Below are 108,185 nucleotides of genomic sequence, written 5' to 3' on the forward strand. Positions count from 1 at the left end.
AACGTAAAAAAGTGCTCAGCACAGCAGTGAGCAAACCCTCAGCAACAAGTGCAAACGTAAAAAAGTGCTCAGCACAGCAGTGAGCAAACCCTCAGCAACAAGTGCAAACGTAAAAAAGTGCTCAGCACAGCAGTGAGCAAACCCTCAACAAGTGCAAACGTAAAAAAGTGCTCAGCACAGCAGTGAGCAAACCCTCAGCAACAAGTGCAAACGTAAAAAAGTGCTCAGCACAGCAGTGAGCAAACCCTCAGCAACAAGTGCAAACGTAAAAAAGTGCTCAGCACAGCAGTGAGCAAACCCTCAACAACAAGTGCAAACGTAAAAAAGTGCTCAGCACAGCAGTGAGCAAACCCTCAGCAACAAGTGCAAGCACAGCAGTGCTCAGCACAGCAGTGAGCAAACCCTCAGCAACAAGTGCAAACGTAAAAAAGTGCTCAGCACAGCAGTGAGCAAACCCTCAGCAACAAGTGCAAACGTAAAAAAGTGCTCAGCACAGCAGTGAGCAAACCCTCAACAACAAGTGCAAACGTAAAAAAGTGCTCAGCACAGCAGTGAGCAAACCCTCAACAACAAGTGCAAACGTAAAAAAGTGCTCAGCACAGCAGTGAGCAAACCCTCAGCAACAAGTGCAAACGTAAAAAAGTGCTCAGCACAGCAGTGAGCAAACCCTCAGCAACAAGGGGGTCCGGCGTATTAATCTTTACATGAGCACCAAGGATTTATCTTCTGCCCTTCATAAGAACTTAGAATATATCTGTACACGGTATGACTGGTTACGTTTTACAGATTCCGATACCCATTAATCGCCTTTGGTACTAATCGCTGACGTTGGTTCTCCCTCAGCGGAAGTGACGATCTTAGTGTCACTGTGGTGACCTCTGAGACCAATTGCTGCTGTAAATCTTGCAGCTATATATTCGCTGGCTATTACATTTGCACCCTGCCGTTGTTATGCATTATGTTATAGGAGAGGGCTATGGGCCTGATTCAGAGCCGGTCGCTATTTGCGGTCGTTCGTTCAACAAAAAGGGGTGGCTATTCAAATGATCCGTTCGCTCTTTGCGGTCTGTTGACGCCTCTATGTCTGAATGAGCGAACAAAACTTGCGGTTGTAATTTTGAAAAAGACGCCCCCTGGCCGCTCGCACCATACGTCATATCCGCTATTTATTAGATTAATCGAGTACATCGAACAGCCTTATGAACTGCTCGCTATTCTTGTGGCTGGTGTTTGCTACCACAAATTTGCGAGCAGTTCTGGCTATAAAATAACCCAGTGACGTGGTCAATGACGCTGCTGTTTTAATTATGCACACCCATAAAACGCCCGTTTTGACCTTTAAGCACGCCTGCGTTCTGATTTCCACTCCCCGTTTTCAAGCACCTTCCCCTGTTGCCACCCACATACGCCTCCTCCTGTCACTCATATTAGCAGGCATTCGCAATTTAGCGAACAAACGATTTTCGCCGCACTGACTGGTTCGCGCATGCGTATTACGATCCGCACGCATGCGCAGTTGGGCAAACATCGCTCGGAGCGAACGAGCGGCCGCTTACGAGCGCCTCTGAATCAGGCCCCATGTGTCTATCTAGTCACTGACTTGGATCAATAAATAAGTTTTCCTGCTAATAACAATGTTTTCGATACATATCACAAGAAAAAAAAGAGCGCACCATTGCAGTTACCAAATCATGTACCCTCAATATATACAATACAGCAGCGTCCAGTTCCATAGATGTCAGCATGGCAGCTCCTAGTCGGTGAAGATTATGGAGCTAATTAATATGTATTATTTTCATCTGTAAGAATACCACTCGACCACTACACCTATAAAGATAAACGCACCGGAGGTGATGCTGACAAGAGCTGAAAGTACACTAGCGCCATAAAACTCAGCGCAAGCTCATGCGCACACACGTCACGTTCATCTAAAATAAAAAACCTCTGCTGCACTAGATACCAATCTACACACCCAGCACTTCTAAAGAGCAAAACTGGATTCTTCAATATAAACAAAATCCTCGCACTCAATTTACTGGACTTTAATTAGAAGTTTATAATTGAATGAATAAGTCATCTCTGCAAAATTATCCGGCAGCAGCTGGAAATTTCAATACAGCCGCCGTCATTAGGATCAACAGAAATATATGTTTCATTTTCAGTATTTAAGAATACCCCCCCCATCCCAAGTTCATTGGAGGTGGCCATTTTGCGGACTGAACCAATATTATACCGCTTTTCCACCAAAAACCCAGGTCCGACCTGGGTTTTTGGACATGGTTCCAACCCTGGTCAGACCCATTTACACTGCACCTTTGATCTGGGTTACTCCCAGGTCAGCCCTGTTCACACTGAACTCAGGTCTGCCCCGCTAAACCTGTAAGGTCATAAAAACTGGGAGGTGAATGCTCGACAACCACCAATACGCTCATTTTAGGCATGATCCAGGTCAGATAACCTGGGCTACACCGTTTACACTGCACCATTACCTGGGTCCATCCTGGGTCCAACCCTGGTAGCTACCTGGGTTGGATTGCAAGGTCACTTGACCCAGGTTATTTTTCAGGGACCCTTTTACACTGAGCTGCGACCCGGGTAGACCCAGCAAAAACCCAGGTTTTTGCTCTGGTGTAAAAGGGGTATTACTGAAAGCGTAGGGACATCACTGAGGCCTTTTTGTTTACTTAACAAATATACAGGAAAACGGGGGGCGATCAATACACTAGGAACCTGTGACATCATTGAGCCACATGGCGAGGGCAGCCATTTTGTAGGTTGGCTAAACTTGAATGATAAATGCAGTCAATGAAAACATAAAAGATGCCTCAACGATGTTCCTGGTTCAAAATGAATTGGTCCTCTGTGCTTTTCTAACGTATCCGTGTATTGGTCACGCCCACAAAATGGCTGTCTCCCCACATTAATAGTGACCGATGAGCCTTAATTGCAGCAGAATTGTGGTAAAGAGGTTGGTGTTATAGTTACCATTATATTTATTACCAGTTATTTATATAGCGCACACATATTCCGCAGCACTGTACAGAGAAAAGTTGGCCATTCACATCAGTGAGCTTACAATCATCACATGCACGCATACATACACATACAATCACCACATGCACGCATACATACACATACAATCATCACATGCACGCATACATACACATACAATCACCACATGCACGCATACATACACATACAATCACCACATGCACGCATACATACACATACAATCACCACATGCACGCATACATACACATACAATCACCACATGCACGCATACATACACATACAATCACCACATGCACGCATACATACAATCATCACATGCACGCATACATACACATACAATCACCACATGCACGCATACATACAATCACCACATGCACGCACACATACAATCACCACATGCACGCATACATACACATACAATCACCACATGCACGCATACATACAATCATCACATGCACGCATACATACACATACAATCACCACATGCACGCATACATACACATACAATCACCACATGCACGCATACATACACATACAATCACCACATGCACGCATACATACACATACAATCACCACATGCACGCATACATACAATCACCACATGCACGCACACATACAATCACCACATGCACGCATACATACACATACAATCACCACATGCACGCATACATACAATCATCACATGCACGCATACATACACATACAATCACCACATGCACGCATACATACACATACAATCACCACATGCACGCATACATACACATACAATCACCACATGCACGCATACATACAATCACCACATGCACGCATACATACACATACAATCACCACATGCACGCATACATACACATACAATCACCACATGCACGCATACATACACACTAGGGTTAATTTGTGTTGGGAGCCAATTAACCTACCAGTATATTTTTGGAGTGTGGGAGGAAACCGGAGCACCCGGAGGAAACCCTCGCAAGCACAGGGGGAACATACAAACTCCACACAGTTAGGGCCGTGGTGGGAATTGAACCCGTGACCTCAGTGCTGTCAGGCAGTAACGCTAACCATTACACCGTCTGTGCTGCCATTATATAGCATTACTACCTTACAGCACTGAGGTTGTGGCTTTGTTTCCTACCACAACCCTATCTGTGCGGAGTTTGTATGTCCCCAGCCCCCCCATGCTTGTGTGGGTTTCCTCAGTGGCATCACGAGGGGGATGTGGGCGGCACCCGTGTGTCCCCCCCCGAGGGGTGACACCAAATTGCCGACTCCTCCTTAGTGATAGAAGCCGGGTGCTGTACTGTAACATTACGGCAGCACTTGGCTCCTGACACAGTGAGGGAGCCGGCACTACACACAGACTGGTCCCCGGGGACCGACCACATCTCCGGGACCCCCGGAGTGAGTAAAACAAGGGTTTGGGACCCGAGGCCACGCCCCCTACCCGCGAGGCCATGCCCCATTTTTTCTGGCACACGGCTTTGCCGAACGCACTGCAATCCTATGCGCATCGGTTGTCACCATGGGGATGGACACCACTGGGTTTCCGCCAACAATCAAAAATATACTGGTAGGTTAACTGGCTCCAGACAAAATTAACCCATGTGTGTAAGTATGTGCATGTACATGTGATAGGGAACATAGAGTGTAAGCACTGGGGCAGGGAGTGATGTGACCCCTAGTGTATGTGTGTGACCATGTGATGGGGAATATAGAGTGTAAGCACTGGGGCAGGGAGTGATGTGACCCCTAGTGTGTATGTGTGTGACCATGTGACGGGGAATATAGAGTGTAAGCACTGGGGCAGGGAGTGATGTGACCCCTAGTGTGTACGTGTGTGACCATGTGATGGGGAATATAGAGTGTAAGCACTGGGGCAGGGAGTGATGTGATCCCTAGTGTGTATGTGTGTGACCATGTGATAGGGAATATAGAGTGTAAGCACTGGGGCAGGGAGTGATGTGATCCCTAGTGTGTATGTGTGTGACCATGTGATGGGGAATATAGAGTGTAAGCACTGGGGCAGGGAGTGATGTGATCCCTAGTGTGTATGTGTGTGACCATGTGATGGGGAATATAGAGTGTAAGCACTGGGGCAGGGAGTGATGTGACCCCTAGTATGTATGTGTGTGACCATGTGATGGGGAATATAGAGTGTAAGCACTGGGGCAGGGAGTGATGTGACCCCTAGTGTGTATGTGTGTGACCACGTGATAGGGAATATAGAGTGTAAGCACTGGGGCAGGGAGTGATGTGACCCCTAGTGTGTATGTGTGTGACCATGTGATGAGGAATATAGAGTGTAAGCACTGGGGCAGGGAGTGATGTGACCCCTAGTGTGTATGTGTGTGACCATGTGATGGGGAATATAGAGTGTAAGCACTGGGGCAGGGAGTGATGTGACCCCTACTGTGTACGTGTGAGACCATGTGATGGGGAATATAGAGTGTAAGCACTGGGGCACGGAGTGATGTGATCCCTAGTGTGTATGTGTGTGACCATGTGATAGGGAATATAGAGTGTGAGCACTGGGGCAGGGAGTGATGTGACCCCTAGTGTGTATGTGTGTGACCATGTGATGGGGAATATAGAGTGTAAGCACTGGGGCAGGGAGTGATGTGACTCCTAGTGTGTATGTGTGTGACCATGTGATGGGGAATATAGAGTGTAAGCTCCACTGGGGCAGGGACTGATGTGTAAGTATGTATGTATGTATGTATGTGTGTAAGTATGTGCATGTACATGTGATAGGGAACATTGGCCCTGATTCAGAGCCGGACGCTATACATGGCAGATTACTGGGGTCACTACATACTCTGCGAGCATTCCCTTTTCTGTTACATTGTCCTTTATTATACATGGGAGATTACTGGGGCCACTACATACTCTGCGAGCATTCCCTTTTCTGTTACATTGTCCTTTAGTATACATGGCAGATTACTGGGGTCACAACATACTCCGCGAGCATTCCCTTTTCTGTTACATTGTCCTTTATTATACATGGCAGATTACTGGGGTCACAACATACTCCGTGAGCATTCCCTTTTCTGTTACATTGTCCTTTATTATACATGGCAGATTACTGGGGACACAACATACTCCGCGAGCATTCCCTTTTCTGTTACATTGTCCTTTATTGCACATGGCAGATTACTGGGGTCACTACATACTCCGCGAGCATTCCCTTTTCTGTTACATTGTCCTTTATTACATATGGCAGATTACTGGGGTCACAACATACTCCGCGAGCATTCCCTTTTCTGTTACATTGTCCTTTATTATACATGGGAGATTACTGGGGTCACTACATACTCCGCGAGCATTCCCTTTTCTGTTACATTGTCCTTTATTATACATGGGAGATTACTGGGGTCACTACATACTCCGTGAGCATTCCCTTTTCTGTTACATTGTCCTTTATTATACATGGCAGATTACTGGGGTCACAACATACTCCGCGAGCATTCCCTTTTCTGTTACATTGTCCTTTATTATACATGGCAGATTACTGGGGTCACTACATACTCCGCGAGCATTCCCTTTTCTGTTACATTGTCCTTTATTATACATGGCAGATTACTGGGGTCACAACATACTCCGCGAGCATTCCCTTTTCTGTTACATTGTCCTTTATTATACATGGCAGATTACTGGGGTCACTACATACTCCGCGAGCATTCCCTTTTCTGTTACATTGTCCTTTATTATACATGGCAGATTACTGGGGTCACAACATACTCCGTGAGCATTCCCTTTTCTGTTACATTGTCCTTTATTACACATGGCAGATTACTGGGGTCATGACATACTCCGTGAGCATTCCCTTTTGGGGATTGGTATGAGAGTACTCGCAGGTCCTATTTTCGCATTAGATCTTCGCTATAGCTGAATTTTCTCCAGTTTTTAAATTAATTAAAAATTATAAAATTCAATAAATTTCTCCATGTGATGTACCTTACTAGTCTAGGCCGCTTTACTTAAAAAAGCAAAACTAAGTTGATTCTGTTAACTACCACCCTCTTTCAACAATAAGGGGGCATACACACACACAACGATTTTGTAAATGAACAATTTTCGTTCATTTTTTCAAGGGAAAAATTAACGAAAATTGTTTACTAAAATCGTCGATTTACTAAATGTCATGAACGATTTTTTTAAACTACAAACGATTTTTGCATATTCCCCTAATGAAAATCGTTGAGTTGCTCAGTCTGACTGAACTACAAACGTGAACGTGCATGAACGATAATCATAGGTCATCGTTTCAACAAAGTGAACAATTTTTTCAACGATTTCAACCAAATTCCCGCCGTTTGGGCTTGTTTTGTTCAGTACGTCCTCAGCTTTTGTTGGGAGTTAGCTCTGAATGTTTGAAATAAAACGTTTTTGCCGTAAATATGAGTTCTTCTCAGAGTGTACTAACAACCCTGATGTTTTTTGTTATATTTGTTGCAAATATAGTGTTGCAAAAGAAAGAAAATATATAACTGTATTCGTAAAACAAGCGTATCCGAATTATTTTGGCCTCACAAAGTTTGTAAAACCTGTGTGGAATCACTCCGCAATTGGACTAAAGGTGATGGAAAAGGACTTAATTTCAGCATACCTATGATGTGATGTGAGCCAAAAGATCAGCTGAGTGACTGCCATTTTGTGCTGTAAATGATAAGGGTATGAATCGATTTAAGAAACGCAAATGGGAATTCTGCAAAACAACCGATACCACATAGCAAAGATTTACCTGTACCGTCATACAGTTCTTTGTGCGAAGTTGAATGTGATGATGTGGAAATGTTCATTTCATCCAGTGCAAGTGACAAAACAGATGAAAGGGAGTTTGAAGAAAGTTCCTCTAATCCAAACAAATTTTCTCAAAAGGAACTAAACGATTCATTTGTGACTTGAATTTATCAAAAAAAGGAACTGAGCTTTTAGCATCCAGACTTCAAGAAAAGCTCTGTCCTGAGCCAGATGTTACTATAACGTCGTATCGAAATAGAGAGAAAGCCATACTGCCGTTCTTTAGCCAAGATAACAATCTTGTGTATTGCAACAATATTCCGGAACGTCTCCAGGTGATGGGCTTACCAGAATATCGAGCAGAAGACTGGCGGCTCTTTTTGGATAGTTCTAAAAGTAGCTAAAAATGCGTATTACTGCACAATGGGAATACATTTGCTTTGATTCCTATCAATCATTCAACAAAACTTAAAGAACAGTGTGAAAATATCAAGTTAGTCTTAGAAAAAAAATACTTATTCTCAGCATCGGTGTCTGTTTGTGTTGATTTAAAAATGGTAAAAACGTTCTTCTTTGGCAGTAAAGTGGATATACTAAGTATCCTTGTCACATATGCTTATATGATAGTCGTGCAAAACAAAAGCACTGGCAGCAAACCATATGGCCTCCAAGAGAAGTTATAGCTGTAGGAGAAGCCAACAACATTCATGAGTCCTTAATTGGCAGGAAAAGAATCATCCTGCCGCCTCTCCATATCACACTGGGTTTAATTAAACAATTTGTAAAAGCTTTGGACAGATCAGGTGATTGTTTCACGTATATTTGTCGAACATTTCCATCTCTTAGTATTGAAAAATTAAAGGCAGGAAGTTTTGACGGCCCACAGATACGGAAACTGGTGAAGGATCCAAATTTTACCACGTCTATGAGGCCGAATCTGAAGCATGGCTGAGTTATGTGTCTGTCATTCAAAAAGTTTTTAGGCAATCACAAGGCAGACAACTATCATGAATTCGTCCACAACATGCTAAAATGTTTCTAGAAAGTAGGTATGAGAATTAAGTGAACAACAGGGTGAACGGTTCCACCAGGATATTCAGGTAGTGGAAGAAAGATATCGGGGAAGGTGGGATCGTCACATGATGGCCGATTACTGTTGGGGTCTGCAGAGGGACTGTCCGCAACAAGAATACAACAGGAAATCCGACAATAAACGGTTCTCATAGCTTCCCAACACTTATGTAATTATCCTGTGTCTTTTTATAACATTTTACGAATCAAATTTAATCAGAATAAAAAATATAGATTTTTATCCATTTTTAACATTGTTTAATTTAATTTTTCATAAATATTAAAGACATATGCATCTCTCAAAAACTAGAGGCAATTGAAAAATAAGCGTATTCATGATCAGGAGCACAAAATGAATCGTAATCGCCTCTTAAATCCCCGGCAACAGACTGACAGTTCCCCAGTGTTATACACGGCAGATTAGTGGGGTCGCGATAGTTAGGAGCAGAATGGCGTAGTTACAGGTGCTGACGACTTGCGCATGTAAACTACAGAAGGCAGTATATGGAGGAGCAAGCAGAATCCGCCTCCTGTAATAGGCAGATAAATGCGCAATGCGAGCTGCCATGGCGGCCTGATGAATCCGCTCCTTAGTGTAACTCACATCCTGGGGTGTTTGTTTTTGCCATATTACCATGGTCATTGTTACCAGGCTGCTTAGTGTTAGTTTATATAATACCATATAATAATAAGTAACAGAACAGATGAGCCCCTGGTTACCATGGAACCTCTAATGGTCTGTAAGGGCCAAAGAGCGGTCTTGCGCCCGTCGCCGTCTCGCAGCACTAACAGCTACTGTCCGCACAGAGGAGCCTCAGCATCACAGGCTATGACCAGACTGAATCCACAACACATAACAGGCCCTATGGTTACAGTTAACAGCACCATCTCCTATTAATTAGCACACACTGAGGCTGAAACTCTGGAGCTAAACAGTGTTTGTGGGTTTAGCAGCTTTCACGGAGTTTTCTATAAATTACTGATTAATGAGTCATTTACCACACAGGCTCCAGACGCGATTCCTGGAGTATAAACCAGAGCTAGGCGAGCACCATCCAGGCCACTTCAACGTAACCTCCCATTCGATTGTAAGCTCTAATGCCCTCATTATGTCTCAGGTTTTATTATCGACGTATGTTTTATTGCATCCCAATATCAGAGCAAGGTGAAGGTGCCACTGTCTACACACTTACCGATTCGCTCACGATCCGACATCGTCAGCAATTTCCCTTGTGACTCTCCCCGGCAGCCCGGTACACGATTTGGTCCAATGTGACAAACGATCCTCACTTTGTTCAGTGCATCGTGTTCCAGATTGTCAGATCTGCCCTAAAGCTGCACATACATGTAAAGATTTCTGTCCAACCAGAAAACTAGGTGATTGGTTGGAATGAGAATCTGGTAACGTATGGGAGTAACTGATGATCAGCAATTTGCTCCTAAATGCCAGAAAACAGATGAAAATGGCGTCAGACAAAATGTTTGATCTAAACAATTTGTTCAAACAACAGTTTTTGTCCATTTACCAGCATTTGGGAGCAAATTGCTGACTGGTTGGAATGAAAATCTGGTAAGGTATGAAAGCCAATGACAATCATCTAGTTGGATGGTTGGACAGATAATCTTTACGTGTGTGTGCAGCTCTACAGCACGGCAGATCTGACGATGCGATGTGCAACCTACGGGGACGCGCATCGCATCGTGATTGTGAGTGGGGACTCACGATTTTGGCATATTTTACACGATCTGTCGTTCCGTTGCGTCGGAATCAGCCAGATCGAGTAAAATATCGCCAAGTGTGTAGGTACCTTAAATATGATTTACAAATAAAAGATGATGTATTAGGCAGCGAGCTAGTGTAAAAGTAACCACCACCAGCCAAATCTAGAACACGAGAGGGGTCCTGGGTTACGCTTGTTTTATCACCAGTTTTTCCTGACCTGTGAGGTGCTCCTGGGCTGCGGATCGCCAGCGTGCACCAGTGGGGGACCCTGCGAAGTGTCTATGACGATTACGAGCCGCATGAGCTTTGGACACCCCACACATGTGGCCCTGGGAGTGAAGTGGACAAATTACCTACAGACCGCTGGGGTGCGTCAATTAGAACCAATATTCACTGGCTGCGGGTAAATGGAGACTGTGCCCACTGTAGCAAGTGCGTACATGAGTGCCCACTTAGTGAATGCAGAAAACCTAGCTGTGTGTGCCAACTCACATGAAGTTTAATAGGCGTGAGGCTGGTTGTGTGTAAGACACACTGGGAACACCTTCCTCTCTAACATATGTACAATCACTTCCCAGCTTGTACCAAACAACAGGACCAAACGCTTTAAATCAAACTGCAGAACAGCGCTCTGCATCCTGCAAACGGCTCACAGATTCCTCCATAAACAGGAGCGGAGACAGTGTCAGGCTCACTCTGAACCGTGAAATATGGCTCCATTAAAGTGTTGTCATTTTGTACTGGCAGCAATCCCAGTTTAACCAGTTAACCGACACCACAGGGGAGTTTTCGCAGCTATAAGTCTGCAGGTTGCTAACCAGTAGAGTGTCTTGCTGTGTGAGGTCTAAGGAGGAGGAGGAGGGGGAGGAAGATTTTGGAAGTACAGTTACCCCACTTGTAACTGTAAAAGCAATGATTAGCATAAGATGAACTTCTGCTGCCATCTAGTGTTCATACAACGCAAACACTGTATGTTCAAGGTTTATCCATTCACAGGAGGTTATCAGATAGAGCTGGACACCTGATACGATGAGATAAGGACATGATTAGGGTCTATTGTATACAGACAATAACGGTTACATGTGCAGCTCATGGTGACAATGCATCATATCCTTAACCTGCTTCATTTAGCGCCTGGGTATAAGCGTTGATAAAGGTAAGATGAAGTTGGGCAAAGTTAAGCAGTTTAATGGCTGGTGCGGGAGCTGCAGTCAGGTAATGGCAGCCACTTATCTGCAGACGTAAGCCATTATGTAATGGTGCGTACACATGTAGCGATCAGCCAGCGATACGATATTGCTGGCTGATCAGTATGCACTCTCCCTGGTTTGTTTGATGATTGATATCGATCATCCAGTACACCACCCATTACAAACGACTATATACGTGGGTCCCTATAGTAACTTGCTCGACATGGAGCAAGTTCACCGGCTTGCACGGCCGATATCGCCATCATCCATACGTGGCCGCGTATCACTGGTCAATGGTAAGTTGGTAGGGTCATTTTAAATGAGCGATTTGAATGAAAACGGTAAAGAGAACGTTATCGTTATCATTCAAATCTTTCTTTTAAATCACTATGTGTGTACGCACCATAAGAGATGACTAAGGATCCAAGCCCAGACACACTATCTAGTTGGGGGTGTTTGTCTGAATTAAAATCACAAATATCTGGGTACCCAGTATTGAGAAAGTGCCAAAAGGTAAAAGAAAAGGTGTGTGACAGTATCATATGTACAGATACTGAGAGGAGCTCTGATACACAGGGATGAGCAGAGTCCGTCATACACCCAGCCATGATCACTGAGTGCCTCTTATTACAGTCACTGAGAGAAGCTCTGATACACAAGGATGAGCAGAGTCCGTCATACACCCAGCCATGATCACTGAGTGCCTCTTATTACAGTCACTGAGAGAAGCTCTGATACACAAGGATGAGCAGAGTCCGTCATACACCCAGCCATGATCACTGAGTGCCTCTTATTACAGTCACTGAGAGAAGCTCTGATACACAGGGATGAGCAGAGTCCGTCATACACCCAGCCATGATCACTGAGTGCCTCTTATTACAGTCACTGAGAGAAGCTCTGATACACAAGGATGAGCAGAGTCCGTCATACACCCAGCCATGATCACTGAGTGCCTCTTATTACAGTCACTGAGAGAAGCTCTGATACACAAGGATGAGCAGAGACAATCATACACCCAGCCATGATCACTGAGTGCCTCTTATTACAGTCACTGAGAGAAGCTCTGATACACAAGGATGAGCAGAGTCCGTCATACACCCAGCCATGATCACTGAGTGCCTCTTATTACAGTCACTGAGAGAAGCTCTGATACACAAGGATGAGCAGAGTCCGTCATACACCCAGCCATGATCACTGAGTGCCTCTTATTACAGTCACTGAGAGAAGCTCTGATACACAAGGATGAGCAGAGTCCGTCATACACCCAGCCATGATCACTGAGTGCCTCTTATTACAGTCACTGAGAGAAGCTCTGATACACAAGGATGAGCAGAGTCCGTCATACACCCAGCCATGATCACTGAGTGCCTCTTATTACAGTCACTGAGAGAAGCTCTGATACACAAGGATGAGCAGAGTCCGTCATACACCCAGCCATGATCACTGAGTGCCTCTTATTACAGTCACTGAGAGAAGCTCTGATACACAAGGATGAGCAGAGTCCGTCATACACCCAGCCATGATCACTGAGTGCCTCTTATTACAGTCACTGAGAGGAGCTCTGATACACAAGGATGAGGAGAGACAATCATACACCCAGCCATGATCACTGAGTGCCTCTTATTACAGTCACTGAGAGGAGCTCTGATACACAGGGATGAGCAGACAGTCATACACCCAGCCATGATCACTGAGTGCCTCCTATTACAGTCACTGAGGGAAGCTCTGATACACAAGGATGAGCAGAGACAATCATACACCCAGCCATGATCACTGAGTGCCTCTTATTACAGTCACTGAGAGGAGCTCTGATACACAGGGATGAGCAGAGACAGTCATACACCCAGCCATGATCACTGAGTGCCTCCTATTACAGTCACTGAGAGAAGCTCTGATACACAAGGATGAGCAGAGACAATCATACACCCAGCCATGATCACTGAGTGCCTCCTATTACAGTCACTGAGAGGAGCTCTGATACACAGGGATGAGCAGAGACAGTCATACACCCAGCCATGATCACTGAGTGCCTCCTATTACAGTCACTGAGAGGAGCTCTGATACACAAGGATGAGCAGAGACAATCATACACCCAGCCATGATCACTGAGTGCCTCTTATTACAGTCACTGAGAGGAGCTCTGATACACAAGGATTAGCAGAGACAGTCATACACCCAGCCATGATCACTGAGTGCCTCTTATTACAGTCACTGAGAGGAGCTCTGATACACAAGGATGAGAGGAATCATACACCCAGCCATGATCACTGAGTGCCTCTTATTACAGTCACTGAGAGGAGCTCAGGTATTAAGTTGGAGGAGCTCATACACCCACATATGATCAGTTACTGTGAGGAGCGCAGCTACAGAAGGTAACAAGGAAGGCTATATGTTAAGAATACCTAGGTGCATCATTAAAGCATTTATGTGATTAAAAACAAACCTCCCCTGTATGTCGGTGACACGGGCATTTTAGGGTACAAAAAAGTGAGTAACCGTGTGTTTATAATTCACGCTGTAAAGTGGTTAATCTCATTCTTCACATTCAGGTCAATTGTGGAGATATATTTGTAAGAGAAACATATAATTGTTTGGCTGCAAGCAATATCCCCCACAGCACATCCGTGTATGTGATTGATGCTATACAAACACACGCTGGCTGGACTACTTAGCGCAGTGCATTAGGAGTGCTCTGATGACATGGAAATCTGCTTTCTAAAAGCAATTTAAACGTAATTCCATTTTTTCCTCTTTATCTCACCTAGAGTGTCTCTAAGACATCCAGCCCACTGACATAGACTGAATATTGTCTGGGGCCTGTTTATGTGGAACCTGAGATAGCATTATTATACGTTTATATGACCCAACACAACTCTCCTCACCGGTATCCTGCAAAGCGCACAATCTCCTACACACAGACGTCTTCTCTACTGTGCGATATCCGTATGCCTGGGGCCTATTAATTCACCAGGAACTAGTGACATCACCTTGTGCCCCCTCAGTGATGTCACCGACTCCTCTGTGTACATGGCTCAGCAGGTAACTGAATCCTAGTGAATTTCTAGGATGCATTCTCATGTATATGGCTCAGCAGGTGAAACGTCTACTTCCACCGAGCGCAGACAACGGGTCACTTTAATCGTATCATACACTTATAATACTGCCATTATCTTATAGACATCCCAAACACTCCCCACCTCGCCTGCTCAGCAGTCAGTAGTTCTACCGAATGAGGGAGAGGTGTAGGTGCGTGGGTAAATCACAAACGGCGGAGAAGGTGGGGGCCCTGTGCAGCACAGTAGGGTCTGTTTCGGGGTGTTTTGCAGCTTAATTCTTGTTGAATAACATATCATATGTGTGAGCCATGGCTTTGTCCAAAACTCGCTGTAGCATTTCCACTGACAATTTGGCCACAAACTGACCATGTTAGCAGACAGCGATCGCCATCCAACCACATTACCAACAATATTTCGATCACCCTCTCCCCCCAAATATTAATGGACACTGTGGAGGCTTTGGGGCCCAGGAGAACTGCACTAGAGGCCTATGGAAGCCCCAATGTATACAGTACATCACTGCTGTTCTATCAGGCATATTTACCATGAGTTTTACCAATATGTCCTTCCATAGCGATCATAAAACTCTATTTTTAGCTCAGTTCAAGCTGGGTTCAAACTCTACTGTAGAACCAGGAGCATGGCAGCGCCCCGGGAGCACCTTGGATATTTGTGTATACTGCCCCTGTTAGCTCAGGTGAACAATCAACAAACAGACACCAAGTGCCAACCCCCCCCCCCCCCCCCCACCGTGCGGAGTAAATGTCAGGGAGGGGTGGAGCGGGATCTCCTGAGGTAATGTAAACACCAACTGCTGCTGGCACGGGAATAAAAGGGACTAATGCTCGGAGGTTGTGGAAACGCCTTGCCCAAACACACAGGATTCGGGAGCACCCGGAGTTAACCCCTAACCATGCACTCTGCTGCATAGAGAAACATGGGGATAATAAAAGGACATATAGACGACAGTAATGTACTTACTACACCCAGGCACTACCAGTAATGTACTTACTACACCCAGGCACTACCAGTAATGTATTTACTACACCCAGGCACTACCAGTAATGTATTTACTACACCCAGGCACTACCACTAATGTATTTACTACACCCAGGCACTACCACTAATGTATTTACTACACCCAGGCACTACCAGTAATGTATTTACTACACCCAGGCACTACCAGTAATGTATTTACTACACCCAGGCACTACCAGTAATGTATTTACTACACCCAGGCACTACCACTAATGTATTTACTACACCCAGGCACTACCAGTAATGTATTTACTACACCCAGGCACTACCACTAATGTACTTACTACACCCAGGCACTACCAGTAATGTATTTACTACACCCAGGCACTACTACTAATGTACTTACTACACCCAGGCACTACCACTAATGTACTTACTACACCCAGGCACTACCACTAATGTACTTACTACACCCAGGCACTACCACTAATGTATTTACTACACCCAGGCACTACCACGGCACTTACAGAAGGCAGGTCTCGGTTTTTAAACTACTACAATGTCTAATGAATCTCTTCTATAAATCCAATGTTCATGTTGTCATTATATTATGCTGTGTAAAAAAATATGTCAGTTATTATAACCCATGGCAACCAATCACATCTCCTAGTCCACACTAGAGACATGACCGCCATATTGGAGGGATTACAGAACCAACTCACAAGGAACGAACAGACCTCTCCTTTATGGTAACCATATTTGTCTCCCTACTGAGGCCGATATTTTACACAAAGTACAAAGGAGATACAATGAGCAGGCATTATAACAGTTTTAAAATATAGATACTCCAGTAACTTTGGAAGAACAAAACCACTTGTGTCCTCACACATCTAGCCTGAATATGCCACGTAGCGCGACTTGCCTGGCATGAGTGAGCCGCCAGGTCCTGTGCTACTCTGCTAGCATTGGGCGTCTTTCTAAATTCCCAATACCATGTGACTAGGACACACCAGCAGACTGCGCTGAGTAATGTGATATGTGACACCTGTATATCTGTGTGCTCCTGAGTCTGTATATGGGAGACTGCGCTGAGTAATGTGAGGTGTGACACCTGTATATCTGTGTGCTCCTGAGTCTGTATATAGGAGACTGCGCTGAGTAATGTGATATGTGACACCTGTATATCTGTGTGCTCCTGAGTCTGTATATAGGAGACTGCGCTGAGTAATGTGATATGTGACACCTGTATAACTGTGTGCTCCTGAGTCTGTATATGGGAGACTGCGCTGAGTAATGTGACACCTGTATAACTGTGTGCTCCTGAGTCTGTATATAGGAGACTGCGCTGAGTAATATGATATGTGACACTTGTTTATCTGTGTGCTCCTGAGTCTGTATATAGGAGACTGCGCTGAGTAATGTGATATGTGACACCTGTATATCTGTGTACCTGAGTCTGTATATAGGAGACTGCGCTGAGTAATGTGATATGTGACACCTGTATATCTGTGTGCTCCTGAGTCTGTATATGGGAGACTGTGCTGAGTAATGTGATATGTGACACCTGTATATCTGTGTGCTCCTGAGTCTGTATATGGGAGACTGCGCTGAGTAATGTGATATGTGACACCTGTATATCTGTGTGCTCCTGAGTCTGTATATGGGAGACTGCGCTGAGTAATGTGATAGGTGACACCTGTATATCTGTGTGCTCCTGAGTCTGTATATAGGAGACTGCGCTGAGTAATGTGATAGGTGACACCTGTATATCTGTGTGCTCCTGAGTCTGTATATAGGAGACTGTGCTGAGTAATGTGATATGTGACACCTGTATATCTGTGTGCTCCTGAGTCTGTATATGGGAGACTGCGCTGAGTAATGTGATATGTGACACCTGTATATCTGTGTGCTCCTGAGTCTGTATATGGGAGACTGCGCTGAGTAATGTGATATGTGACACCTGTATATCTGTGTGCTCCTGAGTCTGTATATGGGAGACTGCGCTGAGTAATGTGATATGTGACACCTGTATATCTGTGTGCTCCTGAGTCTGTATATGGGAGACTGCGCTGAGTAATGTGATATGTGACACCTGTATATCTGTGTGCTCCTGAGTCTGTATATGGGAGACTGCGCTGAGTAATGTGATATGTGACACCTGTATATCTGTGTGCTCCTGAGTCTGTATATAGGAGACTGTGCTGAGTAATGTGATATGTGACACCTGTATATCTGTGTGCTCCTGAGTCTGTATATGGGAGACTGCGCTGAGTAATGTGATATGTGACACCTGTATATCTGTGTGCTCCTGAGTCTGTATATAGGAGACTGCGCTGAGTAATGTGATATGTGACACCTGTATATCTGTGTGCTCCTGAGTCTGTATATGGGAGACTGCGCTGAGTAATGTGATATGTGACACCTGTATATCTGTGTGCTCCTGAGTCTGTATATGGGAGACTGCGCTGAGTAATGTGATATGTGACACCTGTATATCTGTGTGCTCCTGAGTCTGTATATGGGAGACTGCGCTGAGTAATGTGATATGTGACACCTGTATATCTGTGTGCTCCTGAGTCTGTATATGGGAGACTGCGCTGAGTAATGTGATATGTGACACCTGTATATCTGTGTGCTCCTGAGTCTGTATATAGGAGACTGCGCTGAGTAATGTGATATGTGACACCTGTATATCTGTGTGCTCCTGAGTCTGTATATGGGAGACTGCGCTGAGTAATGTGATATGTGACACCTGTATATCTGTGTGCTCCTGAGCCTGTATATGGGAGACTGCGCTGAGTAATGTGATATGTGACACCTGTATATCTGTGTGATCCTGAGTCTGTATATGGGAGACTGCGCTGAGTAATGTGATATGTGACACCTGTATATCTGTGTGCTCCTGAGTCTGTATATTGGATAATGTGCTGAGTAATGTGATATGTGACACCTGTATATCTGTGTGCTCCTGAGTCTGTATATTGGATAATGTGCTGAGTAATGTGATATGTGACACCTGAGTCTGTATATGAAGCATAACATAACTTGGCATAAAAAAAAAGCTGCGGCCGCTAAATTGTAGCACTTTGTATACAGATTCAGGAACTCAGTCACACACAGATATACTAGTGTCACATATCACATTAATCAGTACAGTCTGTTGATGTGTAGTGGTCACATCACATTGTGACAGACACATTTAAAAAACATAAAAATAAAAAATAGACGCAAATAAAACGCCCGGCAGTAGCAGAGTCTCACGGGGCCTGTCGCGCAGAGAGGGGCTTTTTGGCGAGACTGCAGCAAAGCTGTATAAGGAGACATCTGTAGAAAAGTTCCCAGCGAACAGTGGGCCTGATTCAGAGGCGCTCGCTGTTTGTTTTTTAGTTTCAAGCCTCCAGGCCACTCGGCCTAGCTATGGTCGCAATTATCGCGACCATCTGGCTTGCGTCGAGACCCTGCGGGAGGGTCTTGGCTCCCGCAAGCCCGGGTGGACTTCCTGCTCTAATAGAGCAGGAAGTCCACTACTGACATCACGAGTGATGTCAGTAGGGCCGCCCAGAAACGGCAGGCGTTCCTAAGGGAACGCCTGCGTTTGTGCAGTCACCCCCTCTTCCCGCCTACAAAACGGGGCGAGCTGTCAATCAACATCGACAGCAACCCCGTCTTGTAGCGAGACCCGGAGCTGCAGTCGTTCGCTGAGGCTCGCATATGCGCACGCCGGTGGCGGAGCATGCGCAGTGGGGGAAAATCAACCCACTCGCGAGCACTATGCGTTAGCGAACGGGTCTGAATCAGGCCCAGTGTTTTACACAGACAAATAAGGTTCAATGTGGGATTTTGTATATTAGGGGTAGGCTACCCTTGGCACTAGTGGGACTTGTTAATGTTCAGAGGGCACCAGGGGGTCTCTGCTAGAAACTCTAATCTTCCGCTACAGAATGGAAAAGTGGTTCTATTGCTTAGCGTGAGCAAAGCCTTCACCAGATATAAAACCTAACTTATCTCAAGAAAAAGAAAAGATAAAGTGGGAAAAATATTTTAATATTTGCGCTTTGCCCTTTCTTGAGTTCTCATATATTTTATTACTTTATCACTTATTTTATGAACATTGTACATGTTCTTGAGTAGTATGCCTCTAGAGCATTAACAGGATACTCCGGAATTACTTAGAAATAATAAACATAAGATGTAATATAATAAGGTATAAAACAATTGCAGTACATCACATCAGGCTGTTCCTCTGTGTAGGTTTGAGGTTTTTACAACAGATTTCAACTTCATACTATAAAAGCCCTCACAAGGCATGTTTAGGACTTTAATATATTATCCATCCCCTGGTATATACCTGCACCAGCACTGTGCCACTAGGACTGTCTATATAATACCTCCTACATACAGTTTGGGAGCACTATTTGTATTAGAATGCACAGGTAAGACATGGATTCCTGTGTGCTTATACAGTACTTGTGGAAACCAGTGCAGTCTCCTAGGAGCAATGTAACCAGGGACTGGCGATCAGAATAACACTTACAGTACTTCATCTTATTCCTCCCGCATGGAATAATAAAGCACAATGTAAATACCACCGACTGCAGCGGTGGCTAATTATTAACAGAAGGAGCCCACATCCGGGGCATTCCGACACTTGGTTGAAGCTTGTTATTCTCACTGTCCTACTTGTGGGTGTTATTGATATTTTTATTGTGTATAATCAGATTGTTTACATTTAATATTTTATTTCTAAAGTAATGTACTGCACTCCATGGTGGTGAAAATATATATTTTTTTATTTATTTATTTATTTTTTATTTGTGTCCCTCTTATCTCCAAGTTAAGCACGCATTTACTACTTTTATCAATGTTTGTATACATTGGAATGGTGCTGTCACTCCGGGACCTGTTGGCTGGTAATAATGAACGTCCAGCACCCAGAGAGAACAGTGTCATTACATCCTGCACTATACACTGGGTATACTGCACAGCAACCTATAATCGTCTACCAGACATCTATACAGGTTGAGTCTCCCATATCCAAAATGCTTAATACCAAGGGGATTTGGGAATAATTACATACCATATTGAAATGTCATAGGAATAGGGCCCAAATCTAAACACAGAATGCATTTATGATTCATATACACCTTACACACACAGCCTGAAGGTAATTGTATACAATATTGTCAATAATAGATACATGAAATTCATTTATATATCATATACACCTTATACACACAGCCCATAGGTCATTTTATACTTTAGTTTAATAATTTTGTGCATTAAATAAACTTTGTGTTCATTGAACCATCAAAAATCAAAGGTTTCACTATCTCGCTCATGCTAAAAATATTAAATTTTTTGGAATATTCCGTTTTCGGAATATTTGGATATGGGAGACTCGACCTGTATATATTTCGGGACTGGAGATCAGACAGTCAGAATAGCTGTGTGTAAGGAGTAGAACACAAGAAGACAAATTATCAGGGACACAGCAGACCTGTGTATATGCAACAGATTCATTCATATTCTCACCAAAACATTGAAGCTTGCAGCCCAATATCGAGGTTGAGTCTCCCATATCCAAAATGCTTGGGACCAGGAGTTTTTTGGATATCAGAATATTCTGTATTTTGGAATAACTGCATACTGTTGTGAAATATCCTGGGATTGGGACTGGTGGATCAGATGTACACTAGGCACAGTAATGCTGTGATTACAGACAGCAGAGGATAGGAGATACATACATCATATAGTGTGTACCCAGCATAAGATGTGATAGTGACATATAACTGATAGATCAGATGTACACTAGGCACAGTAATGCTGTGATTACATACAGCAGAGGATAGGAGATACATACATCATATAGTGTGTACCCAGCATAAGATGTGACAGTGACATATAACTGATAGATCAGATGTACACTAGGCACAGTAATGCTGTGATTACAGACAGCAGAGGATAGGAGATACATACATCATATAGTGTGTACCCAGCATAAGATGTGATAGTGACATATAACTGATAGATCAGATGTACACTAGGCACAGTAATGCTGTGATTACATACAGCAGAGGATAGGAGATACATACATCATATAGTGTGTACCCAGCATAAGATGTGATAGTGACATATAACTGATAGATCAGATGTACACTAGGCACAGTAATGCTGTGATTACATACAGCAGAGGATAGGAGATACATACATCATATAGTGTGTACCCAGCATAAGATGTGATAGTGACATATAACTGATAGATCAGATGTACACTAGGCACAGTAATGCTGTGATTACAGACAGCAGAGGATAGGAGATACATACATCATATAGTGTGTACCCAGCATAAGATGTGATAGTGACATATAACTGATAGATCAGATGTACACTAGGCACAGTAATGCTGTGATTACATACAGCAGAGGATAGGAGATACATACATCATATAGTGTGTACCCAGCATAAGATGTGATAGTGACATATAACTGATGGATCAGATGTACACTAGGCACAGTAATGCTGTGATTACATACAGCAGAGGATAGGAGATACATACATCATATAGTGTGTACCCAGCATAAGATGTGATAGTGACATATAACTGATGGATCAGATGTACACTAGGCACAGTAATGCTGTGATTACATACAGCAGAGGATAGGAGATACATACATCATATAGTGTGTACCCAGCATAAGATGTGATAGTGACATATAACTGATAGATCAGATGTACACTAGGCACAGTAATGCTGTGATTACAGACAGCAGAGGATAGGAGATACATACATCATATAGTGTGTACCCAGCATAAGATGTGATAGTGACATATAACTGAGAGATCAGATGTACACTAGGCACAGTAATGCTGTGATTACATACAGCAGAGGATAGGAGATACATACATCATATAGTGTGTACCCAGCATAAGATGTGATAGTGACATATAACTGATAGATCAGATGTACACTAGGCACAGTAATGCTGTGATTACATACAGCAGAGGATAGGAGATACATACATCATATAGTGTGTACCCAGCATAAGATGTGATAGTGACATATAACTGATGGATCAGATGTACACTAGGCACAGTAATGCTGTGATTACAGACAGCAGAGGATAGGAGATACATACATCATATAGTGTGTACCCAGCATAAGATGTGATAGTGACATATAACTGAGAGATCAGATGTACACTAGGCACAGTAATGCTGTGATTACATACAGCAGAGGATAGGAGATACATACATCATATAGTGTGTACCCAGCATAAGATGTGATAGTGACATATAACTGATAGATCAGATGTACACTAGGCACAGTAATGCTGTGATTACAGACAGCAGAGGATAGGAGATACATACATCATATAGTGTGTACCCAGCATAAGATGTGACAGTGACATATAACTGATAGATCAGATGTACACTAGGCACAGTAATGCTGTGATTACAGACAGCAGAGGATAGGAGATACATACATCATATAGTGTGTACCCAGCATAAGATGTGATAGTGACATATAACTGATAGATCAGATGTACACTAGGCACAGTAATGCTGTGATTACATACAGCAGAGGATAGGAGATACATACATCATATAGTGTGTACCCAGCATAAGATGTGATAGTGACATATAACTGATAGATCAGATGTACACTAGGCACAGTAATGCTGTGATTACAGACAGCAGAGGATAGGAGATACATACATCATATAGTGTGTACCCAGCATAAGATGTGATAGTGACATATAACTGATAGATCAGATGTACACTAGGCACAGTAATGCTGTGATTACATACAGCAGAGGATAGGAGATACATACATCATATAGTGTGTACCCAGCATAAGATGTGACAGTGACATATAACTGATGGATCAGATGTACACTAGGCACAGTAATGCTGTGATTACAGACAGCAGAGGATAGGAGATACATACATCATATAGTGTGTACCCAGCATAAGATGTGACAGTGACATATAACTGATAGATCAGATGTACACTAGGCACAGTAATGCTGTGATTACAGACAGCAGAGGATAGGAGATACATACATCATATAGTGTGTACCCAGCATAAGATGTGATAGTGACATATAACTGATAGATCAGATGTACACTAGGCACAGTAATGCTGTGATTACATACAGCAGAGGATAGGAGATACATACATCATATAGTGTGTACCCAGCATAAGATGTGATAGTGATATATAACTGATAGATCAGATGTACACTAGGCACAGTAATGCTGTGATTACATACAGCAGAGGATAGGAGATACATACATCATATAGTGTGTACCCAGCATAAGATGTGATAGTGACATAATATGAGATATGGTAAGAACTTACCCTTGTTATCTCTATTTCTACGAAGTCCATAGGGTTCCACAGGATACCTTGGGGTATAGGTGTGACGTCAGTCGCAGGGCACCAAAGAGTTAAGCTTTCAGCCTCCCAGGATGCACTAGGTCCCCCTCCTATACCCCGCCCCCGGGCCAAGGCACCTCAGTTAGTTACCAAGCCATAGGCCGGAGGAGGAGAAGGAAGAGAGAGAACAAAGATCTGGACACATACAAGAATCACATTCTCACCAGAGGGAGACGGAAAACCGGTGACCAGAGCAAAGCCCATCTGCAGCACAGGTGCGACAGGGCGGGAGTCCTGTGGAACCCTATGGACTTCGTAGAAATAGAGATAACAAGGGTAAGTTCTTACCATATCTCATATTTTCTACTTCAGGGTCCATAGGGTATCCACAGGATACCTTGGGGATGTCCCAAAGCAGTATCCTTTAAGGGTGGGGACGCTCCTGTGCAGAAAGGAGAATCCGCCGCCCGAAGGAAGCATCCTGAGAGGCGAAGGTGTCAAACCTGTAATACCTCACGAAGGTATGGACAGAAGACCACGTAGCAGCCTTGCAGATCTGAACTGCCGAGGCACCACGTCGAGCTGCCCACGAAGGACCCACAGACCTAGTGGAATGAGCCTTCAGAGAAGGAGGGACCGGTAGGCCTTCATGAAGATAAGCTTCAGAAATAGCCATACGGATCCAGGCTGCCAAAGTTTGCTTTGAAGCAGGCCAACCCTTTTTACAGAAGCCATAGAGGACAACAAAGCGTCCGACTTCCTAAACAAAGAAGTGCGGTCAACATAAGTCCTTAAGGCCCGCACAACATCCAAAGAGGCCTCACCCACGGAAAGACCCGGTGATTTAAAGGCCGGAACAACTATTTCCTCGTTAACATGAAACTGGGAAACAACTTTGGGAAGAAACTCGGGCCGAGTGCGGAGCACTGCCCTGTTCCCATGAAAAACCAAGAAAGGGGGTCTACAAGAAAGAGCCCCTAACTCAGAAACTCGTCTGGCTGAAGCAACGGCCAGAAGGAAAACAGTCTTAGCTGTTAGCCATTTAATATCCACTGAGCCCAGTGGTTCAAACGGCGGTCCTTGGAGAGCCCTCAGGACCACAGCCAAATCCCAAGGCGCCACAGGTGGAACAAAGGGCGGCTGAATACGGAGAACACCTTGCATAAAGGTGCGCACATCTGGGATTGTAGCAATCCTACGGTGAAACCAGACAGATAGGGCCGAAACCTGTACCTTCAAAGAAGCAAGGCGAAGCCCATGATCTAGTCCCACTTGCAGGAAGGCGAGAATCCGAGACAGACGAAACTCCCGCGGTGCATAACCTCTCGGTCGACACCACTGGAAGAACGTATGCCACACGCGATGGTATATCCTCGCGGAAGACGGTTTCCGAGCTCGTAACATGGTACGCACCACAGAGCTGGAAAACCCCCAGGACCTCAGCATGGCCGTCTCAACAGCCACGCCGCCAAAGACAGCCGAGTCAGGTCCGGGTGAAGACAAGGACCCTGAGACAGAAGGTCCGGTCGTAGCGGCAACAGCAGAGGACTGTCCACGGACAGACCCTGAAGGTCTGAGAACCAGTGCCGTCTGGGCCACGCGGGAGCTATCAACAGGAGCGTCCCTCCTTCCTGTTTGAATTTCCGGATTACCCGTGGAAGAAGGGAGACCGGAGGGAACAGGTATGCGAACCTGAACGTCCACCGGACGGACAGAGCATCCACCAGAGACGCCCCTTCGTCTCTTGTGCGAGACCCGTACACCGGCAACTTGTTGTTGTGCCGGGACGCCATGAGGTCGATTTCTGGAAGACCCCACCTGTCCACCAGTAGTTGAAAAACGTCCGGGTGCAGGGACCATTCCCCTGGATGAACGTCCTGGCGACTTAGAAAGTCTGCCTCCCAATTTAGCACTCCCGGGATGAAGACCGCTGATATGGCCGGAAGATTGCGCTCCGCCCAAACCAGGATCCGAGAGACCTCTACGAGAGCCGCCCGACTGCGAGTTCCTCCTTGCCTGTTTATGTAGGCCACGGTGGTAGCATTGTCCGACTGGACCTGCACCGGGTGACCCTGGAGAAACCGCTGTGCCTGCAGGAGAGCATTGAAGACCGCACGGAGTTCCAAGATATTTATTGGAAGCTCCGCTTCTGTCGGCGTCCATCTGCCCTGGAACAAGTGTGGACCCGAAACTGCTCCCCAGCCCCGAAGACTGGCGTCCGTTGTCAACAGGACCCAATTTGGAACCCAGAACGGACGTCCCTTGTTGAGGTGGGTCGTCTTTAACCACCACGCAAGGGACAGGCGAACCTCCGGGGTGAGCACAATCGTCTGGAACTTCAGAGACTGAGGCAGCCCGTTCCACTTGGACAGGATCAGGTGCTGCAGAGGTCTGGAGTGAAACTGGGCGTATTCCACCATGTCGAACACCGACACCATGGAGCCCAGTAACCTCATCGCAGAGTGTAAGGACACCCGGCGGCTGTGCAGACAACTGCGCACCCTTGACTGTAAAGCAGAGATCTTGTCCTCCGTCACGAAGATCCTTTGCTGTCCCGAGTCCAATAAGGCTCCAAGATGCAGAATCCTCCGAGACGGGATTAGAGTGGACTTCTGCCAGTTGATTAGCCAGCCGTGCCGTTGCAGCAGTGCAATGGTCAGGTCCAAGTGGTGTAACAGGAGCTCTGGAGATCCTGCCACCAATAACAGGTCGTCCAAGTACGGCAACATGCGGACTCCTTGCAGCCGCAGAGAAGCCGCCATGACCACCATAGCGTCCTGTATGTCCAATGACACCATGTAGTCCCCAGGTTCCAGCGCCAGAATGATGGACCGTAGGGTCTCCATCCGAAACTTCGGGACCTGCAAAGACTTGTTGAGTGCTTTGAGGTTGAGAATCGGACGATATGACCCATTGGGTTTCTGTACCAAAAATAGATTTGAATAGAAACCCTGGCCCCTCTGGGAGAATGGAACAGGCACTATAACTCCAGCCTGGAGCATAGTGTGCAATACCTTCCGCAGCTCCGTAGCCTTGTTCCGGTCTGATGGTAGACCCGTGGTGAAGAATCGAGCCGGGGGTCTGTGCCGGAAGGAGAGGGCGTACCCGTGAGAGACCACCTCCAGAACCCAAGTGTCTGTCGTAGTGAACGACCAACACCGGGAGAACTGCAGCAGGCGGCCTCCCACCCTGGGATCCCCCAAGGGGAGACCCGGACCGTCAGGCCGCAGGCTTGTCATCTGGCTTGGGGGCCGGACGTCTGGTACTCCATGCCTGTTTCCGGGGCTTGACCGATTTCTTAGGGCCAGCCTGTCGAGGAAACGACTGTGGTTTGGGTCTGCCCTGGGCCCTAGATGACCGAAAGGACGATGGTCCAGAACCAGAAGGAGCAGCGGCCGACGGGAGACAAGCAGATTTGGCTGCCGCCAGCGTGGCCACAATCTTATCCAGATCCGGACCGAAGAGAACTTCTCCGGTAAACGGCAACGCTTCCAGACCTTTCTTGGATCTGCGTCCGCCTTCCAGGATCGCAGCCACAAGGTGCGACGAGCAGCTACCGCTGCTGAAGAAATTCTAGACACCAGAGTACTAATGTCTAGAGCCGCCTCGTTGATGTAGGTGGCCGAATCACGGAGATTGCCAATCAACTCCGCCTGTTCGGCCGGACAGTCGGATTCAAAAGAAGCCTCTAATGAATCCGCCCAGCGCTCCATCGCTCTGGCAACCCAGCAAATGGCCATAGCCGGCCGTGCTGCCCCCCCTGCAAGGGAATAAGCGGACTTCAGGCAGATTTCTACCTTGCGGTCCGTAGCATCCTTAAGGGAGGACATGGATGGCATCGGCAATGTGGCACTACGGACAAGACGGGTCACGTGAGAATCCACCTGTGGAGGGGATTCACACTTAGCAAAATAATTATCCGCGAACGGATAAGCCACCGCCAGGCGTCTCTGCGGCTGGTATCTTTTGCCAGGTTGTTTCCACGCCTCCTCTAAATGGTCCACCAACTGACCCGAAAGAGGAAAGACTGTGGCATCGCCCTTCACATCTTTGAAAAAGGCATACTTAGATTTAGCCGCTGGGGGAACTTCGTCCTCAATCACCAAGGCTGTGCGGACCGCCCGAATAAGTCCAGGAATATATACTTTGGACTTAGCATCAGCGTCCTTAGTATGGAGAGGTTCCTGATCGTAAGGATCCAGAATCTCCCCATCATCAGACGTCCCTTCGTCATCCTCATAAGGAGCGGACAGAGACGCCACCGGCCTTTTATGAGGCCGCATCACAGACTCCCCTTGCAACACATCCGACAAGTGCTGTACAGAACTCGTCAGGGAGTTAACCCACGCTGGCTCCTGAGAACCCGGGAGCGGGGAAATAGGGAGACTGTGGGGTACCACCAATTGTCGTGGGAACCCCTGCATGGGTGACGACACCACAGACTGCTGGGACAAACCCATCGGAGTAAACGCGGGCTGCGGAGCTAACTGGCCCACTAAAGCTGTTAACGCCTGAGCGAAACAAGCCCAGGGCGGCTCCTGTACCGGTGCTGTAACCGTAATAGGCCGCGCCATGGACAAACACTGCCGGCAAAGGCCCTCCGCGCTACCCTCCCCCTCCGCTAACGGTACTTTGCACGTGGTACACTGTAGCCGGAGGGGAAAATCACTTTCAGACATGATGGCACCACGTATGTGACCTCTCTCACCAATTAAGTATTAAATAGGCGAGAGACCACCCTGCAGCACCGCACCGCAAGGGCTTTAGCAGAAAGAACAGGGACAGTAATAAAGCTGACAGTTTAGAGAAGAATAGTTACAGGCAGCGCTAGCACAGTCACATACAATGCAAAGAAAATCAATTCCTGCACTAACAGCGCTGATCACTCAACTACACAGACACAGGGCCTGGTAGGACACAGCGCTGCATACACAGACCTGAGCCACAGCGGAGGAGAGGTATGCGGGGGGACCCAGACCACGATGCTTCCTTCCAGACTTCCAGCAGCGTTCACCATGCGTTGCAGAGAAGATGGCCGCCGAGGAGCAGAGAGAAGCTGGCCTGGGGGAGGAGCGCTGACACAGGACCAGTCAGCACAGTGCAGAGAGGGCTGTGTGCAGCGGGGGAGGCGCCGGCTGTGAGACAGGGAAGGCGCGCTCCCCTGGCATGCATTTAACCCCTGGGACGCTGCAGCGCTACTGCTCTGCTGCGGTCCGCTGTCCCAGGGGGTAGTGGAAGCGCAGGTTGGTCGCCTGGCTCCACGCTGCAGCCAGTCCCCAGGGAGCCCCCTGCCTGGGGACTTAGGACCATGTGATCAGCGGGGACCCACCGCGGGACCCCGCTGCTTACCTCTGTCCCCCTTGAATCCGGCCATGGTCCGGAGCATCTGGGGTCACCGCTAGCTGTGACCCCAGACGCCCACCAGCATCCCCGGATCAGTACCGGCGTTCTGGTACCGGCGGGGTGTAGGGAAGACAGCATGGACGTCAGGACTGACTGTCCATGCTGTTCATCCAGATGTGCAGCCACAGCTGCATGAAGAAAAAGCTTCAGGGGCTCTTCTAGCCCCCACTCCAACAGGTGCACCCGACTCCGGCCGGGCACCAAACTAAACTGAGGTGCCTTGGCCCGGGGGCGGGGTATAGGAGGGGGACCTAGTGCATCCTGGGAGGCTGAAAGCTTAACTCTTTGGTGCCCTGCGACTGACGTCACACCTATACCCCAAGGTATCCTGTGGATACCCTATGGACCCTGAAGTAGAAATAACTGATAGATCAGATGTACACTAGGCACAGTAATGCTGTGATTACATACAGCAGAGGATAGGAGATACATACATCATATAGTGTGTACCCAGCATAAGATGTGATAGTGACATATAACTGATAGATCAGATGTACACTAGGCACAGTAATGCTGTGATTACATACAGCAGAGGATAGGAGATACATACATCATATAGTGTGTACCCAGCATAAGATGTGATAGTGACATATAACTGATAGATCAGATGTACACTAGGCACAGTAATGCTGTGATTACAGACAGCAGAGGATAGGAGATACATACATCATATAGTGTGTACCCAGCATAAGATGTGATAGTGACATATAACTGATAGATCAGATGTACACTAGGCACAGTAATGCTGTGATTACAGACAGCAGAGGATAGGAGATACATACATCATATAGTGTGTACCCAGCATAAGATGTGATAGTGACATATAACTGATGGATCAGATGTACACTAGGCACAGTAATGCTGTGATTACATACAGCAGAGGATAGGAGATACATACATCATATAGTGTGTACCCAGCATAAGATGTGATAGTGACATATAACTGATAGATCAGATGTACACTAGGCACAGTAATGCTGTGATTACAGACAGCAGAGGATAGGAGATACATACATCATATAGTGTGTACCCAGCATAAGATGTGATAGTGACATATAACTGATAGATCAGATGTACACTAGGCACAGTAATGCTGTGATTACAGACAGCAGACGATAGGAGATACATACATCATATAGTGTGTACCCAGCATAAGATGTGACAGTGACATATAACTGATGGATCAGATGTACACTAGGCACAGGGACTATGGATTAGCTGGGTAGGGTAGTGGCACTGTATTACGCTACGTTCATATTCTGCAGAATGTCCTCTATTAAAGGTGCGCCCAGCAGACCGGATGAAGTTCATAACTAAACACTTATAGGCTCCCAATACATAACTGCAGCCCTGCGGATAGTACCAGACCTGGCAGCTATGGGACATACAGAAGACCAGACCTAGCAAGACCCTCAGAACTGCCTTGAGTGGAGAGAACCATAGTTATATCATGGTGATGCCATGGGGGACCCTAAGCACTGTACAGTGGCGTACAGATCACTAAACACAGTATCTCATAGTATAAAATGTAACAAAACTCAACATGCTCATTAAAAGCAGACGTGGTTATTATTGCACAGTATTACAAAGGACACGCACGTCATGACAGTGAAAGGGCTGAATGTAACCTGACAACGTATAACACATCGTGATCCATTCGACTCCAGTACTCACCAGTTGCTCTCTTGGAACCCTTTTGTCATTAGCCAGCGATGGACCACTCTGGAAAAGAGGAAATAAAGCACATAAGTGAGGTCAGCGTAGATGGCGCCCGGGGTGTGCGTGTTAGGAAGCAGCAGTTTGCTACGTAAGTGACCTAGGAGGAGTCATTTGTAAGCCAGGGACAAGGGACCTGGTGATGGAAGGGAACTGTTAGAGTATATGAAGGGACGCTACCGGTCTATTACACACACACAAAAAAAGGACATATTTTGTAAACAATTAAATTATTTCCATATTCACTTTCTGTATCCCACAAATTAGGTCATAGATGAAGCAACATTAATCATAAATATAATGTTGGAATCTACATTATTAAGTAGAGAGAATAATCTGTAAACTGAACATAATTCTAAAGAAGAAAATGTTGATAAAGGATACAATTTAATGTCTCAATTTCCCACAATGCAAATGGAAGTTCCACAATTTATCACTAGGTGGTGTTACTATTAGTATATGGTGATTACCACATGTTCACATCAGTGTCTGAAGCTGAATACTGAAGGCAAACATCAGTATAACTAACTAGTAACTTTAGTTACAAAACATGAATAAAGTTTCCTTCAGCTCTGTAATATGTATAATTTTTAGATACTATAAAAGGTATATGAGGATCTAGACATCTAACCAATACCTCAATGTCCACTGATTGCCTTTAAATAAAACAGCTTATCTTATAAATGGTAACCAACGTTACACATTTTCTCTGTAACCAACGTTACGGTCTTCTGTCACTATTGTTACATGTATATTTAAGTAAATATCATAGGCTATATCAATGTTATTATCTCCTACTTTGTCCTTTTTTATAACCTACTAGGAGTAAAACACATTGGGAAGAATTTACGAAGCTTTCCGGCACATATTTAAAACGACACTCGCAGTCAGTGTAAAGCCCCTGCGTCAAAGTTCTGCCCAGTGTACATCAACGGGGAGGTCCGATCGGGACCTCATCCCCCTAGTATGTCTTCTGGGATTCAAAATAAAATACATTTTAATACTGAGGGCTTTTTAATCATTCATGGCATGTAATACTAACTTTTAAACAAAAGTGTGAGAAACATTATTTCTCTGATTTACTAAGTATAATTGAGTTTATTGTTATTATACTATACAGAGAACAATGTTTCCTGTATTATATTCTGTGTAATATTAGTTACATGTGTGTAACGTTAGTTATAAGAACATCTATTTTATAAATATGAAACACAATTGAAACTCAAGAATTTCATTAATAAATATACCCACAGATCATATTTAGTGCTGTAATAAAGAAAAAAAAAAAATGCCATTTACATCAACTTTATAGAGAAGCACAAAATTAAATTGTAACATAGGCTATTACTTTTAATCACTCATTACATGTAACGTTAATTACAGCAAGCTGGACCACATTGTTTCATTAAATGCCAACCTCAGTTTTATAGCAAGAAAGTAAATCCATCTATTTGGAAGCTATGCAAAATTATTCACGTAACGGACAGCAGTTATGTAACGTTAGTTACTTTGAAATGTCCCTGCCTTATCCAGGAGAGGCTTTATTACAGAGTAATCTTACACTGGGGTCAGACTGGGAAACACAGATGTAAATGATCCTCTCGGAATTGGTATGTAATACAGACAGCGGCAGCCCGACGGGTTGAAATCCCAACAGGTGAAGGTAAGTACCCTACCCCTCCCCTCCTCCCCTTCCTAACCCTCCCCTTAGGGGTGCCTGACCCTAACCTCCCCACGTAGTGTCTAACCGTAAACACCCCCCGTTAGTGCCTAAACCTAACCCCCCCTCCCCGCACTCTATAACTAACCCTCCCAGGGGGTGCCTAACCCTAACCCCCCCTTCCCCTGCCCTAACCCTCCCGAGGGGTGCCTAACCCTAAATCCCCCCGGAGGTCCCTAACCCACCCCCCTCCCCCCCCCGCTAGACGCTAAGATACCCGGCATACCTTCGTTCGGTATGCCGGGTGTCGGGATTCCATATTGGGGCTAATGATAGGTGTCGGTATTTCAACGCCTATCTTTAGTCCCATGTCGGGATGTAAGTGTCGGGATATTGGCGGGCAGGATAGCGCTCGCCGGTATCCTGACTGCATCCCATCCTCTCGGTAGCAGTACCAGTGATGCAGCATTACTGTATGTATAGAGTATATACAGGGCGATTTAATCTTCCCAGAAAATGATGAATGAGTGAGCTGTGACCCAAATGCCCTGATAATTACCCTTTCAACTATATCATCACCATTATATTACCTTTAAGTCTTGTGAATAGTATTCTGCATAAAACTGCCTCAGAGTATATTTATTATATTTAACCTTGCAACCCAATGCCATAAAATAAGGCAGAAAAGTATATTAAAGAGAGAGTAAACAAACTGTGAAGATAATAAATATTTCAGTCTATCAGCCTACTAGGAACCAGTGACATCACTGAGAGTGCAGCCTATCCATTCACTAGGAGCCAGTGACATCACTGAGAGTGCAGCCTATCCATTCACTAGGAGCCAGTGATATCATTGAGAGTGCAGCCTATTCAGTCACTAGTAACCAGTGACATCACTGAGAATGCAGCCTATCCAGTCACTAGTAACCAGTGACATCACTGAGAGTGCAGCCTATCCATTCACTAGTAACCAGTGACATCACTGAGAGTGCAGCCTATCCATTCACTAGGAACCAGTGACATCACTGAGAGCGCAGCTACACATTCACTAGGAACCAGTGACAACACTGAGAGCGCAGCTACACATTCACAAGGAACTAGTGACATCACTGAGAATGCATCCTACCCAGTGACATCACTTAGAATGCAGATAAGTAAAGGGTCTTGAGGGTAATCAGCACATTTTAAAAATGATTCACACTGCAGAATTTTGGATACACTAAACTGAGAAAGATGGGAGGTAGGGTGCCTGCTTGTGGTAAGTTACAGAAGTCCACAGAGGAAGAGAGCGATCTACAAATTTTCATCTCTTTGCATGGAGTAAATTGTGGAGGCAGAAGCTGTAAGAGGACGGTCGACAGGGAACCACTGTGATTAGTATCTACCATGTCTATAAAGTGGTCCGCAAAGGCTTGTGCTAAATGCAAGACAGAGATGGAGGCAGAGGACTGGAGAGTCATACAGATTAAGAAGAGCTGTTGTGGGTTGTACTGGTTAATTATCAACATAAAAAATTATGATTGGCCAGGACAATCCGAAAGCAGGTGTAGAGTCCTACTGATGGAATATACATAGCGTTCCCGCTAGGCTGAAACAGCCTGCGGGTTCTGTCCTCCACCCACGGACCGCAGTGTCCCGCGGGTGGGAAACCGGCAGAGAAGCGGTCACCACCATTGAATGAACGCCGGGTGCATGTGCCCGGCATCCATTCACAGTGACTGCAGCGCTTGGGGGCTGCCCAGCATGTCCGCGTCATTAAGACACCAGCCCTATTCATTGGCCATGCCCCGTTTTTGGGCGCGCGCAGATGTGCCCTAGCTCTAGGTCCGGCGTCCTGCCTGCCGCCGGGCCTAGAGTAAACACTATATAAACCTGTATGTCTTAGCAGGTTCTAGAGATAAAGCACATCTAAAATAGAAGATAATAAAAACTTGAGATAGTGAATGTCAACTAACAGAACTCTGACAAAGATGTAGGAGGTGGACGTTATCACTCTATATTGTATAACTATAGTTCTTTCATTGTGTTGGTGCTTACCATAAGATAAAGTACTTATGGAGCACAAGCTTGGCCTTCTAGTCATACATTTTACTGCTAGTCACCTACAATCACCCATGTGCAGGAGTCTCCTAGTCATCCATCTCATCTATAGTCACTTATGTGCAGGCGCCTCCTAGTTATACATCTCATCTATGGTCACTTATGTGCAGGAGCCTACTAGTCATCTCATTTATAGTCACTTATGTTCAGGAGCCTCCAAGTCATCCATCTCCTCTATAGTCACTTATGTGCAGGAGCCTCCTAGTTATACATATCATCTATAGTCACTTATGTGCAGTAGCCTCCTAGTTATACATATCATCTATAGTCATTTATGTGCAGGAGCCTCCTAGTTATACATATCATCTATAGTCACTTATGTGCAGTAGCCTCCTAGTTATACATCTCATCTATAGTCACTTATGTGCAGGAGCCTGCTAGTCATCTCCTCTATAGTCACTTATGTGCAGGAGCCTCCTAGTTATACATATCATCTATAGTCACTTATGTGCAGTAGCCTCCTAGTTATACATATCATCTATAGTCATTTATGTGCAGGAGCCTACTAGTCATCTCCTCTATAGTCACTTATGTGCAGGAGACTCCTAGTTATACATATCATCTATAGTCACTTATGTGCAGGAGCCTCCTAGTTATACATATCATTTATAGTCACTTACGTGCAGGAGCCTACTAGTCATCCATGTTATCTATAGTCATTTATGTGCAGTAGCCTCCTAGTTATACATCTCATCTATAGTCACTTATGTGCAGGAGCCTGCTAGTCACCCATGTTATCTATAGTCACTTATGTGCAGGAGCCTACTAGTCATCCATCTCCTCTATAGTCACTTATGTGCAGTAGCCTCCTAGTTATACATCTCATCTATAGTCACTTATGTGCAGGAGACTCCTAGTTATACATATCATCTATAGTCACTTATGTGCAGGAGCCTCCTAGTTATACATATCATTTATAGTCACTTACGTGCAGGAGCCTACTAGTCATCCATGTTATCTATAGTCATTTATGTGCAGGAGCCTACTAGTCATCCATCTCCTCTATAGTCACTTATGTGCAGTAGCCTCCTAGTTATACATCTCATTTATAGTCACTTATGTGCAGGAGCCTGCTAGTCACCCATGTTATCTATAGTCACTTATGTGCAGGAGCCTACTAGTCATCCATCTCCTCTATAGTCACTTATGTGCAGTAGCCTCCTAGTTATACATCTCATCTATAGTCACTTATGTGCAGGAGCCTGCTAGTCACCCATGTTATCTATAGTCATTTATGTGCAGGAGCCTACTAGTCATTCATCTCCTCTATAGTCACTTATGTGCAGTAGCCTCCTAGTTATACATATCATCTATAGTCACTTATGTGCAGGAGCCTCCTAGTTACACATATCATCTAAAGTCACTTATGTGCAGGAGCCTCCTAGTTATACATATTATTTATAGTCACTTATGTGCAGGAGCCTACTAGTCATCCATGTTATCTATAGTCATTTATGTGCAGGAGCCTACTAGTCATCCATCTCCTCTATAGTCACTTATGTGCAGTAGCCTCCTAGTTATACATCTCATCTATAGTCACTTATGTGCAGGAGCCTACTAGTCATCTCATCTATAGTCACTTATGTGCAGGAGCCTCCTAATTATACGTATCATCTATAGTTACTTATGTGCAGGAGCCTCCTAGTTATACATATCATTTATAGTCACTTATGTGCAGGAGCCTACAAGTCATCTCATCTATAGTCACTTATGTGCAGGAGCCTCCTAGTTATACGTATCATCTATAGTTACTTATGTGCAGGAGCCTCCTAGTTATACATATCATTTATAGTCACTTATGTGCAGGAGCCTACTAGTCATCCATGTTATCTATAGTCATTTATGTGCAGGAGCCTACTAGTCATCCATCTCCTCTATAGTCATTTATGTGCAGTAGCCTCCTAGTTATACATCTCATCTATAGTCACTTATGTGCAGTAGCCGCCTAGTTATACATCTCATCTATAGTCACTTATGTGCAGGAGCCTACTAGTCACCCATGTTATCTATAGTCACTTATGTGCAGGAGCCTACTAGTCATCTTATCTATGGTCACTTATGTGCAGGAGCCTACTAGTCACCCATGTTATCTATAGTCACTTATGTGCAGGAGCCTACTAGTCATCTTATCTATGGTCACTTATGTGCAGGAGCCTCCTAGTCATCCATCTCCTCTATAGTCACTTATGTGCAGGAGCCTCCTAGTTATACATATCATCTATAGTCACTTATGTGCAGGAGCCTCCTAGTTATACATCTAATCTATAGTCATGTACAGTCAGGTCCATAAATATTGGGACATTGACAGAATTTTCATACTTTGGCCTCTATTCACCACCACAATGGCTTTGAAATGAAACAAACAAGAAGTACTTTAACTGCAGACTTTCAGATGTAATTTGAGGGTAATTACATCCAAATCAGGTGAACGGTGTAGGAATTACAACGGTTTCTATATGTGCCTCCCACTTTTTAAAGGGGTCAATAACATGGTACAGTTACTCAGTGACATCTGCACCCCCAGCCAATAACATGGTACAGTTACTCAGTGACATCTGCACCCCTGAAGGGGGTAACAAGTATGGCTGCCAGACAAACACACAGACCTCTCAGTTGGAATTGCTTTCCATAGCTTCCATTCCTGCTGTGACCACACACCAGTGTTGTGTACTGTGCAGGAAGCTCCTTGTTACATGTAGATAGGGGAGGAGGAACGCAAAGATTTTACAGTGCATGAGCATACAGAGCTCAGATGGACATTTCAAAGCCTCTCTGCTTACTTTGTCATGTGACAGGTGATTATAGTTGCACTGGCAGTTACATAACATTGTACAGAATTCTAAATCATAGTGGTCTCAAGAAACAAACAAAGGATACATGTTTATTGCCAATATTCTCCTTACAGCCTGCCACAGCGATTTATTTAAAAAAATAATAATAATAATTTTTCATGGGATTGTTGCTCTGAGTATTTTCACATTTTTACCAGAATAATAAACATCTAGTGGGATTTGGTAGAGGAAATGTAGCTCATTTTGGATGGCAAAAAAGGCCCTAGCCCCCCAGTGATGTCAATTCTTCAGAGCCAAACAGGTTCAAACACTGAGCCGGGATTCCAAAACATCAGCAGGAGTGGTCTGCGCTTTTCTACAGCAAGCATTTATCCATTACATCCCTACTCACTAGTGAAGCTTTAAATCCATACTTTAAGATTCAGGCAAAAACTGGATCCTGCATCCCTGTAACTGCACACGTAACTGAGCATGTCAGAGGGCAAAGATCATACATGGCACAACAGGAGGGGTGTGGAGTCAAAGTACAAATGCACACGGCTGAAGAGTTCAAAAATCAAAAGTGAAGAAGCAGGGGAAGGGGCACAGAAACATTGTGTAAAGGTTCAAGTAGACCACAAGCACACAAATAAAGTAATTTTAATAAGGAGGGGGCACAGGGAGACTCAACACTGAGGAGGCACAGTGAGGCACTGTATAGGGGGCAGTATAGTGAGTAAGGGGCACAGTGAGACACTGTATATAGAGGGTACAGGGTGACACTGTATAGGGGCAGTATAGGGAGGAGAGGGTACAGGGAGACACTGTATAGGGGGCAGTATAGTGAGGAGAGGGTACAGGGAGACAATATACAGGGGGCAGTATAGTGAGGAGAGGGTACAGGGAGGCACTGTATAGGGAGCAGTATAGTGAGGAGGGGTACAGGGAGACACTGTATAGGGGTCAGTATAGTGAGAGTGTACGGGGAGACACTGTATAGGGGGCAGTATGGTGAGGGGGTACAGGGAGACACTGTATAGGGGGCAGTATAGTGAGGAGGGCTACAGGGAGACACTGTATAGGGGGCAGTATAGTGAGGAGGGGTACAGGGAGACACTGTATAGGGAGCAGTATAGTGAGGAGGGGGTACAGGGTGACACTGTATAGGGGGCAGTATAGTGAGGAGAGGGTACAGTGAGACACTGTATAGGGGTCAGTATAGTGAGGAGGGGGCACACGGTGACACTGTATAGGGGGAAGTATAGTGAGGAGAGGGTACAGGGAGTCACTGTATAGGGGGCAGTATAGTGAGGAGAGGGTACAGGGTGACACTGTATAGGGAGCAGTATAGTGAGGAGAGGGTACAGGAAGACACTGTATAGGGGGCAGTATAGTGAGGAGGGGTACAGGGAGACACTGTATAGGGAGCAGTATAGTGAGGAGGGGTACAGGGAGACACTGTATAGGGAGTTGGATAGTGGGGAGGGGTACAGGGAGACACTGTATAGGGGGCAGTATAGTGAGGAGGGGTACAGGGAGACACTGTATAGGGAGTTGGATAGTGGAGAGGGGTACAGGTTGACACTGTATAGGGGGCAGTATAGTGAGGAAGGGGCACAGGGTGACACTGTATATGGTTAATATAGTGAGGAGGGGGTACAGGGAGACACTGTATAGGGAGCAGTATAGTGAGGAAGGGGCACAGTGAGACACTGTAGAGGGGCAGTATAGTGAGGAGGGGGTACAGGGAAACACTGAATAGGGGGCAGTATAGTGAGGAGAGGGTACAGGGTGACACTGTATAAGGGGCAGTATAGTGAGGAAGGGGCACAGTGAGACACTGTATAGGGGGCAATATAGTGAGGAAAGGGTACAGGGAGCCACTGTATAGGGGGCAGTATGGCGAGGAAGGGGCACAGTGAGACACTGTAGAGGGGCAGTATAGTGAGGAGGGGGCACAGGGTGACACTGTATAGGGGGCAGTATAGTGAGGAGAGGGTACAGAGAGACACTGTATAGGGGGCAGTATGGTGAGGGGGTACAGGGAGTCACTGTATAGGGGGCAGTATAGTGAGGAGAGGGTACAGGGTGACACTGTATAGGGGGCAGTATGGTGAGGAGGGGTACAGGGAGACACTGTATAGGGGTCAGTATAGTGAGGAGGACTACAGAGAGACACTGTATAGGGGGCAGTATGGTGAGGGGGTACAGGGAGTCACTGTATAGGGGGCAGTATAGTGAGGAGAGGGTACAGGGTGACACTGTATAGGGGGCAGTATGGTGAGGAGGGGTACAGGGTGACACTGTATAGGGGTCAGTATAGTGAGGAGGACTACAGAGAGACACTGTATAGGGGGCAGTATGGTGAGGAAGGGGCACAGTGAGACACTGTAGAGGGGCAGTTTAGTGAGGAGGGGGCACAGGATGACACTGTATAGGGGGCAGTCTAGTGAGGAGAGGGTACAGGGAGACACTGTATAGGGGGCAGTATGGTGAGGGGGTACAGGGAGACACTGTATAGGGGTCAGTATAGTGAGGAGAGGGTACAGGGAGACACTGTATAGGGGTCAGTATAGTGAGGAGGGGTACAGGGAGACACTGTATAGGGGTCAGTATAGTGAGGAGAGGGTACAGGGAGACACTGTATAGGGGTCAGTATAGTGAGGAGGGCTACAGGGAGACACTGTATAGGGGGCAGTATAGTGAGGAGAGGGTAGAGGGAGACACTGTATAGGGGTCAGTATAGTGAGGAGAGGGTACAGGGAAACACTGTATAGGGGGCACTATAGTGAGGAGGGGTACAGGGAGACACTGTATAGGGGCAGTATAGTGAGGAGGGGTACAGGGAGACACTGTATAGGGGGCAGTATGGTGAGGAGAGGGTAGAGGGAGACACTGTATAGGGGGCAGTATTGTGAGGAAGGGGCACAGTTAGACACTGTATAGGGGTCAGTATAGTGAGGAGAGGGTAGAGGGAGACACTGTATAGGGGGCAGTATGGTGAGGAAGGGGCACAGGGAGGGAGACATTGTAGGGTGCAAGATACTGAGGAGGGGGTACAGGGTGCAGGCTGTGCTGTTGTTGTAGCAGGTGCAGTAATCACCCCCGATGGGTCAGGTCACCCTATAAGAGGGACGGGGGGTCTGGCCATCTCCCGGTTTCAGGACCCCAACCCCGAACCTCCCGGAGACCGAGCCCCGCGCTCACCTGGACAGGAGGCTCAGCCTGATCCGAGGAGGCCATTTTCTCAGACCCCATCAATCAACTGACGAGCTTACAACATCAACCAGGCGAGCTCAGGCAAGGCATAGCAGCCGAGTTCCGATCTTAGTCAGACTGAGAGGTAAATTTACTAAAGTGAGAGTTTTTAGAAGTGAGTTTTAGAAGTGATGTTGCCCATAGCAACCAATCAGATTCTACTTAACATTTAACTAGCACCTCCTAGAAAAGAATAGCTAGAATCTGATTGGTTGCTATTGGCAACATCACTTTTAAAACTCACTTCTAAAAACTCTCACTTTAGTAAATTTACCTCTCAGTGTCACAGCCTGTATTGGACTCGTCGTTGTCAGGGGTGCACATGTGTGTGTGTGTACTGGGCTCAGTCTCAGGGCTGCACGTGAGTGTGTGTACTAGTCTCAGGGCCGCACATGTGTGTGTAATAGTCTCAAGGGTGCACATGTGTGTGTACTGGGCTCAGTCTCAGGGGTGCACATGTGTGTGTTCTGGGCTCAGTCTCGGGTGCACGTGTGTATGTACTGGGCTCAGTCTCAGGGGTGCACGTGTGTGTGTGTTCTGGGCTCAGTCTCGGGTGCACGTCTGTATGTACTGGGCTCAGACTCAGGGATGCACATGTGTGTGTGTGTGTGTGTGTGTGTGTGTGTGTGTTCTGGGCTCAGTCTCAGGGGTGCACATGTGTATGTACTGGGCTCAGTCTCAGGGGTGCACATGTGTGTGTGTGTGTACTGGGCTCAGTCTCAGGGGTGCACATGTGTGTGTGTGTACTGGGCTCAGTCTCAGGGGTGCACATGTGTGTGTGTGTGTGTTCTGGGCTCAGTCTCAGGGGTGCACATGTGTGTGTATGTACTGGGCTCAGACTCAGGGGTGCACATGTGTGTGTGTGTGTACTGGGCTCAGTCTCAGGGGTGCACATGTGTGTGTGTGTGAGAGTACTGGGCTCAGTCTCCGGGGTGCACATGTATGTGTGTGTGTGTACTGGGCTCAGTCTCACAGGTGTGAGTGTGTGCTAAGCTCGGTGTCAGGGTTGCATATGTGTATGAGTAGGTTTGAGTATAAAGAGTGCATATGTATGTGCTGGGCTCAATGTAAGGGGTGCACATGTGTGTTCTGCGCTGTAACTGTCATATACAGACACACAGCAGACTATATGTTACTGTATATGGTAATAACAGTGTATATGGGGATACAGGAGCTCATGGTGTTACTATATGCAGTAATAACAGTGTATATGGGGGATACAGGAGCTCATGGTGTTACTATATGCAGTAATAACAGTGTATATGGGGGATACAGGAGCTCAGGGTGTTACTATATGCAGTAATAACAGTGTATATGGGGGATACAGGAGCTCAGGGTGTTACTATATACGGTAATAGTGTATATGGGGTATACAGGAGCTCAGGGTGTTACTATAGGCGGTAATAACAGTGTCTATGGGGATACAGGAGCTCAGGGTGTTACTATATGTGGTAATAACACTGTATATGGGGACACAGGAGCTCAGGCTGTTACTATATGCTGTAATAATAGTGTATATGGGGATACAGGAGCTCAGGCTGTTACTATATGCTGTAATAATAGTGTATATGGGGATACAGGAGCTCAGGGTGTTACTATATGCTTAACAGTGTATATGGGGGATACAGGAGCTCAGGGTGTTACTATATGCGGTAATAACAGTGTATATGGGGATACAGGAGTTCAGGGTGTTACTATATGCGGTAATAACAGTGTATATGGGGACACAGGAGCTCAGGGTGTTACTATATGTGGTAATAACAGTGTTTATGGGGATACAGGAGCTCAGGGTATTACTATATACGGTAATAACAGTGTATATGGGGATACAGGAGCTCAGGGTGTTACTATATGCGGTAATAACAGTGTATATTGGGGACACAGGAGCTAAGGATGTTACTATATACGGTAAGTGTATATGGGGTATACAGGAGCTCAGGGTATTACTATATATGGAAATAGTGTATATGGGGATGGAGGAGCTCGGGTGTTACTATATACGGTAATAGTGTATATGGGGATGGAGGAGCTCAGGGTGTTACTATATGCGGTAATAACAGTGTATATGGGGACACAGGAGCTCAGAGTGTTACTATATGCGGTAATAACAGTGTATATGGGGCACAGTAGCTCAGGGTGTTACTATATGCTGTAATAACAGTGTATATGGGGGATACAGGAGCTCAGGGTGTTACTATATGTGGTAATAACAGTGTATATGGGGGGTACAGGAGCTCAGGGTGTTACTAAATGTGGTAATAACAGTGTATATGGGAATACAGGAACTCAGGGTGTTGCTATATGTGGTAATAACAGTGTATATGGGGATACAGGAGCTCAGGGTGTTTCTATATGTGGTAATAATACTGTATATGGGGATGGAGGAGCTCAGGGTGTTACTATATGCTGTAATAGTGTATATGGGGGGTACAGGAGCTCAGGGTGTTACTATATGTGGTAATAACAGTGTATATGGGGGATACAGGAGCTCAGGGTGTTACTATATGTGGTAATAACAGTGTATATGGGGATACAGGAGCTCAGGGTATTACTATATGTGGTAATAACAGTGTAAATGGGGATACAGGAGCTCAGGGTGTTACTATATGTCGTAATAATAGTGTATATGGGGATGGAGGAGCTCAGGGTGTTACTATATGCTGTAATAACAGTGTATATGGGGGATACAGGAGCTCAGGGTGTTTCTATATGCGGTAATAACAGTGTATATGGTGGATACAGGAGCTCAGGGTGTTACTATATGCTGTAATAACAGTGTATATGGGGGATACAGGAGCTCAGGGTGTTACCATATGTGGTAATAACAGTGTATATGGGGGTACAGGAGATCAGGGTGTTACTATATGTGGTAATAACAGTGTATATGGGGAATACAGGAGCTCAGGGTGTTACTATATGTGGTAATAACAGTGTATATGGGGATACAGGAACTCAGGGTGTTACTATATGTGGTAATAACAGTGTATATGGGGACACAGGAACTCAGGGTGTTACTATATGTGGTAATAACAGTGTATATGGGGATACAGGAGCTCAGAGTGTTACTATATGTGGTAATACCAGTGTATATGGGGATGGACGAGCTCAGGGTGTTACTATATACGGTGATAGTGTATATGGGGATAAAGGAGCTCAGGGTGTTACTATATGCGGTAATAAAAGTGTATATGGGGATGGAGTAGCTCAGGGTGTTACTATATGCTGTAATAACAGTGTATATATGGGGGATACTGGAGCTCAGGGTGTTACTATATGTGGTAATAACAGTGTATATGGGGATACAGGAGCTCAGGGTGTTACTATATGTGGTAATAACAGTGCATATGGGGATACAGGAGCTCAGGATGTTACTATATGTCGTAATAATAGTGTATATGGGGATGGAGGAGCTCAGGGTGTTACTATATGCTGTAATAACAGTGTATATGGGGGATACAGGAGCTCAGGGTGTTTCTATATGCGGTAATAACAGTGTATATGGTGGATACAGGAGCTCAGGGTGTTACTATATGCTGTAATAACAGTGTATATGGGGGATACAGGAGCTCAGGGTGTTACTATATGTGGTAATAACAGTGTATATGGGGGTACAGGAGCTCAGGGTGTTACTATATGTGGTAATAACAGTGTATATGGGGGATACAGGAGCTCAGGGTGTTACTATATGTGGTAATAACAGTGTATATGGGGATACAGGAACTCAAGGTGTTACTATATGTGGTAATAACAGTGTATATGGGGATACAGGAGCTCAGAGTGTTACTATATGTGGTAATACCAGTGTACATGGGGATGGACGAGCTCAGGGTGTTACTATATACGGTGATAGTGTATATGGGGGATACAGGAGCTCAGGGTGTTTCTATATGCGGTAATAACAGTGTATATGGTGGATACAGGAGCTCAGGGTGTTACTATATGCTGTAATAACAGTGTATATGGGGGATACAGGAGCTCAGGGTGTTACTATATGTGGTAATAACAGTGTATATGGGGGTACAGGAGCTCAGGGTGTTACTATATGTGGTAATAACAGTGTATATGGGGGATACAGGAGCTCAGGGTGTTACTATATGTGGTAATAACAGTGTATATGGGGATACAGGAACTCAGGGTGTTACTATATGTGGTAATAACAGTGTATATGGGGATGGACGAGCTCAGGGTGTTACTATATACGGTGATAGTGTATATGGGGATAAAGGAGCTCAGGGTGTTACTTAATGCGGTAATAACAGTGTATATGGGGATACAGGAGCTCACGGTGTTACTATATGCGGTAATAACAGTGTATATGGGGATGGAGTAGCTCAGGGTGTTACTATATACGGTAATAACAGTGTATATGGGGGATACAGGAGCTCAGGGTGTTACTATATGTGGTAATAACAGTGTCTATGGGGATACAGGAGCTCAGGGTGTTACTATATGTGGTAACTGTATATGTGAATGGAGGAGCTTGTGTATATGGGGATACAGGAGCTCAGGGTGTTACTATGTGATAATAACAGTGTCTATGGGGATACAGGAGTTCAGGGTGTTACTATATACGGTAATAGTGTATATGGGGGTACAGGAGCTCAGGGTGTTACTATATGCGGTAATAACAGTGTATATGCGGCACAGTAGCTCAGGGTGTTACTATATGCTGTAATAACAGTGTATATGGGGGATACAGGAGCTCAGGGTGTTACTATATGCGGTAATAACAGTGTATATGGTGATACAGGAGCTCAGGGTGTTACTGTATGCTGTAATAACAGTGTATATGGGGGATACAGGAGCTCAGGGTGTTACTATATGTGGTAATAACAGTGTATATGGGGGGTACAGGAGCTCAGGGTGTTACTATATGTGGTAATAACAGTGTATATGGGGGATACAGGAGCTCAGGGTGTTACTATATGTGGTAATACCAGTGTATATGGGGATGGACGAGCTCAGGGTGTTACTATATACGGTGATAGTGTATATGGGGATAAAGGAGCTCAGGGTGTTACTATATGCGGTAATAACTGTATATGGGGATACAGGAGCTCACGGTGTTACTATATGCGGTAATAAAAGTGTATATGGGGATGGAGTACCTCAGGGTGTTACTATATACGGTAATTACAGTGTATATGGGGGATACAGGAGCTCAGGGTGTTACTATATGTGGTAATAATAGTGTATATGGGGATACAGGAGCTCAGGGTGTTACTATATGTGGTAATAATAGTGTATATGGGGATACAGGAGCTCAGGGTGTTACTATATGCGGTAATAACAATGTATATGGGGATGGAGGAGCTCAGGGTGTTACTATATACGGTAATAACAGTGTATATGGGGGATACAGGACCACAGGGTGTTACTATATGTGGTAATAATAGTGTATATGGGGATACAGGAGCTCAGGGTGTTACTATATGCGGTAATAACAGTGTATATGGGGATGGAGGAGCTCAGAGTGTTACTATATACGGTAATAGTGTATATGGGGATACAGGAGGTCAGGGTGTTACTATATGTGGTAATAACAGTGTATATGGGGATACAGGAGCTCAGGGTGTTACTATATGCGGTAATAATAGTGTATATGGAGATGGAGGAGCTCAGGGTGTTACTATATACGGTAATAACAGCGTATATGGGGGATACAGGAGCTCAGGGTGTTACTATATGTGGTAATAATAGTGTATATGGAGATGGAGGATCTCAGGGTGTTACTATATACGGTAATAACAGTGTATATGGGGGATACAGGAGCTCAGGGTGTTACTATATGCGGTAATAACAGTGTATATGGGGATAGAGGAGTCCAGGGTGTTACTATATACGGTAATAGTGTATATGGAGGAGCTCAGGGTGTTACTATATACTGTAATAACAGTGTATATGGGGATACAGGAGCTCAGGGTGTTACTATATGCGGTAATAACAGTGTATATGGTGATACAGGAGCTCAGGGTGTTACTATATGTGGTAATAATAGTGTATATGGGGATGCAGGAGCTCAGGGTGTTACTATATGTGGTAATAACAGTGTATATGGGGGATACAGGAGCTCAGGGTGTTACTATATGTGGTAATAACAGTGTAAATGGGGGATACAGGAGCTCAGGGTGTTACTATATGTGGTAATAATAGTGTATATGGAGATGGAGGAGCTCAGGGTGTTACTATATACGGTAATAACAGTGTATATGGGGGATACAGGAGCTCAGGGTGTTACTATATGTGGTAATAATAGTGTATATGGAGATGGAGGAGCTCAGGGTGTTACTATATACGGTAATAACAGTGTATATGGGGGATACAGGAGCTCAGGGTGTTACTATAAGCGGTAATAACAGTGTATATGGGGATGGAGGAGCCCAAGGTGTTACTATATACGGTAATAGTGTGTATGGAGGAGCTCAGGGTGTTACTATATACGGTAATAACAGTGTATATGGGGATACAGGAGCTCAGGGTGTTACTATATATGGTAATAACAGTGTATATGGGGATACAGGAGCTCAGGGTGTTACTATATGCGGTAATAACAGTGTATATGGTGATACAGGAGCTCAGGGTGTTACTCTATGTGGTAATAATAGTGTATATGGGGATGCAGGAGCTCAGGGTGTTACTATATGTGGTAATAACAGTGTATATGGGGGATACAGGAGCTCAGGGTGTTACTATATGTGGTAATAACAGTGTATATGGGGGATACAGGAACTCAGGGTGTTAGTATATACGGTAATAACAGTGTATATGGGGGATACAGGAGCTCAGGGTGTTACTATATGTGGTAATAATAGTGTATATGGAGATGGAGGAGCTCAGGGTGTTACTATATACGGTAATAACAGTGTATATGGGGGATACAGGAGCTCAGGGTGTTACTATATGTGGTAATAATAGTGTATATGGGGATGCAGGAGCTCAGGGTGTTACTATATGTGGTAATAACAGTGTATATGGGGGATACAGGAGCTCAGGGTGTTACTATATGTGGTAATAACAGTGTATGTGGGGGATACAGGAGCTCAGGGTGTTAGTATATGCTGTAATAACAGTGTATATGGGGATACAGGAGCTCAGGGTGTTTCTATATGCGGTAATAACAGTGTATATGGTGGATACAGGAGCTCAGGGTGTTACTGTATGCTGTAATAACAGTGTATATGGGGGATACAGGAGCTCAGGGTGTTACTATATGTGGTAATAACAGTGTATATGGGGATACAGGAGCTCAGGGTGTTACTATATGTGGTAATAACAGTGTATATGGGGATACAGGAGCTCAGGGTGTTACTATATGTGGTAATAACAGTGTATATGGGGGATACAGGAGCACAGGGTGTTACTATATGTGGTAATAATAGTGTATATGGGGATACAGGAGCTCAGGGTGTTACTATATGCGGTAATAACAGTGTATATGGGGATACAGGAGCTCAGGGTGTTACTATATGTGGTAATAACAGTGTATATGGGGGATACAGGAGCTCAGGGTGTTACTATATGTGGTAATAACAGTGTATATGGGGGACACAGGAGCTCAGGGTGTTACTATATACGGTAATAACAGTGTCTATGGGGAAACAGGAGCTCAGGGTGTTACTATATGTGGTAACTGTATATGTGAATGGAGGAGCTCGTGTATATGGGGATACAGGAGCTCAGGGTGTTACTATATGCGGTAATAACAGAGTATATGTGGCACAGTAGCTCAGGGTGTTACTATATGCTGTAATAACAGTGTATATGGGGGATACAGGAGCTCAGGGTGTTACTATATGCGGTAATAACAGTGTATATGGTGATACAGGAGCTCAGGGTGTTACTATATGCTGTAATAACAGTGTATATGGGGGATACAGTAGCTCATGGTGTTTCTATATGCGGTAATAACAGTGTATATGGTGGATACAGGAGCTCAGGGTGTTACTATATGCTGTAATAACAGTGTATATGGGGGATACAGGAGCTCAGGGTATTACTATACTATATGTGAATGGAGGAGCTCGTGTATATGGGGATACAGGAGCTCAGGGTGTTACTATATGCGGTAATAACAGAGTATATGTGGCACAGTAGCTCAGGGTGTTACTATATGCTGTAATAACAGTGTATATGGGGGATACAGGAGCTCAGGGTGTTACTATATGCGGTAATAACAGTGTATATGGTGATACAGGAGCTCAGGGTGTTACTATATGCTGTAATAACAGTGTATATGGGGGATACAGGAGCTCATGGTGTTTCTATATGCGGTAATAACAGTGTATATGGTGGATACAGGAGCTCAGGGTGTTACTATATGCTGTAATAACAGTGTATATGGGGGATACAGGAGCTCAGGGTATTACTATATACGGAAATAGTGTATATGGGGATGGAGGAGCTCGGGTGTTACTATATACGGTAATAGTGTATATGGGGATGGAGGAGCTCAGGGTGTTACTATATGCGGTAATAACAGTGTATATGGGGACACAGGAGCTCAGGGTGTTACTATATGCGGTAATAACAGTGTATATGGGGCACAGTAGCTCAGGGTGTTACTATATGCTGTAATAACAGTGTATATGGGGGATACAGGAGCTCAGGGTGTTACTATATGTGGTAATAACAGTGTATATGGGGGGTACAGGAGCTCAGGGTGTTACTAAATGTGGTAATAACAGTGTATATGGGAATACAGGAACTCAGGGTGTTGCTATATGTGGTAATAACAGTGTATATGGGGATACAGGAGCTCAGGGTGTTTCTATATGTGGTAATAATACTGTATATGGGGATGGAGGAGCTCAGGGTGTTACTATATGCTGTAATAACAGTGTATATGGGGGATACAGGAGCTCAGGGTGTTACTATATGTGGTAATAACAGTGTATATGGGGGGTACAGGAGCTCAGGGTGTTACTATATGTGGTAATACCAGTGTATATGGGGATACAGGAGCTCAGGGTGTTACTATATGTGGTAATAATAGTGTATATGGAGATGGAGGAGCTCAGGGTGTTACTATATACGGTAATAACAGTGTATATGGGGGATACAGGAGCTCAGGGTGTTACTATATGTGGTAATAATAGTGTATATGGAGATGGAGGAGCTCAGGGTGTTACTATATACAGTAATAACAGTGTATATGGGGATACAGGAGCTCAGGGTGTTACTATATACGGTAATAACAGTGTATATGGGGATACAGGAGCTCAGGGTGTTACTATATGCGGTAATAACAGTGTATATGGTGATACAGGAGCTCAGGGTGTTACTATATGTGGTAATAATAGTGTATATGGGGATGCAGGAGCTCAGGGTGTTACTATATGTGGTAATAACAGTGTATATGGGGGATACAGGAACTCAGGGTGTTACTATATGTGGTAATAACAGTGTATATGGGGATACAGGAGCTCAGGGTGTTTCTATATGCGGTAATAACAGTGTATATGGTGGATACAGGAGCTCAGGGTGTTACTATATGCTGTAATAACAGTGTGTATATGGGGGATACTGGAGCTCAGGGTGTTACCATATGTGGTAATAACAGTGTATCTGGGGATACAGGAGCTCAGGGTGTTACTATATGTGGTAATAACAGTGCATATGGGGATACAGGAGCTCAGGGTGTTACTATATGTGGTAATAACAGTGTATATGGGGGTACAGGAGCTCAGGGTGTTACTATATGTGGTAATAACAGTGTATATGGGGGATACAGGAGCTCAGGGTGTTACTATATGTGGTAATAACAGTGTATATGGGGATACAGGAACTCAGGGTGTTACTATATGTGGTAATAACAGTGTATATGGGGATACAGGAACTCAGGGTGTTACTATATGTGGTAATAACAGTGTATATGGGGATACAGGAGCTCAGAGTGTTACTATATGTGGTAATACCAGTGTATATGGGGATGGACGAGCTCAGGGTGTTACTATATACAGTGATAGTGTATATGGGGATAAAGGAGCTCAGGGTGTTACTTAATGCGGTAATAACAGTGTATATATTGGGATACAGGAGCTCACGGTGTTACTATATGCGGTAATAACAGTGTATATGGGGATGGAGTAGCTCAGGGTGTTACTATATACGGTAATAACAGTGTATATGGGGGATACAGGAGCTCAGCGTGTTACTATATGTGGTAATAACAGTGTCTATGGGGATACAGGAGCTCAGGGTGTTACTATATGTGGTAACTGTATATGTGAATGGAGGAGCTCGTGTATATGGGGATACAGGAGCTCAGGGTGTTACTATGTGATAATAACAGTGTCTATGCGGATACAGGAGTTCAGGGTGTTACTATATACGGTAATAGTGTATATGGGGGTACAGGAGCTCAGGGTGTTACTATATGCGGTAATAACAGTGTATATGGGGCACAGTAGCTCAGGGTGTTACTATATGTGGTAATAATAGTGTATATGGAGATGGAGGAGCTCAGGGTGTTACTATATGCTGTAATAACAGTGTATATGGGGGATACAGGAGCTCAGGGTGTTACTATATGCGGTAATAACAGTGTATATGGTGATACAGGAGCTCAGGGTGTTACTATATGCTGTAATAACAGTGTATATGGGGGATACAGGAGCTCAGGGTGTTACTATATGTGGTAATAACAGTGTATATGGGGGGTACAGGAGCTCAGGGTGTTACTATATGTGGTAATAACAGTGTATATGGGGGATACAGGAGCTCAGGGTGTTACTATATGTGGTAATACCAGTGTATATGGGGATGGACGAGCTCAGGGTGTTACTATATACGGTGATAGTGTATATGGGGATAAAGGAGCTCAGGGTGTTACTATATGCGGTAATAACTGTATATGGGGATACAGGAGCTCACGGTGTTACTATATGCGGTAATAAAAGTGTATATGGGGATGGAGTACCTCAGGGTGTTACTATATACGGTAATTACAGTGTATATGGGGGATACAGGAGCTCAGGGTGTTACTATATGTGGTAATAATAGTGTATATGGGGATACAGGAGCTCAGGGTGTTACTATATGTGGTAATAATAGTGTATATGGGGATACAGGAGCTCAGGGTGTTACTATATGCGGTAATAACAATGTATATGGGGATGGAGGAGCTCAGGGTGTTACTATATACGGTAATAACAGTGTATATGGGGGATACAGGACCACAGGGTGTTACTATATGTGGTAATAATAGTGTATATGGGGATACAGGAGCTCAGGGTGTTACTATATACGGTAATAACAGTGTATATGGGGGATACAGGAGCTCAGGGTGTTACTATATGTGGTAATAATAGTGTATATGGAGATGGAGGAGCTCAGGGTGTTACTATATACAGTAATAACAGTGTATATGGGGATACAGGAGCTCAGGGTGTTACTATATATGGTAATAACAGTGTATATGGGGATACAGGAGCTCAGGGTGTTACTATATGCGGTAATAACAGTGTATATGGTGATACAGGAGCTCAGGGTGTTACTATATGTGGTAATAATAGTGTATATGGGGATGGAGGAGCTCAGGGTGTTACTATATGTGGTAATAACAGTGTATATGGGGGATACAGGAGCTCAGGGTGTTACTATATGTGGTAATAACAGTGTATATGGGGATACAGGAGCTCAGGGTGTTTCTATATGCGGTAATAACAGTGTATATGGTGGATACAGGAGCTCAGGGTGTTACTATATGCTGTAATAACAGTGTATATATGGGGGATACTGGAGCTCAGGGTGTTACTATATGTGGTAATAACAGTGTATATGGGGATACAGGAGCTCAGGGTGTTACTATATGTGGTAATAACAGTGCATATGGGGATACAGGAGCTCAGGGTGTTACTATATGCTGTAATAACAGTGTATATGGGGGATACAGGAGCTCAGGGTGTTACTATATGTGGTAATAACAGTGTATATGGGGGTACAGGAGCTCAGGGTGTTACTATATGTGGTAATAACAGTGTATATGGGGGATACAGGAGCTCAGGGTGTTACTATATGTGGTAATAACAGTGTATATGGGGATACAGGAACTCAGGGTGTTACTATATGTGGTAATAACAGTGTATATGGGGATACAGGAGCTCAGAGTGTTACTATATGTGGTAATACCAGTGTATATGGGGATGGACGAGCTCAGGGTGTTACTATATACGGTGATAGTGTATATGGGGATAAAGGAGCTCAGGGTGTTACTTAATGCGGTAATAACAGTGTATATGGGGATACAGGAGCTCACGGTGTTACTATATGCGGTAATAACAGTGTATATGGGGATGGAGTAGCTCAGGGTGTTACTATATACGGTAATAACAGTGTATATGGGGGATACAGGAGCTCAGGGTGTTACTATATGTGGTAATAACAGTGTCTATGGGGATACAGGAGCTCAGGGTGTTACTATATGTGGTAACTGTATATGTGAATGGAGGAGCTCGTGTATATGGGGATACAGGAGCTCAGGGTGTTACTATGTGATAATAACAGTGTCTATGGGGATACAGGAGTTCAGGGTGTTACTATATACGGTAATAGTGTATATGGGGGTACAGGAGCTCAGGGTGTTACTATATGCGGTAATAACAGTGTATATGGGGCACAGTAGCTCAGGGTGTTACTATATGTGGTAATAATAGTGTATATGGAGATGGAGGAGCTCAGGGTGTTACTATATGCTGTAATAACAGTGTATATGGGGGATACAGGAGCTCAGGGTGTTACTATATGCGGTAATAACAGTGTATATGGGGCACAGTACCTCAGGGTGTTACTATATACGGTAATTACAGTGTATTTGGGGGATACAGGAACTCAGGGTGTTACTATATGTGGTAATAGTGTATATGGGGATACAGGAGCTCAGGGTGTTACTATATGTGGTAATAACAGTGTATATGGGGATACAGGAGCTCAGGGTGTTACTATATACGGTAATAATAGTGTATATGGGGATACAGGAGCTCAGGGTGTTACTATATGCGGTAATAACAGTGTATATGGTGATACAGGAGCTCAGGGTGTTACTATATGTGGTAATAATAGTGTATATGGGGATGCAGGAGCTCAGGGTGTTACTATATGTGGTAATAACAGTGTATATGGGGGATACAGGAGCTCAGGGTGTTACTATATACGGTAATAACAGTGTATATGGGGGATACAGGAGCTCAGGGTGTTACTATAAGCGGTAATAACAGTGTATATGGGGATGGAGGAGCCCAAGGTGTTACTATATACAGTAATAGTGTGTATGGAGGAGCTCAGGGTGTTACTATATACGGTAATAACAGTGTATATGGGGATACAGGAGCTCAGGGTGTTACTATATATGGTAATAACAGTGTATATGGGGATACAGGAGCTCAGGGTGTTACTATATGCTGTAATAACAGTGTATATGGGGGATACAGGAGCTCAGGGTGTTACTATATGTGGTAATAACAGTGTATATGGGGGGTACAGGAGCTCAGGGTGTTACTATATGTGGTAATAACAGTGTATATGGGGGATACAGGAGCTCAGGGTGTTACTATATGTGGTAATACCAGTGTATATGGGGATGGACGAGCTCAGGGTGTTATTATATACAGTAATAACAGTGTATATGGGGCACAGTAGCTCAGGGTGTTACTATATGTGGTAATAGTGTATATGGAGATGGAGGAGCTCAGGGTGTTACTATATGCTGTAATAACAGTGTATATGGGGGATACAGGAGCTCAGGGTGTTACTATATGCGGTAATAACAGTGTATATGGTGATACAGGAGCTCAGGGTGTTACTATATGCTGTAATAACAGTGTATATGGGGGATACAGGAGCTCAGGGTGTTACTATATGTGGTAATAACAGTGTATATGGGGGGTACAGGAGCTCAGGGTGTTACTATATGTGGTAATAACAGTGTATATGGGGGATACAGGAGCTCAGGGTGTTACTATATGTGGTAATACCAGTGTATATGGGGATGGACGAGCTCAGGGTGTTACTATATACGGTGATAGTGTATATGGGGATAAAGGAGCTCAGGGTGTTACTATATGCGGTAATAACTGTATATGGGGATACAGGAGCTCACGGTGTTACTATATGCGGTAATAAAAGTGTATATGGGGATGGAGTACCTCAGGGTGTTACTATATACGGTAATTACAGTGTATATGGGGGATACAGGAGCTCAGGGTGTTACTATATGTGGTAATAGTGTATATGGGGATACAGGAGCTCAGGGTGTTACTATATGTGGTAATAACAGTGTATATGGGGATACAGGAGCTCAGGGTGTTACTATATACGGTAATAATAGTGTATATGGGGATACAGGAGCTCAGGGTGTTACTATATGCGGTAATAACAGTGTATATGGTGATACAGGAGCTCAGGGAGTTACTATATGTGGTAATAATAGTGTATATGGGGATGCAGGAGCTCAGGGTGTTACTATATGTGGTAATAACAGTGTATATGGGGATACAGGAGCTCAGGGTGTTACTATATGTGGTAATAACAGTGTATATGGGGGATACAGGAGCTCAGGGTGTTACTATATGTGGTAATAATAGTGTATATGGAGATGGAGGAGCTCAGGGTGTTACTATATACGGTAATAACAGTGTATATGGGGGATACAGGAGCTCAGGGTGTTACTATATGTGGTAATAATAGTGTATATGGAGATGGAGGAGCTCAGGGTGTTACTATATACGGTAATAACAGTGTATATGGGGGATACAGGAGCTCAGGGTGTTACTATAAGCGGTAATAACAGTGTATATGGGGATGGAGGAGCCCAAGGTGTTACTATATACGGTAATAGTGTGTATGGAGGAGCTCAGGGTGTTACTATATACGGTAATAACAGTGCATATGGGGATACAGGAGCTCAGGGTGTTACTATATATGGTAATAACAGTGTATATGGGGATACAGGAGCTCAGGGTGTTACTATATGCGGTAATAACAGTGTATATGGTGATACAGGAGCTCAGGGTGTTACTATATGTGGTAATAATAGTGTATATGGGGATACAGGAGCTCAGGGTGTTACTATATGCGGTAATAACAGTGTATATGGTGATACAGGAGCTCAGGGTGTTACTATATGTGGTAATAATAGTGTATATGGGGATGCAGGAGCTCAGGGTGTTACTATATGTGGTAATAACAGTGTATATGGGGGATACAGGAGCTCAGGGTGTTACTATATGTGGTAATAACAGTGTATATGGGGGATACAGGAGCTCAGGGTGTTAGTATATGCTGTAATAACAGTGTATATGGGGATACAGGAGCTCAGGGTGTTACTATATGTGGTAATAACAGTGTATATGGGGGATACAAGAGCTCAGGGTGTTACTATATGTGGTAATAACAGTGTATATGGGGGATACAGGAGCTCAGGGTGTTAGTATATATGGTAATAACAGTGTATATGGGGGATACAGGAGCTCAGGGTGTTACTATATGTGGTAATAATAGTGTATATGGAGATGGAGGAGCTCAGGGTGTTACTATATACGGTAATAACAGTGTATATGGGGGATACAGGAGCTCAGGGTGTTACTATATGTGGTAATAATAGTGTATATGGGGATGCAGGAGCTCAGGGTGTTACTATATGTGGTAATAACAGTGTATATGGGGGATACAGGAGCTCAGGGTGTTACTATATGTGGTAATAACAGTGTATATGGGGGATACAGGAGCTCAGGGTGTTAGTATATGCTGTAATAACAGTGTATATGGGGATACAGGAGCTCAGGGTGTTTCTATATGCGGTAATAACAGTGTATATGGTGGATACAGGAGCTCAGGGTGTTACTGTATGCTGTAATAACAGTGTATATGGGGGATACAGGAGCTCAGGGTGTTACTATATGTGGTAATAACAGTGTATATGGGGGATACAGGAGCTCAGGGTGTTACTATATGTGGTAATAACAGTGTATATGGGATACAGGAGCTCAGGGTGTTACTATATGTGGTAATAACAGTGTATATGGGGGATACAGGAGCACAGGGTGTTACTATATGTGGTAATAATAGTGTATATGGGGGATACAGGAGCTCAGGGTGTTACTATATGCGGTAATAACAGTGTATATGGGGATACAGGAGCACAGGGTGTTACTATATGTGGTAATAACAGTGTATATGGGGGATACAGGAGCTCAGGGTGTTACTATATGTGGTAATAACAGTGTTATATGGGGGGACACAGGAGCTCAGGGGTGTTACTATATACGGTAATAACAGTGTCTATGAGGATACAGGAGCTCAGGGTGTTACTATATGTGGTAACTGTATATGTGAATGGAGGAGCTCGTGTATATGGGGGATACAGGAGCTCAGGGTGTTACTATATGCGGTAATAACAGTGTATATGGGGGATACAGGAGCTCAGGGTGTTACTATATGTGGTAATAACAGTGTATATGGGGGGTACAGGAACTCAGGGTGTTGCTATATGTGGTAATAACAGTGTATATGGGGATACAGGAGCTCAGGGTGTTTCTATATGTGGTAATAATACTGTATATGGGGATGGAGGAGCTCAGGGTGTTACTATATGCTGTAATAACAGTGTATATGGGGGATACAGGAGCTCAGGGTGTTACTATATGCGGTAATAACAGAGTATATGGGGCACAGTAGCTCAGGGTGTTACTATATGCTGTAATAACAGTGTATATGGGGGATACAGGAGCTCAGGGTGTTACTATATGCGGTAATAACAGTGTATATGGTGATACAGGAGCTCAGGGTGTTACTATATACTGTAATAACAGTGTATATGGGGATACAGGAGCTCAGGGTGTTTCTATATGCGGTAATAACAGTGTATATGGTGGATACAGGAGCTCAGGGTGTTACTATATGCTGTAATAACAGTGTATATGGGGGATACAGGAGCTCAGGGTGTTACTATATGTGGTAATAACAGTGTATATGGGGGGTACAGGAGCTCAGGGTGTTACTATATGTGGTAATAACAGTGTATATGGGGGATACAGGAGCTCAGGGTGTTACTATATGTGGTAATAACAGTGTATATGGGGATACAGGAGCTCAGAGTGTTACTATATGTGGTAATACCAGTGTATATGGGGATGGACGAGCTCAGGGTGTTACTATATACGGTGATAGTGTATATGGGGATAAAGGAGCTCAGGGTGTTACTATATGCGGTAATAACAGTGTATATGGGGGATACAGGAGCTCACGGTGTTACTATATGCGGTAATAAAAGTGTATATGGGGATGGAGTAGCTCAGGGTGTTACTGTATGCTGTAATAACAGTGTATATGGGGGATACAGGAGCTCAGGGTGTTACTATATGTGGTAATAACAGTGTATATGGGGATACAGGAGCTCAGGGTGTTACTATATGTGGTAATAACAGTGTATATGGGGATACAGGAGCTCAGGGTGTTACTATATGTGGTAATAACAGTGTATATGGGGGATACAGGAGCACAGGGTGTTACTATATGTGGTAATAATAGTGTATATGGGGATACAGGAGCTCAAGGGTGTTACTATATGCGGTAATAACAATGTATATGGGGATGGAGGAGCTCAGGGTGTTACTATATACGGTAATAACAGTGCATATGGGGGATACAGGAGCTCAGGGTGTTACTATATGCTGTAATAACAGTGTATATGGGGGATACAGGAGCTCAGGGTGTTACTATATGTGGTAATAACAGTGTATTTGGGGATAAAGGAGCTCAGGGTGTTACTATATGTGGTAATAATAGTGTATATGGAGATGGAGGAGCTCAGGGTGTTACTATATACGGTAATAACAGTGTATATGGGGATACAGGAGCTCAGGGTGTTACTATATGTGGTAATAATAGTGTATATGGGGATGCAGGAGCTCAGGGTGTTACTATATGTGGTAATAACAGTGTATATGGGGGATACAGGAGCTCAGGGTGTTACTATATGTGGTAATAACAGTGTATATGGGGGGATACAGGAGCTCAGGGTGTTAGTATATGCTGTAATAACAGTGTATATGGGGATACAGGAGCTCAGGGTGTTTCTATATGCGGTAATAACAGTGTATATGGTGGATACAGGAGCTCAGGGTGTACTGTATGCTGTAATAACAGTGTATATGGGGGATACAGGAGCTCAGGGTGTTACTATATGTGGTAATAACAGTGTATATGGGGATACAGGAGCTCAGGGTGTTACTATATGTGGTAATAACAGTGTATATGGGGATACAGGAGCTCAGGGTGTTACTATATGTGGTAATAACAGTGTATATGGGGGTTACAGGAGCACAGGGTGTTACTATATGTGGTAATAATAGTGTATATGGGGATACAGGAGCTCAGGGTGTTACTATATGCGGTAATAACAGTGTATATGGGGATACAGGAGCACAGGGTGTTACTATATGTGGTAATAACAGTGTATATGGGGGATACAGGAGCTCAGGGTGTTACTATATGTGGTAATAACAGTGTATATGGGGGACACAGGAGCTCAGGGTGTTACTATATACGGTAATAACAGTGTCTATGAGGATACAGGAGCTCAGGGTGTTACTATATGTGGTAACTGTATATGTGAATGGAGGAGCTCGTGTATATGGGGATACAGGAGCTCAGGGTGTTACTATATGCGGTAATAACAGTGTATATGGGGGATACAGGAGCTCAGGGTGTTACTATATGTGGTAATAACAGTGTATATGGGGGGTACAGGAACTCAGGGTGTTGCTATATGTGGTAATAACAGTGTATATGGGGATACAGGAGCTCAGGGTGTTTCTATATGTGGTAATAATACTGTATATGGGGATGGAGGAGCTCAGGGTGTTACTATATGCTGTAATAACAGTGTATATGGGGGATACAGGAGCTCAGGGTGTTACTATATGCGGTAATAACAGAGTATATGGGGCACAGTAGCTCAGGGTGTTACTATATGCTGTAATAACAGTGTATATGGGGATACAGGAGCTCAGGGTGTTACTATATGCGGTAATAACAGTGTATATGGTGATACAGGAGCTCAGGGTGTTACTATATACTGTAATAACAGTGTAATATGGGGATACAGGAGCTCAGGGTGTTTCTATATGCGGTAATAACAGTGTATATGGTGGATACAGGAGCTCAGGGTGTTACTATATGCTGTAATAACAGTGTATATGGGGGATACAGGAGCTCAGGGTGTTACTATATGTGGTAATAACAGTGTATATGGGGGGGTACAGGAGCTCAGGGTGTTACTATATGTGGTAATAACAGTGTATATGGGGGATACAGGAGCTCAGGGTGTTACTATATGTGGTAATAACAGTGTATATGGGGATACAGGAGCTCAGAGTGTTACTATATGTGGTAATACCAGTGTATATGGGGATGGACGAGCTCAGGGTGTTACTATATACGGTGATAGTGTATATGGGGATAAAGGAGCTCAGGGTGTTACTATATGCGGTAATAACAGTGTATATGGGGATACAGGAGCTCACGGTGTTACTATATGCGGTAATAAAAGTGTATATGGGGATGGAGTAGCTCAGGGTGTTACTGTATGCTGTAATAACAGTGTATATGGGGGGATACAGGAGCTCAGGGTGTTACTATATGTGGTAATAACAGTGTATATGGGGATACAGGAGCTCAGGGTGTTACTATATGTGGTAATAACAGTGTATATGGGGATACAGGAGCTCAGGGTGTTACTATATGTGGTAATAACAGTGTATATGGGGGATACAGGAGCACAGGGTGTTACTATATGTGGTAATAATAGTGTATATGGGGATACAGGAGCTCAGGGTGTTACTATATGCGGTAATAACAATGTATATGGGGATGGAGGAGCTCAGGGTGTTACTATATACGGTAATAACAGTGCATATGGGGGATACAGGAGCTCAGGGTGTTACTATATGCTGTAATAACAGTGTATATGGGGGATACAGGAGCTCAGGGTGTTACTATATGTGGTAATAACAGTGTATTGGGGATAAAGGAGCTCAGGGTGTTACTATATGCTTAACAGTGTATATGGGGGATACAGGAGCTCAGGTGTTACTATATGCGGTAATAACAGTGTATAATGGGGATACAGGAGTTCAGGGTGTTACTATATGCGGTAATAACAGTGTATATGGGGATACAGGAGCTCAGGGTGTTACTATATGTGGTAATAACGGTGTTTATGGGGATACAGGAGCTCAGGGTATTACTATATACGGTAATAACAGTGTATATGGGGATACAGGAGCTCAGGGTGTTACTATATGCGGTAATAACAGTGTATATTGGGGACACAGGAGCTAAGGATGTTACTATATACGGTAAGTGTATATGGGGTATACAGGAGCTCAGGGTATTACTATATACGGAAATAGTGTATATGGGGATGGAGGAGCTCGGGTGTTACTATATACGGTAATAGTGTATATGGGGATGGAGGAGCTCAGGGTGTTACTATATGCGGTAATAACAGTGTATATGGGGACACAGGAGCTCAGGGTGTTACTATATGCGGTAATAACAGTGTATATGGGGCACAGTAGCTCAGGGTTGTTACTATATGCTGTAATAACAGTGTATATGGGGGGATACAGTAGCTCAGGGTGTTACTATATGTGGTAATAACAGTGTATATGGGGGGTACAGGAGCTCAGGGTGTTACTAAATGTGGTAATAACAGTGTATATGGGAATACAGGAACTCAGGGTGTTGCTATATGTGGTAATAACAGTGTATATGGGGATACAGGAGCTCAGGGTGTTTCTATATGTGGTAATAATACTGTATATGGGGATGGAGGAGCTCAGGGTGTTACTATATGCTGTAATAACAGTGTATATGGGGGATACAGGAGCTCAGGGTGTTACTATATGTGGTAATAACAGTGTATATGGGGGGTACAGGAGCTCAGGGTGTTACTATATGTGGTAATAACAGTGTATATGGGGGATACAGGAGCTCAGGGTGTTACTATATGTGGTAATAACAGTGTATATGGGGATACAGGAGCTCAGGGTATTACTATATGTGGTAATAACAGTGTATATGGGGATACAGGAGCTCAGGGTATTACTATATGTGGTAATAACAGTGTATATGGGGATACAGGAGCTCAGGGTGTTACTATATGTCGTAATAATAGTGTATATGGGGATGGAGGAGCTCAGGGTGTTACTATATGCTGTAATAACAGTGTATATGGGGGATACAGGAGCTCAGGGTGTTTCTATATGCGGTAATAACAGTGTATATGGTGGATACAGGAGCTCAGGGTGTTACTATATGCTGTAATAACAGTGTATATGGGGGATACAGGAGCTCAGGGTGTTACCATATGTGGTAATAACAGTGTATATGGGGGTACAGGAGATCAGGGTGTTACTATATGTGGTAATAACAGTGTATATGGGGGATACAGGAGCTCAGGGTGTTACTATATGTGGTAATAACAGTGTATATGGGGATACAGGAACTCCGGGTGTTACTATATGTGGTAATAACAGTGTATATGGGGACACAGGAACTCAGGGTGTTACTATATGTGATAATAACAGTGTATATGGGGATACAGGAGCTCAGAGTGTTACTATATGTGGTAATACCAGTGTATATGGGGATGGACGAGCTCAGGGTGTTACTATATACGGTGATAGTGTATATGGGGATAAAGGAGCTCAGGGTGTTACTATATGCGGTAATAACAGTGTATATGGGGATACAGGAGCTCACGGTGTTACTATATGCGGTAATAAAAGTGTATATGGGGATGGAGTAGCTCAGGGTGTTACTATATACGGTAATAACAGTGTATATGGGGGATACAGGAGCTCAGGGTGTTACTATATGTGGTAATAATAGTGTATATGGGGATACAGGAGCTCAGGGTGTTACTATATGTGGTAATAATAGTGTATATGGGGATACAGGAGCTCAGGGTGCTACTATATGCGGTAATAACAATGTATATGGGGATGGAGGAGCTCAGGGTGTTACTATATACGGTAATAACAGTGTATATGGGGGATACAGGAGCACAGGGTGTTACTATATGTGGTAATAGTGTATATGGGGATACAGGAGCTCAGGGTGTTACTATATGCGGTAATAACAGTGTATATGGGGATGGAGGAGCTCAGAGTGTTACTATATACGGTAATAGTGTATATGGGGATACAGGAGCTCAGGGTGTTACTATATGTGGTAATAACAGTGTATATGGAGATACAGGAGCTCAGGGTGTTACTATATGTGGTAATAACAGTGTATATGGGGATACAGGAGCTCAGGGTGTTACTATATGTGGTAATAATAGTGTATATGGAGATGGAGGAGCTCAGGGTGTTACTATATACGGTAATAACAGTGTATATGGGGGATACAGGAGCTCAGGGTGTTACTATATGTGGTAATAATAGTGTATATGGAGATGGAGGAGCTCAGGGTGTTACTATATACAGTAATAACAGTGTATATGGGGATACAGGAGCTCAGGCTGTTACTATATACGGTAATAACAGTGTATATGGGGATACAGGAGCTCAGGGTGTTACTATATGCGGTAATAACAGTGTATATGGTGATACAGGAGCTCAGGGTGTTACTATATGTGGTAATAATAGTGTATATGGGGATGCAGGAGCTCAGGGTGTTACTATATGTGGTAATAACAGTGTATATGGGGGATACAGGAGCTCAGGGTGTTACTATATGTGGTAATAACAGTGTATATGGGGATACAGGAGCTCAGGGTGTTTCTATATGCGGTAATAACAGTGTATATGGTGGATACAGGAGCTCAGGGTGTTACTATATGCTGTAATAACAGTGTATATGGGGGATACAGGAGCTCAGGGTGTTACTATATGTGGTAATAACAGTGTATATGGGGATACAGGAGCTCAGGGTGTTACTATATGTGGTAATAACAGTGTATATGGGGATGGACGAGCTCAGGGTGTTACTATATACGGTGATAGTGTATATGGGGGATACAGGAGCTCAGGGTGTTTCTATATGCGGTAATAACAGTGTATATGGTGGATACAGGAGCTCAGGGTGTTACTATATGCTGTAATAACAGTGTATTTGGGGGTACAGGAGCTCAGGGTGTTACTATATGTGGTAATAACAGTGTATATGGGGGATACAGGAGCTCAGGGTGTTACTATATGTGGTAATAACAGTGTATATGGGGATACAGGAACTCAGGGTGTTACTATATGTGGTAATAACAGTGTATATGGGGATACAGGAGCTCAGAGTGTTACTATATGTGGTAATACCAGTGTATATGGGGATGGACGAGCTCAGGGTGTTACTATATACGATGATAGTGTATATGGGGATAAAGGAGCTCAGGGTGTTACTTAATGCGGTAATAACAGTGTATATGGGGATACAGGAGCTCACGGTGTTACTATATGCGGTAATAACAGTGTATATGGGGATGGAGTAGCTCAGGGTGTTACTATATACGGTAATAACAGTGTATATGGGGGATACAGGAGCTCAGGGTGTTACTATATGTGGTAATAACAGTGTCTATGGGGATACAGGAGCTCAGGGTGTTACTATATGTGGTAACTGTATATGTGAATGGAGGAGCTCGTGTATATGGGGATACAGGAGCTCAGGGTGTTACTATGTGATAATAACAGTGTCTATGGGGATACAGGAGTTCAGGGTGTTACTATATACGGTAATAGTGTATATGGGGGTACAGGAGCTCAGGGTGTTACTATATGCGGTAATAACAGTGTATATGGGGCACAGTAGCTCAGGGTGTTACTATATGCTGTAATAACAGTGTATATGGGGGATACAGGAGCTCAGGGTGTTACTATATGCGGTAATAACAGTGTATATGATGATACAGGAGCTCAGGGTGTTACTATATGCTGTAATAACAGTGTATATGGGGGATACAGGAGCTCAGGGTGTTACTATATGTGGTAATAACAGTGTATATGGGGGGTACAGGAGCTCAGGGTGTTACTATATGTGGTAATAACAGTGCATATGGGGGATACAGGAGCTCAGGGTGTTACTATATGTGGTAATAACAGTGTATATGGGGATACAGGAGCTCAGAGTGTTACTATATGTGGTAATACCAGTGTATATGGGGATGGACGAGCTCAGGGTGTTACTATATACGGTGATAGTGTATATGGGGATAAGGGAGCTCAGGGTGTTACTATATGCGGTAATAACAGTGTATATGGGGATACAGGAGCTCACGGTGTTACTATATGCGGTAATAAAAGTGTATATGGGGATGGAGTACCTCAGGGTGTTACTATATACGGTAATAACAGTGTATATGGGGGATACAGGAGCTCAGGGTGTTACTATATGTGGTAATAATAGTGTATATGGGGATACAGGAGCTCAGGGTGTTACTATATGTGGTAATAATAGTGTATATGGGGATGTAGGAGCTCAGGGTGTTACTATATGCGGTAATAACAATGTATATGGGGATGGAGGAGCTCAGGGTGTTACTATATACGGTAATAACAGTGTATATGGGGGATACAGGAGCTCAGGGTGTTACTATATGTGGTAATAACAGTGTATATGGGGATACAGGAGCTCAGGGTGTTAATATATGTGGTAATAACAGTGTATATGGGGATACAGGAGCTCAGGGTGTTACTATATGTGGTAATAATAGTGTATATGGAGATGGAGGAGCTCAGGGTGTTACTATATACGGTAATAACTGTGTATATGGGGGATACAGGAGCTGAGGGTGTTACTATATGTGGTAATAATAGTGTATGTGGAGATGGAGGATCTCAGGGTGTTACTATATACGGTAATAACAGTGTATATGGGGGATACAGGAGCTCAGGGCGTTACTATATGCGGTAATAACAGTGTATATGGGGATAGAGGAGTCTAGGGTGTTACTATATACGGTAATAGTGTATATGGAGGAGCTCAGGGTATTACTATATACTGTAATAACAGTGTATATGGGGATACAGGAGATCAGGGTGTTACTATATACGGCAATAACAGTGTATATGGGGATACAGGAGCTCAGGGTGTTACTATATGCGGTAATAACAGTGTATATGGTGATACAGGAGCTCAGGGTGTTACTATATGTGGTAATAATAGTGTATATGGGGATGCAGGAGCTCAGGGTGTTACTATATGTGGTAATAACAGTGTATATGGGGGATACAGGAGCTCAGGGTGTTACTATATGTGGTAATAACAGTGTATATGGGGGATACAGGAGCTCAGGGTGTTACTATATGTGGTAATAATAGTGTATATGGAGATGGAGGAGCTCAGGGTGTTACTATATACGGTAATAACAGTGTATATGGGGGATACAGGAGCTCAGGGTGTTACTATATGTGGTAATAATAGTGTATATGGAGATGGAGGAGCTCAGGGTGTTACTATATACGGTAATAACAGTGTATATGGGGGATACAGAAGCTCAGGGTGTTACTATAAGCGGTAATAACAGTGTATATGGGGATGGAGGAGCCCAAGGTGTTACTATATACGGTAATAGTGTGTATGGAGGAGCTCAGGGTGTTACTATATACGGTAATAACAGTGTATATGGGGATACAGGAGCTCAGGGTGTTACTATATATGGTAATAACAGTGTATATGGGGATACAGGAGCTCAGGGTGTTACTATATGCGGTAATAACAGTGTATATGGTGATACAGGAGCTCAGGGTGTTACTATATGTGGTAATAATAGTGTATATGGGGATGCAGGAGCTCAGGGTGTTACTATATGTGGTAATAACAGTGTATATGGGGGATACAGGAGCTCAGGGTGTTACTATATGTGGTAATAACTGTATATGGGGGATACAGGAGCTCAGGGTGTTAGTATATGCTGTAATAACAGTGTATATGGGGATACAGGAGCTCAGGGTGTTACTATATGTGGTAATAACAGTGTATATGGGGGATACAGGAGCTCAGGGTGTTACTATATGTGGTAATAACAGTGTATATGGGGGATACAGGAGCTCAGGGTGTTAGTATATACGGTAATAACAGTGTATATGGGGGATACAGGAGCTCAGGGTGTTACTATATGTGGTAATAATAGTGTATATGGAGATGGAGGAGCTCAGGGTGTTACTATATACGGTAATAACAGTGTATATGGGGGATACAGGAGCTCAGGGTGTTACTATATGTGGTAATAATAGTGTATATGGGGATGCAGGAGCTCAGGGTGTTACTATATGTGGTAATAACAGTGTATATGGGGGATACAGGAGCTCAGGGTGTTACTATATGTGGTAATAACAGTGTATATGGGGGATACAGGAGCTCAGGGTGTTAGTATATGCTGTAATAACAGTGTATATGGGGATACAGGAGCTCAGGGTGTTTCTATATGCGGTAATAACAGTGTATATGGTGGATACAGGAGCTCAGGGTGTTACTGTATGCTGTAATAACAGTGTATATGGGGGATACAGGAGCTCAGGGTGTTACTATATGTGGTAATAACAGTGTATATGGGGATACAGGAGCTCAGGGTGTTACTATATGTGGTAATAACAGTGTATATGGGGATACAGGAGCTCAGGGTGTTACTATATGTGGTAATAACAGTGTATATGGGGGATACAGGAGCACAGGGTGTTACTATATGTGGTAATAATAGTGTATATGGGGATACAGGAGCTCAGAGTGTTACTATATGCGGTAATAACAGTGTATATGGGGATACAGGAGCTCAGGGTGTTACTATATGTGGTAATAACAGTGTATATGGGGGATACAGGAGCTCAGGGTGTTACTATATGTGGTAATAACAGTGTATATGGGGGACACAGGAGCTCAGGGTGTTACTATATATGGTAATAACAGTGTCTATGGGGATACAGGAGCTCAGGGTGTTACTATATGTGGTAACTGTATATGTGAATGGAGGAGCTCGTGTATATGGGGATACAGGAGCTCAGGGTGTTACTATATGCGGTAATAACAGTGTATATGGGGCACAGTAGCTCAGGGTGTTACTATATGCTGTAATAACAGTGTATATGGGGGATACAGGAGCTCAGGGTGTTACTATATGCGGTAATAGCAGTGTATATGGTGATACAGGAGCTCAGGGTGTTACTATATGCTGTAATAACAGTGTATATGGGGGATACAGGAGCTCAGGGTGTTTCTATAAGCGGTAATAACAGTGTATATGGTGGATACAGGAGCTCAGGGTGTTACTATATGCTGTAATAACAGTGTATATGGGGGATACAGGAGCTCAGGGTGTTACTATATGTGGTAATAACAGTGTATATGGGGGGTACAGGAGCTCAGGGTGTTACTATATGTGGTAATAACAGTGTATATGGGGGATACAGGAGCTCAGGGTGTTACTATATGTGGTAATAACAGTGTATATGGGGATACAGGAGCTCAGAGTGTTACTATATGTGGTAATACCAGTGTATATGGGGATGGACGAGCTCAGGCTGTTACTATATATGGTGATAGTGTATATGGGGATAAAGGAGCTCAGGGTGTTACTATATGCGGTAATAACAGTGTATATGGGGATACAGGAGCTCACAGTGTTACTATATGCGGTAATAAAAGTGTATATGGGGATACAGGAGCTCAGGGTGTTACTGTATGCTGTAATAACAGTGTATATGGGGGATACAGGAGCTCAGGGTGTTACTATATGTGGTAATAACAGTGTATATGGGGATACAGGAGCTCAGGGTGTTACTATATGTGGTAATAACAGTGTATATGGGGATACAGGAGCTCAGGGTGTTACTATATGTGGTAATAACAGTGTATATGGGGGATACAGGAGCACAGGGTGTTACTATATGTGGTAATAATAGTGTATATGGGGATACAGGAGCTCAGGGTGTTACTATATGCGGTAATAACAATGTATATGGGGATGGAGGAGCTCAGGGTGTTACTATATACGGTAATAACAGTGTATATGGTGGATACAGGAGCTCAGGGTGTTACTGTATGCTGTAATAACAGTGTATATAGGGGATACAGGAGCTCAGGGTGTTACTATATGTGGTAATAACAGTGTATATGGGGATACAGGAGCTCAGGGTGTTACTATATGTGGTAATAACAGTGTATATGGGGATACAGGAGCTCAGGGTGTTACTATATGTGGTAATAACAGTGTATATGGGGGATACAGGAGCACAGGGTGTTACTGTATGCTGTAATAACAGTGTATATGGGGGATACAGGAGCTCAGGGTGTTACTATATGTGGTAATAACAGTGTATATGGGGATACAGGAGCTCAGGGTGTTACTATATGTGGTAATAACAGTGTATATGGGGATACAGGAGCTCAGGGTGTTACTATATGTGGTAATAACAGTGTATATGGGGGATACAGGAGCACAGGGTGTTACTATATGTGGTAATAATAGTGTATATGGGGATACAGGAGCTCAGGGTGTTACTATATGCGGTAATAACAGTGTATATGGGGATACAGGAGCTCAGGGTGTTACTATATGTGGTAATAACAGTGTATATGGGGGATACAGGAGCTCAGGGTGTTACTATATGTGGTAATAACAGTGTATATGGGGGACACAGGAGCTCAGGGTGTTACTATATATGGTAATAACAGTGTCTATGGGGATACAGGAGCTCAGGGTGTTACTATATGTGGTAACTGTATATGTGAATGGAGGAGCTCGTGTATATGGGGATACAGGAGCTCAGGGTGTTACTATATGCGGTAATAACAGTGTATATGGGGCACAGTAGCTCAGGGTGTTACTATATGCTGTAATAACAGTGTATATGGGGGATACAGGAGCTCAGGGTGTTACTATATGCGGTAATAGCAGTGTATATGGTGATACAGGAGCTCAGGGTGTTACTATATGCTGTAATAACAGTGTATATGGGGGATACAGGAGCTCAGGGTGTTTCTATAAGCGGTAATAACAGTGTATATGGTGGATACAGGAGCTCAGGGTGTTACTATATGCTGTAATAACAGTGTATATGGGGGATACAGGAGCTCAGGGTGTTACTATATGTGGTAATAACAGTGTATATGGGGGGTACAGGAGCTCAGGGTGTTACTATATGTGGTAATAACAGTGTATATGGGGGATAGAGGAGCTCAGGGTGTTACTATATGTGGTAATAACAGTGTATATGGGGATACAGGAGCTCAGAGTGTTACTATATGTGGTAATACCAGTGTATATGGGGATGGACGAGCTCAGGCTGTTACTATATATGGTGATAGTGTATATGGGGATAAAGGAGCTCAGGGTGTTACTATATGCGGTAATAACAGTGTATATGGGGATACAGGAGCTCACAGTGTTACTATATGCGGTAATAAAAGTGTATATGGGGATACAGGAGCTCAGGGTGTTACTGTATGCTGTAATAACAGTGTATATGGGGGATACAGGAGCTCAGGGTGTTACTATATGTGGTAATAACAGTGTATATGGGGATACAGGAGCTCAGGGTGTTACTATATGTGGTAATAACAGTGTATATGGGGATACAGGAGCTCAGGGTGTTACTATATGTGGTAATAACAGTGTATATGGGGGATACAGGAGCACAGGGTGTTACTATATGTGGTAATAATAGTGTATATGGGGATACAGGAGCTCAGGGTGTTACTATATGCGGTAATAACAATGTATATGGGGATGGAGGAGCTCAGGGTGTTACTATATACGGTAATAACAGTGTATATGGTGGATACAGGAGCTCAGGGTGTTACTGTATGCTGTAATAACAGTGTATATAGGGGATACAGGAGCTCAGGGTGTTACTATATGTGGTAATAACAGTGTATATGGGGATACAGGAGCTCAGGGTGTTACTATATGTGGTAATAACAGTGTATATGGGGATACAGGAGCTCAGGGTGTTACTATATGTGGTAATAACAGTGTATATGGGGGATACAGGAGCACAGGGTGTTACTATATGTGGTAATAATAGTGTATATGGGGATACAGGAGCTCAGGGTGTTACTATATGCGGTAATAACAGTGTATATGGGGATACAGGAGCTCAGGGTGTTACTATATGTGGTAATAACAGTGTATATGGGGGATACAGGAGCTCAGGGTGTTACTATATGTGGTAATAACAGTGTATATGGGGGACACAGGAGCTCAGGGTGTTACTATATACGGTAATAACAGTGTCTAAGGGGATACAGGAGCTCAGGGTGTTACTATATGTGGTAACTGTATATGTGAATGGAGGAGCTCGTGTATATGGGGCACAGTAGCTCAGGGTGTTACTATATGCTGTAATAACAGTGTATATGGGGGATACAGGAGCTCAGGGTGTTACTATATGCGGTAATAACAGTGTATATGGTGATACAGGAGCTCAGGGTGTTACTATATGCTGTAATAACAATGTATATGGGGGATACAGGAGCTCAGGGTGTTTCTATATGCGGTAATAACAGTGTATATGGTGGATACAGGAGCTCAGGGTGTTACTATATGCTGTAATAACAGTGTATATGGGGGATACAGGAGCTCAGGGTGTTACTATATGTGGTAATAACAGTGTATATGGGGGGTACAGGAGCTCAGGGTGTTACTATATGTGGTAATAACAGTGTATATGGGGGATACAAGAGCTCAGGGTGTTACTATATGTGGTAATAACAGTGTATATGGGGAGACAGGAGCTCAGAGTGTTACTATATGTGGTAATACCAGTGTATATGGGGATGGACGAGCTCAGGGTGTTACTATATACGGTGATAGTGTATATGGGGATAAAGGAGCTCAGGGTGTTACTATATGCGGTAATAACAGTGTATATGGGGATACAGGAGCTCACGGTGTTACTATATGCGGTAATAAAAGTGTATATGGGGATGGAGTAGCTCAGGGTGTTACTATATACGGTAATAACAGTGTATATGGGGGATACAGGAGCTCAGGGTGTTACTATATATGGTAATAATAGTGTATATGGAGATGGAGGAGCTCAGGGTGTTACTATATACGGTAATAACAGTGTATATGGGGGATACAGGAGCTCAGGGTGTTACTATATGTGGTAATAATAGTGTATATGGAGATGGAGGAGCTCAGGGTGTTACTATATACGGTAATAACAGTGTATATGGGGGATACAGGAGCTCAGGGTGTTACTATATGCGGTAATAACAGTGTATATGGGGATAGAGGAGTCCAGGGTGTTACTATATACGGTAATAGTGTATATGGAGGAGCTCAGGGTGTTACTATATACTGTAATAACAGTGTATATGGGGATACAGGAGCTCAGGGTGTTACTATATGTGGTAATAACAGTGTATATGGTGATACAGGAGCTCAGGGTGTTAGTATATGCTGTAATAACAGTGTATATGGGGATACAGGAGCTCAGGGTGTTTCTATATGCGGTAATAACAGTGTACATGGTGGATACAGGTGCTCAGGGTGTTACTATATGCTGTAATAACAGTGTATATGGGGGATACAGGAGCTCAGGGTGTTACTATATGTGGTAATAACAGTGTATATGGGGATACAGGAGCTCAGGGGGTTACTATATGTGGTAATAACAGTGTATATGGGGATACAGGAGCTCAGGGTGTTACTATATGTGGTAATAACAGTGTATATGGGGGATACAGGAGCACAGGGTGTTACTATATGTGGTAATAATAGTGTATATGGGGATACAGGAGCTCAGGGTGTTACTATATGCGGTAATAACAGTGTATATGGGGATACAGGAGCTCAGGGTGTTACTATATGTGGTAATAACAGTGTATATGGGGGATACAGGAGCTCAGGGTGTTACTATATGTGGTAATAACAGTGTATATGGGGGATACAGGAGCTCAGGGTGTTACTATATACGGTAATAACAGTGTCTATGGGGATACAGGAGCTCAGGGTGTTACTATATGTGGTAACTGTATATGTGAATGGAGGAGCTCGTGTATATGGGGATACAGGAGCTCAGGGTGTTACTATGTGATAATAACAGTGTCTATGGGGATACAGGAGTTCAGGGTGTTACTATATACGGTAATAGTGTATATGGGGGTACAGGAGCTCAGGGTGTTACTATATGCGGTAATAACAGTGTATATGGGGGATACAGGAGCTCAGGGTGTTACTATATGCGGTAATAACAGTGTATATGGTGATACAGGAGCTCAGGGTGTTACTATATGCGGTAATAACAGTGTATATGGGGATAGAGGAGTCAAGGGTGTTACTATATACGGTAATAGTGTATATGGAGGAGCTCAGGGTGTTTCTATATGCGGTAATAACAGTGTATATGGGGGATACAGGAGCTCAGGGTGTTACTATATGCGGTAATAACAGTGTATATGGTGATGCAGGAGCTCAGGCTGTTACTATATGTGGTAGTAACAGTGTATATGGGGATACAGGAGTTCAGGGTACTATATGTGGTAATAACAGTGTATATGGGGATACAGGAGCTCAGGGTACTATATGTGGTTATAACAGTGTATATGGGGATACAGGAGCTCAGGGTACTATATGTGGTAATAACAGTGTATATGGGGACACGGGAGCTCAGGGTGTTACTATATGTGGTAATAATTGTGTATATGGGGGATACAGGAGCTCAGGGTGTTACTATATGTGGTAATAACAGTGTATATGGAGATGGAGGAGCTCAGAGTGTTACTATATACGGTAATAGTGTATATGGGGATACAGGAGCTCAGGGTACTATATGTGGTAATAACAGTGTATATGGGGGATACAGGAGCTCAGGGTGTTACTATATGTGGTAATAACAGTGTATATGGAGATGGAGGAGCTCAGGGTGTTACTATATGTGGTAATAATAGTGTATATGGAGATGGAGGAGCTCAGGGTGTTACTATATACGGTAATAACAGAGTATATGGGGATACAGGAGCTCAGGGTACTATATGTGGTAATAACAGTGTATATGGGGGATACAGGAGCTCAGGGTGTTACTATATGTGGTAATAATAGTGTATATGGGTGATACAGGAGCTCAGGGTGTTACTATATGTGGTAATAATAGTGTATATGGGGGATACAGGAGCTCAGGGTGTTACTATATGTGGTAATAACAGTGTATATGGGGATACAGGAGCTCAGGGTACTATATGTGGTAATAACAGTGTATATGGGGATACAGGAGCTCAGGGTGTTACTATATACGGTAATAGTGTATATGGGGATGGAGGAGCTCAGGGTGTTACTATATGTGGTAATAATAGTGTATATGGGGATACAGGAACTCAGGGTGTTACTATATGTGGTAATAATAGTGTATATGGGGATACAGGAGCTCAGGGTGTTACTATATGTGGTAATAACAGTGTATATGGGGATGGAGGAGCTCAGGGTGTTACTATATGTGGTAATAACAGTGTATATGGGGATACAGGAACTCAGGCTGTTACTATATGTGGTAATAATAGTGTATATGGGGATACAGGAGCTCAGGGTGTTACTATATGCTGTAATAACAGTGTATATGGGGGATACAGGAGCTCAGGGTGTTACTATATGCGGTAATAACAGTGTATATGGGGATACAGGAGCTCAGGGTGTTACTATATGTGGTAATAACAGTGTATATGGGGATGGAGGAGCTCAGGGTGTTACTATATGTGGTAATAACAGTGTATATGGGGATACAGGAACTCAGGGTGTTACTATATGTGGTAATAATAGTGTATATGGGGATACAGGAGCTCAGGGTGTTACTGTATACGGTAATAACAGTGTATATGGGGGATACAGGAGCTCAGGGTGTTACTATATGCGGTAATAACAGTGTATATGGGGATACAGGAGCTCAGGGTGTTACTATATACGGTAATAGTGTATATGGGGATGGAGGAGCTCAGGGTGTTACTATATGTGGTAATAATAGTGTATATGGGGATAAAGGAACTCAGGGTGTTACTATATGTGGTAATAATAGTGTATATGGGGATACAGGAGCTCAGGGTGTTACTATATGTGGTAATAACAGTGTATATGGGGATGGAGGAGCTCAGGGTGTTACTATATGTGGTAATAACAGTGTATATGGGGATGGAGGAGCTCAGGGTGTTACTATATGTGGTAATAACAGTGTATATGGGGATACAGGAACTCAGGCTGTTACTATATGTGGTAATAATAGTGTATATGGGGATACAGGAGCTCAGGGTGTTACTATATGCTGTAATAACAGTGTATATGGGGGATACAGGAGCTCAGGGTGTTACTATATGCGGTAATAACAGTGTATATGGGGATACAGGAGCTCAGGGTGTTACTATATGTGGTAATAACAGTGTATATGGGGATGGAGGAGCTCAGGGTGTTACTATATGTGGTAATAACAGTGTATATGGGGATACAGGAACTCAGGGTGTTACTATATGTGGTAATAATAGTGTATATGGGGATACAGGAGCTCAGGGTGTTACTGTATACGGTAATAACAGTGTATATGGGGGATACAGGAGCTCAGGGTGTTACTATATGCGGTAATAACAGTGTATATGGGGGATACAGGAGCTCAGGGTGTTACTATATGTGGTAATAACAGTGTATATGGGGATACAGGAGCTCAGGGTGTTACTGTATACGGTAATAGTGTATATGGGGGATACAGGAGCTCAGGGTGTTACTATATGTGGTAATAATAGTGTATATGGGGATGGAGGAGCTCAGGGTGTTACTATATGTGGTAATAACAGTGTATATGGGGATACAGGAACTCAGGCTGTTACTATATGTGGTAATAATAGTGTATATGGGGATACAGGAGCTCAGGGTGTTACTATATGCTGTAATAACAGTGTATATGGGGGATACAGGAGCTCAGGTTGTTACTATATGCGGTAATAATAGTGTATATGGGGATACAGGAGCTCAGGGTGTTACTATATGTGGTAATAACAGTGTATATGGGGATGGAGGAGCTCAGGGTGTTACTATATGTGGTAATAACAGTGTATATGGGGATACAGGAACTCAGGGTGTTACTATATGTGGTAATAATAGTGTATATGGGGATACAGGAGCTCAGGGTGTTACTATATGCTGTAATAACAGTGTATATGGGGGATACAGGAGCTCAGGGTGTTACTATATGTGGTAATAACAGTGTATATGGGGATACAGGAGCTCAGGGTGTTACTGTATACGGTAATAACAGTGTATATGGGGGATACAGGAGCTCAGGGTGTTACTATATGTGGTAATAACAGTGTATATGGGGATACAGGAGCTCAGGGTGTTACTATATGTGGTAATAATAGTGTATATGGGGATGGAGGAGCTCAGGGTATTACTATATGTGGTAATAACAGTGTATATGGGGATACAGGAGCTCAGGGTGTTACTATATGCGGTAATAATAGTGTATATGGGGATACAGGAGCTCAGGGTGTTACTATATGTGGTAATAACAGTGTATATGGGGATGGAGGAGCTCAGGGTGTTACTATATGTGGTAATAACAGTGTATATGGGGATACAGGAACTCAGGGTGTTACTATATGTGGTAATAACAGTGTATATAAGGGATACAGGAGCTCAGGGTGTTACTATATGTGGTAATAACAGTGTATATGGGGGATACAGGAGCTCAGGGTGTTACTATATGCTGTAATAACAGTGTATATGGGGGATACAGGAGCTCAGGGTGTTACTGTATACGGTAATAACAGTGTATATGGGGGATACAGGAGCTCAGGGTGTTACTATATGTGGTAATAACAGTGTATATGGGGATACAGGAGCTCAGGGTGTTACTATATGTGGTAATAATAGTGTATATGGGGATACAGGAGCTCAGGGTGTTACTATATGTGGTAATAATAGTGTATATGGGGATGGAGGAGCTTGATTCTGAGGTGTATATATATATATATATATATATATATATATATATATATATATATATATATATATATATATATATATAATGCTTGCAGTCACAATACGGGGGAAGCTGGGGCAGGGGAGATACAGGGTGCCCCAACACTGGTAGCCGCATCCTGCGTTACTCTCCGCTTCCCACCGGCAGCAGCAGACAGCAGTCACGGGGTTAATGATGTGACGGGCCCGGTGCTGTGTGACCGCTACTCCCGGGATGCCGTGCGCGCGGAATGCGGAAGTGCCCGGCCTGTGGCGGCTGCAGTGTGACCCGGAGGCATGAAGCGGTGCGTGGTCAGTGTGAGGGGCGGCAAGGACAAGCACGGGGTGGCCGCGGCTTCCCTGCGGGAGCTCAGTGACAAAGGTGAGAGAGCAGCTCTATGTGTATGGCTCATATATATATATCTCTCTGTATATATCTCTATATATCTCTCTGTATATATGTCTATATATCTCTCTGTATGGCTACATCTCTCTGTATATATGTCTATATTTCTCTCTGTATGGCTACATCTGTCTGTATATATCTCTATATATCTCTCTGTATGGCTACATCTGTCTGTATATATCTCTATATATCTCTCTGTATATATGTCTATATATCTCTCTGTATGGCTACATCTCTCTGTATATATCTCTATATATCTCTCTGTATGGCTACATCTGTCTGTATATATGTCTATATTTCTCTCTGTATGGCTACATCTGTCTGTATATATCTCTATATATCTCTCTGTATGGCTACATCTGTCTGTATATATGTCTATATATCTCTCTGTATGGCTACATCTGTCTGTATATATGTCTATATATCTCTCTGTATGGCTACATCTGTCTGTATATATCTCTATATATCTCTCTGTATATATGTCTATATATCTCTCTGTATGGCTACATCTCTCTGTATATATCTCTATATATCTCTCTGTATGGCTACATCTGTCTGTATATATGTCTATATTTCTCTCTGTATGGCTACATCTGTCTGTATATATCTCTATATATCTCTCTGTATGGCTACATCTGTCTGTATATATGTCTATATATCTCTCTGTATGGCTACATCTGTCTGTATATATGTCTATATATCTCTCTGTATGGCTACATCTGTCTGTATATATCTCTATATATCTCTCTGTATATATGTCTATATATCTCTCTGTATGGCTACATCTCTCTGTATATATCTCTATATATCTCTCTGTATGGCTACATCTGTCTGTATATATGTCTATATTTCTCTCTGTATGGCTACATCTGTCTGTATATATCTCTATATATCTCTCTGTATGGCTACATCTGTCTGTATATATCTCTATATATCTCTCTGTATGGCTACATCTGTCTGTATATATGTCTATATTTCTCTCTGTATGGCTACATCTGTCTGTATATATCTCTATATATCTCTCTGTATGGCTACATCTGTCTGTATATATCTCTATATATCTCTCTGTATGGCTACATCTGTCTGTATATATGTCTATATTTCTGAAGTGCATCTGTATATCAGAATGTCTCTGTATATCTGTTTGTATATATCTGTGTATCTGTCTCTGTATATATATATATATATATATATATATATATATATGTCAGTAAAGCAGCACAGTAGCAGAGTGGCCAGTATTACTTCCTCGCTTTCCTCAGGTAAGAAGTTATTATATGTGTGGAGTTTGTTTGTTCTCTCAGTGTTAGCAATGGTTTCCTCCCACGCTACACATGTATGAAACAAAGCCACCTATACCATCACTATTAATATGGTCCCAGCATATGCCGGATCACCTCAGCCCTCTCCGCCATACCTACCGGTCCTCCTGCCCTCTCCTGGCGATCGCTCCCTTCTCCATCGCTGCTGTGAGAACGGTTCAGGGGCTCAGCGCTCGCCCCCATTCTCAGTACACATGATGGAGACGGTACTGACCACCCTCAATTATCATACAATGACGTTTCAGTCTACCCCCCCAGCTCCCCCTCAAACGTCCAGTGCCCTGAAACAGTGTTGCGTTCTTCTCTTGAACTCTGTCTGTGCAGCTGGTGTGGTACTACAAGTGCCAGCATGCCATCTCTGGCTTTCTAGCTGTTGTAGAACTACAAGTTCATGCATGCACAGTAACTAGGAAGCAGCAGGTTACCCAAGGCTGGCCAGGTGAGTGTGGTGATTCACACCGCAGAGCTCCCATGGTTATGTTACTTATGCTAATTGGGGCTAATTGCTGTATACATTATTTTTATTTCCCTGACACCTCTTACAGGCCGGACATGAGATGTCTGGAATTGTCTTACAGTGATGAAGCATATATACTGATCTGTAATTATACCATATAATGCACTATACACTGATCAGCCATAACATTAACACCACTGACAGGTGAAGAGAATACCTGTGATTGACGTTACAATGGCGTCTGACAAGGGCTGCGATATATTATGCAGCTGAAGTGTCTGAAGCAGGAAAATGAGCGAGCGTAAGGATCTGAGCCATTTTGACGAGGGCCACATTGTGGCTAGGCGACTGGGTCAGAGCTTCTCCAAAATGGCCGGTCTTGTGGGGTATTCTCAGTATGCAGTGGTTAGCACCTACCAAAAGTAGTCCAAGGAAGGACCAGCGGTGATCCTGCGACAGGGTCATGGGCGTGCAGAGCTCATTGATGCGCTTGGGGAGCGACCGCTAGCCTGTCTGGTCCTGTCCCACAGAAGAGCTCCTGTAGTACAAATTGCTGTAAAAGATAATGCTGGCTATGATACAGTGCATAACAGCTTGGTGCATAGCCGCAACCAGTCAGAGTGCCCATGCTGACCTCTGTCCACTTCGAAAGCGCCTACAATGGGCACGTGAGCATCCGAATTGGACTATGGAGCAATGGAAGATGGTGGCCTGGTCTGATTAATCACGTTTTGTTCTACTTCATGTAGACGGCCAGGTGCGTGTGTCATTTACCTGGGGAAGAGATGGCACCAGGGGAAGAAGACAAGCCGGCGGAGGCAGTGTGATGGTCTGGGTATTGTTCTGCTGGGAAACATTGGGTCCTGGCATTCATGTGGATGTTATTGTGGCAGACCAAGCACATCCCATCATGGCAGAGGTATTCCCTGATAGCAGTGGCTTCTTTCAGCAGGATAATGCACCTGGCGGCCACACTGCATGTATTGCTCAGGAATGGTGTGAGGAACATGACGGAGAACAAGGTGATGACTTGGTCTCCAAATTACCCAGTTGTCACTCTGACCGAGCATCTGTGGGATGTGCTGGAGAAACGAGTCTGAGCCACGGAGGCCCCAGGTCGCAACTTACAGGCCTTAAAGGATCTGCTGCTAACGTCTTGGTGCCGGATACCACAGGACACCTTCAGAGCTATTGTGGAGTCCATGCCTCAACAGGTCAGATCTGTTATGGTGGCATGAGGGGGACACTGTTACACAATATTAGGCAGGAGGTTTTATTCTTATGGCTGATCAGTGTAGGTGCTATGCAAAGCTGGCACGCTTAGGACAAACGTTTGAAAATTTTGAGTCTTGGGGCTGAATTCAATTAGCGTTATTAATTTACCGCGCAGGGAAAAGGGTAGTAGCCTCAGACTTTTATGCGCAAAGGCTGTTCAATAAGCAGACTTTTTTTTTGTTGTGCGCGGTAATTCTGTACTCAGAACTATGGGTTAACTAAACTCCTTTAGTATAATCTGAGAATCCGTGTACCCTCATACAGCGCTATCTTTGTGCCCCCGTTAGCCATCGCACCCCTGTAGTATAGTCTGAGAATTAGTGTCCCCTCTCGTATAGCGCCATCTTTGTGCCCCCGTTGGCCATCGCACCCCTGTAGTATAGTCAGAGAATCAGTGTCTCCTCTCATATAGCGCCATCTTTGTGTCCCGTTAGCCATCACACCCCTGTAGTATAATCAGAGAATCAGTGTCCCCTCTCATATAGCGCCATCTTTGCGTCCCCGTTAGCCATCGCACCCCTGTAGTATAGTCTGAGAATCAGTGTCTCCTCTCATATAGCTCCATTTTTGTGTCCCCGTTAGCCATCACACCCCTGTAGTATAATCAGAGAATCAGTGTCCCCTCTCATATAGCGCCATCTTTGTGCCCCCGTTAGCCATCGCACCCCTGTAGTATAGTCAGAGAATCAGTGTCCCCCCTCATATAGCTCCATCTTTGTGTCCCCATTAGCCATCGCACTCTTGCAGTTGGACCCTACGCAGGGCCCGAGCACCCTGGTTCTGGCAGAGGATGGGACCATTGTTGAGGATGAAGATTACTTCCTCTGCTTACCCGAGGACACAGAGTTTGTGTTGCTAATAGGAGACAAGACGTGGGCTTCCTGCACCATAGGTATGTGCCAATTGCAACAAACAATGTGTTTTACTGTACATGTCACTTTGTACACGTTTTTCAGACCATCCAATTTACAATCTGTTTTTCACTTAGGAAACGAAAAGACCCCTCTGAGACTCTGGGTCCCCAGTTACTCTCATTGTCACTGTAATTACAGTTATTAGGGATGTACTCGTGCCACAAGCAGGTCCTATGAGTTGTTTAAAAACAGTGTATACATGCTGCAATACTTCACTTTTAAGGTGCTTTTTGGATAGGTTCAGAGCACATAGTTGCATTCAGCCTTCATATACTGCTCATCTAGGATGTCCCAATTTAGTAGGAAATGGGATCATTAGACTGTTCACAGCAGCACAGAGTATATCAGGAGATGAGTGATGTGTCAGTGAGGGCAGGGCTGCATGTGACAGGGGCAGTGACATGATGTGAGGAGGGGAATGGAGGCAGCAGGAAGCCACAGACTGAGAGTTATATAGTGGGAGGAGCAGTGTCCCCAGCAGCACAGAGTATATCAGGAGATGAGTGATGTGTTAGTGAGGACAGGGCTGCATGTGACAGGGGCAGTGACATGATGTGAGGAGGGGAATGGAGGCAGCAGGAAGCCACAGACTGAGAGTTATATAGTGGGAGGAGCAGTGTCCCCAGCAGCACAGAGTATATCAGGAGATGAGTGATGTGTTAGTGAGGATAGGGCTGCATGTGACAGGGGCAGTGACATGATGTGAGGAGGGGAATGGAGGCAGCAGGAAGCCACAGACATGGGGGATCTATTTACTAAGCCTTGGATGGAGATGAAGGGAACAGAGATAAAGTACCAGCCAATCAGCTCCCAACGGCCATGTCACAGGCTGTGTTTGAAAATGACAGGAGCTGGTTGGCTAGTACTTTATCTCCATCCAAGGCTTAGTAAATAGACCCCTGAGTAGCATAGATGAAGTAATAAGCCTGAGTATGTTGTCTGTATTGTCAGATGGAGGCACGGCATGGCTGGCCAGGGAATCTGTTGACATGGACGATACAGATAGCGCCCAGCTACCTAAATGGAAAGTGTTAGCTGCGCAGTTGAGAGAAAACCTGTCTAACATCATTCTGCTGTCAGAGTCCGACTTCCAGGTATGTTTAACGCTTCCCTGCCCGGATCTGTGCGGCTTCTCCACCTCATTATATACATTCATTTCAGCTAAAGCGGGTTCTGTGATCTTCGTTCATTGTCTCATTTACTATAGGTGTGATCTTATGGTTATGAAGCTGTGATGATTAGTTCATGGTGTTTGTCACTTCATCATAGGCACAAATCTACAGCAAAACGTCTTCTTTCCTCCTCGTTTAGTAGCCGTGGCCTATTCTCCCCATGATATAGTGATGACATTATGAGGGGTGCTGGATAATGTAGGGTACAGAGTTATGGATTTGGGCAGTGTCCGCTGTAAGTCCGGCACTGATCACCTGCCGTATATACATGGATACGATCTTTTACTAACCACAGCATATACAGATAAGCATGGCTGGTGCAACCGCTAAGTGTGCATACGTGGCTACCATACAGAACACACAGTACATATCACTGTCTGGCCGCTGGGCACGCCCCCATACACGCTTACAGTGTGCTGGGCACGCCCCCATACACGCTTACAGTGTGCTGGGCACGCTCCCAAACACGCTTACAGTGTGCTGGGCACGCCCGCCCCCCATACACGCCCCCCCCATACACGCCTACAGCGTGCTGGGCACGCCCCCCCCATACACGCCTACAGCGTGCTGGGCACGCCTTCCCCCATACACGCCTACAGCGTGCTGGGCACGCCTTCCCCCATACACGCCTACAGCGTGCTGGGCACGCCTTCCCCCATACACGCCTACAGCGTGCTGGGCACGCCTTCCCCCATACACGCCTACAGCGTGCTGGGCACGCCTTCCCCCATACACGCCTACAGCGTGCTGGACACGCCCCCTACACGCCTACACTGCTGGACACGCCCCCCCTACACTGTGCTGGACACGCCTCCCCCCATACACGCCTACAGCGTGCTGGGCACGCCTTCCCCCATACACGCCTACAGCGTGCTGGGCACGCCTTCCCCCATACACGCCTACAGCGTGCTGGACACGCCTTCCCCCATACACGCCTACAGCGTGCTCCCCCCATACACGCCTACACTGTGCTGGACACGCCTCCCCCCATACACGCCTACACTGTGCTGGACACGCCTTCCCCCATACACGCCTACAGTGTGCTGGGCACGCTCCCCCCCCCATACACGCTTACAGTAACATTTCCCAGCTTTTCTCTTAAATGAGTCACGAGAGTCTCTATTACGTGTATCGTGTACTGGAAGGATTTCATTGCTCTGTTTGAAGTGTGCTTAGAAATTCCCTTCTCATTAAAAGTATAGACCACATTTGGCCTGTCACCAGCCAGAGAACTGAGGTCCTTCTGCAGCGGGTACTATAAGCTTTCCTAAATCTGCCTTCCGCACCCCAGCAAGGTGTTATACATATTCCCGACCCTGGTGCTCTCCGCCACCTTCTCCCTGCCGGACACGTTCTGATATTGTTACTGTCTCTCTGGGAGAACTACCGTACAAGCTGTTTGCTGTCTCTTTAAAATGTGAAAATTCTGTTTCATAAATAAACTCAATAAAAAAAAGATACAAACGATCCCATTTACATAAACCAAGGTGCAGGTGGTGGCAAAATCTCACTTTCACTTTGGAGATGACCCTCACAGATTGCGGTCAGAGATCACCCCCGGAGAGAGGTAGCAGACTAAAATCCTCCTTACCCCTGTGCTGGAGATAGAGATGCCAGGAAACATAAAATCTTACCCGTACGTGGGTATAAACCCCCCAATGCTCCCCAGGTCTCCTTATCTCTTACAGACGCTCATTGATGTGCCGACGGCTGAGCTCAGCAGAGAGATGTCTGTGGCTCCCATCAAGGCCGAGATGCTGAAAGACACCCTGCAGGGCCTGCTGGACCGGCGGGAGGAGGAACGTCAGTCTAAGGAGCTGCTGCAGCTCTATGTAACAGCTGTGGCAAAAGATGAGACTGATGGTTGCAATGTAACAGGTGAGTGGCTGGTACGGCATGGCGGTTGGGAGGCTGGTACAGTGTGTTGGTTGACGTGGCTGCTACAGGGTGGTGGTTGAGGGACTTGGTATGGCGTGGCAGTTGAGGGGGCTGGTGCGGGGTGTCGGTTGAGGGGGCTGGTGCGGGGTGTCGGTTGAGGGGGCTGGTGCGGGGTGTCGGTTGAGGGGGCTGGTGCGGGGTGGCGGTTGAGGGGGCTGGTGCGGGGTGGCGGTTGAGGGGGCTGGTGCGGGGTGGCGGTTGAGGGGGCTGGTGCGGGGTGGCGGTTGAGGGGGCTGGTGCGGGGTGGCGGTTGAGGGGGCTGGTGCGGGGTGGCGGTTGAGGGGGCTGGTGCGGGGTGGCGGTTGAGGGGGCTGGTGCGGGGTGGCGGTTGAGGGGGCTGGTGCGGGGTGTCGGTTGAGGGGGCTGGTGCGGGGTGTCGGTTGAGGGGGCTGGTGCGGGGTGGCGGTTGAGGGGGCTGGTGCGGGGTGGCGGTTGAGGGGGCTGGTGCGGGGTGGCGATTGGGGGGATTAGTACAACAGGGCGGTTAAGTAGGCTTGTACAGGATCTCGGTTGAGGGGGCTGGTACAGCGTGACGGGAGAGATGATGTACAATGTAACCAGGAAGGTGAATTTCCGTAGATTCAGTGTAATATATGATTAAGGAGAATGATCCTGATTGGTCGGTATATATTTTACACCAGAGCCTGACGGTCTTGCTGAAGTGGAGTGGGCAGAGGAGAGCCCGGGGAAGGAGGGCAGAGAGTGTCAGCTCTCCGGCCACATAATGACTGTACTGAGGAAAAAGACATTGCCGCATCTCTGCTTATCAAATGAGCAGCTAGAAGTGAGTACAGCAGCGTCAGAGTCTCTACTGCTGGCTCAGACTTATATATACACATGTGGTTATTATCAGTTCTCCTGCACAGACCTTCTCCGCATTCTTACATCTGTAACCATTCCTTGTAGCTGCCATATTGGTAAAACAGAATATCCTCCATAGACTCCTATGTAACTGTCTCCTATTGGGCAGTAATAGTAGATGGGGAAGTCCCCATACATAGAAAACCTTTTCGGGACTCCTGCAGCCAATCAGCCGTCTGCTCTCACTTTCAAAGCTCAACTAAATAAAAGACAAAGTCAGAGCGTTACTTGTTGCTATGGGCAGCAGCGTACTTAGCGTAGTATAAATGTCTGACTGTGACGTCCCTTTAATTGTTGTCCTCGTGTCTGCAGGCGGTCTGTGCGCAGGACTCTGATGCTTTGTCAGAGGACTTGAAGTGGAGTGCAGAGAATGTGCGGAAGTTGCAGACGACCTGTGCGGAACAGCTGACGTTGCGCTATGAACAATTGCAATGTATGAACGCTCTGTCACGTGTATCACAGGGCAAGAGAAGAAATCTGCCCTAGGACCCGAGGTCACAGCGAGCGTGAGGTGCAGAGGTTGGGGGTGACGCTCCAGTGCATGCCTCGGCCATAGTGCTACATGACGCAAACTGAACACAGGCCAAAGAATGGACAAGTCCGCGCCCGCCTTGGGCCGTATAAACTCTGCTACAAACAGGCTGTTTCTATACGTGTGAGGAGAGGTCATTTATTACGGTCTTCTCTTATTGGTGACACAGAAATGTCCGATTTGCTTCATGTTCTAAATAGTCCTAGAGGTGTTATTACAGCAGCGTTCTAATGCTGACCACTTATAACTGATGATGTCACAGCTGCCCTCTTATAACTGATGATGTCACTAGTTTCGCATTATAACATTATTGTTTACAGGGAATTAGTGTATTACTGGTGTATTTAATGTGATTCATCTGCTACCGGTTCCCGCTCAGGGTATTCTTATCACTAATATGTAGAATTTTGAATAGTGTATAAATGCGCTTGGGGTCTGTCCCTGCTCCTATGTACATAACATGTTGCGCAAGTGTCTGTTTTTTGGGGTATAGTCGTATTAATAAATTTCTTGGATATTATCAGCGTCCCTTTAATCTCAATATTTACTTTGCTGCAGAAATAGACGGCGTTCTTTTGTCTAATTGTGTCGCCCACAAAATGGCTGCCTCCTTTGTCCATAGTGGACAGATATACATGAATGGAAGAAGCCGATTTATCTCCATGCTTACAGCTATTACACACCTATTTAATAAAGACTAAAAATTTATTTCCTGGTTTGTTTCACGGAAATCACGCCGATACCAGGAAACCGGAACCTATTACTTGTACCCCATGGTGCTGTGTGTTCCCTCTGCCCGGAGAACATTCTGCCAGTAGTGCTGCGGGAAATCCCGATGACCGATGAGCAGTATTTAGGTTGGACATCCGTGGCAGCTGCTGTGGCGTCCTCCCATTCTCGTTCAGGGTTGTTTTGTAGACTTTCTCTTGCCGGTTTCCCTTGGTGTAAGGACTGTGCCGTCTGTCAGTGTAGATCAGGGGTTCCCAACCACGGTCATCAAGGCACACTAACAGTCCAGGTTTTAAGGATAGCCATAGTTCAGCACAGGTGACTTAATTAGTAGCTTAGTTATTTTGATTTAACCATCTGTGGTTAAGCATGGCTATCACTAAAACCAGGACTGTTAGTGTGCCTTGAGGACCGAGGTTGGGAATCTCTGGTGTAGATCGTATGGATGTGACTGAGGCAGACGTTGCTCCCTCTGTAAGCATCACATAATATATCCTGTCACATTCACCTGTGTAGCCGACTCCACACTGTACTGCAACGTCTGTGGATTACGGAGGTGGATCTCAATACATAGAATTAATATATATATCGTGCACACACACACGATTATAGGAAGGGCACTTCAATATTATAATAATAGAAACTGATGGATAAAGAAATGTTCTTCAGGGTCCATAGGGCTCCACAGGGAGACAATGGGGTGTAGGTGGGACCTGGAGGACTGGACACCAACAACAAAGCTTTTCAATCCCAGGATGCTTCAGTCCTTCCCCTTATACCCCGCCCGCAGCCTGAGGGCACTTCAGTTTCGTTGGTGTCTGACAGGAGCTGGATCACCGTTATAACAGGGGGGCTGCTATGTAGCTGCACAAGCTTGTTTTTATAATTTAACTTTCTTTTCATTTATTTTACTTTGAGAGCAGCAGTGTGAGACCGTGCATTGGACGTCTGCACAGCTGCTCCATCCCCCCTCCTCGGTGCCGTGACACCAGCCCTCGGCTAGGTACTCCTGGCAGGGCTCTGAGGGGGACTAGCTAGCCAGGCTCCCCGGACCCCAGACTGCAGCCGGGACTCAAGCGGACAGCTAAGGCGGATCCCTGCCTGCGGGGACCTGCGACTAATGCGCACAGCCTTGTCTCCGGTCTCGGGAGACAGACCAGAGGCGCTGATGTGGACACTGGTTTGTTCGGGACTCCACTAGACCACCAGGGCAATAGAAGCACTGGCACAGGGCACAATTTAAGGCCAGGGGACCCGGTGGTTAATGTCCACATAGGGGAGAAGGCGCTCTCCCTGCGGACCCTCCCACAGCTCAGGGCGCCATTCCACAGCGGTCTTACTGCTGCTCCCTCACCCTCCGCCCCCTCAGAGACTCTCAGCAGCCATTTTCTGCATTGCGGTCTCCGGGAACGCTGGGTTCAGTCTCCCTGTATACCTCTCCTGAGGGCCAGGTTATACAGCACTATATCCTACCAGCCAGTGCCGTCTGTGTAGTTGATTTTAGTGCCCACTGCAGTTATATTGTATATTCTGCATTTGTATGTGACGTGTGCTAGCGCTGCTGTCTGTGTAGTTATACTGTATACCCTGCAGTGTGTGTGACCTGTGCTAGCGCTGCTGTCTGTGTAGTTATACTGTATACCCTGCAGTGTGTGTGACCTGTGCTAGCGCTGCTGTCTGTGTAGTTATACTGTATACCCTGCAGTGTGTGTGACCTGTGCTAGCGCTGCTGTCTGTGTAGTTATATTGTATATTCTGCATTTGTATGTGACGTGTGCTAGCGCTGCTGTCTGTGTAGTTATACTGTATACCCTGCAGTGTGTGTGACCTGTGCTAGCGCTGCTGTCTGTGTAGTTATACTGTATACTCTGCAGTGTGTGTGACATGTGCTAGCGCTGCTGTCTGTGTAGTTATACTGTATACCCTGCAGTGTGTGTGACCTGTGCTAGCGCTGCTGTCTGTGTAGTTATACTGTATACCCTGCAGTGTGTGTGACCTGTGCTAGCGCTGCTGTCTGTGTAGTTATACTGTATACCCTGCAGTGTGTGTGACCTGTGCTAGCGCTGCTGTCTGTGTAGTTATACTGTATACTCTGCAGTGTATGTGACCTGTGCTAGTGCTGCTGTCTGTGTAGTTATACTGTATACCCTGCAGTGTATGTGACCTGTGCTAGTGCTGCTGTCTGTGTAGTTATACTGTATACCCTGCAGTGTGTGTGACGTGTGCTAACGCTGCTGTCTGTGTAGTTATACTGTATACCCTGCAGTGTGTGTGACGTGTGCTAACGCTGCTGTCTGTGTAGTTATACTGTATACCCTGCAGTGTGTGTGACCTGTGCTAGCGCTGCTGTCTGTGTAGTTATACTGTATACTCTGCAGTGTGTGTGACCTGTGCTAGCGCTGCTGTCTGTGTAGTTATACTGTATACTCTGCAGTGTGTGTGACGTGTGCTAACGCTGCTGTCTGTGTAGTTATACTGTATACCCTGCAGTGTGTGTGACGTGTGCTAACGCTGCTGTCTGTGTAGTTATACTGTATACCCTGCAGTGTGTGTGACCTGTGCTAGCGCTGCTGTCTGTGTAGTTATACTGTATACTCTGCAGTGTGTGTGACCTGTGCTAGCGCTGCTCTCTGTGTAGTTATACTGTATACCCTGCAGTGTGTGTGACCTGTGCTAGCGCTGCTGTCTGTGTAGTTATACTGTATACTCTGCAGTGTGTGTGACATGTGCTGTCTGTGTAGTTATACTGTATACTCTGCTGTGTGTGTGACCTGTGCTAGCGCTGCTGTCTGTGTAGTTATACTGTATACCCTGCAGTGTGTGTGACCTGTGCTAGCGCTGCTGTCTGTGTAGTTATACTGTATACCCTGCAGTGTGTGTGACATGTGCTAGCGCTGCTGTCTGTGTAGTTATACTGTATACCCTGCAGTGTGTGTGACATGTGCTAGCGCTGCTGTCTGTGTAGTTATACTGTATACCCTGCAGTCTGTGTGACGTGTGCTAACGCTGCTGTCTGTGTAGTTATACTGTATACCCTGCAGTGTATGTGACCTGTGCTAGCGCTGCTGTCTGTGTAGTTATACTGTATACCCTGCAGTGTGTGTGACGTGTGCTAGTGCTGCTGTCTGTGTAGTTATACTGTATACTCTGCAGTGTATGTGACCTGTGCTAGCGCTGCTGTCTGTGTAGTTATACTGTATACCCTGCAGTGTGTGTGACCTGTGCTAGCGCTGCTGTCTGTGTAGTTATACTGTATACTCTGCAGTGTGTGTGACCTGTGCTAGCGCTGCTGTCTGTGTAGTTCTACTGTATACCCTGCAGTGTATGTGACCTGTGCTAGCGCTGCTGTCTGTGTAGTTCTACTGTATACCCTGCAGTGTATGTGACGTGTGCTAGCGCTGCTGTCTGTGTAGTTATACTGTATACCCTGCAGTGTGTGTGACCTGTGCTGTCTGTGTAGTTATACTGTATACTCTGCAGTGTGTGTGACCTGTGCTAGCGCTGCTGTCTGTGTAGTTATACTGTATACCCTGCAGTGTATGTGACGTGTGCTAGCGCTGCTGTCTGTGTAGTTATACTGTATACCCTGCAGTGTGTGTGACCTGTGCTGTCTGTGTAGTTATACTGTATATTCTGCAGTGTGTGTGACCTGTGCTAGCGCTGCTGTCTGTGTAGTTATACTGTATACCCTGCAGTGTATGTGACATGTGCTAGTGCTGCTGTCTGTGTAGTTATACTGTATACCCTGCAGTGTGTGTGACATGTGCTAGCGCTGCTGTCTGTGTAGTTATACTGTATACTCTGCAATGTATGTGACCTGTGCTAGCGCTGCTGTCTGTGTAGTTATACTGTATACCCTGCAGTGTATGTGACCTGTGCTAGTGCTGCTGTCTGTGTAGTTATACTGTATACCCTGCAGTGTGTGTGACGTGTGCTAACGCTGCTGTCTGTGTAGTTATACTGTATACCCTGCAGTGTGTGTGACGTGTGCTAACGCTGCTGTCTGTGTAGTTATACTGTATACCCTGCAGTGTATGTGACATATGCTAGCGCTGCTGTCTGTGTAGTTATACTGTATACTCTGCAGTGTGTGTGACCTGTGCTAGCGCTGCTGTCTGTGTAGTTATACTGTATACTCTGCAGTGTGTGTGACGTGTGCTAACGCTGCTGTCTGTGTAGTTATACTGTATACCCTTCAGTGTGTGTGACGTGTGCTAACGCTGCTGTCTGTGTAGTTATACTGTATACCCTGCAGTGTGTGTGACCTGTGCTAGCGCTGCTGTCTGTGTAGTTATACTGTATACTCTGCAGTGTGTGTGACCTGTGCTAGCGCTGCTCTCTGTGTAGTTATACTGTATACCCTGCAGTGTGTGTGACCTGTGCTAGTGCTGCTGTCTGTGTAGTTATACTGTATACCCTGCAGTGTGTGTGACCTGTGCTAGCGCTGCTGTCTGTGTAGTTATACTGTATACTCTGCAGTGTGTGTGACCTGTGCTAGCGCTGCTGTCTGTGTAGTTCTACTGTATACCCTGCAGTGTATGTGACCTGTGCTAGCGCTGCTGTCTGTGTAGTTCTACTGTATACCCTGCAGTGTATGTGACGTGTGCTAGCGCTGCTGTCTGTGTAGTTATACTGTATACCCTGCAGTGTGTGTGACCTGTGCTGTCTGTGTAGTTATACTGTATACTCTGCAGTGTGTGTGACCTGTGCTAGCGCTGCTGTCTGTGTAGTTATACTGTATACCCTGCAGTGTATGTGACGTGTGCTAGCGCTGCTGTCTGTGTAGTTATACTGTATACCCTGCAGTGTGTGTGACCTGTGCTGTCTGTGTAGTTATACTGTATATTCTGCAGTGTGTGTGACCTGTGCTAGCGCTGCTGTCTGTGTAGTTATACTGTATACCCTGCAGTGTATGTGACATGTGCTAGTGCTGCTGTCTGTGTAGTTATACTGTATACCCTGCAGTGTGTGTGACATGTGCTAGCGCTGCTGTCTGTGTAGTTATACTGTATACTCTGCAATGTATGTGACCTGTGCTAGCGCTGCTGTCTGTGTAGTTATACTGTATACCCTGCAGTGTATGTGACCTGTGCTAGTGCTGCTGTCTGTGTAGTTATACTGTATACCCTGCAGTGTGTGTGACGTGTGCTAACGCTGCTGTCTGTGTAGTTATACTGTATACCCTGCAGTGTGTGTGACGTGTGCTAACGCTGCTGTCTGTGTAGTTATACTGTATACCCTGCAGTGTATGTGACATATGCTAGCGCTGCTGTCTGTGTAGTTATACTGTATACTCTGCAGTGTGTGTGACCTGTGCTAGCGCTGCTGTCTGTGTAGTTATACTGTATACTCTGCAGTGTGTGTGACGTGTGCTAACGCTGCTGTCTGTGTAGTTATACTGTATACCCTGCAGTGTGTGTGACGTGTGCTAACGCTGCTGTCTGTGTAGTTATACTGTATACCCTGCAGTGTGTGTGACCTGTGCTAGCGCTGCTGTCTGTGTAGTTATACTGTATACTCTGCAGTGTGTGTGACCTGTGCTAGCGCTGCTCTCTGTGTAGTTATACTGTATACCCTGCAGTGTGTGTGACCTGTGCTAGCGCTGCTGTCTGTGTAGTTATACTGTATACTCTGCAGTGTGTGTGACATGTGCTGTCTGTGTAGTTATACTGTATACTCTGCAGTGTATGTGACCTGTGCTAGCGCTGCTGTCTGTGTAGTTATACTGTATACTCTGCTGTGTGTGTGACCTGTGCTAGCGCTGCTGTCTGTGTAGTTATACTGTATACCCTGCAGTGTGTGTGACCTGTGCTAGCGCTGCTGTCTGTGTAGTTATACTGTATACCCTGCAGTGTGTGTGACATGTGCTAGCGCTGCTGTCTGTGTAGTTATACTGTATACCCTGCAGTGTGTGTGACATGTGCTAGCGCTGCTGTCTGTGTAGTTATACTGTATACCCTGCAGTGTGTGTGACGTGTGCTAACGCTGCTGTCTGTGTAGTTATACTGTATACCCTGCAGTGTATGTGACCTGTGCTAGCGCTGCTGTCTGTGTAGTTATACTGTATACCCTGCAGTGTGTGTGACGTGTGCTAGTGCTGCTGTCTGTGTAGTTATACTGTATACTCTGCAGTGTATGTGACCTGTGCTAGCGCTGCTGTCTGTGTAGTTATACTGTATACCCTGCAGTGTGTGTGACCTGTGCTAGTGCTGCTGTCTGTGTAGTTATACTGTATACCCTGCAGTGTATGTGACCTGTGCTAGCGCTGCTGTCTGTGTAGTTCTACTGTATACCCTGCAGTGTATGTGACGTGTGCTAGCGCTGCTGTCTGTGTAGTTATACTGTATACCCTGCAGTGTGTGTGACCTGTGCTAGCGCTGCTGTCTGTGTAGTTCTACTGTATACCCTGCAGTGTATGTGACGTGTGCTAGCGCTGCTGTCTGTGTAGTTATACTGTATACCCTGCAGTGTGTGTGACCTGTGCTGTCTGTGTAGTTATACTGTATACTCTGCAGTGTGTGTGACCTGTGCTAGCGCTGCTGTCTGTGTAGTTATACTGTATACCCTGCAGTGTATGTGACGTGTGCTAGCGCTGCTGTCTGTGTAGTTATACTGTATACCCTGCAGTGTGTGTGACCTGTGCTGTCTGTGTAGTTATACTGTATATTCTGCAGTGTGTGTGACCTGTGCTAGCGCTGCTGTCTGTGTAGTTATACTGTATACCCTGCAGTGTATGTGACATGTGCTAGTGCTGCTGTCTGTGTAGTTATACTGTATACCCTGCAGTGTGTGTGACATGTGCTAGCGCTGCTGTCTGTGTAGTTATACTGTATACTCTGCAATGTATGTGACCTGTGCTAGCGCTGCTGTCTGTGTAGTTATACTGTATACCCTGCAGTGTATGTGACCTGTGCTAGCGCTGCTGTCTGTGTAGTTCTACTGTATACCCTGCAGTGTGTGTGACCTGTGCTAGTGCTGCTGTCTGTGTAGTTATACTGTATACCCTGCAGTGTATGTGACCTGTGCTAGCGCTGCTGTCTGTGTAGTTCTACTGTATACCCTGCAGTGTGTGTGACCTGTGCTAGCGCTGCTGTCTGTGTAGTTATACTGTATACCCTGCAGTGTGTGTGACCTGTGCTAGCGCTGCTGTCTGTGTAGTTATACTGTATACTCTGCAGTGTGTGTGACCTGTGCTAGCGCTGCTGTCTGTGTAGTTATATTGTATACCCTGCAGTGTGTGTGACATGTGCTAGCGCTGCTGTCTGTGTAGTTATACTGTATACCCTGCAGTGTGTGAGACCTGTGCTAGCGCTGCTGTCTGTGTAGTTATACTGTATACTCTGCAGTGTGTGTGACATGTGCTAGCGCTGCTGTCTGTGTAGTTATACTGTATACCCTGCAGTGTATGTGACCTGTGCTAGCGCTGCTGTCTGTGTAGTTATACTGTATACTCTGCAGTGTGTGTGACCTGTGCTAGCGCTGCTGTCTGTGTAGTTATACTGTATACCCTGCAGTGTATGTGACCTGTGCTAGCGCTGCTGTCTGTGTAGTTATACTGTATACCCTGCAGTGTGTGTGACATGTGCTAGCGCTGCTGTCTGTGTAGTTATACTGTATACCCTGCAGTGTGTGTGACATGTGCTAGCGCTGCTGTCTGTGTAGTTATACTGTATACTCTGCAGTGTGTGTGACCTGTGCTGTCTGTGTAGTTATACTGTATACCCTGCAGTGTGTGTGACCTGTGCTAGCGCTGCTGTCTGTGTAGTTATACTGTATACCCTGCAGTGTGTGTGACCTGTGCTAGCGCTGCTGTCTGTGTAGTTATACTGTATACTCTGCAGTGTATGTGACTAGTGCTGCTGTCTGTATTCCTATTACTGTCAGCTTATACCTTTCCCTTTATTCTGCTATAACCCTGGCATACTAAGGTATAGGGGGCTCATTGTACCTCTCATCTCCCTATATTTGTGAGGGCTATCACATACTATATACTGGTGTTGTACACTACACTGTGCCATATTACACATACATCTGGGTTGCTCACTGCACTGTGTCAGATTGTGTGCCATAATTACCCTTGCAGCTGTGTCTGGCAGAGGTAACAATAACAAGCAGCGTGATGCTCCCACTCTGGTGTCCTGTAAGTGCTGCTCAGCTTCAGAGGACCTCATTCAGGATGGTCCTTGTGCATCTTGTTATACTGCCCCGGGCCCATCAGCCACGTTGTCCTCTCCTTGGGACCCCCCCCTCCTCCTGGGCTACTTTTTCACAGGTGCTGGCAAAAATTGCGGACCACCTAGCGGTCCCTGTGGTAGCTCCCCCTATGGGATGGCCACTGCAGGTACTCCCTGCAAATCCTTTGCCTCCCCCGTAGGTAGACGTACTTTCTACCTCAGTGCAGAGTCTGGCGGATTCCTCTACAGCCTTTCATCAAATGCTGCAAAAGGAGAGACCCTTACCCAGTATCCCTACTAAGCGTGCTGTTATCTTCCCAGTCCTCCCAGCTATCCGAGTCTGATGTATCATCTGGGGAGGCAGAAGACGCAGACCTCTCCATCGGGAGACGAGGAGCCCCCCTCTAAATAGATTTTACAGCGCTGACAAGTGCAGGTATATTCAATCCTTCAAATAGAAGAGACAGAACCCGCTCCTAAGGCAAATGAGCCCCTATGTAACTGACAGAAGGTGGTTTTACCAGAGTTCCCTCACTCTGACCAGCTATCTGATCACATGAGTGACGCGTGGAATATGCCCAGTAAAAGATTTCAGCTGCTTAAAAGTTTAGGTTCCTTTTACCTCTTCCCGCTACTGATTGCGCTAAATGGGAAGTTCCCCCAGCAGTGGATTCCCACGTGACACATCTGGTTAAGAACGTTACCTTACCTATCCTCCTGCAATGCTTTGAGGGAACAACTGTCCTACATGTATCACATTAGAGATGCTGCCTCCTATTTGGGTGAAGCAGCTCTGGATACGGCTCTCCTAGCTTCCGAGGCATCTGTCACTTCCGTAGTAGCCCGCCGTATTGTTTGGCTTCGCTCATGGAAGGCAGATTCGGACTCTAAAAAGACATTAGAGTCTCTGCCTTCTTGGGAGATCCTGTTTGGCCCAGAATTGGACAAAATTGTGACTACCTTGGCAGCTTCCAAGACTGCATTCTTGCCCTCTGCTTATAATGCATCAGGCATCCACTAAGGCCTCCAAGCCTAGGACCAAACAGAACTGGGCTACTAGACGTCCACCTACCAAACCTGAGGACAAGCCTTCAGCCTGACTGGTGCGGGCCTCTGCCTGGGGGCTCCCAGGGTGGGAGACTGACTTCTTCAATTCGTCCAGTTATAGCATCAGACCACATCAGACGCCTGGGTAAGAGAAGTGGTCTCCCATGGATATGCCCTCTCATTCTTGAGGCGACCCTACACCCCCAGCAGTTCTTTTGCACAGGACCTCCATCGGAACCAAGCAAGGCCCTGCTGCTCCAAAAGGCCATTCAGTCCTTACTGCTCTCCAGAGTAATTATTCCGGTCCCTTCCGCACCGCAATTAAAGGGCTATTATTCTACCCTTTTCTTAGTTCAGAAGCCCAACGGGTCTCATCGGCCTATCCTCAACCTCAAGTCTCTGAACAAGTTTGTCAGTGTGCCAAGGTTTCGTATTGATACCCTACGCTCTTTTGTCCTGGCTATGGTGTCTGGGAACTTTTTTGGTGTCTCTGGACATTCAGGACAATTACCTACATGTACCTATAGTGCATTCTCATCAACAGTATCTCCGGTTTGCTATACTACAGCAACATTACCAATTTCAAGTTCTGCCTTTTGGCCTTTCTGCAGCCCCTCGGGTCTTTACCAAGATTATGGCAGTTATGGCGGCCTACCTTCGTCGTCAAGGGATCAGACTGCTCCCATACTTAGATGATCTCTTGCTGTTGGCGGTTAAGATTTTCTGGGGAGCTGGCCATCTACAAGTAACCATTGCCTTTCTACAAACGCACGGTTGGCTGATCAACTGGAAAAAGTCTTCCTTGACACCTTCTCAAAGAATGGTACATCTGGGAGCCCTCCTAGACTTGGGTTCAGAGAATCTTCCTAACGGCAAACAAAATTTCGGTATTACAGCACCAGGTGCGTATACTACACAGTCACCGAGTGTCAATTCACTCTGCAATGTAGACCTTGGGATCCATGGTTTCACTCCAGGCCCGTACAACACCTGATTCTCTCCAGGTGGAACAGGCTCCCTCATCTGCTCAGATCCCAGATGATGGGCCTCTCCCCGGAGCTTTGCCTCTCCCTAGCCTGGTAGTTAGACATCCCACTTGAACAACGAGCAACCCTTTTGGATCCCGGACTGGGTACTCCTAACCACAGACGCAAGCCTCCGCGGGTGGTGCACAGTGGCCGGCCAGCACTCCTTACAAGGACGCAGGACTCCAGCTGAGGCGATCTTGCCTGTCAATGTCCTGGAACTCCGAGCCATCTACAGGCCAGTACAAGTGCAGTCCAACAACGCCACTGCAGTGGCCTACGTCAATCACCAAGGAAACACTTGAAGTTGGACAGCAGTGTCCCGCATTCTCACATGGGCCTTACGCCATCTCCACAGCATTCATCCCAGGAATTCTCAATTGGGAAGCAGATTTTCTCAGCCGTCACGACGTGCATGCAGGGGAGTGGTCTCTACATCCAGGAGTCTTTCAGCTCCTGGTGGACAAATTGGTTCTACCAAATGTGGACCTCATGGCCTCACGACACAACCACAAACTTCCAGTGTATGGAGCCAGGACAAGGGAACCCAATGCAGCCTTCGTGGATGCATTATCTGTGAGGTGGACCTTCCATTTGACGTACCTCTTCCCTCCAGTCTCCCTTCTTCCTCGGGTTCTTCGGAAAGGGGCACAGTCCTGTTGGTGGCTCCGGCTTGGCCCAGATGCCACTGGTACTCTGACCATCAAAGTTTCTCCATAGAAGCTCCTCTTCGACCAAACCTGTTGTCTCAGGGTCCCTGTCTACATCCGGACCTGACCCGTCTGTCTTTTAACGGCTTGGCTCTTGAGACATCCCTCCTAAGGTCTAAGGGATATTCTAGCTCTGTGGTCCAGACCATATTCAGAGCACGAAAACCGGCCTCTGCCAGGATTTATTACGGGTATGGCATACATATTTCCAGTGGTGTGCCACTAGAAACTATGACCCTCAAGTTTTTAAGGTTTCTAGAATATTTGCCTTTCTTCAGGCTGGACTGGATCTTGGACTCCGCCTGGCATCTCTGAAAGTGCTCTCTCCATCTGGTTCCAGCGCAGAATTGCTCCTCTACCGGATGTTCACACCTTCCTACAAGGTGTTCTATGTATACAATCCCCCTTTGTCCCTCCTGTGGCTCCATGGGATTTGTCAGTGGTTCTCCATGCACTTCAGTTTCCTCCATTCGAACCCCTGGAATCAGTAGATGCCAAGTGGCTCACTGCAAAGACTTTGTTTCTTATGGCTATAGCATCTGCCTGTAGGGTATCGGATTTAAGGACACTTTCATGTCGCTCCCCCTTTTTGAACTTTCATCAGGACAGGGTTGTTCTTAGAACGCATCTTGGCTTGCTTCCCAAGGTGGTTTCCCGTTTACACCTTAAGGAGTAAATTGGTTCCGGCCTTTCAATCACCAGACCTCTCGGCAGGTGTGGCTTCTTTTGATGTGGTCCATGCTCTGAAGATCGATGTGGACCGTACAAGTTCCATCAGGAAATCGGACTCCCTCTTCATCTTTATATGGATTCCATATGAAGGGATGGCCAGCTAACAAACAGTCATGCGAATCCATCTGGCCAGAGTCTATCTCACAGGCTGACGCACCTGCCTTCTATGGGCTTCTTCTCTTGGTCACTTCTTTCCTTCTCTGTGTGAGAGTGTGATCCCTCAGTGTACCAGTCTTCCTTCTCTCCTATCCTGCTCCTGCCTTGGGCTTGTTATCAAAACTGAGTGGCCCTCAGGCTGTGGGCAGGGTATAGGGGGAAGGACCGGAGCATCCTGGGATTGAAAAAGCTTTGCTACTGGTGTCCGGTCCAAGTCCCACCTACACCCCATTGTCTCCATGTGGACCCTATGGACTTCGAGGAAAGAGAGTTAACGAGTAAATTTTACCATAACTCTCCTTTTCTCAGAACTTGAATTCTTCAAGATGTTCCTCGAATAATTCACCAAAATGAGATTAGTCCATGGAATTGGTCCTCAGTTCATTAGAAATGGTAATAGTGTTCCTTAAAGTTATCTATAAGTATACCCTCGCACCAGAAGAAAATTCCCCCAAGAAGTAGGCCAAAAATTAGACAATATCTAAAAATATTTATTATACTTGAAAACAAATTTGACTATGTTTTCATAACTTTAGGTGCCAGTTTAGTAACTAGGGTCTTTGGCTCCCAGGGCAATAAGAAAAACGTCCCGTCCCACCCAACTGTGTGTGCGAGTGCGCAAAAAATGGGGCGTGTCAACATGCCACCATTTCTCGTTGCTCTGGGAACATTCCATTCCACTCCATGTGCACCCAGTAGTAGTGCCCTTTATACAGTGCCCCCGGTAGTAGTGCCCCTTACACATAAAACACAGAGACACACACAACACAAATCTGAGTCCCGCTTCTGCGGCTATCGCCGTCCTATTGCTCCTCCCGCTCGGCACAATGGGAGAGAGATGTCATGACTCCTCTCACTTCACCCACTGTGGGAGCCGGAAGGCTGCAGGGAAGGAGCTGCTGAGCGCCCGCAGGTAACAAATCTCAGCAGTGCCCGGCTACTGGAGTAGGCAGCAGCAGCCAATAGGATTCTGCCTGAGTCAGGCAGAATCCTATTGGCTGCTGCACCCAAAGTCTTATTGGCTGCTGTTTGCTGTTCCCGGACGTCCATCGCGATCAGCGTTTTGTGCACTACTCCGGACAGGACCGCACTGACCTGGATCATGAAAGTTGTCTGCTTTCATGGCCGACACCACAAGAGATGCGAGGAGAATTTATCAAAAGTCAAATTATATTGCTAACGCCAGATGTCTACCTGAGAGGTATACCCAGGGGAGGGAGAACACCTTTGTCCCAGTCGTCCTCAAATCGACAAATTTTGAACGTGTAAGGTCTTAAAATATCCTTAAAACAGCACCGGCCCCATGAAACACGATGACTGCTCAGGCTACGGGGAAAACCCGGCTGGTTTATGAACGGTACAAGAGATAACGGCAAAGAATAATCGCATCCACTGCAGACACATGTCCAGAGAAGCTGATTCGTGTTATACAGCTGCACTAACACCTAGTGAGGATTAGCCGCGATGCAGTGCCCAGTGCTATTTTACAGCCCGCAGCCTGCGCCAGAAGCAGATCTATGGTCGCTTCCCCCTGAGGCTTGAACAAAAATCTGGATTAAGTTGGGCTTTCTGCCCTTATCGTGGCGACTGCGAACGCGTTCACCCATAGATTCCTCATGCTACTGCGTGAGGAAAAGGGTTGTAGCCTCGAGCTTTGTCGCCCGAAGCTATTCAGTTAGTAGCCCTTTTCTTTGCGCTGTAAAAACACGCTGCTTCCTCATCCTATCTAATACCCAGCACTGTACGCAGGCCCTCGCCCTATCTAATACCCAGCACTGTACGCTGGCCCCTCATCCTATCTAATACCCAGCACTGTACGCAGGCCCCTCATCCTATCTAATACCCAGCACTGTACGCAGGCCCCTCATCCTATCTAATACCCAGCACTGTACGCAGGCCCCTCATCCTATCTAATACCCAGCACTGTACACAGGCCCCTTGTCCTATCTTATGCCCAGCACTGTATGCAGGCCCCTCATCCTATCTAATACCCAGCACTGTACGCAGGCCCCTCGCCCTATCTAATACCCAGCACTGTACGTAGGCCCTCATCCTATCTAATACCCAGCACTGTACGCAGGCCCCTCGCCCTATCTAATACCCAGCATTGTACGCAGGCCCTCGTCCTATCTAATACCCAGCACTGTACGCAGGCCCTCGTCCTATCTAATGCCCAGCACTGTACGCAGGCCCCTCGTCCTATCTAATACCCAGCACTGTACGCAGGCCCTCGTCCTATCTAATGCCCAGCACTGTATGTAGGCCCTTGTCCTATCTAATGCCCAGAACTGTACGCAGGCCCTCATTCTATCTAATACCCAGCACTGTACGCAGGCCCCTCGCCCTATCTAATACCCAGCACTGTACGCAGGCCCTCATTCTATCTAATACCAAGCACTGTACGTAGGCCCTCGCCCTATCTAATGCCCAGCACTGTACGCAGGCCCCTCGTCCTATATAATACCCAGCACTGTACGTAGGCCCTCGTCCTATCTAATGCCCAGCACTGTACGCAGGCCCCTCATCCTATCTAATACCCAGCACTGTACGCAGGCCCTCATTCTATCTAATACCCAGCACTGTACGCAGGCCCTCGCCCTATCTAATACCCAGCACTGTATGCAGGCCCTCGTCCTATCTAATACCCAGCACTGTACGCAGGCCCCTCGTCCTATCTAATACCCAGCACTGTACGCAGGCCCCTTGTCCTATCTAATACCCAGCACTGTACGCAGGCCCCTCGTCCTATCTAATACCCAGCACTGTACGCTGGCCCTCGTCCTATCTTATGCCCAACACTGTACGCAGGCCCCTCGTCCTATCTAATACCCAGCACTGTATGTAGGCCCTTGTCCTATCTAATGCCCAGAACTGTACGCAGGCCCTCATTCTATCTAATACCCAGCACTGTACGCAGGCCCCTCGCCCTATCTAATACCCAGCACTGTACGCAGGCCCTCATTCTATCTAATACCAAGCACTGTACGTAGGCCCTCGCCCTATCTAATGCCCAGCACTGTACGCAGGCCCCTCGTCCTATATAATACCCAGCACTGTACGTAGGCCCTCGTCCTATCTAATGCCCAGCACTGTACGCAGGCCCCTCATCCTATCTAATACCCAGCACTGTACGCAGGCCCTCATTCTATCTAATACCCAGCACTGTACGCAGGCCCTCGCCCTATCTAATACCCAGCACTGTATGCAGGCCCTCGTCCTATCTAATACCCAGCACTGTACGCAGGCCCCTCGTCCTATCTAATACCCAGCACTGTACGCAGGCCCCTTGTCCTATCTAATACCCAGCACTGTACGCAGGCCCCTCGTCCTATCTAATACCCAGCACTGTACGCTGGCCCTCGTCCTATCTTATGCCCAACACTGTACGCAGGCCCCTCGTCCTATCTAATACCCAGCACTGTACGCAGGCCCCTCGTCCTATCTAATACCCAGCACTGTATGCAGGCCCTCGTCCTATCTAATACCCAGCACTGTACGCAGGCCCCTCGTCCTATCTAATACCCAGCACTGTACGCAGGCCCCTCGTCCTATCTAATACCCAGCACTGTACGCAGGCCCCTCGTCCTATCTAATACCCAGCACTGTACGCTGGCCCTCGTCCTATCTTATGCCCAACACTGTATGCAGGCCCTCATCCTATCTAATACCCAGCACTGTACGCAGGCCCCTCGCCCTATCTAATACCCAGCACTGTACGCAGGCCCCTCGCCCTATCTAATACCCAGCACAGTATTCAGCTCCATGAAGTGGTTAATGGTTTTTACTGTACAAGGTTCAGTAACTGAGAGAACGGAGCGATATGCGAGATAATATCCAGAGATAGAACAGTGTAGCTTACACCCCAGCTTTTATTTGTTCATAAATATTTGTTACTTGGTGTTTGTCAAGAGAACACTGAGAGATGGGAACAAACTGTTGGGGCCTTTATAGGTGAGCAATGGTAGCTTGTTCTCATACATAAGCATAGAGTAATTACAATAATATAATTTATATAAATTATATTATTGTAAGATTATCTATGGGGACAAGGTACCACACACTCTATAACATTAATTGAAGGAAAAATTGGCACTCCAGAGAGATGTAAATAAAATGCCCCAGCACATATAAGCCATGGGTGACGGTATTGTTGTAGAACGGGATTACTAGGATGCTCTGTGTATTGTATATCAGTCACTAGGATGTCCTCTGTATTGTACATCAGTTTCTGGGAAGCTCGATGTAAAATGCCTGCTGTTGCTGTGACTCCAAATGTAAGCGTTGGGGAGGCATTAGGGGATCCACACAATGCAGAGTGGCTCCAAGGAGTTTGAAGACTGGGGTAGGTGTATGGGCAGCAACTAGTAAGTGACAATGTGAATGGGTTTTAAAAATACTCTGGACAGAAGCAGTCTGTTTCCTGGGCAGGGTAATGGTTTTGACTGGACTGGCTGGGGAGTTTGACTGGGGTGGTAAACCTGTCAAACCGTAATGCAGGTGTCCTAAGGCGAGCTATTGAAGCATTATACGGGCGCTGTGGGGTATAATGCTGACTGAGCATTATACCGGGGCCGTGGGGTATAGTGCTGTCAGACTATTATACTGGGGCCGTGGGGTATAGTGCTGAGGAGCAATATACTGGGGCAGTGGGGTATAGTGTTGGGGTATAGTGCTGACAGAGCATTATATTGGGGCAGTGGGGTATAGTGCTGATGGCGCATTATACTGGGGCCGTGGGGTATAGTGTTGGGGTATAGTGCTGACAGAGCATTATACTGGGGCTGTGGGGTATAGTGTTGATGGAGCATTATACTGGGGCTATGGGGTATAGTGCTGACGGGGCAATATGCTGAGGCCATGGGGTATAGTGCTGACGGAGTATTTTACTGGGGCCGTGGGGTATAGTACTGACGGGGCATTATACTGGGGCCGTGGGGTATAGTACTGACGGAGCATTATACTGGGGCTGTGGGGTATAGTGCTGACGGAGTATTTTACTGGGGCTGTGGGGTATAGTGCTGACGGAGTATTTTACTGGGGCCGTGGGGTATAGTGTTGGGGTATAGTACTGAAGGAGCATTATGCTGGGGCCGTGGGGTATAGTGCTGGGGTATAGTACTGAGGAGCATTATACTGGGGCTGTGGGGTATAGTGCTGACGGGGCAATATGCTGAGGCCATGGGGTATAGTGCTTACAAAGCCTTATACTGGGGCCGTGGGGTATGGTTCTGACGGAGCAATATACTGGGGCTGTGGGGTATAGTGCTGATGGAGTATTTTACTGGCGCCGTGGGGTATAGTTCTGATGCAGCAGTATACTGGGGCTGTGGGGTATAGTGTTGGGGTATAATGCTGATGGAGCATTATACTGGGGTCGTGGGGTATAGTGTTGGGGGTATAGTGCTGACGGAGCATTATACTGGGGCAGTGGGGTATAGTGCTGAGGAGCATTATACTGGGGCTGTGGGGTATAATGTTAGGGATATAGTGCTGACGGAGCATTATACTTGGGCAGTGGGGTATAGTGCTGACTGAGCATTATACTGGGGCGGTGAGGTATAATGTTGGGGGTATAGTGCTGATGGCGCATTATACTGGGCTATGGGGTATAGTGCTGACGGAGTATTATCCTGGGGCCATGGGATATAGTGCTGACGGAGCAATATACTGGGGCAGTGGGGTATAGTGCTGACTGTGCATTATACTGGGGCGGTGAGGTATAATGTTGGGGGTATAGTGCTGATGGCGCATTATACTGGGCTATGGGGTATAGTGTTGGGGGTATAGTGCTGACGGAGTATTATCCTGGGGCCATGGGATATAGTGCTGACGGAGCAATATACTGGGGCAGTGGGGTATAATGTTGGGGTATAGTGCTGACGGAGCAATATACTGGGGCAGTGGGGTATAATGTTGGGGGTATAGTGCTGAGGAGCATTATACTGGGGCAGTGTGGTATAGTGCTGAGGAGCATTATACTGGGGCAGTGGGGTATAGTGGTGACGGAGCATTATACTGGGGCAGTGGGGTATAGTGCTGACGGAGCATTATACTAGGGCAGTGGGGTATAATGTTGCGGGTATAGTGCTGATGGAGCATTATCCTGGGGCCATGGGGTATAATGCTGACGGAGCATTATACTAGGGCAGTGGGGTATAATGTTGCGGGTATAGTGCTGATGGAGCATTATCCTGGGGCCATGGGGTATAATGCTGACGGAGCATTATACTGGGGCAGTGGGGTATAATGTTGGGGGGTATAGTGCTGACGGAGCATTATACTGGGGCAGTGAGGTATAGTGCTGACGGAGTATTATACTGGGGCGGTGGGGTATATTGCTGTGGTATAGTGCTGACGGAGCAATATAATCTTGGGCGGTGGGGTATAATGTTGGGGTTATAGTGCTGACGGAGCATTATACTGGGGCGGTGGGGTATAGTGCTGACGGAGCATTATACTGGGGCAGTGAGGTATAATGTTGGGGTATAGTGCTGTCGGAGCATTATACTGGGGCAGTGGGGTATAGTGCTGACGGAGCATTACACTGGGGCAGTGGGGTATAATGTTGGGGGGTATAGTGCTGACGGAGCATTATACTGGGGCAGTGAGGTATAGTGCTGACGGAGTATTATACTGGGGCGGTGGGGTATATTGCTGTGGTATAGTGCTGACGGAGCAATATACTGGGGCAGTGGGGTATAATGTTGGGGTTATAGTGCTGACGGAGCATTATACTGGGGCGGTGGGGTATAGTGCTGACGGAGCATTATACTGGGGCAGTGAGGTATAATGTTGGGGTATAGTGCTGTCGGAGCATTATACTGGGGCAGTGGGGTATAGTGCTGACGGAGCATTATACTGGGGCAGTGAGGTATAATGTTGGGGTATAGTGCTGTCGGAGCATTATACTGGGGCAGTGGGGTATAGTGCTGACGGAGCATTACACTGGGGCAGTGGGGTATAATGTTGGGGGGTATAGTGCTGACGGAGCATTATACTGGGGCAGTGAGGTATAGTGCTGACGGAGTATTATACTGGGGCGGTGGGGTATATTGCTGTGGTATAGTGCTGACGGAGCAATATACTGGGGCAGTGGGGTATAATGTTGGGGTTATAGTGCTGACTGAGCATTATATTGGGGCGGTGGGGTATAGTGCTGTCGGAGCATTATACTGGGGCAGTGGGGTATAATGTTGGGGTATAGTGCTGACGGAGCATTATACTGGGGCAGTGGGGTATAATGGGGTATAGTGCTGTCGGAGCATTATACTGGGGCAGTGGGGTATAGTGCTGACGGAGCATTATACTGGGGCAGTGGGGTATAATGTTGGGGTATAGTGCTGTCGGAGCATTATACTGGGGCAGTGTGGTATAGTGCTGACGGAGCATTATACTGGGGCAGTGGGGTATAATGTTGGGGTATAGTGCTGAGGAGCATTATACTGGGGGTTTTGGGGTATAGTGCTGACGGAGCATTATACTGGGGCAGTGGGGTATAATGGGGTATAGTGCTGTCGGAGCGTTATACTGGGGCAGTGAGGTATAGTGCTGACGGAGTATTATACTGGGGCGGTGGGGTATAGTGTTGGGGTATAGTGCTGACGGAGCATTATACTGGGGCAGTGGGGTATAATGTTGGGGTATAGTGCTGAGGAGCATTATACTGGGGCAGTGGGGTATAGTGCTGACGGAGCATTATACTGGGGCAGTGGGGTATAATGGGGTATAGTGCTGTCGGAGCATTATACTGGGGCAGTGAGGTATAGTGCTGACGGAGTATTATACTGGGGCGGTGGGGTATAGTGTTGGGGTATAGTGCTGACGGAGCATTATACTGGGGCAGTGGGGTATAATGTTGGGGTATAGTGCTGTCGGAGCATTATACTGGGGCAGTGGGGTATAGTGCTGTCAGAGCATTATACTGGGGCTGTGGGGTATAGTGCTGACGGAGCATTATACTGGGGCAGTGAGGTATAGTGCTGACGGAGTATTATACTGGGGCGGTGGGGTATAGTGTTGGGGTATAGTGCTGACGGAGCATTATACTGGGGCAGTGGGGTATAATGTTGGGGTATAGTGCTGACGGAGCATTATACTGGGGCAGTGGGGTATAATGTTGGGGTATAGTGCTGTCGGAGCATTATACTGGGGCAGTGGGGTATAGTGCTGTCAGAGCATTATACTGGGGCTGTGGGGTATAGTGCTGACGGAGCATTATACTGGGGCAGTGAGGTATAGTGCTGACGGAGTATTATACTGGGGCGGTGGGGTATAGTGTTGGGGTATAGTGCTGACGGAGCATTATACTGGGGCAGTGGGGTATAATGTTGGGGTATAGTGCTGTCGGAGCATTATACTGGGGCAGTGGGGTATAGTGCTGTCAGAGCATTATACTGGGGCTGTGGGGTATAGTGCTGACGGAGCATTATACTGGGGCAGTGGGGTATAATGTTGGGGTATAGTGCTGTCGGAGCATTATACTGGGGCTGTGGGGTATAGTGCTGACGGAGCATTATACTGGGGCAGTGAGGTATAGTGCTGACGGAGTATTATACTGGGGCGGTGGGGTATAGTGTTGGGGTATAGTGCTGACGGAGCATTATACTGGGGCAGTGGGGTATAATGTTGGGGTATAGTGCTGTCGGAGCATTATACTGGGGCAGTGGGGTATAGTGCTGTCAGAGCATTATACTGGGGCTGTGGGGTATAGTGCTGACGGAGCATTATACTGGGGCAGTGAGGTATAGTGCTGACGGAGTATTATACTGGGGCGGTGGGGTATAGTGTTGGGGTATAGTGCTGACGGAGCATTATACTGGGGCAGTGGGGTATAATGTTGGGGTATAGTGCTGACGGAGCATTATACTGGGGCAGTGGGGTATAATGTTGGGGTATAGTGCTGTCGGAGCATTATACTGGGGCAGTGGGGTATAGTGCTGTCAGAGCATTATACTGGGGCTGTGGGGTATAGTGCTGACGGAGCATTATACTGGGGCAGTGAGGTATAGTGCTGACGGAGTATTATACTGGGGCGGTGGGGTATAGTGTTGGGGTATAGTGCTGACGGAGCATTATACTGGGGCAGTGGGGTATAATGTTGGGGTATAGTGCTGTCGGAGCATTATACTGGGGCTGTGGGGTATAGTGCTGACGGAGCATTATACTGGGGCAGTGGGGTATAGTGTTGGGGGTATAGTGCTGTCGGAGCATTATACTGGGGCTGTGAGCAGGTACCGGCTCCGCGGCAGACATATCGCCACTTCCCACGCCTCAGGAAAGACATTTGTACTTTATGGTAACCTGACCATTCTGCCAGCAGTGACGGGAGAATTACAGTATGTACACCGACAATAAAAGTGATTCATCCCTTCATGAAAAGTGAAGCAAATTGCTTGGCCAGGAAAGACGGATCAAACATTACACCGGCTACAAGACTTTTATCTTTAATTCTATAGAATGTTAACAAAAATGCTGAAGCCGCCAAAGCTGGGAAAGTATTAACCCATGCAGGACATAATTCACAAAGAGCAGCGTTCCAAATGTTCTATTAATCAATTCTAAAAAGTCGTCCTGTGAATTAATTACTTTACATATGATTCATTTCTGCGTATATGGATCTGTAGATTATTATGGAAAATGGTTCATTAGCTCCTACTCTTCATTTCTATACTCTGGCATAGTGTTTTATTGCTTTACATCACTTAATATAGGGATAGGAAAGTCTAAATGGTTGTGTATTTTA

The 108,185-nt window shown here is 45.5% G+C and overlaps 1 protein-coding gene and 1 long non-coding RNA gene across 3 annotated transcripts; one reads left to right on the plus strand and one right to left on the minus strand.

Annotated features, from left to right (window-relative positions):
- Positions 1-8,855: 8,855 nt before the first annotated feature.
- Positions 8,856-41,125, minus strand: LOC148436245 (uncharacterized). Its single transcript, XR_015876486.1, has 3 exons — positions 41,008-41,125; positions 31,228-31,275; positions 8,856-8,926 (listed from the first exon to the last, which is right to left on the minus strand). It is a non-coding gene; the product is annotated as an uncharacterized LOC148436245 (long non-coding RNA).
- On the plus strand, positions 40,961-86,398 carry DFFA (DNA fragmentation factor subunit alpha). Of its 2 annotated transcripts, none has more exons than XM_088465133.1 (7): positions 40,961-41,100; positions 77,163-77,375; positions 81,184-81,345; positions 82,319-82,461; positions 84,228-84,417; positions 85,119-85,261; positions 85,651-86,398. In XM_088465133.1, exons 2-7 carry the CDS (start codon positions 77,291-77,293, stop codon positions 85,822-85,824), a joined length of 897 nt encoding a protein of 298 aa, XP_088321259.1. In that variant the 5' UTR covers positions 40,961-41,100; positions 77,163-77,290; the 3' UTR covers positions 85,825-86,398. The 2 variants fall into 2 exon arrangements, with proteins under 2 accessions (XP_088321259.1, XP_088321260.1); XM_088465134.1 differs by having other exon boundaries at positions 77,166-77,375.
- Positions 86,399-108,185: the final 21,787 nt, after the last annotated feature.

The sequence above is a fragment of the Taudactylus pleione genome, unplaced genomic scaffold (assembly GCF_031769625.1).
Source record: "Taudactylus pleione unplaced genomic scaffold, aTauple2 ptg001867l, whole genome shotgun sequence".
In the NCBI taxonomy this organism is placed as follows: Eukaryota; Metazoa; Chordata; class Amphibia; order Anura; family Myobatrachidae; genus Taudactylus; species Taudactylus pleione.

Excerpts from the sequence above, each read along its gene's own strand:
- DFFA (XM_088465133.1), top strand. The coding sequence starts at position 77,291 with ATGAAGCGGTGCGTGGTCAGTGTGAGGGGCGGCAAGGACAAGCACGGG. Across the intron at positions 77,376-81,183 it reads GCGGGAGCTCAGTGACAAAG|CCATCGCACTCTTGCAGTTG; the intron begins GTGAGAGAGCAG and ends TGTCCCCATTAG. Across the intron at positions 84,418-85,118 it reads TGATGGTTGCAATGTAACAG|AGCCTGACGGTCTTGCTGAA; the intron begins GTGAGTGGCTGG and ends ATTTTACACCAG.